The 144,179-nt window shown below is 38.5% G+C and overlaps 1 protein-coding gene, 1 non-coding gene and 1 pseudogene across 5 annotated transcripts; 2 read left to right on the top strand and 1 right to left on the bottom strand.

Moving 5' to 3' along the window:
• Nucleotides 1-34,866: 34,866 nt before the first annotated feature.
• LOC144373409 (transport and Golgi organization protein 1 homolog) lies at nucleotides 34,867-71,874 on the bottom strand. 3 transcript variants are annotated; one of them, XM_078036494.1, is made up of 23 exons: nucleotides 71,727-71,874; nucleotides 70,444-70,580; nucleotides 54,078-54,209; nucleotides 51,751-51,772; nucleotides 50,742-50,830; nucleotides 50,428-50,505; nucleotides 50,230-50,340; nucleotides 48,934-49,005; nucleotides 48,650-48,754; nucleotides 47,884-48,006; nucleotides 47,681-47,786; nucleotides 46,605-46,660; nucleotides 46,426-46,516; nucleotides 46,116-46,254; nucleotides 41,272-41,373; nucleotides 40,363-40,423; nucleotides 40,212-40,247; nucleotides 40,067-40,134; nucleotides 39,847-39,947; nucleotides 39,528-39,665; nucleotides 38,480-38,556; nucleotides 36,712-36,874; nucleotides 34,867-35,694 (listed from the first exon to the last, which is right to left on the bottom strand). In XM_078036494.1, the coding sequence occupies exons 1-23, from the start codon at nucleotides 71,857-71,859 to the stop codon at nucleotides 35,411-35,413; spliced, it is 2,424 nt and encodes an 807-aa protein (XP_077892620.1). In that variant the 5' UTR covers nucleotides 71,860-71,874; the 3' UTR covers nucleotides 34,867-35,410. The 3 variants fall into 3 exon arrangements, with proteins under 3 accessions (XP_077892620.1, XP_077892621.1, XP_077892622.1); XM_078036495.1 differs by lacking the exons at nucleotides 70,444-70,580; nucleotides 71,727-71,874 and adding an exon at nucleotides 55,305-55,564; XM_078036496.1 differs by lacking the exon at nucleotides 36,712-36,874 and having other exon boundaries at nucleotides 35,471-35,694.
• Nucleotides 67,312-67,418, top strand: LOC144373425 (U6 spliceosomal RNA). The gene has a single exon (XR_013433098.1). It is a non-coding gene; the product is annotated as a U6 spliceosomal RNA (small nuclear RNA).
• A 7,751-nt stretch (nucleotides 71,875-79,625) lies between the features above and the next one.
• LOC144373415 (coagulation factor XIII A chain-like) lies at nucleotides 79,626-128,720 on the top strand (annotated as a pseudogene). The gene is made up of 9 exons (XR_013433094.1): nucleotides 79,626-79,731; nucleotides 80,251-80,369; nucleotides 83,308-83,415; nucleotides 103,487-103,661; nucleotides 106,091-106,229; nucleotides 110,122-110,225; nucleotides 111,809-111,897; nucleotides 120,559-120,711; nucleotides 128,374-128,720. The product of XR_013433094.1 is annotated as a coagulation factor XIII A chain-like (transcript).
• Nucleotides 128,721-144,179: the final 15,459 nt, after the last annotated feature.

Genomic DNA, 144,179 nt, shown 5'->3' with positions numbered 1-144,179 from the left:
ACTCTGTAATTTGGAATTTATCCAAGCAGGGCACTTGTTGTGAGTAAATTATTGAGTTGGAATTAAATATTTTCTACAAATTGGTATTTAGTAATATTTCAGATTAAGTATACTTATTCAAGCTTTCTTTTTAAAACGTTAAGCCTCTTCTAAGGAAAATAGTGAATTCTAACTTTTAATATGTTGAACTTAACTGGTTTCCTTTCTTTTAAAAAAAGTTTTTTTTTTTTTAAATTTAATGCGTGTGTGTTGTGCTGGGGATCGAACCCAGGGCATTTCCCATATAAGGCAAATCCTCTACCACTGAGCTACATCACTAGCTCTTGGCTGGTTTATTAGGCTGATGTATTCTTTACTTGAACATTTTGAAATCTTTTAAATTCTGCTGAAAATACTAAAACTATGATTGTGAAAGTCTGAGCCATTTTTTCTTATGTTAATTGCAGTAATGTACTGCTGCTTACTCAAGCATATCTCCCCACCACCACCCTGCAAAATTCCCTTCTGTTAAGCCACCCTTCAAGGCTTCACAGAAATCCCACCTCTCCCTGAAAGCTTTCTCTGCTTTCTCTATAGAGGCATAATTAAACTCTGCCTCCTCTCCTGTATAGAATCATTTTAACTATCCATTGTCAGATTCTCACGTGTGTTATTTTCACTTGTATTTGTTTTAGTCCTCAAAGAGATTTGAATGAACTCTTCCCCCACCCCAGAGCCTATTGAATGCTTTAAGTGTAGTATGAACTTGGCAAGATTGTGTTGAGTTAAATAGATTTAAATGTTTTGAAGGAATCTTTTCCTATAATTTAAAAAATAACCTTTCAAAATTGAGGCAGCTGCCCATTTTCCTACCACAAAAATGAAACACGTCAGTCACCAAAAGCAAAATGCATTTTGATATTTGCCTGTGTGTCATCTTTTGAGGGTTAGCTTCAGGAGGTTGGTAGGTCTGTGCTCCAAGAGAAAGGCTGGGAGTGCTGAATTTTCCATGGTGGAGTAGCATCAGATGTCTGCCATGTAGTGATCCAAAGTGTGTAAGTCCTACCAAATCAGCCAATGAATCTCCGACCCATGACATGCTTCATACTTATGAAAATGTCTTTTGTAAAATTCAAGCTCCTCTTCAATTCCTCCTAAGACATCATTGCTAGTATTGGTAGAAAGAAAACTCTATGTAAAGTTTAAGCTATTTTAAAAGAACAATAGAATCTGTTATTCCATAGTTGTTGAAAATGTAAACCTATAATACAGTTATAGAAAGTAAAACAGAATTTGTTTTAAAGCTATTTAAATTTGTTCTAAAGCTATTCACATAAATTAAATGTTTCATAGTACTTTAACTTGTAAAAATAATATAACAAAGCTATTATTCTAAAGCAAATACTTCCTCTTCAGAGCTTTGATACCAAAGAAATGAAAATACTATTTAATTATTCTGTTACAATACAAATGCAAGATAACCACTGAGCCACATCCCCAGCCCTATTTTGTATTTTATTTAGAGACAGGGTCTCACTGAGTTGCTTATGCCTCACTTTTGCTGAGGCTGGCTTTGAACTCTTAATCCTCCTAAGCCTCTGGGATTACAGGTGTGCACTACCACACTCAGCCAAGATATTCTTAATAACCAAGATATTTTTCAACTTTTTTGTTTGTTTTTGATGTACTGGGGATTGAACCCAGGGGTGCTCTACCACTGAGCTATATTTCCAGTCCTTTTTATTTTTATTTTTTAAAACATTTTTAGTTGTAGATGGACACAATACCTTTATTTTATTTATTCATTTCATGTAGTGCTAAGGATTGAACCCATTGCCACATGTGCAAGGCAAGCACTCTACCACTGAACTACAACCCCAGCCCTTTTATTGTTTTATTTTTATTTTGAGACAGGGTCTCCCTACGTTGCTTAGGCAGATGAACTTCTAGTCCTCCTGACTCAGGCTTTTGGTACCTGGGATTACAGACACATGCCACCATAACAGGATCAGCTTTTAAAAATTATTGTTATATACATTTTTAATGGTTGATTTTTTTGCTCATTTCATTAAACTCTTATTACAATATGATCATTTCTGTGTGTTTGTTTCTGGTATGAGTGAGACATGATCTTTTTGTTACCTGCTCCCCATTCTTGGTATCTATTCCATTGTTGTGTAAGTGATCAATATTTATTAATATTACTTATTAATATTGAGTTGATTTGATAGTTTAGTAACAATGATCATGCAGAAGTATAGAAAAGATGTTCTTGTATTAAAAAATAAACAGTACTTCTTATTGAGATAAGAAATATTAGGATTCTAGTCAACTAGATCAAAAAGGTCATGGAGAGAGTGAATGTCCATTTTAGATTTTCCCTTGCCATTTTGTATAAATTTATTTAGGCTGTAATTCTCTCAATAGCCTGTAAAGGAAGTAGCATTCTCATTTTAGAACTGGGGAGATTAGAGTATTTATGTAAATGTTCAAGTTATTGTTGTAATTGTAGGGCTAGGTTTTGGTTTAAACCTTCTACTTTGATCTCCTGCTGCTTCCCCTTTGCTTGTCAGACTTAAGTTCCCACAGTCCTTTCTGTGCCTTGAATAAGGCAAACTGTTTCCTACTTGGAACCTTTGTTGTTGCTCCAGCCTGTTCTTTAATACCTGGGAAGCCTTATGCTAGAGCCACTTATGGATGATTCCTCTCATCTCAGGTCTTGGCTCAAATGTCTTCTTACAGTTTAGTTTTGAAAGGCACCCTGTCTACCTTAGCTACTCTACCAGGTTCTCTCTGCTTTTACACAGCATCCTGCTTGTATCCTTCATACCACTAATCACATCTTACATTATCTTGTTTATTTGTTGGCATATTTATTGTCTACTTTTCCTTAGTAAGGTCTAAGGTCCAAATATGAGTTCTTGATTACTGTGTATCTTTAGCACCTAAAACAGTGATTGGAACATTGTGAGTACTCGGTATGCATTTGTTGATAAGAAGAAAGAGATAAAGGATGAAGAAGAGCTAAAGGGAGAGAGAATAAGAGTGAGTAATGAGAATCTGGGTACAAGTTTCCAACTTCTTTCTCACTGTATGATTGACTCCTATTGGAATAAGTTATGTAATTACAACCTGTTCTTTTTGAATTTCCTTATTTAGGAACCCAATATGCCATACTCCTTTTAACTGAAATCTGTAAGACTCCAAAATTAAAGTCTGAGTAATTAGAGTAAAAACCATGGGTTGCCCAATTAATAATGCTAAATATTCACCTTGAAATAATTGCAGGTAGTCACTAGGAACCCATAAATTGGGAAATGAAACAATAAATTTCATAAAATACTTTTCCAGATACAGATAGAATTGTAGAACATCTGTCTGTAGGCTTACATGCCAGAAAGTAATCAACCAGGACACAATAGGTGATAGCATTATGTTGTTTGATGACTTCCCTGAGGAGAAAGTCTGCTGTGTGTGTGTGTGTGTATGTGTATGTGTGTGTACACACGTGTAAATATATATATATACACAAACACACATATATATATATGCATGTATATATGTGTGCACACATATACAATAAATTTCATCATAAAAGGAATATTGGAATTATAACCTTGCTGCTACAAACCTTACCAGTGTGATAAGTATTGAGGGAAATCTATTTAGGATAAAGAATAAGATGTGATTATCTATTTCTCTTTAATTAGTCATCTTCAGTATCAATCTTTTAATTAAAATACTTCAGGAGAAGAGGTATTCTCTTTCACTGGTACCCCATATCACCTAGGACCTTGTACATTGGAGAACTATTTTATGGTTCATTTTCTATGAGGGCTCTGAGACTTTCCTTGGAGATCTTACAGTACTCTGAAAATACTGGTACCTGCAGTCCACTATGGACATTTTTATTTTGCTAAGACACTCAGTAGTCAATTGCAGAGTCTTAAAATGATAGTGAAGCTCAGAATTTAAAATACATATATTAATGTGTGCTTAATACACTATAAAATATGATTAAAAGTATCAATTTAAGATATAACATATAAGACTAACTAATATATAAGACTTACATGACATGTAAGACTAAGATATAAGACTAATGTTTGTCTATGTCTTTATTCTAGTCCTAAAAAATATTCTCACATATAATAAAGAATTTCCATTTGATGTTCAGCCTAGCCCATTAAGGTAAATAAATAAGCATCCATATTTTGTCTTCTGATTTTATTATCTATTTTATGCCTGTTTTTCAAATATTTCTGTATTTTTTTCCCTATCAAATTTGGTATTGGTGATATGACTGGTAGCAATGAGATGATTGACATTGACATTTATATCAACATCAACCTAATAATCAGCATCTTATCTGGGAAGTTAGTGGCTATGAGGGTTAGCTGGTGTATTAAGTGGAGTAGCTCACTAATTTTTCTGTCCTTTTTTATGTAGGAGAATTTTAGCCCCTGGTGAGGAAGATCATTTGGAATTTGAAGAAGATGAAGAAGAAGGTGGTGCTGGAGCAGGGTCTCCTAATTCTTTTCCTGCTAGAGTGCCTGGTGGGTACAAAAAATGTACATTATATAATTCAAGGTCAGGTGTTTGGAACTTACTTTTGTACTTGTTAGTGGCGGGTAAAACATCTCCAGGTTTGCCAATCTTAAGCAAATTATCATGGCCATTCTGTTAGTGGTAGCTATCGGTTTATTGTGAAAGTATCTTACTATTTGTGTCAGGGATCCTCAAAACATCCCATGTTTAGTGATTGGCTAGGAATACCCACAGGACTCAGCATATAGCTGTACTCACAGTTGTATTCTTCCCTGAGGAGAAAGTCTGCTGTGTGTGTGTGTGTGTATGTGTATGTGTGTGTACACACGTGTAAATATATATATATACACAAACACACATATATATATATGAGTCATTACAACAAGAAAACACAAGAACAAAATCAGCAAAGGGTAAAGGCACACAGGCAAATTCCAGAGGAAACCAAACTTCTAAGAGTCCTCTCCCAGCAGAGTCAAATATGTATTTGATTCTCTCAACATTCTTTCACACCTGTGAAATGAAAAAATATTGTCTATTGGGGAAGCACTGTAGAGATTCAGTGCACAAGACACTTATTGGGGTTAGCGTGAACCAAAACTACAGACTCCAGGAAGAAAGAAAGTGTTCAGCACAAACCATATTGTTTGCATGGACGGTTTAGGCACAGTGATCTTCTTAACAGGGCATGATGGGAATCCTGCTGAAATCCAGGTTCCCAGATGCTAGCCATAGACCAACATTGTAAGTAGGCATTCTAGAGTAACTGTTTGCTATGTTAATTCTTTTCTTTATATATCTAGCTGTTCTTTAAATAATCATATATGATTGTGAAACCTGGACCTGGAGGAATAGATACTAAACAGTTGCCCTTAACAGGGAAATAAAGAATACATAGCAAGTCCTTTTTATTTTTGGAAGATCTTGACAAGGTTGTAAAATACCCTATTCAAGCACCCTGAGTAAATTATTTGCCTCTTCTACTTCTATACTTTCTTCTGTTCTTATACAGTGCACAGTTTTTACTTCTGATGAATTAGTTCATTTTTGGAAGTGTAGAAATAGCACTGTACTATTGTGATGCATTTTTTTAAAAGACTCTATGCTTTATGGTATAATTAAATATAATATACATATCATCCAGAAAACTTCATAATTAAAGTCATATTCCAGTAATTTAAATACTCTTTGGTAGAAGACGTTTGAAATATAAACAGTATAGGCTTAGACCAATAAGATACCTGCGCTTATGAGTCTAACATCTGCCAATCAGTAGTTAAGTGACTGTACTTAATTCTTTATAAAAGGAGATGTTGACAATGTCTAATTCATAGGGTTACTATGAAAATTAGGCACCACATACAAATCATTTGGCATTATACTTTTTATTTGCTGGGGTAGTGGTGGCTACTGTATTTTCATTATCACCTATAAATGATGCTAACAGTCCTACACCATAGGATTATTAGAAAAATTACAATCACTATAAAATGTTATTGTTAGTGTTTCTTTGGTACAAGGTAATTATTTCCAATCTGCTTGTCTTTATGAAGAAAGAGCTATATTTTACTTGTTATATTTGTAGGAAATTCAAGATTGCTGAGATGATGAGGTAAATAAATTTGCTAAAATTTTTCTGCATTTTTTATTTCCTTTTCAAACCACATGCTGTAATTGAAATAGATTCCAGTTCTATAAATTTCTGGGTTTGGTTATTTGTTCACTAGTTATACTTCTGTAGCAAACAAGATCCTTAAAGCAGATGATGTAAGTCATGAAATGGACAGGTCTTTATGGGGTTCAGGTTGCTGAGTTGAAAAGAAACTCTGTAAATTAAGTTTATTTGCTATGAAAGATTAAGCCCAAAGTAATTAGATTTTTTTATTCTGATATAGCATTTTGGTATTTTATTTCAGAGATACAGAAAGCTCACTAAACCTTTCTATTCCATGAATTATTTTCCTCAAAGTAAGAAAGAGTACATATAGTTCAATTGGCTATATTTGATTTTTGATCATATTTTCCAGGGCCTGTGTCATTATAAAATTGAAAATGTCATTGAAGGACAATTTGACCTTTAACTTAATTGTAGAATGGGAAAAAAATTGTTATACTGTGGACATCCAAGATTTCATTCGTGATAAGGCTGTTGTGTCTACATTATCATGGCAGGGTGCTTCTAAGAATTATAACATTTTTATTACCTTTATTTTATGTAATTTATATAATTGTAAGTTTGTTGTACTTTTTTTTTTGGTACTGAGGATTTAACACAGGGGTACTTTACCAGTGAGCCACATTCTCAGCCCTTTTTATTTTTTATTTTGAGACAGGATTTTACTTAGTTGCTTAGGGCCTCACTTAGTTGCTGAGATTAGTCTTAAACTTGGGATCCTCCTGCCTCAGCCTCCCAAGTCACCTGGATTCCAGGCTTGTGCTATAGCATCTAGCTTATTGTGATCTTTTTAAAAAAAGATTTATTAAGGTGTCCCTTACATATATAAAAGGCATCTTTTTTAATGTACAGCTTTATAAGTTTTGACAAACACACATGGTAAACACTACTACTGTTAAGCTAATGAGATAAAGTATAATATATGAATATGGTATGATCAAGAGTAGTTTATTCCCATTTAAAATCAAAAATGGATTTTTATCCAACCTTTCTTGAAAAGAATAAAAAATTGTTGAACCTTTCTTTGACATTATTATCATTTTCAAAGCCTTCAATTCTCATAAGACAGTAACTTTTTTGTACTGCTTTAAACACTAACTGGCTTAAGTCCAAATAGTAGTTTAATTTTCTTAAGGTAATCTCAGTAGATTTCATTTAAATAGAGGATAAAAATTTATAACCTATTATTTATTACCTGAAAATTTATTTATCATGTTGAATATTAAAGCTTCTAAATGATAAACCAAAGTAATACAAATTTAAAAAAAATAGCTGGCCAGGATTATATGCTTATAATTCTAGCTACTTGAGAAATTGAGGCAGGAGGATTGCAAGTTTGAGGCCAGTGGGGGCAACTTAGAGAGACTTTGTCTCAAAATAGAAAGAACTAGGGATGTAGCTCAGTGTTAGGGTGCTTGCCTCACCTGTGTGAAGCCCTACATTCATTTCCTAGTACCACATGCACAAATAGCCATGTCACAATTTTAGACAAAATTTAAAAAAACGTTTCTGAGTGACCTAAACATAAGCCTAGCAATCTCAACATTATTCTAGATTTGTATTGGTTATTCATCTTTTATATAGTCTTAGATATGTACAAAAAATGTTTTTTTGAAACTCAAAATGAAGAGTGAATCTTACTTCTTTAATATCAAACCTGTACTTGTTTCTTTCCTGCATAAATATTCAATTCTGAGTTGAACTTGAGAGTTAAGCAAATATGTATTTCATTTTCAGCTAAAGTGCAGTTTTTTTCTTACCCATGCATATAGGAAGTTGAAAACTGCAACAAAATATTCATTGCTGTTCCATGAATATTAGGGCATCCTTATTTCACAGAATTTCAGAATATATTTAGTGTTAAACAGTAAATACCACCAAAGTGTGCAGATAGACTCTGGCTCTCCGAGCACATCCTTTCTCTCAAAGTCTCAAATTCTCAGACTGAGCCAAACAGTCAGAGCCAGAGTCCCTCATCCAGTCATGTACTTATATTGAAAGGAAAGGAAAATACCATTCAATGTTATCTGGTAGTTCTCCTAGCTGTTTTTCAATAGTTTTAAGGCTTGTTAATATTCCATTACTCTCAAGCAGTTTTGAAAGATTTCTTTTTTATAATTTGTTTCTACATGTTTGTTTGTAGTACTGGGGATTGAAGTCAGGGATGCTCTACCACCTAGCTACATCCCCAGCTCTTTGATTTATTTTTTTATTTTGAAACAGGGTTTTGCTAAGTTGCCCACGCTGGCCTCTCTTGCCTTAACTTGCCAAGTTGTTGGGATTACAGGCATGCAGCACTATGTCTGGCTCAGTTTGTTTTGTTTTGTTTGTTTTGTTTTTTAATCCATGAATCTTGTCACTTGAAGTCAAAAGGTTTTCTCCAGAGCTTTGCAGAAATTGGTTCATAGGAAATGTCTATTGAGTAGGCTCTTCATCAAGGCTCTAAGCAACATCTGGCCTGCTTTTTGTTTCTTTTTTTTTAAAGAGAGAGTGAGAGAGGAGAGAGAGAGAATTTTAATATTTATTTTTCAGTTATTGGCGGACACAACATCTTTGTTTGTATGTGGTGCTGAGGATCGAACCCGGGCCGCAGGCATGCCAGGCAAGCACGCTACCGCTTGAGCCACATCCCCAGCCCCAGGCCTGCTTTTTCTTGAAAGTCCTCTGGCCACTCAAATTTTTAACCCAACACCTGTAGTAACTCTTCCTTGCATGCTAAATGGCATCTGTGTATGAAGCATATACCCACTGATTCATCTTAGGTTTTGTGAGAGTATTTATAATTTTTTTCCAGATATGATGGTGACACTTAAGAATTCAGCCATTATCCAAATCACATATTTCTGAACACAGAAAAATACATATTTCTAGTACCAGTCAATAAAGAAAATAAAAACAAGAATATACTCATATAACCTATATACAGACAACTTTAATAAAGTATAATTTTTGACAGACCTAGAAATATTATTGTTTGAATGCTAATGACCGCTAGAATTTTTATCAAACTTTTAATATAATTTCAAAGTGAATAAACTTCTTATGATTTTACTCTTTATCTTGAAAGGTTGGAGCAGTTCCTCAACTACTAATCAGTTACCAACTAAAAGAAATTGTGCATGTGTTTTCATATTTTCACACAATTTGTATGTGTGTACAAATTGCAGATGTGCAGTACAAATTGCAAAAATTTTCTCTTGCTAGATTTTTAAGACCCATTTCATGTTTTGTGCCATTTACAAAATGTTATGACCAAATAATGATTTGACAATACCATTATTTTAAATTATGTTAAAATTATCCCAAAATAATAGAAAATATTATTTTATATATATCCTTTTTATTGGATTTTAAAATTACAAAGAAATGTGCACTTAAAAAATGTGTGTGACAGACTTTGAATTGGTAGTATCAAACATCTGAATTTAATTGCAAGTATGATAAATCTAAAACAAAGAAGACATAAATATATAATCACACACATATGATAATGCTTAGTTTACATTTTAGATATCAGGTCCATCTCTGTCCTAAAAGTATGGACAACAAATTTTGTACTCCTTATTCATGACATTTAATTCACCAAGCACCAAGGCAAAATGAAGACTGACTCACCTCTTATTGAAGTAAATGCCTGTGACAAACATTTGTACAATATCATGTAAAAAGCAAATTCAAATCAGTGTTTTAAAAAAAATATAATCTTTGGTAATTTTCTTCTTTTAATATTCTTACCTAGACAATAATGTACTATTTTGGAACAAAGACTGTCATGCCATTTCCAATTTTGGACTAGAAATTGTCCTTATGGTATGATATGAGATATAAACAATAGAAATTTTTAAAAAGCAAAAATAAAAAGTTGAAAGAAAAGAATGACTTCCTCTTCTGCATGTGAGGACAGGGCCTTAAGGATCCCACTGACCTTCATATCCATGTCACTCCAGACTCATCCTCGGGTTGGTGGTCCTTTTATTGTCTGATTCTCCATGATCTCTATGGCTACACAGAGACTATTGAATGTGAGGCCATCCTACTTGATACTTAGACCTTCATTTTTCTCAGCACCCTCTTGGAACAAAGAAGTTATGGGTGGGGGGGGGTGAGGGGCTTCAGATGTTCTCCCATTGTTTTTCTGTACCTGTTGCAGGTACAGTGGTGTTTCATTGCTCGGTCTGTGTCAGTGCTGTTGGGTGCCCAGCAGAGGCAGAGGCCTTACTTGCACAATTCCCTTTCCTCTCCACAGTGGCAGTGGCTGTAACATTCTTGGCTAGGTCAGATGCTTTTACACAGTTTTTAAAACATTCTTAAGCAAACTTGTCTATGTTTAACAAACAGCCATTTGGGGGATCCATAGCTACCTTCATAAATTGTTTTCCACAGATGAAGCACAATGAAATAGAGCAACTTAAGTTTTTACCCAAGTACCACCTGTTAATAAACAGTTTCCATCAACAAGATGGACTTTTTGGTATCCCCTATTACAGTAGTGTGGTAAAATGGTTCCAAACCTTCCAATTCATTGTCATTATTTTATCAGAGTTGTCTTTAGGTTTAGGCTTAGAATCTTCCTCTCACAGAAAATCACACTGAATTCAGTAATTCCTTCCAACTCTTTTTGACACCAGTGAGAGCATGCTTGCTCTGGTTGGTGCATAAGAGGTGGTTGGGGGCAGATAAGTCAGAAAAAGACGTGCTTTCTGTGTTCAGTACAACTTGGGGCTCACCAGCTACCAATGGCTTCCTTTGTCTTGCAGTAAAAACTGAAAGTGGAATTAACCAAATGAACACAGTCCTGCTGCTCACTGCTATATGAGTGTTAAAGACCTATCATATTGCTATCTGGGCTACTCAGTCTCTGTCCATTCCTGTGAATGTGCACTGCTCAGTGTACAAAGTTCAAATGTTACTATTTTTTAATCAATCCCTTACTTGGGAGTTCTTAGTGACAGCTCAATAACATCCCTGGGATGTTATTGAAAACTTGGTTTGGACAGCTGTAGCCATTTAGAGTTTTCCATATTTAAAAGTATGAGGCACAAATAGTGGCCTCACAAAAATGTCTATATTCTAATCCTGGGAACCTGTGACTGTTATGTTTACATGGCAAAAGGAACTTTGCAGAAGCTTGAGATGGGGAGGTTCTCCTGCAGTTCCTTTTAAGGCTTTAGGGACAATTAAAATAAAAATGTTAAAATGAGACATGATGGTTAAAAGCATGGACTCTGTAGCCAAACTGCTGTGTGATTATGGATAATTTGTTTTTCTATGCCTCACTTTTCACCTCTGAAAAATAGAACTAAACTATTGTTGTGAGGATTAGATGAGAGGAGTAGGATAGTATGTGGCACAACACAAATACTCACAAGTATTAGCTATTTCTTATTTACATAGCAGTTCCATGTGGAAGAACATTTCTTCTGATCTTTGCTCTAGATCTGAGAGCAGATGATCTAGCTGGAATAGCACAGTTTACACTGGATTGTGTGTAGTGATTTCTTTCTTATCTTTGTTAGTCTTCGAATTTTATGAATGTAGTTGACTTGTTCTCATATTACACTATGTAATTGGATATGTTAATTCTTCACTTAGAAATCTTCCTTTTAATGCATTGGCTCAATTTACAACTATCATGGTTCTATCTTTGATGCAAAAACATGCACCCTTTTTCATCTACCTGGGAGCTATAGATGGTATGGTATTATTCTAGTATTTGATCTTCTTTTATGTTTATTATTTCTTCACTCATTGATATAGATTCTCTAGCCATTTGTTTACTAGAGCATGATAACCTCTAGAACTGGAAATTCAGTCATTCATTCAATAAAATATTTCTTCAACAAAGATCTGTTTATTCCTTGTGCATACCACAAAAGGAACAGTTCCCACACCTTTCAGGATGCTTATTGTGTAGTCAGCAAGACAGAGCCAAAAGCACATGATTATGATTAGAGATGTGCACCAATGTCGTAGGTTGGCAAAAAAGAAGGGCTGAGGGAGTTCAATAAATCTGGCCAGATTTAGGACTCACTGAGTATGTAGGAGTTGACCATGTAGAGAGAGCACATCATAGAGCATTCTGAAACACCTTAAATAGGCACCTTTCTATGTAATCTATGATCTTAATTACAGTCAGCTTCCTTCATTATGGAACACAATGTTTGACATTCTACCTTGAATTAAACAAGAAATTCAGACTTGAAATCACTGCCTCCATATTAAATTATCTGAAGCATAATGATTACATTAAACCTTACTGTGTAGTCTCAGGCAAAAAGATTGTTGGTAAGGAATGTAGCATCAGCCCTACCATTTCAACTGAAAGATCTAGATAATGACAGCTTATAAAATTGACTCACCCCAAAGTAACAACAAGTTTAATATCAACTTGGCAAAAAATAATCTTAACATCAAAAAGACTTTTTGAAAGTTGTAAAGCAATCATCTTTTGAATGTCAAAACAGGTAGTAAAGAGGTAATACATAAAAGAGGTAACATTCTTGGGGGTTTTTGGGGGTGGGGTGGGGGTGGGTTCTTTTTTGTCTTTTTTAGAACTGGGGTTCGATTCCAGGATTTTGCAAATGCAAGGCAGACACTTTGCCACTGAGCTACATCCCAACCCAACATTCTTAATGTATAAAGAAAAATTTTAATTGTAATAACCAAAGCAGAATACATGAGAGGAACAGACAATATGAGCAAGCGCATGAGCGTGCACACACACACACACACACACACACACATATTTTAAAAATACCCTTTAAACATATAAAAAGATACTCAACTTTATTTTTAATAAAAACATAAATTAAAGCTACTGTTGGAGAGTCTTAGGGGAAATAGATACTTATTAATCACTGGTGGGAATAGAAAAATGGTACAGTTCCTTTGGAGGGGAATTGAGCATTCTCTAACAACATATAAGTACATATTTTTTCCTTAGCAATCCCATTCCTGAGAATTTACTCTGAAGATGCACCCCCAAAATACAGGAAAAAGAGGGGAAAACATATGCATATACACAAGATTCTCTGTTTAGGTGTTTTTTATAATGATAAAAAGTTAGAAATAATGTAACTGCCAAATGAAGATTGACTGAATAAACATAGGATGCTGTGGAAAATAATTCAGAAAATCTCCCTGAACTAATGAGTGATTTTTTAAATTATTGTTAGCAGAATTTATCAAGGTAGTTCACATTAGCAGATTAAGGGGAAAGATTTCCTAAAGTTGTCAACAATGCAGAAAAAGTTTTCAGTTAAATTTGAAATACAGCCTTGATTTTAAACAATTCTTGGCAAAGAACAGAAAAACATCCTTAACTTGATAAAACATGGCTACATGACATTTACAGCCCAAAATCGTTTAATGATGAATTTGAACAAAACAAGATTATCTATTACTTCTTTTCATCAGCATTGTTTTGGAAGCCCTAGCTACTGCACTAGGACAAGAAAATGAAATATAAAAGGGGGGATGTTCTTTATTTGCATATTTATGAATATATAGAGAATATATGCAAAAACCTATTCATAACTCATTAATAAGATAATGAGGTTCCTGGATATAAAATCTGTACAGACAAATCAATTCTATCTCAAACAAGTAATAGTTGCTTAGAAAATGAACTATTATAATATTTATAGTAGTATTAAATAATATCAAGGACCTTATTATAAATTCAACAAAAGAAATATAAGAATTTTATGTAGAAAATAAACCTTTGTTGAAAAAATAAAACAATATCAAAAGAAAATAAAACTGGAGCCATCTTGAAATTAGAGAAAAAGATGGAAGAGTGACTTAATAATTGTTATGGTTTGTGAGATGTTGAATTATACATTCTCTTTTACTTTTTTCATTTCTCTCAATTGAATTGTTTATGAGAATGCATTTTATAAAAACAGTGAAGTCATTATTCTTTTTTTCATTTGTTCATAATAGTTATTCTTGACATTAGATTCATTTGGACTAATTATAAATGCATGGAATATAATTTGCTCCAATTCAGTCCCTTCACCCTCCTCATCCTCCCTCCCACTGTTCCCTTTCATCCACTTTACTGATCTATTTATTTACATTTTTTAAAATTAGTATCTTATAGATATTCAAAATGATGAGTTTCATTATAGTATATTCACATATGTGCATTGGAAAGTTAGTTTGGGTTCATTCCACAGTTTTTCCCTACCCACTCCCCATTCCCTTCTTTTTCTTTTATTGATTTTATTTTTTTTAATACACGACAATGGACAATTCTTATTACACATATAGAGCACAATTTTTTTATCTTTGTATAAAGTATGTTCACGCCAATTCACGTTATTCATGTACTTGGTTTTTTTTTTTGCATTACAATTCTTATTACACATATATACCACAATTTTTCGTATCTCTCTATATAAAGTAGGTTGACACCCAATTTGTGTCTTCAGAAATGTTCTTTGGATAATGATGTCCATCACATTCATTAGGAGGCTAATCCCCTGCCTCCTTCCTTTCCCTCACTCCCCTCTTCCCTATCTAGAATCCATCTATTCATCCCATGCTCCTCCTCCCTACCCTATTATGAGTCAGCCTCCTTATATCAGAGAAAACATTTGGCATTTGTTTTGGGGGGATTGACTAACTTCACTTAGCATTATCTTCTCCAATGCCATCCATTTACCTGCAAATGCCATGATTTTATTCTCTTTTAAAAACGTTCATAGTGTATATATGCCACATTTTTAAAAATCCATTCATCCACTGAAGGGCATGTAGGTTGGCTCCACAGTTTAGCTATTGTGAATTGTGCTGCTATAAACATTGATGTGGCTGTGTCCGTGTAGTATGTTGTTTTTAAGTCCTTTGGGTATAGTCCAAGGAGAGGAATAGCTTGGTCAAATGGTGGTTCCATTCCCAGATTTTCAAAGAATCTCCATACTGCTTTCCAGATTGGCTGCACCAATTTGCAGTCCCACCAGCAATGTATGAGTGTGCCTTTTTCCCCACATCCTCTCCAATACTTATTGTTGTTTGTCTTCATAATAGCTGCCAGTCTGACTGGAGTTGTATCTTAGTTTTGATTTGCATTTCTCTGATTGCTAGAGATGTTGAACATTTTTTCATATATTTGTGGATTGATTGTATATCCTCTTCTGAGAAGTGTTTGTTCAAGTCCTTGGCCCATTTTTTGATTGGGTTACTTGTTTTTTCAGTGCTTAGCTTTTGAGTTCTTTATATACCCTAGAGATTAGTGCTCTATCTGATGTGTGAGGGGTAAAAATTTTCTCCCAGGATGTAGGCTCTCTGTTCACCTCACGGATTGTTTTCTTTTGCTGACAAAAAAACTTTTTAGTTTGAATCCATCCCATTTATTGATTCCTGGTTTTAATTCTTGTGCCATAGGGGTCTTATTAAGGAAGTTGTGGTCTAACCCACATGACGAAGTTTAGGGCCTACTTTTTTCTTCTATTAGATGAAGAGTCTCTGGCTTAATTCCTAGGTCCTTGATCCATTTTGAGTTAAGTTTTGTGCATAGTGAGAGTTATGAGTTTAATTTCATTTTGTTGCATATGGATTTCCAGTTTTCCCAGCACCATTTGTTGAAAATGCTATCTTTTCTCCAGTGCATGTTTTTGGCACCTTTGTCTAAAATAAGATGATTGTAATTTTGTAGGTTAGTCTCTGTGTCCTCTATTCTGTACCATTGGCCTACCAGTCTGTTTTAGTGCTGAAACCATGCTGTTTTTGTTACTATTTCTGTGTAGTATAGTTTAAGGTCTCATATAGCAATACTCCCTGCTTCACTCTTCCTGCTAAGGATTTCTTTAGCTATTCTTGGTCTCTTATTTTTCCAGATAAATTTCATGATTGCTTTTTCTATTTATATGAGGAATGCCATTGAGATTTTGATTGGAATTGCATTAAATCTATATAGCACTTTTGGTAGTATGGTCATTTTGATAATATTAATTCTGCCTATCCAAGAGCAAGGTCGATCTTTCCAGAAATAGTAAATGAATTCAGCAAAGGAGCAGGATATAAATCAATACCCATAAATCAAAGGCATTTCTGTATATCAGTGACAAAGCCTCTGAGAAGGAAATGAGGAAAACTACTCCATTCACAATAACCTCAAAAAAAATGATACTTGAGAATCAATGAAAGAAGTCAAAGATCTATACAATGAAAACTACAGAACCCTAAAGAGAGAAATCAAAGAAGATCTTAGAAGATGGAAAGATCTACACATTCCCTTCTTAAAAGGAGAAAGGGAGGAGGAGGGAGAGAGAGAGAGGGAAGGTGGGCAGGGTCAGATCAGAATATGATAGCCCAAAGGGTGAGGTTTTGGCCTGCTGAGAACTTCTAACTGAAGGAGATTGGAATCCCAAAAGCAACCTCAGCAGCAAAGCCTCTGCTCTCCTCCTGCCCTCCTGTCCATTCACCCTTCTCTCCCAAAGCCAGTCATAAAACCTAGAAAGCGCTCTCTCTCTCTTTCTCTTTCTCTTTCCTTCCCTCCCTGCTATTCCCTTACTGTCCCCCTACCCTCCCTTACCCCTCCCTTACAAACCCTCATTCCAGACAGGACCTGCCTTAGGTCCAGAAGGAAAGAAAGCTATACAGAGAGGCCAAGAAGAATCTGACCAGACAGGGCTTGCTGGGACCCTGGCAGCCTTTTACCATTAGCTCACACCCCCTTTTCCAGTCATTTCTACATGGCCATACATTCTTCATGGAACATAAACAAAAAAACAGGAGTTTTCCCTGGATCTGTAGGTCTTTATTTCTGAAGGCTTTTAGGTCAAATAAAATTCTATTAAATAATTGTTATGATTTTTAAAATGTAAAGATATATACTAGTTCATAAATTAGAAGAAGCAGTTTATAAAGATAGACTCTTTCTGAAACTCATCTGAATTTTTATTGCAGTTCCTGGACCTTTTATACAGCTATAGAATTAAGATACTGTATTAGTGGTAAGAGGATAAACAGTCCGGTAAGACAGAATAGAAAACTCAGAAAGTGATTGCCACATGATTTATGATTGAGGTGGGACTGCAGATCAGTGGTGGAAAATGTCAGTATTTTTAATGAGTAGTGCTGAGACAATTGAGTATTTATGTGAAATTGAATGAAATTAAAGCTCCTACTATACACTGTAGTCAATAATTCTATGTGACATATAGAATTAAATGTGAATGGCAAAACTATGCTTTCAAGATAATACCTTTATGATTTTGGAGTGGGGTAAGTTTTCTTAAATATGACATAAAAAGCACTGATTGTAAAGGAAGATATTAAGAAATTTGAATATTACTAGCAGTAAGTATTTATCATAATCAGAAGACACCATGGCAGAGAAAAGTCATTCTTAACATTCAAAACTAACACTTGGTGCCGAAGTCTGGCTTGGCACAAATCAGGAGCCACTTGTCAAAAAGAAACTAACTTTATTTTTAGAACTACAAACGCCAAACAAAACAGCTCCAGGGAAAAACCCTCAGAGCCCAACTGCCACCACCGGCTTCCACAAGCCTCTCTCCCCCACACCAGCCTTTTCCTCCCACAATCCTCCTCCTCTTGAGGCCGATTGGCTGGGTTGCGTGGGCAGAGCCAAAGAAGTCACCCAATGAGCAGCTCCGTGGAGGAGCCAATCAGCTAGATGTTGCTGGGGCAGCTGTGAGCCAATCATCAGCTGGCAGTCTGAAGGGCAGGGAAACAGCCCAATGAACATCACCGCAGAGGAGCCAATCAGCTAGATGTTGCTGGGGCAGTCTGAAGCTTGCTGGCAGCTGGAAGTTTGCTGGGGCCCCTTTGGCTGTGGCTCTCAACATCTCCCCCTCTCTGTTTAAACAACAAGCATGTGGCTTATGGACCGTGTCTGCCTTAGGTTGTCCAATACATATGGTCCTTACCCGTCTTCGGATGAGCTGACCTCAGGGCGTCAGCCTCCTGTCTTAGGTTGGTACCATTGTAATTGGATCTTACCCGTCATTGACTACCGGTCCAGTACAGCCACACCTGTGGAGAGGTCTCAGCGGGGGGGGGGTGAGGTTCTTTGCCTCACCTCTGTTGACCCCCAAATTTTAGCTGAATGATCATGACAAGCAGAAGGGAGGAAGATATACCAAGTCAATTGACGGTTCTGTAAGCAGTTCAGTGTAAGTTCTGTAAGCAGTTCAGTGATGGCTATTGCAGAAACTGTAGATTAGTTTTATCTTTGTCTTCACCGGCACAGGGATGAAGATAGGAATTCTGGCAATAATGACTAAAGAAAAAATTAGGTAACATTCCAGAAGACACTAAAAGAAAACAATTTTCTTAACAATTTATATTATCTTCATCGGCACTGGGATGAAGATAGAAATTCTGGCAATAATGGCTAAAGAAAAAATTAGGTAACATTCCAGAAGGCACTAAAAGAAAACAATTTTCTTAAAAGAAAACAATTTTCTTAACAATTTATATTATAGTGAAGAGAATTATTAAATATAATGAAAACTAAAGGTGAGAGTAAACAAACAGATCTGTTAACCTCCTTTTTGTTTACATATTAAAACAATTCTTAACAGTTATTTACCCAATTTAAATTAAACCATTTAAATCACGTGAATAAAAAAAAAATATTTGGATCCATCTTTTCATGAGCGCTCATCATATATGATATATAGAAATATGTACATTGGACATACGTACATTCAAACATATAACACAAAACACAAGTGTGCACACATAATATAATACATACAACACATAACACAATAGTAAAGGCCTTATAACTTTTTACAGGTAAAATCTCTATTGCAATGTTTAAAAACTCTATAGTCAAAAAAAAAAAAAATAGAACTGATCAGCAAAACATTAACCTAGGTCTGTATGAGCTCAAAAAAATAAAATAGAACTTCATGATATGGGAAAGGGCAATAATAAAATAGATATTGAAAAAAGCATCCTGGTTCTGTCGCAGATGTAAGGATAGCCAAATTGGAGTTTTGGATATCAGCTATTATGGATTTGAGCTAAATCATCTTCTTTTTGGTCTGTAGAAATCGCTTTAGTTAATCTCTCTGGAATCCAAATCGGCTGCTGTTCTCTCTGTGGAAACACAAAAACAGACCCCCGACTCCAAACAATCACTGGGTCAGGATTTTAGTTAATCTCTCCGGAATCCAAATCAGCTGCTGTTCTCCCTGTGGAAACACACAAACAGGCCCCCGACTCCAGACAATCACTGGGTCAGAACCTTGGTTAATCTCTCTGAAATCCAAATCGGCTGCTGTTCTGGGTCAGAACCTTGGTTAATCTCTCTGGAATCCAAATCGGCTGCTGTTCTTCCTGTGGAAACACACAAACAGACCCCCGATTCCAGACAATTACTGGGTCAGGACCTTTCCATTGTCCTGTTAGAATATCTTTCCAAAGTACCTTGGGCTTATGTACATTTTTTGGACACATATGCCTTTCTGCAGCACTAAGTCCTGATGAATCCAAATTTAAAAAGTTTAGAGTAAAAAGCGTTATTTTAAGTTTATCTTTGGGGAATATATACCCCTTCCCAATTCCATCTTTTTGCTTTAATAAGTACATTTTAATAGTTTGATGAGCTCTTTCAACTATGCCTTGACCCTGTGGATTGTATGGGATTCCTGTTATATGAGTAATGCCAAATGATGAGCAAAATTGTTTAAAAGAAGTAGACGTATAACCAGGGGCATTATCTGTTTTTAACTGTTTTGGAATGCCCACAGTGGCAAAATTTTGTAAGCAATGAGCTATAACATCTTTAGTTTTTTCGCCGGCATGAAGGGAGCCCATCAAAAATCCAGAAGAAGTATCAATTGTAACATGCAAATATTTTAATTTTCCAAATTCTGGCAAGTGTGTGACGTCCATCTGCCAAATATGGTTAGGCATCAATCCTCTAGGATTGACTCCAAGATTAACTTGTGGTAAAAAGGTCACACAATTTTGACATTGTTTTATTATTTGTCTAGCTTGTTCCTTAGTTATTTTAAAACGCTTTTGTAAAGTATTAGCATTGACATGGAATCTTTCATGAAAATTTATAGCTTCTTCTAGTACAGAGAAAATATGTATGTCACGTGTAGTTTTATCTGCTAAATCATTGCCTAAACTAAGGGCTCCAGGCAATCCTGTATGTGCCCTGATATGTCCTATAAAGAATGGATCTTTTCTGTCCCAGATTAAACTTTGTATAGTGGAAAACAAAGAGAAAACAGTAGAAGAAGGGGAAATTCTACCAGCATCTTCAAGGGATACTATAGCATTAACTATATACTGGCTATCAGAAAATAAATTAAATACAGAATCTTTAAACATCACAAAAGTTTGTAATACTGCATTAAGCTCTACCTTTTGAGCTGATTGTTTGGGTACTAAAAATGTAAAAGTTTGATCAGGTGTAACTATTGCTGCTGTACCATTATTTGACCCATCAGTGAATATATTTGGAGCATTCATGATAGGTGTTTTTCTTGTCATTTTTGGAAAAATTACAGGATGCAATGACCAAAAAGACAATAAAGGATTAGATGGTAAGTGGTTATCAAATGAAACATTAGATTTGCACATTATTATTGCCCAAGTATTTAACTCATTAGCTAATTCATCAATTTGATTCATAGTATATGGAGTAATAATTTTATGGGGAGAAATTCCAAACACTGCCTTTGCTGTTTTTATTCCTTTGAGTATTAATTGTCCTACAGCCTCAGGATATCTAGTAAGAATAGTGTTAGGAGAATAAGATAAATGTATCCATAATAATGGACCTTCTTGCCAAAATACTCCTGTAGGAATATTTTTTGTTGGTAATACAATAAATAATAAAGGCAAACTTATATCAATTCTATCCAAATGCATATTTTCCATATATGTTTCAATGATTTTTAATGCCTTTCTTGCTTCAGGCGTTAACATTCGGGGTGAATTTGGATCTGATGGACCTTTTAGGATATCAAATAAAGGTCCCAATTCTCCTGTTGGAATACCTAGATAAGGCCTTATCCAATTTATGTCTCCTAATAACTTTTGAAAGTCATTAAGTGATTTGAGTTGATCTACTCGTATTTGAATTTTTGGTGGACGGACCATGGTTGAGGATAATAGAACTCCTAAATAATTAATTGGAAAATTTAATTGCACTTTATCTATTGCTATCTCTAGATTATAATTTTTTAATAAGTTTGTAAGTGTGGCATAACATTCTAGCAATGTGTTTTTAGCTTTGTGTGCCAATAACACATCATCCATATAGTGAAATATTTGTAGTTCAGGATTTTGATTTCTAAGTGGCTGGATTACTTTGTTAACATAAATTTGACACATAGTTGGGCTGTTAGCCATCCCTTGAGGGAGTACTTTCCATTCATATCTCTGATCAGGACCTTCATGATTTAGTGCAGGGATAGTAAATGCAAAACGTGGACTATCCTCAGGATGAATTGGAATTGAAAAAAAACAATCTTTAATATCTATAACTAAAACATACCAAGTTTTTGGCAAAGCAGACAATTGAGGAATCCCCGATTGAGCAGGTCCCATAATGACCATTTCATTGTTAATGGCTCTTAAATCTTGCAGTAATCTCCATTTACCAGATTTCTTTTTGATGACAAAAATGGGAGTATTATGGGGAGATACAGAAGGTTGTATATGTCCTTCCGCTAATTGTTGTTTGACCAGATCATGGGCTACTTGTGTCTTTTCTTTAGTCAAGGGCCACTGAGGAACCCATACTGGTCTTTCTGATTTCCATGTAATTTTTATTGTCTCAGTGGCCCTTTGTGAAAATCCAACCCATGTCTGTCTGTTCCTTGATCTATTTGTATTGGTGCTGCTATACATTGTTCTTGTCTTTCTAATCTTTTTCCTTTCCTAAAACCTTGTCTAGCCATAATAGTGGGTGCATTTTGATTGATATTATTTGTTAATGTCAAACCTAATTGATCTAAGACATCTCGTCCCCATAAATTTACGGGAAGATGATCCAATACATATGGCTGTATAGTTCCTTCACATCCTTCAGGATCCTTCCAATCTAATAGCATTGCACTTCTATCGGGATTAGTCGCCACTCCTAGGCCTCGAAGCGATTGAGTGGCTTGTTGTAATGGCCAATGTTTTGGCCATTCTTGACGAGAGATGATGCTAAGATCTGCACCTGTATCCAGTAGCCCATTAAATTCATGTCCTTGAATATTTAGTTTTAGCATGGGGCGAGAATCTAAATTTAAAGAAAGCATAGCCCAATCTACACCTGTGGAGCCTAATCCCTTGGAACCTCTTTCTACAACATGACTGGAAAATTTATCATGTAGGCTTGGTATTATTAGTAACTGTGCTATTCTATCTCCTGGTGAAATTACTGATATACCCTTTGGAGAACTGGCTATAATTTTTATTTCACCTTCATAATTGGAATCAATTACCCCAGGACTTATCAAAAGTCCTTTTAGAGTAGAAGAGCTGCGTCCCAATAATAAGCCTACTGTTCCTTTGGGAAGAGGTCCTTTTACCCCTGTGGGAATGATTTGAACTCCCATCTCTGGAGTTAGTACTGATTTGGTGGAGGCGCAGATGTCCAACCCTGCGCTCCCTCTGGTTTGTCTGATGAGGGATCTGATGTGCTGGGCACTACCCTGATGGGGTTGCTGGGGTTGCTGGGTTCCTCCAGTGCTCCGTATATTTGTGGTTTGGGGCCCCGGAGCATTGGGGCCCCCTGTCCATTTTTTGGCAACGGAGCCCGATGCCTTTGTCCAAGATATTGTGGATAAACACCTTGTCCTTGTTCGTTTTTTGATAATGGAGTAACCTCTATGGTGGTTTGAGGACGGTATTCATTAGCCCAATATAATGGAGTACCCTCTATGGTGGTTTGAGAACGGCATTCATTAGCCCAATGTCTCCCTCTACGGCATCGTGGGCAAATACCCGGTATTCTACTTGTTTGATACCTAGTTTTGTTAAACCCTCCTCCTATGGGGCAATTCCTTTTAAAATGTCCTGTTTGTTGACAATTGTAGCATGTTCTTGGCCTGGCATCTAAAGCCTGTTTTACTGCAGCTGCCACAATTTGCCCTTGTTCATTAATGTCTCTGGCATCTAAAACCTGTTTTACTGCAGCTGCCACAATTTGCCCTTGTTCATTAATGTCTCTGGCATCTAAAGCCTGTTTTACTGCAGCTGCCACAATTTGCCCTTGTTCATTAATGTCTCTGGCATCTAAAGCTTGTTTTACTGCAGCTGCCACAATTTGCCCTTGTTCATTAATGTCTCTACATAATTTAATATATGTGTTTAAATCTTCATGTTTCCATGGTCTAATGATATCTCTACACCAACGATTCGCTTGGTCATAAGCCAGTTGTTTTATAAATGGCATTGCTTGTTCTGTATTCCCAAAAACTCTGGTAGCTGTTTGAATAAGCCTATCTACAAATTCAGCGTAAGGTTCATTAGCTCCTTGTATTATCTTAGATAATTGACCTTGTAAACCTCCAGGTTCTTGTAAAGACTTCCATGCCCTAACTGCATCTACAGCAATTTGTAAATATACACCAGGATCATATGCAAGTTGTTGCTGCCGATCCTCATAAGGTCCCTTTCCTAACAACATATCTAGATTTCTCTGAGGATAACCAGCTGCTGCATTTCGACTAGCCGTCTCCTTGCAAAATTCCTCATTGGCAACCTTCCATAACAGGTATTGTCCTCCATTTAGCACAGCTTTACACAAACTAGCCCAATCTGCTGGCGTCATGCTTAAGTTGGTAATGGATTCGACCAAGCTTACAGTGAAGGGTGCTTGAGGACCATAGGTTGCTACAGCCTCTTTTAGCTCCTTCACTGATTTGAAATTTAAACCCTGGTAAGTTCGCTGCCCTCCTACCTCAAATACAGGGCATACTTGAGATCCTGTCTCAGGATCCAAACTATCAACTGCGGGGGTTGGGAGTCTCTTAGCATATGGAGGTGGTGCTGTTGATTGGACACTTATGCCCTCTGGTGATAGAGTGCTGTTAGTAGCAGTCTCCTGTAGAGGTGGCGCTGTTGGTTGAACACTTACGCCCTCTGGTGATAGAATGCTGTTAGTAGCAGTCTCCTGTAGAGGCGGTGCTGTTGGTTGGACACTTACGCTCTCTAACAAAAGGGTCTTATTAGCAGTCACCTGTTTTAACTTTTCCCCTGATAGATTTTTCTGCTCTAAACTTCCTTCCTCTGTCTCACTATCTCGAAAGACCTTCTCTTTTACTTGAATCTTTTCCTCTTTCTGACTAGCTCGAGCTTTTACTTGAATCTTTTCCTCTGTCTGACTAACTTGAGAGACTTCCTCTTCTACTTGAATCAATATGTCTTCTTCTTCCTCTACCTCTGTCTGAACTGAAGGCTTTGGACTAAGCAAACTAGATACCAACGTCCACAATGACAATGTGCCAACTGGCAGAGTCCCTGGGTTGTTCTTTTCTATTCTTTTTAAATCTTCACCATGATGGTTCCATTGTGATATATCTAACAACTCCTCCTTAAAAAGCCATGGGCTATATTCTTGTATTACATCAACGTATGCCCTGACTGCTCTTGGTTTTACTGGGAAGCTTCCTTCCTCTAACAATTTACTTAACACTCTTTCGGTTTGTTTTTTACTAATTGCTGATCCCGTATTTCTACTATAATACAACCCAGCAAGATGACGCCAAACAAAACCGAGACAGAATCCAATAAAAAGGGAACCACACAAAATCATTATAACAGCCTTTCTATCCTCCTGACATATGCATCCGTCCTTTCTCCCTATCTGTTCCTCAAACGCAAATAGTTTTTCCCCAGATGTGAGTGGTTTTTCTTCCCTCTCACTCATCTCCAGGGACAGGCAAGTTAAAACAAAAATGAAGCAAAACAAAAGAGGAATCTTAGAATGGCCACCCATCCTCTCGCCCTGCCCTCAGGGGCGAGCAGTTTACTTACCCTCAGTCGCTCCCCGTGCGAGCCACCAAATGCCGAAGTCTGGCTTGGCACAAATCAGGAGCCACTTGTCAAAAAGAAACTAACTTTATTTTTAGAACTACAAACGCCAAACAAAACAGCTCCAGGGAAAAACCCTCAGAGCCCAACTGCCACCACCGGCTTCCACAAGCCTCTCTCCCCCACACCAGCCTTTTCCTCCCACAATCCTCCTCCTCTTGAGGCCGATTGGCTGGGTTGCGTGGGCAGAGCCAAAGAAGTCACCCAATGAGCAGCTCCGTGGAGGAGCCAATCAGCTAGATGTTGCTGGGGCAGCTGTGAGCCAATCATCAGCTGGCAGTCTGAAGGGCAGGGAAACAGCCCAATGAACATCACCGCAGAGGAGCCAATCAGCTAGATGTTGCTGGGGCAGTCTGAAGCTTGCTGGCAGCTGGAAGTTTGCTGGGGCCCCTTTGGCTGTGGCTCTCAACAACTTGGTGTTAGAAGTTAGCAATGGTTGCTATCTTTTGGAAGAGTGAATTGGATAGGGTGGGGGGAAGGACACTCCCAGGAGGCTGATCATATCTTTCCTAGATCTGATACTAGTTATACAGGTGTATCCACTTTGTGGAAGTTCAGCAAACTGTACTAACAATTTGTGCATTTTAAAATGTATATGCTCTACTTCAACAAAAAGTCTTTATAAAGGAAAACTACTAAGAAGCTATTTGTAAAACATTTGTCCAGCAAAATAATAGAGACCTCCTACAGCTCAATAAGATAGACATCTCAATAGAAAATCGAGCAAAATAATTGAACACACTTCAGAAAAGAGGAAATCATACATTTGATTTATTCTAAAAGGTGCTCAACCTTATTAATCTTCAGAGGAATGCAAATTAAAATGATTGATCTCTTTATACCAAAATTGGCTAACATGAAGAATCTGAGAAAACAGTACCTAGTGAGGATGTGGAGCAATGGGAACACTACTGCACTTGGGCTAGGAATAAAAGTTGGCACAGCCACCTTGGGAAATGGATTGTCATTACATAGTAGGTATGGAGGTAACATGCCAGGTGACTTAGTGATTCCCCTGTTTCAGAAATGGGTGCTTATGGGCACTAGAAGATGTTAGAAGAGTATTTATAATAGCCTGTTAACTATATCCAAACACTTGAAGTAATTCAAATGTCTATCAACACAAGAATGTGTACATAAACTGTAGCATATTTATACAGCCATGTACTACATAATAGAATGAACTTTTCTGCAGAAAAATTCATATATGATATACATACATATGAATATATATGTATATATATAAATATAAATGTATACATATTCACATTTTTCATAAAATTTCAGAAGTGTTTCTTAACTTTCTGAAGTTCATCCCAGATGTCCAGGTACAAGCCCCTCTTCTAAAAGTACCCTCATTTGTCAATCAAAGAAGATGCATAAAAGGTATTATGCATATATTTAATGATATCAGCCTGAGCCCATTTAGGTTTGTTAATGCAACAGTGGAATGCAGCCTCCAGGCCTTCCCATTATTGCATTTGTCTGTATTGTCTTCATATTTGTTTAAATTAGAAAGTAATACATTTTTAACAGCACTGTTGAGGTATAATTTGCATTTCATAACATTTCCCTTCTGTAAGTATAAAATTCATCGATTTTTGACACCTCTATAGAGTTTTGCATCTGTCATCACTATACAAGTTCAGAACATTCCCATCACCTCCCAAAATTTTCTCAAGCCACATTTGCCATCAATCAAATGTGTATTTTCAAATGTAGTGTGTTTATTGCTTCATGTATTTCAAATAACTCATCATTAAAAGTAGCATAACACATTGTTGAATAGAAACTTGAAAAACATCAACCAAAATCTTTTGTTAAGTGTATTTTGAGGTTCTGTATACATACTTGATTAAAATCAGCTTATTTGCATCTGTTCTCTATTGCTAGTTTCAAAAAAGGGAACATACTGAACAGTTGATTTCTTCCTTCATATGTCCTTGGTGGGTGAATGTTGTCATGTTGTTCTGGGTAGGTTTTTAGTTTTAAAAATTTTAGTTGGTTTTGGGGAAAATGTTCAGTTATACAAATGGCCATTTTATATGGCAGTCTGTATAGTACTAATTTCTGAGAGAATAACTCATACAAAATAGAATGAAGAATAGAAGTTAGACTATATAGTTAAATTAAAACATAAATATCAAATTGTAAATTATTTTCTTTATTAGGAGTAACTAAAGAGAAGAATGTATTGATCAACTCTGATATTAAATGTCTCAGACTTTAGAACAGTATAACAAGTATTTTAAAAGCTTTTCTTGTCTTTGTTCTACCACTTCATATTAAGATGCTGAGTATAATATAGAAGTACATATGGAATATAAATATTATGTGAGCATATTATACAATTATGTATAATTGGGCTTCCTCAAGTAATCTTTTTAACATACTTTTATTATACATACTATATACTATTATTATAGAAATGATTATTTCTGCTTAAAGGTGATTTATGGTTGGGAAATGCAGATATATTATGTGTAAAATTAAATATTTTTCTAAAAAAGTATAACATCAGATGTTCATGAATTTCAGAAATAAAAATACATAATGCCTAGCTAGTTCCTAAGAGGTAGGCTATATCTTCTGTTTGTCAAAGTATTTACTCTGAATTGTTGGTGGAGCTAACTTTTACTGAGGTTTCTCTGTTGCCAGGTACTTTATTACCAAGGTTGCCATCAGAACCGGGAATGACATTACTCACTATCAGGATTGAGAAAATTGGTCTGAAAGACACTGGACAGTGCATCGATCCCTATATTACAGTTAGTATAAAGGGTAAATTACTGGCAAATTGCATTATGTTTTTTCTCATATGGGACAAAGTTTTTGACAGGGGATGGTCTTGTATATGTGACAACTTACTTTAATGCATTCTATAATGAGGCAAAATCCTAGAAGAGATCATAGCAGAACATAGTTCGAAAGACTTACAAAAAATATTTCCTACTTATACACTCACTTTTGCTTTTGAGTTTGTATAGATTTTTGCTCTTCAGATTCCATCTAATGTGCAGACTAAACATACACATTGTCCTTAACAGCAGCTACAGTCTTCAGGACATAGATTAACAATAGCACCCCTCACCTTCTCCTATCCAGTCTATATTCATTTCTCTCCACAAAGCCCCATGTCCTATTTTCCCATCTCTCCTGCTTCAGCCCCTTCTTCTTCCTGTGCTACTGAGGTATCTACTTAGGTGAATCCTACAGAGGCAGATGAAAATCAGGGGACAGGGAAGTAGGGTGCAACCATAACATCCATGCCCTGAAAGCAATCCCGTGGGATGATGATGTGATTAAGGAATAAATTATACCATTTTACAGAAATAACTATAGTTAGTACAAACGGCTTATTTTAATCTGTAGTTTTGCACCAAAGGAACAGATCGGTGCTGAAATTAAATGGAGGAACTTTTATCAATTGCAGAAATAAAGTCAGATCCATGGGTTCATTAGTGCTAATTAAAAGAAAAATATGACCACAAAGAAAAACATTTATTTAAAGAACATAATCCACAGCACTAATACTGGTACACTTTTAAATTCCGAGGTTACCAGTTATCAAATATATAGTGTACCGGAAAATATTTACATTGTTTGATAGGCCAATTATAAAACTGCATACTCATTGAGAAAGTATACTTAAAACACAAAAATATTTAATGATGTTATAAATGTTAAATTACCTTTGCATATGTTATACTGAAATATTTTTATGTAAATATTTTTTTAATTATTAAATGTACTAAATTGTTTTTTGAGCTTTTTGAGACACATAAATGAATAACACATAAACACTGAGGAGTTATTAAATGAGTCCATGTTGAATTTGACTAAACTGAGATTTTTAAACCCGGAAAATTAAAACTATATATAACGTGCCATCTGGTTGTTGTAAATTCAGGGTATGTTGTAAACAGTATAACCAGAATTTAGATAATATATATGAAAAATTATTAACCAAAGGGTTTTTGTTGGCTGTTCTCATCCATTTTTGGTTCTTAACAGGGAAATTATAAGGTTAGGTTTAAAGGCTTTTCTAAATAAGTCATATACTTGATCAAAGTTAGAAATTGGTGGCAGAGCTCCATTGTGGCAAATTTTATACTCCAGATTTTTTTTGGCATAGAAATATATAGTGGGATATTCCCTATGAAAAAAAAAACATGTTTGTTCTTTTTACCACTTCACTATGAAGATCAAGTTTTGTCCACTTGGCCATGTAAAGGCTTCCTACCACTTCACTATGAAGATCAAGTTTTGTCCACTTGGGCCATGTAAAGGCTTCCTTGTCCCCTTCATGAGGTCTCCTATCCAGTCTATATTCATTTATCTCCACATACCCCATGAACTTTAACAACTCTCACATACTTGCTCACACCAAATAGGAATCTCTTAGCCTGAGAATCTCCTCTCAGCTCTTTCCATGCCTCTTTAGGAACTGTAACCTTTGCAGTTTCTATATTTTCCGTCTGTATATGTGAATGCTCATAAGCAGAAACTTAATTGTTTCTCCAGATCTGAATGACATAGATTTAACTCCTGTGCAAGATACTCCTGTGGCTTCAAGAAAAGAAGATACATATGTTCATTTTAATGTGGACATTGAGCTCCAGAAGCATATTGAAAAATTAACCAAAGGTTTGTAATTATCAGTTACTGACTTCTTAAGGACACAATACTTATCTGGGTTTGTGTTCATAGTATACTTAACACAAGATCTTATGTCACATAGTTATGAATATTGACTTAAAGTCAAATCAAAATTTTTTTTAAAATATGAGAATTAGCAGTTGCATTATCTAGTTGTGTAATAAATGTGGTTAAATATTATTTGATAGGGAAGTTTTTCTCATAATACAGAGTTAAGGAAGCAGGTTCCCTAATAATTACCTTAAGTCCTTTTAGGAACCTAATGATTACTTTCTAACAGTTAAAGAATTATTTTTTTTTCTTTCAATAAGATGCATTGGGTAAAAAGATACTATAACTGGCAGTTAGTTTGTAAGAATATGGAAAGGACAATCTGGGCGTGGTTTCAGGAGGGAGAGAAATGATATAAGGTAGAATTTTTTTTAAAGGAACTCTTAAATTTCTATTCTATCTAATACAGGTGCTTATTGAAACCATTTCTATAGGTACTGCTGATACTTAAGTAACTTCTGTTTTTCTTGTGGTATTTAATATTTTATATTCTTTGGTAGTTTATGATTCTACCTGTGTACATAACTTACATTCTTGCTATACATTTTTGTTGTACTTTGTAGAATTAAATGATATGGAGAAATGTCACTCAGACATGCTAGTACCAGAGCTTGGAGTGACAGCCACAGTGAGTTATCAACAGTTGTGTCATCAGACGGTTTGACACATGTTACTTTGTAAAATCATAGGCTTCTGGTGACACATAAGAAATGTGTGGTCTCTGGCTTATGTTGTTTGTTTTAATTCCTTAGGTACAGCTATCTTCTTTGAATTCAAACACTACAAGCCTAAAAAAGGTTTACCAGCATCAAGTGTTTTGCTTTCATGGAGATGGATGAGATTAAACCTGGGCCAACTGTAATAGAACTGTAAGTGATATACATATAGGATTCATACTGTTCTAATGGTTACTAGTTCATGTTTCTTCTTAGTCCCTCTTATCGAGAATGTAACATTGGAGTAGATCAATCATCAAAGTATTTTAAACAATGATCTTTCTATTGTGGTTACAGATACAAGAAACCCACTGACTTTAAAAGAAAGAAATTGCAGTTATTGACCAAGAAACCACTTTATCTTCATCTACATCAAACTTTGCACAAGGAATGATTCTGACATGAGTAATGTGGAATTTCTGTGAATTTTACCACTCAGTAGAAACCATCATAGCTCTGTGTAGCATATTCATCCTTCAGGAGGCAGGAAGTGAACCGTATCTATAGGCCAGTGAGTCCATTGCAAAGCTGTACCACAGAACTAAAGTCCAGCACCTCATTGTTATGACTCCTTTAGATATTTATTGTAGATTTTGAAACTTGTTTTTACTTTTCTGTTAATTGTGCAATTAATAGTCTGTTTCCTAATTTACCACTGTTCCTACCCTGCTTCCTGGAACAATATTGCTGTGGTAGGTATGCTCATCTTCAAACTTAATACAGCAATAAGAATGTGCTAGAGTTTACACATTTGCTCACTTTTGCTCCAATATGGTCTTTTGATTTGAATTAACTTCAAACTTTTGAATTGAAGTGGGTAGGATAGTACTAGATTGCTTTGAAAGGAAATTGGATCAGTTATGGTCTGTCTTTTAGGCTGTTCCTTAGAGCTGGCCTAAATTCACCCTCATCTGATAGTTCTACTTAGAAATAGTGTGCCTTGATCAGATCAATATCTTATATGGGAGTGTTCCCCAGATTGTAGCTGTGATTTTTTTCTAGATGACCAGATTGTTTTTCTGAAAGTGAGCATATTTTTAGTCATGTTGATTAGTTGTTCTATATCACATTGCTATTGTTTCTACGGTTAACATTAAATGATTCTAGGGTTAACATTAAAACTATCTCTCTCAGAATAATTACAAATTTTTGAGTGGGTTTACGTCGTCTAAATCATGTCATCTAAAAATAATTGAGTCAGATGCTAATGAGATTCTGCAGGAACAACTGCTGTTTTTCTGACAACTGATTGTGAAACCTTAAAACCTGCATACCTTGTCTTTATAAAGTGATGAGTATGCAAAATTTGGAAAGATATTCTATTTTTTTAATATAGGTAGATACGACTGCCATTTATTTCCTATTTAGATATATTGACATTCATATGAAAATATGCAGGTTATTAGCCTATTATAATTTCACTATTTACATTACTTTTAACTTGATGAGACATAAATAAAACTGTCATAGTACACAAGGTGGATATTTGATACACAGAAAATAAAGATTTGTGAGGAGCTTTTTTGTGGGTTACATGTAGAACCCATGTATTTTAATATTCACTTTTTTAAATGAACAATGCATGAAGGGAATGCAATACTTGGCCTATTTTTAAACTAGTGTAAACCCTAATCATACCATCAATTTGCTTTTTAAAATGAATAACAGTTATTTTAGCCCTTGCACTTCAAGAGATCTAGTCTTTAATTTTTCAGTTGTCTGTTAGGTCAGTTTTGTTTACTAGATGAATGTTAATAAAACTATATGAGCCTGAAAGAATTCTCAACCAAATTTAGTCTTTTCTTTCATCTGGATTGGGTTAATTTCACAAGTGCAAAAATAGTTCAGTATACAGTAGTTCTAGGAAATGAAGAATTTGCCTTAATAAAATGTTCACTCAACCGAAACTCTGAGTAGTCAAAATTTCCAGACTGTAAACTTCTCAAGAGAAGGGCCTCATCTTCTCCATGTCATGTAAACTTTCCAAGGTGCTTGGCAGCACTCTACTCTGTACCCTGTGGAGTGCTCAGTACCTTTTTGTTTGATGTTACTGATGTTTGATGTTGCTCCCTTAAAATCTACTATTAAAATGTAGCAAAAAACTGATACATTGTTCTTTCTGTTTTCTCATACTATAAAATATGTATATCAAAGTGATAATTTAAAAAAAAACAAACTTTTTTTGGTTGTAGATGGACACAGTACCTTTATATTTATATGTGGTGCTGAGGATCAAACCCAGTGCCTCACATGCAACCCCAGCCCCTCAAAGTGATAATTTATATGAAGAAACATTTAGCATCCTTCACATAAGAATGCTTTTTTTTTTAACCTCGATTTATTTATGTGGTGCTGAGGATTAAACCCAAGGCCTTGCCTGTGCTAGGCAAGTACTCTACCACTGAGCCACAACCCCAGCTGCCACCAAAGAATGGGGTTATATGGGAAAAAAAGAGGATGCTTTATATGAATGTCTTTCATCAGCATTAAACAAACTTAAATTGAACATTGTCGTCAGCTTAGCTTTAATTCAGACCTGATTGACCAACCCCCCCCCCAAAAAAAAGGTGATTTTATCTTGAAGCAGTTAACACAAAGCAATCTGTATCTCACAAATTAGTTGTTTAAATTTACTTTCTAGTGTGGGAGGGGATGAGTCACTGGACAATAATTACAACTATAGCAGTAATACTTTCAGGTTGAAACACTACTGCTTCACAAATTAAATGATTTTAGTAACTAAACTGAAACACAATTTGCTGGAGAGGACTTCTAAAACTTTTGAGATACAAAAGTATAATTGAATCAGGGGACAGTATTCTCTACACAACCTGTATATTGGCAGATACCTTGGGCTTTGCTACAGAAGTGGTACAATCAGATGGATGTAAGGAGAGGCAACTATAGGTGGGTTCAGAACTGCTCAGATAAACTACGTAGAATGCATTATAACTTACTAATAGAATAAATACAAAAAAGGCTTTAGAGGGAAAACTACTGTTGCTTTGAATAAAATAATAAATCTGCCTTTCCTTGAAAATCTATCTTCCTAGCTGACATCACCTTTATTTAAATGCTATTTTAAAATTAGAAGTTTTAGTAACTTCAGCATTGCCTTGTGTCCTGTAGAGGTTGAAAGATACATTCAAAATTGGTGTTTGTGACTTAAATTTTATTTTACATGGTTAAAAATGGCATAAGCTATTATATGGTTTTCCTCTTACACACACAGCTGCTGCTTCTAATATTAAATGGAGGTTATGTAGATTGAATTCTTCCTAAAGGACTCAAATTCTTTTTATTCTGAGTTATCTTCAGTAGTTTAGAGATTTTGTTTCACACTGAAGCTTTTGCCCCTATTTTGAGAATACTTAGGGGACATAAAAAGAACAATGATATGTTATGTTCTAGGTTTTAACAATCCTATTACTTTCTAGAATTTAAAAGAATGGAAGAATATGGTCTAGCAGTAAAAAAAAGTACTAGGCTTTTATAATTTTATTTAAATCTTAAACCTCTTAAAATGTACTGTTAAAATTGACGTAATTAATATTACAGTTCTGGAGAGCTAGTTCTTAGAAACATTGTTTTAAAGACAGTAGTTACAGATTCAGGATTTGCTTTAATTGATTTTTAAATAAAATATATTTGAGTATCTATCAAAAAAAGAATTTAATTCAGCCCATATTTGCTGATTATAGACATTATAAGTTTATGAGTTTCATTCATTCTTAGAGGATTATACTTTTCTAATTTTTTTTATCATATTCCTTGAAAATCAGTGGCAAGGTATGGGAAAGAGAAGAGTGTGTTGTGTACATTTTTAAAAAGAAATTTCCTTATTTTATAGACACAACATACCACCTTATATTTTACTGTTATAATGCAATAATGGCAAAAGCAGTAGAACTTCAGGTCAAACAACTCTTGCTACTAATGTAAACTCATTCTCAGAAAACCATTCTCACATAGACAGTGGTTAGAAAAAAGTACAGGAATGTGCTACAAAAATAGAGCCACAAGACTTCTCACAAGTAAAAGAAATCCTCTATAGAAGTCCACAGTTGACCAAGGTCCAGCCTCCTTAACAGTGAGCAACAGGGAATATGCTGCCAAGTCACCATCTTCAGTTCTGAGAGTGAGTTTACATGCTTCCCCAATGGCACAAAGTCTCATGACGATCCAATGAATCAACAGACACTTGGGAAATATTAATAAACAATTTTTTATGAACTATTACAACAAAGAACTTCAGCAAGAAGGAAAATGAAGTTTATGATCTTTGAGTAAACATTTTTAGCGTAACAGTCTCTGCGACCAGATATTGAAAGAGAAAAAAATCAAGCTTATAAAACACCATTTCTCTGTTATCAACTGCAATACACTAAAAATAGGATAATGGAAATACATGTTCTTAAAGCATTTCCACAAGAAATGTCCATAATTATGACATTCTAAATCATTTAGCAATTGTATATGCTACATTAACTAAAACAAAGATATTCCTTATTGCACATTTTAAAATTGGAAGAATACTCTAGCTTAAGTGGGGATATTTAGGGGGAAAATATTTTGGCTCAAAATGTATACTGCGCCAAGGCAGCTTTATTCTAAAAACATAAATCTTTTAAAATAAACTTTTATATTTTGAAGCCAATAATCCTTTAACTCGATGAATAGTTCATAGTCCATTTTCTGACTAAGTGTCAGAGGTTAATTTTACAGGCCCTGTTTTAAGGCCTGTGAACATCCCTCACACCTGAGAATCAGGTGTAGGTGGAGCTTCATCTTTAAAGCCTGAAGGCATTAAGTCTTTTGCAGCAGGTGGTGGCCCATAGTCTTGGGGACCATGAGTTGGAGGTGGTAATGGGGCACCAGAAATGAAGTACTCTCTTGGGCCAAATGAGCCTAAAGGTCTAAATGGTGCTGGTGCAGGTTCTGGAAAAAAATCACGAGGGTCAAAAGGCAAATCCCGTTTTCCAGGTGAAACACCTGGTGCATATTCTCTGAAGCCTATTGGTGGATGAATACCAGGACCTGGAAAATAAAAAGGAAGTTATGTAAATACCCAGAAATTTCTGAACTAGGGTGATTTCAAGTATGTTGATATTATAGTCTTTAATTTCTCTCAAGCCTAGAACATCAACTGGTGAACATCCTGACTTGCCAGATGAGGCAAACTGAAATGGAACAAGTTTAGGTTATAGACTTTGGCCAACCAGCCATGAAGCAACATATTAAGGATTTAAATATGGCTCTACCTAGCTCCAGGCTTGTCGTTTTTCTTTTCCTACTATATAATTGCAGAATTATTTCTATCTCACAAGAGCTCCATTTATATTTGGAAGTACTATATTACCATGAAAAGATGATAGATTATGAAATAAGAACTTTACTACATCAAAGAAATTTTGATAAAAGGAAATCCCACTATTTATTACTCTATCCATTAAAAATTCATGAAGTATTTCAGCATGGACTTTACACATGCCATCAGAATCAAGGTGCAGGCCCTCCAGGAAAAGGCCTTCCACAGCCACCTAATTAAATCAGCAACATTTATTAGATCACTGTTAAATCCTCCTCTTTAACACTTCCCTCTGACTTTTCTCAAGGTAAGGAGGGTTTGACTTTTCCTTTTCTATATTCTATAACCTACTGCTTATGCTTCCATTATGGGTGATTACAAACTTTATGTTGTAGGATTTTCATATCTGTGACAAAATTTTAAGTTATGGCATGCATCTCATCCACCTTTCCATCTATTGCAGTGCATATCAACAGATTTTCAACAAACATCTGCAGAAGTAATATTTCTGGCTTTTCTGTATATAGCCCCTTATCCTTGTCTATGAGAGATAGCTATTGCCTATCTCAGTATAAGATTATGTAGTGTCCCATATGTGCCAGAAAACTGGAGGAAAAGTTAAAATGTACTCAGCTTTATCCTTTCATTGTTAAGACCTGAGATAGCAACCAACTGTTTTAGCAAGCAATAGAAGTGGAAGATGAATGTGATTTATAAGTCAATCACTACTATTCAGATCATCATACCAAAAGGTGGAGGAATTGGCTGAGGCCCAAAAGGCCCACCGAGCTGAAGTGGCAGTCCATACCGAATGGGAGGTGGTGGAGGCCATCCCATTGGGGGTCCCATGGGGGGGCCCATGAAGGGTACCCCTGAGAAAGGAGGGGGCCCTTTCATAGCCATATGAACCTGCAATTTAAGATTTGAAAGAAGTTAAAAGTTTTAAAATTCCTATGTATTAAGACAAAGTACCAACACCGATAAAAGCTAAAACCCCAAACAGGCACCTGTCCAGAGAACACCATCAGTGCAACAAAACTCTACCCACCCCTCCTGTGTATTCCCACTGACAGCTTACAGAAGTTGGAAGGATGCCACAAGAGGGACCAGTTTGTTACTGATTATATCTGCACAGGAAAGGGAAAGGCAAGAGGACTGGCAGAGGTTGTTAACAGAGGTGATTTCTGACCAGTATGTCATGTTGTATTCACTACAATCTATTTCAAAGGGACTCCCCCCCCTCCCCATCACTTCCCTTTCATCACAATAGCTCATTACTTCCATATTAAGAATGAACAAAATAAAATGAAAAATCCATTCTCTACCCATGTAATAATAGCTACTATTCAGAGTATCTTCGGTAAGTCTTTCATATATTATTCAACCTCTGAGATCTTTAAGTAACTGTCTTGTTTTAAATAAGAGGGAACAAAAGCAAATGGAATATCATAATTTGTTGAAGGCCACACTGCATATTAAAGAAACTCAATCCCAGGTTTGCCTCCAAGCCATGCTTTTCCCACCTCTACTCCTCTCTAACAATGGGTCTTTGCTCTCTTTTAAATCTTCTACTACAAAGGGGTTTGGGGTCTTATCTAAGCTGCCCTTAGATTTCTCCAGAGATGTATATTCCTAGAATATATATACACTGGAACTTGAGAAGTATTTTCCATCACAGTGCTATATACACAAATTAGGAAGAAAAGGCTTTAATATTTACTTTCATTTACTGTACACCATTTGAGATATTGATTTATCATTTCCTATGAGTAGTGGGTTTGAAACTAAACAATTAAAAATTTATTTTATTATAGAGCTGCAGAAGACCTACCAGATATAATAGCAACACAGTTACAAGAGAATACACTTATGTGAACAAATGAGACCATTGCTTGGGACTGGCTCAAGAGGTCATTTCAGATTATCATTGTTTCACTGAAACAGTATTTCACTTTCAGAAAATCTGATACCAATCTAATTCAAATCACTCAAAATAGGGTTTGCACAAATGGAGGAATTCTTAAATAACATTCTTCCAAACAAAAATAAAAATGATGAATTATATAATTTATAATGAATTTACTTTGCCTTAGAAGATTCAACACAAAACACCATATAAAGTTAGAGTGATAACTTTTTACATTCTGTAGTTCATTATAGTTGTACACACTTAAGCAACATTCCCAAGTTAAGGAGAAAAGTAAGCTCAATATTGCATGCAGTTTAAAGCAAACAAGATCAGTGTCATGCTCTGAATATCCTTCCCAGAAATGCACAGAATAAAACCCAATTCAGTTCTCAACCTCTAAGTACTTACTCCAACTGGATGCTCAGTCAAAGAAGTAATGGTGGAGACTGAGGGGGTCTCAGGTTCTTGGGGAACAGTTTGCTTTTTAAAAAACAAATGGGATAGTACAAATAGAACACAAAGAAGGATAAAGCAAAGAGAAAGTACTGTAGGAAAGCTACATGTTCCTGCATGACCACATGATTCACAGTAACTACAAAACTTACCTTGCCCTCATTCGTCACCTTAGCTGGAGAAGAACTTCTGGAGCTGCTGTTCATGTGAGCTGGACCACATCCTGGGTCTGTTAGAGATCAAAGAATGGATTCAGACTTAATCTAACATGAAAAGAATAAAAATCCTCCATCCACAATTACAGATTCTTTGAAATTACTTGGTCCTTTACCAGAGGCAACGGGTTTCCCAGATGCCTCAGAAGACCAGTACGAGGTAAAGGTCCATCCATTGACCCTTGGGAAAGAAACAGAGCCCTTGTATGTATTTTTCAGAAGAAATAAACCACTGGTGGACAGGTCAGGGTTCAACAATAACTGGAAAGCAACATTAAAAATGGGTTGCCCAGGGGTTGGGGTCATAGCTCAGTTGTAGAGTGTTTGCCTAGCATGTGTGAGGCACTGGGTTTGATTCTCAGCACACATTTAAAAAATAAATAAAGATATCATGTCCATCTACAATTAAAAATATTTTTTTTTAAAAAAATGGGTTGCCCAATACATAAATCACAATTTATGAAGAGACTTAAGTAAAATAAAGAACTGCCTTGGGTTGATAGAACAGCAGATTAATAAGTACTGGTCCTAAACTTTAAGCTATAGACTTGAAGTATGTGTAGGCTGTTTTTTCTTTAGTCTGTATAACCTGACTTCCAATCTTACCAAGACTACAGTCCTATTTAGAATTGGAAATAAGACTCAGTATTTCATGTTGGAAATATGTATGCTACATAAAGTTTAAGGCTACTTTTATAATATTTTGGAAAGGAACACCATAGAGATTTAATTTAAAGATAAAGGTTTACACTTCACAGTGTAAAATTTAAAAGAAAAAAAAAACAATATAGGGACCTCCAGGAAAAAAAAAAATGTTTTCTATTCTAGAACAGATTTTACAGAAAACATTCACAAAGATAACGTAAGAAATTATCTTCTATGTATTGTACAGGCCCAAATTCTATGTTTTTATTAGAATATTCAAAAGGGAAAAAAAAACAAAACCTTGAAGCAGTTTACTATAAAGCAACATGTGAATGCTCACCAAATCCGTTTCTGGGCATATCTTTTTGATTAAGAGTAGCAGAAGGAGGTCTTCCAGCTTGCTCTGCTGTCAGTGGAGGGGAACATTCTCCACCACTCACGGGGGCTGGACCAAAAGAGCCATTATGGTTCAGTGGACCTAAAGACAACAATGCCGTGTTACTACTTTAAGGTAGCCTTCTCCCTGACACCAACCCTCACCTCCTGCTTTAGCAAATCATTCAGATTATTTCATAACCATTACACACAGAAATAAAAAGTAATTTACATACATTCTGCACCAAGAAATAAAATAGCTCCTTTTACAAAGTGCCCCCTACCTCTCAGAGGAGGATTTTGTAAATTTGGTCTTCCCGGCATAGGTTTTACAATCATGGGTTCATCTTGCTGCATTGCCATCTTTTGGGTCATTTCCAATAGTCTTGAATATTGAGAAAGAATGGGCTGAATTATGAAACAGCAATCTATTCCTTCATAGATAATATCTAGCATAACCTTAAAACACTATAAAACATATAGTAAGATACCAAAATCACATACTTCTGTCTCAAATTAGCAGCTTCCCTTTTCTCTTCAGCTATAGCTCTTTCTGCAGAACGAGCTTTGAGCTATTAAAGAGAAAATATTCAAATTCAGTTGCTGTAGGCTATGCACAAAATGAAGAAAAGGGGGAAAAAAATCTTACCCAATTATCATGAGCTTTCTTCTCCTGCACAGCAATCTGAAAAAGACAACACATTAAAAAAATATGTTTTTAGGGACTCATTATAATAGCCTATAATTGTCTGTATTAGATACAAAGAATTCTGCAACTACAGGACAGTATTAATTACTACCTGGTTTTTAAATGAGCGCTCGGTTTTCTGTAGTTCTTCTTCCAGTTCTTCAATTCTCCACCTAAGAATTACAACAATTGAATAACATTTGAAACATTCTGACCATTTTCCCTTTATTCCATCAGCTATACTTTTAAAGACTTTATCATACATAAGAAAAACATTTCTATAGTTATATGAATCCAGTGTGATCAAAACTAATACTACAGACCAGGTGCAATGCCACATGCCAGTAATCCCAATGATTGGGAAGCTGAGGCAGGAGGATCACAAGTTCGAGGTCAGTCTCAGCAATTAAGTGGGAACCTATGCAACTGAGACCCTGTCTCAAGGGAAAAAAAAGGTCTAAGGATGTAGCTTAGTAGTAAAGCACCAAAAATAAATAAATAAATAAAATAAAAACCTAATACTAATAACTTCTTTATCATTTAATTGCTAAAGATTCTGAATGATAAATTATAATTTCTGTAACGGTTCATCAGTGTGTTCTCAAGTAATTCTGCTAGAAATATCTTCCTCCTTAAAACATTTTTTATTTTTTTCAAATTATATCCATAGAAGATTTCCAAGGTCTATCAAATGCCACACTTTTGTGGGTCTTGATACATCACACAGCAAACTGATTTCTTAAAGAATTACTACAACAATCAAAACCCCCAGAATTGTTTGCATTGACCAAGTTCCCTATGGTCTTTCCCATTGGGTGTAAGTAAATTTTTTGTTAACATTTTTCATTTGTAAAGTTGAAATTTATTTTTTCTCCTGTGTGAATTGAATGTATTCATATCCTCTCGTTATTTATACTTCCATGCTATTTTCTTCTATCTACATAATGTAAAAAAAGATTAAAAAAGAAAGCTAACACTAGATCATTAGACATTGACACCCTCCTTTAGAAACTGAACTCACTTGTAATTTTTAACTTCCTGTACAGCGGAAACCACCGTTTCATCTGCAGCTGACAGCCGCTGCTCTTTTTCTAGTCTCTCATATTCTTCGTGGCTTAGTTTCCTAAAATAAAGCCAGTTATCAAATCAAAAGTTTCTCTTTGTAAATATCACTTCCCACAATTCTATAAAATGCTTAGGCACATAAAATAGAAATTCAAACCTGCAATTTCGTAAATCAAACTCTGGCAAATCACTTACATTTTCTAACTTCTCCTCTTAATTCTCTACTTACCAGTAAATAAAATAAATGTGAAAACAACATGTGCCCCAAGGGCAAGTATCCTGTGTGTAAGATAATAAAAACTCACTTTACTTTACTTCAATGTGGAAGATCAGGACTGATCAACCTAACATAATTAAACATATTAGGATAAAGCAGGGGATAATTCTTTTCTTGTTTCTGCCATGGGTAGGACACTAAGTATATCTTTGTCATGGAGGAACTCTTTTCTCAATCCAAGACTGGTACCATAATAAAGATATAGTCAGTCAAAGAAAAAATCTTCTAGAATATGTCTTTTTAGCTATGCAATTAACGACAGAACATTTTTCACACTTTAGATATCTATTTCAAAAGAATTGCAATTAAGCAAAAAGACAAATCTGAGTTTTGATAATGTCTGAAAAAAAGCCAAACTGACCCACGATCAGAGTATTAATTACTGACAAGTTTTAACTCTGATCATGAAACTCAAGATGTTCATCTACTGAGACAAAGGTAGCCACATTTAATGATTCAAAAAATACTATTTTCTGCTATCCTTGTATTACTTTAGCCATAGTTCTAATTCAAAAGATAATTAAATTGAAACTTAATTTTCCATAAATCAGAAGAACTATAGTAAAAAAGGATTATTGATACCAAATAGAAAAAGGGGATTATATATTCTTATATAGCTTCTCATTTAATTCTTCAGCAAGTATTTTATGAGTGGCTATAATATACTAGTTACCTTGTAAGATGCTAAAGAATAAAAGAGCTCACTGTTTCAGGTATAAATGACACCTAAAGGAATATAATAATTTTCCCCACTGGCTTAAGAAGGAATATGGAGAAAACTGAATCTTGAAGGACAGAGAGAATTTTGTTTCCAATTATCAAAGAGTTAGTCTGAGAGTACTAAGAACAATCAAAACATCTTTATAAGAATATAAAATTGTGTTTGAAAGGATCCAAGCTAAAAAGGCAGTGAAGATATATGTATGTGGCCAAGATCCATTAGAAAAAGGAATCTCAGAATTACAAGTAAGGCTGGCACTTTAAGGTACTTTTCTCCTAGGTTTACCCACATATTGAAGATAACACAGAGATATAATGAGTCTGAACTAAGCCTTCATCAAATTCCTGGGCTTAGGGGAAAAAACAAGTGTTTGGGGCTACAAATAAAGGGACCCTTAATAAAAGCCCTAGCCTTTGAGTTTAGATTAGAAAGTACTGCACACTTAAGTGATGAACAGGCAAAAAATCCAAAAGGAATAATACTGAAACATTGAAAAGACAAGTCATTTTTGAATTATCTTAATTGCTGACTAAGTTTAAAGTGACAGACAATCTTACTCAAGTAACCTCAACACTTTTCTATAAGAAGATAACTTCATCTTAGTCCTCAAATTTCATCTATAATTATCACAACAATGTTAGCCAATCAAAACTGATCAGGCACTCCATAAGACAAAATTCTGTGAGAAAAAAATCCCACAGAAAAGGAAACCACCTAATGGGGTTTTCCGCACATGTTTTAAAATCACTGTGCTTTATATACTCAAAAAAGTAAAGTCAAGATTATGAATTTCAGGTTTGGGAATATAGTTTAGTTGTTAGAGTGCTGCCTTGCATGCACAAGGCTCTGAGTTCAAACCCCAGCACCACAAAAGAGGAAAAAAAAAGATTATGAATTTTGTCAAAGGATTAGAAACTATAAAACCAAGAAATAGTTGAGTGTGGTGACCTACCTACAATCGAAGATACTCAGGAGGCAGAGGCAGAATGATGAGATTAAAGATAGCTTGGAAAGCAGTAAGACACTAGTCCCTTATGAGAAAGAGCAAGGAGTCTGGGGAGGTAGCTCAATAGTAGAGCACATGGCTCAAGGTCCTGGGTTTGAGCTGTAGTACTGAAATAGGACTGGGGTTGTGGCTCAGTGGTGAAGCACGTGCCCCACATGTGTGGGGCACTGGGATCAGTCCTCAACACCACATAAAATAAATAAAATATTGTGTCGGGCTGGGGATGTGGCTCAAGCAATAGTGCGCTCGCCTGGCATGTATGCAGCCCGGGTTCAATCCTCAGGACCACATACAAACAAAGATGTTGTGTCCGCTAAAAACTAAAAAATAAATATTAAAATTCTCTCTTTCTCTCTCTCTTAAAAAAATTCTATAAAAAATAAAATAAAATATTATGTCCATCTACAACTAAAATAATATTTTAAACCCTGAACTTTTTAAAGTCCTAAACTCAATGAATGATTTTAGCAGCAGATTTGGGAAGTAAAATAAATCCTAGCGCTTTTAAGACAGGTCAGAAGAAAATATCCAGAAGAAGTAAATCCAGAATGTAGGAGGCAGGGGAAATCAAATTCTAATATGCATTATTATAATCGAGAGAATGAGGTAAAATCAAAATTTAAAAAAAGACTCAAGAAATATTTAATGGTCCCAAACAACATAACTGCAAGAGGAAAAAGTGGGTGGGGTGGGGAAAACTACACCTAGGCACTTCCCAATAAAACTGTTAAAAAACCAGAGAAATGACTACAGGAACTAGGGGAGGGATAAGACCAAACAACAATGATAATGGACTCCTTAAAGAAAAAATTTAGAACAGATGGTAATTAATTGGATATTTTTAAATTGCTAAAACTAAGTAACAGTCAAAATTCAGTAGCCAAAAGAGAGATCCTTTAAAAATGGAAACTGGTTTTAACTCTAATCATGAAGTTCATGTCAACCTAATACAGATTATAAAGGTAGCAATATTTAGTGGATAAAATACTATTCTGTTTATCCTTGTACTACTTTGATACACTAATCAAATCTATCATTAAAGGACAATGTTCAAATAGAATGAAAATAATTTCAAATATGAAACCAACAGTGTAGAATGCAGAACTACAGAAACTTTAAATATGTGTATAAATTGAATGAATGTCTTATGGAGTTCACGGTATATGAAGTACTAACATACAATGCCACAACAGTTATCTGATTCGGGAGCTACTTAAAGCCCATAAAAAAAAAATAGTAAACCTATTAATCTATGTCAGGTTTTTATTAAATCCAGAATATATACCATGGCCTTTAAATTATGAGAAGATGAATAAAATTATAATTATAATTATATAATTACAATTATATAATTATAATTCCATTATAATTTATGATTACATCAAGCTTATACAGGGGATGAGGAAAATAATTAAAAATATTTAAACTATTAAAAAGATACAAGGAAGAAAAAAAGAACAGGTCATCAAATAGAAAGCAAATTCTTCATAAACCACAGGCACATATTGACATGGACAGACATATTTTAGAAAGTCCACTCAAGCAGCTATAGAGAAAATTACTAAGAATTTGAAATAAATTATATAAAAATATAAATAATGGAGAATGAAGACAGATGACCTAGGTTAGAAACAGAAAAGATGACACAGGCATGAACTAACATAGTACCTGGGGATGAGTAAAAAGAGTACAAACCACAGATGATGACTGAATGAATTTTGGAGGAATTGAGAAAAATAGTGCTATAATTTAACTGCATTACAAAGAAAATTAATTGCCATTTAGGTCATTCATATTACTAGTAGGGACAGAGAAAACAAGTGTTCTCTTAAATAAAAAGTGATAAAATGAGAAATGTTTCTTTGAAACAGGCCAGGCATTTAGAACTGGCCTGAACAAAAATTTGAGATTCTAAAAAGGTCGCTTGGAGATCACAGAATTTTAGAAAAGTTAATGGAAAGGTTTCAATATTTAATGCATTAATTAGGCAACAGAAGTCAAAATACCTAAAAATAGTTAGGTCTATAAGAAGGTCTGTCTTTGCTTTAACAAGATATATATATATGCCGAAGAGTAAAATCAGGTGCAAACAAACAAAATCTGACACAAAAACCTATTTTTAGAGAATTCAAGTATTTTTGTGGATTAAAAACTTCAAATGAACTTTCAAAAAATAACTAGCTCCACACTGAGAAGATTAATATATAAATATATACTACAAACAAGTACTTCTGTAATCATAACTCCTAAGGTCCTTGCCACAGTTCAATTTTTAGTGTGAACATCTGAGATATTCAAGTCCAAAACTTGTACCATCAATAAGTAAATATTATTCCTTTTTGAAGTTTTTATTCTACTAAAACATGTCATTCCAAATCACTCAGTATTTTTAAAGGTCCAGAGTTAGAGATAAAAGTTCAAAACATTAGAATTACATAACTGATCACAATGAAAGGTAATTAAAATAAATAGTGGGATCATAGAAAGGGCCTAGATCTTTTGAGAGGTATTTCCACATCAGTGACTGTTAATACCAGTTTACCACTTCCTGCCTTCATATGAATTTGACAATTGATTACGATGTCCTCACAGCCTTAGTTTATGGTTCCAACTACCTCAGGACTCTTAAGACTGATGATGGAAAGAAAAATGCAACTTATAGGAAACAAAACACAAAGGAAAAAAGACAAATCTCTACTTATTACAACTAGAAAAAATTGTAAATAATCTTAAGAAAAGATAAAATTATCTGTTAGTTCACACAGTGATAACAATAACAAACAATGAAAATCTTACTTTTGGAGTGCCATCTCATTTTGCTGGTAGAGTTCATTTAAAATCTCCACTTTCTGCCTAAGAGTTTTGCATTCCTCTTCCAGTTCAGCTTTAGAAGACCGTAGTGAATTGCAGTCACTTTCTAATTTCTTTATTTGGTCTGTAAAGGATAAAACAGCTTATCTCTATATGTGTACAAGGACTTAAGAACTTGTTTGAGGGAGTAGTGCCAAGAAAAGTAAGAAGCATGAAAGCAAGAAGCCATTCTTTATCTTTCCAATAAAATTTTAAGTCTTTTCAACATGGCAATTTCTTCTCAAGAAGAACCCACCTTCTAGATTACATATTGTGGACATCAAGGCGCTTTGCTTAAGTTGTAAAAGTTTTAGATCCTCTTCAACTACTGATATTGTAGTTTGTGTCTAAAAATTGCAGAAAAGAGAGGTATTCTTAAAAGTGAGGCACAGGAAGAATTCACAGGCACTATGGGACTCTTACAAAGAACTATACCCGAGAGACATCCATCATCTGCTTAATTTGATCTTTGATCTTCTCGTTCCGATCACCTAAAAAACAAAAGACTTTTAGCTTTTCCTTTCTTTACTTTTAACTCTATATTCTCCTAACTTCCCCAAACTAAAAAATGATTGTGTTCAAACACCGGAAGAAAAAAAAATCAATTAAATAATTAAACTGATTAGACTAATGACTTTTAAGAGAATTGCAAGCTTAGATTTAAAAAAAAAAAAGAAAGAGGTGAATTTCAGACTGGGGTTGTGGCTCAGTGGTAGAGTGCTCACCTAGCATGTGTGAGGCACTGAGTTTGATCCTCAGCATAAAAATAAATAAAAGTACTGTGTCTGTTTTTTAAAAAAAAGGTGAATTTCTAGTTTGCACAACTAAAATGTTATCTATGTTATTCTTTTAAGATAAAAGCTTTTCTTCTCTCTCAGATCTATCTTCACCTGGGCAAGTAAGTGTCTTGTTTAGAAAGATTCAATCCTCTATTTTCTCCCTGAATCTACTACCAGGTGTGGTTTGAAATACTTGCTATGTAAGCAATATCCAAGTTGGGAGAAAACATCTGGAAATATTTTCCTCATCAGTAAACACTGTTACACTCCCTCTCTAGCTTTCTGATAGTCTCTAGCCTCTGTTCTCACAGCCTTAGTTTATGGTTCCAACTACCTCCGGACTCTTAAGACTGACTGTGGACTTAAAACCACAGAGCCATAGAGATGATGAGTATCAAAATCAAGTATCATCTGCATAAGTTAAGAAATAAATTTCTCTTACTGTACAATGTTCAATACTTAGAGGTATAGGATGTGACTATTGTAGCTGCAGTGTACTTACTAGTTTTCAATGGGATAGAAAAAGTCAAGTGTTCTTCACATGCCTATTGCTACATTATACCCCAGCAACCCACCTCTGACAATGCAACAGACATATCTATAGATCCAGTGATATGTGTCTACAACCCTGAAGCTTAAGAAGAAATTCAGCCAGCTGAAAAGTGGCATCTGTATACTTAATTAAAGACAGGAAAGCAAAAAAGGATTCAACCTCCCTGAGACTGATCTTACCTGCTAACTCTCCATTGGTTAATTCATCTGACTCATCTCGACTTTGATCCTCAGATTCAGATTCACATTGTAACCGATTCAACTGTGTGATGTAATTAGTTAGAGCCTAGAAAAGAAGCAAAAGGTTGGAAGACTCTCAATTTTAATTCAAAGATTTCAGGAGAATTCATGAGATGAAACATGTATTTGGAGTATAAACTTACATTAATAGTATCATCTTTAAGACTAAGCGTTACTTGTAAATCTTTCTGTGACTTCTCAAATGATTTCATTTGTTCACTGAGCTCAGCGTGTGATGTACTCCAGTCTTTCACTTCCTGCTGCAACTGAAAAGTCAAAACACATGAATTCCTATGGGTTAGGGAGGGGTTTCTGCACTGGATACATCAGGACTACAAGACTTAGACAAAGAAATACAGAGCCATACTCCTCGGTGGCCTCCCTCAATCGAGGAGGTTGAGACCTTGGTTAAGGAAGAGGGCAGAGTGGCCTCAACTCTCACAGCTGCAGTAAGAACATCAGAGCTATCAGGAAGTTGACCCTGTTTATTGCATTCCCCAGAAAATTGCTGCCAATTCAAATAATTTACCTCCAGCAGGAATGGCTGGGCACATATGACTGTCTCCTAAATTTAGATTCCTTATCATGTAATCTTCCCTTGGCCGGTGAATCAGTAACTACTCAAAAGAGGATCATAAAATACTTAATTTTCTGGTTTAAAAAGTTTCTTTGAGGCTATGCAAGTTAATAACTGATTGACATTTGATAAGAAAAGCAATAATCCAAAAATCCAAAACAGATGGAGACCATATATATGCACTCAATTTGGGGAGCATTATTTAAACTTTGCATATCTAGAAAAGGTCCTACATGAATATTCCTTACCTCAGAAACAGATCCAAAAAAGATACAAGATAATGATATTCACTTCTCTAGTTTACATTATGTATGACATCAAATTTTATTTACCTGCTCTTTCTTCTTCTTAAGCATGGTATTTTCTTTCTGAAGCTGACAGCATTCCAACTTCACCTTCTCTTCACGAAGCTTAGCTTCATTAAGGACAATGTGAAGCTAATGCAAAACACTACAGTTAGTGAATTAATTCCAAAGAAAAAACAAAGTTATACTTTCCCAAACCACACATCATACAGTTCTCATTTTTTGCACATTTTAGCAAACCTCAAATTTTTGGTCTGCAACAAAACTAAGATATAGTATTAATATCCGTTAGCAAGAGTTGGCAGCTTTACCTCTGAAAGTTCAGAAGTATTCACTGAAATGACATCTTTAAGCTTCTCTATAGTTTTCTTATTTTCCATTATCTGCCAGGTGAAAACAGAACACAAAATATGCATTAGGATTTCAGTAGAAATACTGATATATATATGTGTGTGTGTGTGTACACACACATATATATACTAAAAAGATAAACACAACAAAATTTTTGTCAAGCCATCCCATTACATTTCAGGTAAATGCAGGGGATCCAGCTTTGGACTAAGCAAAAAATCAAGAACTGAAAGAGATGAGGGAAAATGAAGTCATAAATATTTCATGGCATCCACAACCTTACTGTTTATGAGATAACCAGAAAAAAAAGGTCAAAGTATAGAAAATCATAATGCAATAAGTAAATAAAATGTTTTAAAGCACAGAAAATTAACTAATTAATTACTGTTTCAAGTAAACCAGTTCAAATTAGTAATTTTTTTCTAGTGATAGAGAAAAAAATGTCCCAAGATCATTTTTAAAATTTTCTTATCTGAAGTAAAAAATGATAAAATTTAAGGAAGAATAGACTAATCTCACATACAGAAGAAATCCAAAAAATTTATAAATATACCCGCTCCTTAAGGAAGTGGATACAACTCTGCAATCTTTGTTTGCAATGCCTGGGATTGAATCCTGGGCCTCATGTATGCTAGGCAAGTGCTCTCCCATGAGCTGCATCCTGAGCTTGTAACTCTTCATACTTTAACTGTGGGCTGTGCATGGTAACTTCCAAAGAATACAATATGAAAAGGATTGGAAAGAATTTTTACAGTGGAGAAATCTGATAAATACTACCTCAGCTAGGTGATCAAGCTTACTTGGGGGTAGGATATTTTAGAACACACTCTCTACTATCTTTTGCAACTTTTATGTAATTATAGAAACTTATAGAAATTGAAAATGAAACATGAATTGAAAATGAAATAAATTTTTTTTAAGTACAGAAAATTGATTAATTCATTACTCTTTCAAGTAAAAAGTAAAGAAATACTGTTCAACTGGACAATAGTTTTTTAGTTGTTCTGCATGTTTCCAAGGGCAGAGCAAAGCAATATGAAAATTATCCAAGGTTGAGAATAAAAATATTTCCTAGGCCCATAAAAATAATTTGTTGTATCAGTACTTAAAAGTTCCACAAAATGGGCAGAAGTGGGTTCAACTTCCTTGGCTCCTAATCTTACTTTAATTAACAGCTAGACTAAGTTTAACTTAACCAATTTTACAAAATATTCCAAAAGCCAAATTGCAGTAACACTTAGCAGCAAAACTCTTACCAAGTCCTGATTCTTAGCTTTCTGTTCTTTCTCAGATTCTAACATAACATGAAGACTTTTAGCTCTCTCATCCAGAAGTTCATTAGCTTTTTCAAGAAGCTTCATTTTATCCTGGAAAAAATAGGTGTCAAGATTACTCACTCATTACATTTACTTTTGAGTTTAGAATGTAATTCCCCCCAAAAAAGGGATTTTTACCTTGTATTTAGTTGTTTCATCAGAAAGAATCATTTTTTGTTTCATGGTTTCTTGAACCTGTTTCTTTGATTCCTTCACCTATGCAAATAAAGCATTCAGAATTAAGATACACAAATTATAGTGCTACTATACAAGTTACTTCCAGACAAGTGACCCTTTCCAGAAGAAAGCAGTACTTAATACATGACTGCTTAGAATTTGGATGATTTGTAGGAAATAATGAAAAAAAATTTAAAATACAATTTTTAAATTAAAACAGGTAGAAATGATTCAAGCTAGAACCAAGGGAGAAAGAAACAAAAAAATAATTATACCTTCTGTTCATAATTTGACAATTTCTGCATTAGTTCTTCATTTTCTTTTATGAAATTGTTCACCTTTTTGGAAATTTGCTGTTCATTGACTAAAAGGGGGAAATATACAAGATTATTACAATCACTAAATGAAATTCAATTATTCAATCTACTAAAAGCAAAGACATGTTATATGGTACTATGAGGAAATACTTCTTAGCATAGCTATTATGCTTTTAAAAAGCAATCTATGCTTATTAGCAATAAGAGTATAAAAATTATTAAAATTTAAGAAAAATATAAGAACAATGATATTTTGCTGGGCGCAATGGTACACACCTGTAATCCCAGTGGCTCAGGAGGCTGAGCTAGAAGGATCCCAAGTTCAAAGCCAGGCTCAGCAAGAGCGAGACACTAAGCAACTAAGTGAGACTTGGTCTCTAAATATAGGAGGTTGGGGATGTGGCTCAGTAGCGTGCCCCAAAGTTCAATCCCAGGTACCCCTCCCATCCAAAATGATATTTCAATTTAAGCTTATTTCACAGATGGGAAATACAGTAAATTGTTGTAGCTTGATATTCCTCCCTTCTCAAAACACTTTCTTTTCAGAAAATGGAATCATTTAATTCTTTGCAAAGAAAAACAGAAATGAAAACATACTGATTCACATTACCATTCTTTAAATTATCTACTCAATTACTTAATGCATGATTAAATCATTAGCATAGAAATACTCTTCAAATGTAATACATCTGCATTATATCAATATTCAAAGTTAATCTGCCCCAAATTAAAACTTATCATCTCCCTATCCACAATTTGTTCCTCCTCTTTATCTCCTATCTCAGAGTTGGAACCATCATCATCTACTCTATTATCCATGCTAGCAACCTAGGAACAGTAAAATTTTCAGGAGGTAAAAAAGATAATAGACATTAAAAGTCACTGTATCTACTTCTAACATACATAAAACACACATCAAACACCAATACAAAGGGTTATTACAAGTTTAAGAGACCTAAAAATTTACCTTGATATACTCTATCTTTTACCTAGAAGAGAGAAAAAAGATTAAATTTGATATCAAACATCTGCTCAATAGAAACAGCATTCCTAAAACAACAATCAGAATCATAACCAAGTGAGAATTTAATAACATTCTGGTTCAGGATAATAATTTATAGGATTAAAAATAAGTAAAGGTTAACAAGCCTTTTAAATTTAATTGGTAGTGATATTTCATAAATAGCCTCTGACATAAAAACACTAAGATATGCACCTTATTTCACAGTAAATATGTGTGTGTGTATGTGTGTGTGTGTGTGTGTGTGTGTGTGTGTGTGTACTCAAAATCATTTACTTGACAATTCTAAATAACCAGGATAAAGTCTAGAAACAATGACTATTCAAAAGGAATCTGAGGAAACAATATTAAAGGCATAATCTTTGTACTAAGATATGCCACTTTCACTCACCAGAAAACATCTTAGAACTCCAATTTAAATTTGGCTATTGGCTGAATTTAGAAACTAAGAGACTACATCATCTTATTTCTGCAAACCACTAAATGTATAGCAAGAATTCTGAAAGGGAAGACTGCTAGAAGAAAATGCACAAGCAACAAGAGAAATGACAATTAACATATTCTGGAAAGGACAAAAACAATCATTTCCAAAAGACAGCAATAAACTACCTGATAATAAAACGTAAGCAGAAATTTTTTTAAAACATCACTAAATTTCTTTATAACTTAGCATATTACTTGTCCTTTCAAATGTTATAAATGGTGATGGGATACTCAGATGTGTCCATGGATCATCCATGGGATCTTCGTAATAGGAAATTGCATTCAGAAAACTCCAACACAGAAAGAAATGAACATTTCTTTAATGTCATAGCCTTGCTAACCTTTTACTCAAAATGACAACAGAGGAAAATGGGAAGTAGCATAAAAGCAGTCATCTAAGGTAAGGACTAAAGTTCCAAAGTCAAATGCTGAAACTGAGGAGCAACAAGCTAGGAACCAGATCCCACATAACCTAGTGAAAAGAGAAACAGGTACCAGGGTTTTTGAAATGAAAGAAACAAGAGAGAGAAATATAAAATGTTGTCATGTTTTTCCCTTCTCTTTATCCTTCTATTTCCTTTTTCCTTTTAGCTGAGAAAAAGTTCAATGAGATTAGAAAATTCCTCACAGGAATCCAGGCAAACGATTCTTCTATTTAAGAAGGGAATACTTTCTAGGAGATTTTACACTCAATTGAACAAGGAGAGGAAACTTATCTTAACAATGATATGTCTGATATAATTAAGAAATCAGAAAAAGAACAATCAGATTTGAAAAGATTTGTATCCAATGCTTTTGACCTCTTTAACTGTTAGGCTTTTCATATGCAAAGTCCATTTACCTAAAATAATTTTCTTCCAATTATGTTAAATAACTATGAAACAGAATGACCTACAGTACAAACATAAGTATGTATAAGCACATATATATATATATATATATATATATATATATATATATATACACACACACACACACACACACACACACACACACACACTTATACATATATGTACACATATACACAGAGATAGACTAATTCTGCTAAGGAAAAAAAAAGACTTAATGAACAAAACATTTAATGGATTTTTGGACAACACATAATCTATACTTCCAAATAAAAAGGTATTTTCTGAACATATGATCAAATCATAAAATCTGGGAAAAATTTATATAAAAGACTGGAAAAATTATCTCATCTCCTTTTTCTCATTTTACTGTATTTCTTTGCAGCATTTCCCCCTGTTTATATGTGTTTATATTAACATACAGTTCATCAACATTTAAATCTTAGTTTCTGCTTTTTTTCCCCACTTCACATTTAATTGTGAGCATTTTCTGTACCTCAAAGCTTTGAAATAAATACATCTGCCTACTATTCCATTAATTGAACATATAATAACCCCTAAATGAATTATGTTGTGCTAAGTCTTCAATCTAATACACTGTTCCATTGAAAAACATTACCAAAATCTTCAAAGCATAGTTATTTCTTTAAGATAGATTACTAGACATATATGCTACATAAAAGGATATTTATCTAACCTATCCCATCTTTTATCCCACTTTTAAGACTTCTGATACATATGAAACTACTGGTCAGGATGGCTGTAAGAATTACCAGTTCTACCAACTGCACCCACACTAAATTATTTTATAAGGTTAGTTTGACTTAAACCACTAATCACTTTTAGCAACTGAAAAAGAAAATAAAAAGGGGGGGGGGCAGTGACTATATAAAATAATCCTTGTGCTTATGTGCTGAGGTATAAGTAAGTTAATTTACTCACGAAAAGAACAGTTCTCCAAAAGAAAATGACAAAGGATACAATCCCAAAGAAAACAGTGAAAACTACAGGCTTCCATGGTAGTCCATAAAAATCAGGCCCAGGTTGAGTATCATCAGGCAATGTAGTAAACAGCTGAAACAGACAAATTAGAAGAAATGGGAAACCTTAAATTTATAACAAAACAGTCACAAAGAATCATGGCAATTCTAAACCAACCTCCTCATCAGAAATCAACCTCCTCAATATTTTCCAATAGCTTCTTCAAGAGAGAGGATACTGGCAGTCTCACATTTTTTGTTGGCTTGCAGTGTTTTCAAGTATAATGAATCTAAATACTTTTTTAAAAAATATTTATTTATGTATCTTTAGTTTTAGGGTGGACACATTGTTTTGTTTTTATATGGTGCAGAGGATCCAACCCAGTGCCTCATGTATGCTAGGCAAGCGCTCTACCACTGAACCACAACCCCAGCCCGAATCTAAATACTTTAAATTGAGCATACATTTCCAGTTTGTAACAGGCCCTATATCATCACATTGTCTAACACCTGGCTAGAATCCCTCTGGATCATTCTTTTCTCTTAGATAACCTGGTTTTTATAATTTAAAAAATTCATTTAAGACAAAAACTTAAATATATGAAAGAACTAATTAATTTTATGGCAACAAATAAAAACAATGATGATATAAGATTTTAAATCTTACTTCCATTCCACTCTTATATAAACAGATAAGTGACATGTAATTTCAGACAACTCTTGAAAACTGGCTTAAACTTCTCTGAATTTAACATCCTTCTATAAAATTCAAAGCCTAATTTTAAATGGTTGCTCAAAGGCAGTGCAGTAAACACCTGCCTACTCTTCCCTGTTTTCACCGCCCTCTACAGGTAATAGGAGATAACTGTCATTTGGGCCCAATTCCCCAGCAGTCTCCGTAGGGAAAACACCTGTAGTAACCTTAGCTGTTTGGATTGTTGGCTGCATTTGGGAACATACCATGAGGTTGTCACCTCTATTCCGTCAAAAAAAAAAAAAAAAAGTGCAAGTGGGGAAAGCTCAAGTACACTCTCACCGGCCTCGCTTAACAATACACTCAAGTCCTGCCTGCCTTGCGCCCGACACACTCCATTTCTCCGTCGCCACTACAGTCAGTGCACCCACTCCACCAGAACTCAGCCACCCGCCTGCCAGAGCTGGGGTCCCTCCCTGGGAATGGGACCGTCACCTCCAGTAGCTTGGCAATGAGGGCTGCGTAGAGCACCGACAGGGGTCCCAGGAGCTCCGGGTCCCCCGGGAAAGCAGTGACAGAAGGCACAGTGGCAGGTACTGAGTCCATGGTGTAGGGACAGCTGAGCGGAAGCAACGCTTCCATGCAGAACAGCACAGGACCCTCTTTCACCGTTTCCTACTTCGGTAGGACCCAGCGCAGGGGGCGGGTACTGGGAGTGAACTTTGCCTTCCTCCACCACAGGCGCTTTCCGCCCAACGCAAGTAAAATGCGTCATCAGAGGAAGCCCCTGGGCCGACAGCAGTGAGAGGACAGAGGATGCAGAGGGGCGGGCAGGGAGCGGAAAGAACCAACTGCGGAGCCCAGCGGGGGACAGCGCAAGGAGAGCCCAGCAGAAGAGTCCAAATGAAAGGACTCCAGAAGGAAAGAGGCTCACCTGTCCCCGGAACTGGGAGAGGACCAGCGATTTAGAAGGTCCTGGAGGAAGCCAGGGAACTAGCAAAAGGGGATTATAGGCAGAGACTAGGAAAAAGGAGAAAGTCAGGCCTCCCAGCTCCTCCCAGAGCAAAACCCTTTTGTCAACGTGTTGAGACACCAGGTACCTACCTGCCCCAAAAGTGCAGACAGAAGAGGAGAAGCTTCTCCTGCTCCCTTCTAAAGGACTACTGCTTGGACTGGGCTTTCCTTCCCTGCTCAATCCAGTCCTGTTACTTTCTCCAATTGTGGATGACACTCTTTTTAAAAAGCCTTACCCTAAGGAATCATGTCATTATCACCCCACTCCGGTGGCTTCATTTCTGGATGCCACATTTTAAGGTTGCATGACTTGTGGAAAAGAACAGAATCATGAATAGCCCCCGAAAAGCACGTGCTAAAAATTGAAGAAACTGGGGACGTTTAACTTGGGGAGGGAATGAACATATGTGGATCTTTAAAAATCTGTCATCAAGTTGATTATAGTCAATTCAAAAGAACAAGAATAAGCAGGAAAGCACTGAAAAAGAAGAGCAATGAAGGGTACAGGGAGGGCAGACTATATAATTAATTCATGTACCCTCGTCCAAGCCCAAGAATACATAGAGATTGTGGGACAGAATAGAGAATCCAGAAACAGAACCAACTGGACATTTGGGGTACAATAAAAGTTAGTTTGGGGAAAATAGACTTTCTAATAAGTAGCGTTACCACATGGAAAATTATAAAATTGGATTTTTCTCTACTTATTCAAAAGATAAACTACAAATGGATAAGAAACATGAATGTAAAAATAGAAAATAAACAAGTACTAGAAAATATTGGGTGAAATTTTCTATGTATTATGAGTGGGCAAAACCTGCCTCATTGAAAAAATCTTTCCTGGCTGTATCTAAACCTGCTACACACACACACACACACACACACACACACACACACACACACACACACACAGTTTGACAATGACAACCTGAGAAAAAATATTTGCAACCTATTATTGTCCAAAGAATCATGTTCCTGAAATATAAAGAACATTATAAATAAAATGGCCAGCAAACCTATACAAAAATGGGCTGAAGAAATAAACAGATCTCAGGAAAAGAAATGCAAATAGCTATAACATATGGAAACATGCTCTGCTTAGCTCATAATGAACAAAATACAAATTAAACCACACCAAGATACCATTTCTCACTTGCATTGGCAAGATCCAAATGTTTGACCACATACTCAGTAGGTGAGAGAATGTGGGGGAATACAAATTCTCAGATAAGTATACAAAATGATACAACCCTTATGAATGAGATTTGGCAACATCTCCCAAAACTGCTTATATATTTACCTATTAACTCAACAATCGCACTTTTTTTTTTTAACTTTTTCAGTGCTGGGGAAGGGTATCTAGGGCAAGTGCTCTACTGCTGAGCTATAGTCCCCCAGCCCTAACTTCTAAAGATACTGGGAATACAACAACAAATGTTTAAAACTTGTATTTACAAAACTATGTTATTCAAGCATTAATTATAATAATACAAGATGGTCACAAAAGGCTGAAACAACCATCATCAATGAAAGTTGTTGAATAAACCAAAGAAGAAAGAAAATAATTTTAAATACTGCTAAGAGCTGGTTTCCAGAATATATATTTTTAAAATGAAGTAGAGAAAAATATTTGTAGAATACTAATTGTATCTTAGAAAGTGAAAAAAGATGAGTATATTATTTCTTATAGCTTTGAGGTAAAATTGACATGCAATAAATTACATGTATTTAAAGTGTGCAATTTGATAAATTTTAACATGAAATTATGAAATCACCATTATAATCAAGATAATATACACATCCTTTACTTCCAAAAATATTCTCATTCTCTAGGTAATTCTGCCCTTTGTCACCCTTCCTTCTTGCCCCCCACTTTCCCATTCCTCCAGCAAAATGTCTATCTTAATAGATTGCTTTGTATTCCTCAAGTTTTATGTGTATGGGATAATGTATTTTCTATGGCTTCTCTTATTCAGCATAATTTGAGATTCATCTACATCAGTTTATCTATCATCTATTTTTATTGCTGAGTAGCATTTCATTATATGTACATACCACAATTTGTCTATCATCTATTGATAGACATTTGGATTTTTTTCCAGTTTGGGGCTTTTACAAATATAAAATTCCTCCTATTGCTATATAACTTATCTTTTCTTTGGAAAAGAATGGTTGGATATGACTGGTATATGTTTACCTTTTTAAGAAGGTGATTCTACCACTTTATATCCCCACCAGCTGTGTACCCATCCAGTTCCTCCATCTCCAACCACTCAGCACAATTGTCTTTAATATTAGATATTTAATAAGTGTGTAGTGGTAACTCTTATGCTTCAAAATTGCATTTCCCTGATAATTATGTCAAGCATTTTTAATGTCTTTATTTACTATCTGTTTATCTTCTTTGATGAAGTGTTATTTTACAGGACTATATTTTTTCTAATGAGTTCTAAGAGTTCTTCATATATTCTTGATGCAAGTCTTGATAAATGCTTTACAGTAATTTCCTCCCAGCTTGTGTTTTGTCTATTTCATTCACTTCAAAGTGTATTTTGAATTACAGAGGTTTTAGTTTGATGAATCCCACATTGTCAAATCATTTTTAATGCTTTTGTTGTCAAATTTAAGAAATCTTTGCCAAACCTAAGTTCAACAAAAATTTTTCTCTTATTTTTTTCCTAGAGGTTTTGTAGTTTTGAGTTTAATATTTAAGTCTGTGAGTTAATTCAGGTGTCTAATGCAAGGCATGGATCAATATTTTGCATATAAATATGCAGTAATTTCAGTACCATTTGCTGAAAAACTTCCCATTCTCTACTTGTCTTTCCATCTTTGTCAATGACTGTTGCCATATATATTGTGTATCTATCTCTGAATTCTTGGCTCTGTTCCAATGTTTTGTCTGCAATCCTGATTACTGTAGCTTTAGAATATTTTTTTTCTTTTTTTCCTCTTCGTATGGTACTAGGGATTGAACACAGGACCTTGCATATGCTAGGCAAGTGCTCTACCACTGAGCTACATCCCCAGGCCTAGATTAAGTCTTGAAGCCACGTATTCTAGGTCTGTTGCAATCAGCTTGTCATTTTCTACAAAACTCTGCAGGAATTTTGATTGGAATAATGTTGACTCTGGTGATTAAACTGGGATGAATGGACACCTTAGTCTTCTGACTCATAAATTAGGTATATCTCTCCATTTAGGTTCTCTTTAATTTTTATCAGCAATATTTTATAGTTTTTAATATATACATTTTAGTTTTTGCCACGTTTATGTTTAAATACTTCATATTTTTATTCTATTGTACATGGAAATCTTTAAAATTTCAATTTCTAATTATTCATTGTTAATATATAGAAAATATAATTGCTTTTAGATGTAAATTTTATCTGTCAACCTTACAATAGCTTTTTTCTAGATCATACCAGATTGTATCTATATATATTCATGTTATCTGAAAATAAAGAGAATTTTATTTCTTTCTTTCCAATCTGAGTGCATTTTATTTCTTTTTCTTGCCTTAGTATACTAGCTATTTCCTTACTGCACCCCAGTACAATGCTAAATAGATGTAATGAGAGTGGACATCTCTGTTTGGTTTCTGATCTTGGGGAAAAGTATTCAATTATCAACCATTAAGTTTGAGGTTAGCTGCATTTTTTCAGAGGATATTTTAAGCTCCCTTCTATTCCTAGTTTGTTATTTGTTTTTCGACATCAATAATAAATTCTGAGGGGCTGGGGTTGATACTCAGTGGTAGAGCACTTGCCTAGCATGTGTGAGGCAATGGGTTCGATTCTCAGCACCGCATATAAATAAGTGAATATAATAAAAGTCAATCAAAATCTAAAAAAAATTTTTAAATAATAATCAGGGCTGATTTTTTTTTACATGTCGATGGGATTTATTGTCACCTACTTGTACATGCACACAAAATAACAATATAATTTGGCCAATATTACTCCCCAACATTTACCCCCTCTGCTATATTTTTTAAATGCTTGTTTTGTATCTCTTGAGCTAAACAAGAGTATGGGATATGTGTATGGAATAATGTATTTTCTATGGCTTCTCTTATTCAGCTTTTAGGTACATCAATGTGGTAAATTTCATTGATTTTCAAATGTTAAATAAATTTTGGATTCTTGACATAAATCCCCATCATCAGTCTAGTTTTTGTCTATGATGTATTTTCCTTTTACATATTGTTGTATTCAACTTAAATTTTTGTTTAGAATTTCTGTACAGATTCATTAGAGATCTCTTGAGAGGTATGTGATTTTCTTTTCTTGTTATATCTTTGTCTTGGTTTGGTGTAGTGATAACACTGGCTTCATAGGAGAAATATTTCCTTGCTTTAATATTCTACAAGGGTTTAGTATTACTAATACTATTAGGAATTAGTATCATTTCTTCCTTACAGGAATTGGATCACCAATAAAGCTATCTGGGTCTTATATTTTTTTTCTTTGTAGAAAGGTTTTTACCTATACCTTCAATTTCTTTAATAGTCAACAAGGTTTATGAAGTTGTCTGTTTTTCTTGAGTGAACTTTTGCAATTTGTGGCTTAAATAGAATTTCTTCATTTCATCTAAATTGTCAAGTTAATTAACATAAACTGTTCATAATATCCCCATTATCAGTCTAGTATCTGTGAAATCTGTAGTTATATCCCTTCTCTGATTGCGGATATTGGTAATCTGTGTCTCCTCTTTTATTTCCCTCACTAGATGTTGATCAATTTTATTCATCTTAAAGAACTAGCTTTGGGTTTCATTGATTTTCTCTTATTTTCCTTTTTTAAAATTTTACTGACTTATAGTCTTTATTATATCTTTTTTTCTTGCTTACTTGGAGATTAACTTATTTTTCCTTTTCTAGTTTCTCATAGTAGGAACTAAAGTCAATGACTGGAGACTTCTTTTTTAATAAAGCTATCTTGGGCCTGGTAGTGCTATAAATTTTCCAATAACGCTTTAGTGACATTGCACAAATGGATATGTTGTTTTCAGTTTTATTGAACTCAAAATATGAATTTCTTCTTTGATTTATTTGACTCAAAAATTATTTAGCAGTGGGGGCTAAGGTTGTAGCTCAGTGGTAAAGTGCTTGCCTCACATGTGTGAGGCACTGGGTTCGATCCCCAGCACCACATAAAAATAAATGTACTGTGTTGTTCATTTATACATATATATATATATATATATATATATATATATATATATATATATTTAGCAGTCTGGCACTAAAGTTTTCAAATATTTGAGAAATTTCCAGATTTTTCCATTATTGATTTCTCATTTTATTGTGTTCAGAGAACAAGCTTTGCCTGACTTTGAATACTTTTATATTTACTGATAATTTTTTTAAGATCCAGAATACAGTTTATCTTGGTAAATGTTCCATGTGCACTAAGCTCCTTGGGAGTTTTCTATAAACGTCAATTAATTTCAAATGGATGGATTGATTATGTCATTCACACTTTCTACAATCTTACTTTTATTTTTCATTTTCTGCCAATTGCTGAGGAGAGGATATTGAAATCTCTAAATGTAATCTATAGGATTCATCATTTTCCTCATAATTCTATCAATTTTTATACTTCATGTATTTTGAAGGTCTAATATTAAAAGTACAAGCATTTAAGTTTATTATATAATCTTGACTGATTCCTTTATCATTAGGAAATAACTTTCTTGAGTCCCGATGATATATTTTGCCCCACAACCTCTTTTGGTTTAATGTAGCTACTCCAGATTTCCTTTCACTAGTGTTTAACATGAGATACCTTTTTCAATCATTCTAATTTTGACTTCTTTGTGTCTATTTACAGTGTTACTCCCTTAGACATCTATTTGGGTCTTGCTTCTTTAGGCAATATGACAATCTCTGTTTTTAACTGATGTATTTAGATACTTTCCACTTAATAGGATTACTGCTGTGCATAGGTGTAAGCTTAATATAATCTTCTATTTGTTCCTTCTGTTCTTTGTTCTTTTTCTTTTCTTTCTGTCTTCTTTTGCAGAAATACCACTATCGGTATTTTTAGTGATTCCTCTATTGGCTTATTAAGCTATAACTCTGTTTTCTAATCTTAGTGCTTCAGGGTTTAGAATGTACATCTTTAATTTGTCACAATATACCTTCAGATGATACTGTATTACTTCACATATTCAATAAGAACGTTACAATAATTACTACCCTTCTGAGATTTATACTGTTGTCATGTATTTTACTTTACATGTTTTCTAAATCCCATACTACACTGATGTTTGTCTTTAAACAGACAATGACTTTTTAAAATGTTCAAATAAGAAAAATTATTTTAAATATTTATGCACACAGTCACCATTTTCAGTGTTCTTTACTCCTTTATTCCATTATTTCCATCTGCTGTCTTGGTGCAAGTGTAGGGTGAATTCTTTCAGCTTGTATGTCAGTACAAGTCTTCATTTTAGAAAGATATTTCACTGGGCATGATATTATCGGCCAACATTATTACTCTTCAAATATATTAAAGGTATCACTCCACTATATTCTCTTATGCCTAATTTCTGACAAGAAATCTGATGTCATCCTTAGTTCTTCTCTACATAAATGTTTTCTCTAACTGCTAAGATTGCTCTTTATCACTGGGTTTGAGCAATTTATTTATGATATAATATACCTTGATATAGCTTTATTCATGCTTTTTGTACTCTAGTTCCTTTTAATATCTTGGATCTGCTGATGTACAGTTTTCACAAATTTTTGAAAATTTTTGGCCATCATTTCTTAAAATATTTTTCTGAATACCTCTCAACGCTCAACTTGAAACTGTCCCACAGCTCACTGATGCTCTGGTTCACTTTTCTTTAACAGAAGAAATTTTCCCTGTGTTTCATTTGGGGTACTTCTCCTGTTATGTCCTCAAGTTCACTAACAATTTCATCACAAATGCTTATTCTGACATTAATCCCATCCACTGTGTTTATCATATATTTTCAACTCTAGAAGTCTGATTTTCTTAAAATGTATCTTCTATATCTCTTTTTACCTTTTTAACACACGAAATATAGTAGTAATAACTTTTTAAAAAATGCCATTACCTCATTCTAACATCTCCGGCAGTTCTCGGTTGGCTTTGATTGGATGATTCTTCTCCTCATCATTGTGGATTGTATTTTTCTTGCTTCTTTGCATGCCTGGTAAGCTTTGATTCGATGCCATACATTACGAATTACTATTCTTAATATTTTGTATACAATTAAATTACTGGAAACAATTTGATTCTCTTGGGTCTGAATATTTGCTAGGTATTACATAAATTGTAATAGTCAGTCCGAGGTAACGCCCTTCTGATTATTCTACCCAACTTCCTTAGATAGTTTTTTCCAGGTGCTATTCTGGTCCCTGTGTTAGGACCTGTTCCTTCTAATCACTTAAGATTGTTTCTCTGACTTGCTAAGCAGTTTCATCACACTTATGTGCAGATCAATACCCTGCTGAACACTCAGAGAGCCTTTCACAGATTTCCAGAATTGTCTCTCAATGTAGCAACCTTCTTTTGGTACTCCACCCTGTGAATTCTAGTCACTTCGGTTTTCCTGGAATCTCAGCACCATCTCTCAATTCATGGTATCCTCTGGTTCTGCCTGACTTCCCCTTCTTTGTCATGGCTTGGGAATCTCTTAACATAGTAAAAGCTGGGACAACTAAAGAGCTCACAGCATTTGTTCCTTATGTTTCCAGAATCATTCTTTGTTGCTTGATCTTCAATGTTGCTGGATCTTCAAATTTTATCTGTTTGTGGGTTTTTTTTTCATATTTATTTTAGTTGTTTCAGTTGGGAAGGTGAAGCCAGTACCTATATAAAGCTATCATAGCTAGATGTAAAAATCATTTGCTTTTCTTTTTCTTTTTATGGTGCTGGGGATTGAACACATGGCCTCATGTATGGTAGGCAAGTGCTCTACCACTGAGCTACATATCCCTTTTCTCATTTGCTTATTTTTTTAATAACAGAATACATAATGAAATAAATTTTAAAAGTTAACTATAAAAGAGAGTAACATCAGGGTAGACAGAACTGGGACAAAAGCTAGAATTCTTTCAAAATCAGGCAGGAGAATCACAAGTTCAAAGCTAGCCTCAGCAACTTAGCAAGTCCCTACGCAATTTAGTGAGAACTATCTCTAAATAAAAAATAAAGAGGCTAGGTATGTGGCTCAGTGGATAGGAGCCCTGGGTTCAATCACCAGTACTAGAAAACAGAAACAACTTATTTTTACAAATTAACTTTGGCTCTTCTAAATATTTAAATAATTGTAAAATAAACAAAAAAATCTTTATAAAGTAATACCTAAATATTGAAAGCAAAAATGAAACAACCTGTGACATCAAGTTGGTGACAAACCACAGAAATGAATTAGTTCAAACATACCTTAGTGGGATATAGCTTAAAGACAAGAGAATTTCATTTCAGGAATACATTCCTGAAAGTATTTTAAATAACATAAATATAGTCTTGTGTTGCTTAATGATAGGAATAAATTCTGAGAAACACATCTTAGGCAATTTCAGCATGTAAACATTATTGAGCATACTTATACAAACCTAGAAAATATAGCCATTTCCACACGTAGGTATTCATATATGGTATATCATCACTTTGGGGATAAAAACCTATAAGATATTATTATACTGAATTCTGTAGACAATTGTAACGTTGTAAATGTTTATATATCTAAACATATCAAAACACAAAAAATATATTAAAAATACTAGGTGACAAGAATTTTTTAGCTCCATTATTATGCACTAATGACCAAAATGTCATTAAGTGGCACAAGACTGTAAACAATTATACTGATGTCATTGAAAACTGGAACTCCAACATCAGAGAAAGAAAACACAAATCTAAGATAGATGAAGTGAAGTAAAATCTCTCCTGAATTTTCATGGGAATTATCTAAATGACATGATGAAAAATCCCCACATATTTCTGAGCTTTGTTCACTAAAAAGGCCTACAAATGACAGTCAATTTGAGCAATAAGCAATCCTAGTACTTGGAATGTAGCCTCTAAATATCATTTCCTATTGAAAGGAACCAAAGTTCTTTTAGAGAAATAGTGCCTTCAAGGTCTGGACAGGGAATGTTTAAGATGAACTTGGAATATCTCATAGTTCAAAAGCAAGGGAAATAGGTAACAATGACCACTAGGTGGTGGCAAAGGGTCCCAGGAGCCAAGATAAAGAGGCTTCTACAAGGCAAAAGGGGGAGAAATTGAGCATCAGGTAAGAACAATTACTATTCCTAACTGGATTAAACACACCAAATATTTTTAAATGCATGACATCATATTAACTCTTAAATAAAAGTTAAAAAGATTTCAAAAGCCCCTTTGGGTATCATTTGATAATGCTAGAATACCACCTTACTATTCTGAAAAGTAATGAAGAAAAGGAATCAAATGTTTATCTCCTGCCTTAACTATACAAACCAAATATCTGTGTAAAGAATAATCAATCATAGCCAGGCGCCGTGGCACACACTTGTAATCCCAGTAGTTCGGGAGGCTGAGGAGGGAAGATAGCAAGTTCAAAGTCAGCCTCAGCAAAAGCGAATTGCTAAGCAACTCAGTGAGACCCTGTATATAAATAAAATACAAAATAAGGCTGGGGATATGGCTCACTAGCCAAGTGCCCCTGAGTTTAATCCCCAGTACAAAAAAAAAAGAAAGAAAGAATAATCAATCATAAATTTTTATTTGTATAGGCATCCCAGCCTTTAAATGAAGAAAGAAAAATCCCAGCAACTCAGACCATTGCTATTTTGCAACCTGTAATATATTAGCAAATCTCACCAAGGTCACTGTTGACTAGTAGTCAACATCAAAGGAGAGGACATGCAGATGTCAATGCAATATTTTATTAAGTTTTCATAAGAAACAGAATTGAACCTAAACCTGACTACCAATTTCCAAGAAATATAAAGCAACAGAGAAAGGCTGAGGTTGTTAGCTCAGCACTTGCCTAGAATGCATGGAGCCCGAGGTTCAATCCCCAACACCACCAAACAAACAAACAAAAAAAAGGCAATAGAGAAACAGGTTAAATTGTTGTACCACGGGGATGTCATTTATTCACCAAAACTACAATATATCCTAGAAGTCCCACAAACATATTTTTTTCAATTATCGCAAAAAGTTACAAAAAAAGGATAAATCAATAGAGAGTAACTTATATGAGACTTGTTCTCCCACTGAAAGCAACCAGAAAGTTGGAATATATATATATATTTTGGTACCAGGGATTAAACTCAGAAGCACTTGATCACTGAGCCACATCCCCAGTCTCAGCCCCATTTTGTATTTTATTTAGAGACAGGGTCTCACTGAATTACTTAGCACCTCACTTTTGGCTTTGAACTCATGATCCTCCTGTCTCAGCCTCCTGAGCCACTAGGATTAAGGCATGTGCCACCATGCCCAGTCAAAATATATTTTTAAAGAGCTATTTTTCAGATAGAAAGCCACAAGGGACATGCAACTGTCACCCCTAAGATCAGGAGAACAAATAGATGAGCATTTCACCTGGAGGCACCCTCTAGACCTCAGTTTGGGAAGGGGAACCCAAATAGGGCATAACAGTCTCACTGAGGAGAGAGAGACCAGAGTTCCAGGAGTTTAAGCAGCCAAAAATATGTAGAGAAAACTACCAGAAAGATGGGAGCCACAAAGAAAGAGAGTTCCAGAAATCTGCATGGAGGTGGTCTTCAGTTTGGGGCTACATTCTAAGCAGTACCTGCGAGGGGCAAGAACAACTATAAGCTAACCAATCCCACAGTTGGCACTGAGCTAGGAGAAGTCTGGATTCCAGCTAGCCAGAGAGAGTTGACATACAAAAACAGTATGGTCAACAAGCTCATGAAGAAGTATTTGATCCAGGCATCATGGCACATGTCTGTAATTTCAGCAACTCAGAAGGTTGAGGCAGGAGGATCCCAAGTTTGAGGCTGGCAACTTATCAAGGGCCTAAGCAAGTTAGTGAGACCCTATCTCAAAAGAAAAAAAAAAGTTCACTCAATATCATTAATTATCAGGAAATAAACTCACAAAGACATACCCACTAGAATGGCCCAAGTGCTAGTGAAGATGAAGTCAAGTGGAAGTCTCCTAAATTGCTGGTGGAAGTATAAAATGATTGTGGTCATTTTTTAGCATGGCTTGACAGTATCACATAAGATAAAAACATACATTAAATGTAGGAGGCAATTGCACTCCTAGATATGAGTCCATTTATAGTGGCATATATATGAAATAGTACTGTAGGAAAAATGAATCTATAGTTTAAAAAAAAAGTTATCAGTGGTTGCCTGGAACAGGTGGTGAAGGAACTCACTGGGAAGGATCCCAAGGAAACCCCTTTTCTAGTGAAAAAACTGTTCTATATCTTGATTATGGTAGTTTTTACATGGGTATCTACATTTGTTAAAACTCAGAGTGTGCTTGCTTTGGCAGCACATATACTAAAATTGGAACAATACAGAAAAAATTAGCATGGTCCCTGAGCAAGGATGACACCCACATTTGTGAAGCATTCCATAGTTTTGTGGAACCAACCCTTCAACAGATGAATGGATAAAGAAACTGTAGTACATATATGAAATGGAATATTACTTATAGCCTTAAAAGAGAAAAAAATTATGGCATCTGCGGGTGAATGGGAATATCAGGTTAAGGGAAGTAAGCCAATCCCAAAAACCAAAAGCTGTATGTTCTCTCTGAAAGTGGATGCTGACCCATAATGGGGGTAAGGTGGGTGGTAAGAGGCATGGAAAGAATGGAGGAACTTTGACTGGGCAAAGGGGAGGTAGGACAGGTGAGGGGGCATAGGGATAGGAAAGATGGTGGAATGAGATGAACCTTATTACCCGAGGTACATGTAGGAATACAAATGTGTTGTGTACAACTAGGAAAAGTTTTGTTCCATTTATATACAATGAATCGAAATGCATTCTGCTATCATGCATAACCAATTAGAACAAATTAAAAAAAACTCACTGATATTGGCTATCAAGGAATTACTGTTAAGTTGGGTGATGGCCCGTGGGTTCATTATACTATTCTCTGTGCTTTTCTTTAAAGCTTTTCTAATTAAATTTATTTTTTAACTAGTACATAGAAACAAACATTATAATTATTGAAGTAGGTAACATGACATTTTGATGCATGATTACACTATGTAACGTTTAAATCAGTTAAATATATCTACCTCCTCAAACATCATTTCTCTATGGTAAAACTTTCACAACCTTTTCTTCTAGTATTCTAAAATGTACAGTATGTTATGGTTACCTATAGTCCCCTACTATTCTCTCTGCTCTTATTTGAAAGTTTCCATGATAAAAATACTAAAAATAATTTTTAAATTAAGATATAACTTCAAATATTTAAAGGATTTCTATGTAGAAAAGAATTCAGTTTTATAGAGGAAATCATGTGGAGGAAAATTTGGAGTCAATACAAGGATGAAGTAGACAACAGAAGAACATATAGCCTTGTAAGAGAGTGACTCATGCTAGGAAATACTGGTGTACAGGCCTCATAACTACTCGTCAGGGCCACAGTAAAGAAAATAACAGCAATGAGTGAGAAACTAGACTAACAGCCTTCCAAGGTTTCTTCTAACACTAAGATTCTACTAAGATTCCATTGATCAATGAACCTGATTGGTGCACATCTCCCAAACACATCAGAGCCTATTACTCTCCAGTCCTATCAGATATCATACTACTTGTTTAAGATTTTACATTGATTTGTTCATAATTTTTGCATATATTTGTTAAGTCCTTTTCTTAAGGCTTTCAAAAATCACAATCATGCCTTACACCTGTTAGACTCTTTTAGTCCTCACACAATGTCCTGTACATACTGGGCCATCAAAATGCCTTTTTGAAATCTCCTTTCAAATCAGTCTTTTAACATTGTGCCTCTTCTTTGCCACTCACGTCTATGTCTTACCTATCACCGTACAATCACTGACACACCTGCACCACATTCGTGTCCCCCGACCTAGACCTAGAGGAGGGCTCTGTGCATACCTAAAAATATGAATAAAGAAATCCTTTCCATATCGTGAGGCTGTTAACTTTCCAAGTGATGCTGATTCATTCTGATAATCAAATTATGACTGTGGAAGACTGCTTTAATCACTGGAAATATCATTATTCTAACTGCCTGGCTTGTACATACCCCTTACCCAGGTGGCTGCCACCATCATGAACAAACATGGAGCCAACTGAAAAATGATTTGTTTCTCCCCACCACATCTTTTCCACCCTGGTGGTCTTTCCTCCCCAGGTATTCATTGATTTATACCACCTTCTGACTGCCTACATGAGAATTAGGGGGTGCGTAGGGGTAAAACCCTTCAAAATGCCAGACACCTCACCAGACATTTTACCTTGTCAAATCATTTAATTCTTATGATTGGAGTAACCATTATCTACATTTTTCAGATGAGGAAAACTTTTTTCAAAAGTTCAGTTATTTGCCCAAACTTCTAAATGATAACCTTGGGATTTGAAACCACATCTACCTGGCTTCAAAATCTATACATTTTACAAGGAAAACAACAACATCATCTTTCTTACACAAGCCTTGAAATAACACAATCTACAGGAAACAACTTCAGTTGGGGAGGATTACTGTCACAAAGGCCCTAGGACCTCCAACCTCTAAAAGCTTTCTCATTCCTATAATTAAATTCTAAAAGTCCAATATCAACAAATACCAATGGGGGGGAGGTAAGTCCTAAAATGCTTAGATAAGCTTCTAGACAGATTAAATGTCTTGTTTGAATCATGATTTTCTTTAGAAAGATCAGCCTTAAGTGACTCTTTCTAAGAAACAGATCTAACCTAATTCCTTTTCATTCTTAAAACTTTCTAAGGATCCCCACTATTAATGGTCTAATGCTACTTTGGCTCATGACTTCAGTTAAGATTTGCTGGCCTCTCCAACAGGCCCATCCCCCTCCAACTTCACACTTTACAACACCAACTATTCACATTCTCCTGCCCTCCCCAAATATCCTTTCTTCATGTTTCCATTTCTCTGAACACATTTCTTCTGACTGCCAGCTTCCCCCACCACCCCAGCCTGTCTAATCAACAACAAACCACATGTCAGACTCCTGTTTGCCCTTTGCCTGTGCTTCAAACACATCTCAACCACTTTCTGACCTTATTGATCACCCTTCCAACCATAATAAATGCATTTATGGACAATAATGTTCTACCATCGAATAAATACCTCTCTTTCTGCCATTATCTTACTGTGTTTCAAGTGAATGCTGTTATCTCCCTGCCAGAATGAAAGGTTCTGAGGGGAAGAACCAAGTTTTTATAGGTGTGCAAATGTCCAGCCTTGGTAGACAGCAAATCTTCCTCATGTGCTAAACCAAGTAGCCATTAAAGCCACACCCCTATGGCTTTTGTTTCAGGAGCTATCTACTCAAAGGATCAGGAGTAATTTTCATAAAGACATTTTAAGTTCTTCACTTCATGACCAGAAACCACTTAAAAACTAATAAATAATCAACATTCTAATTGAAGAAACTATGTCAAACTTACCATCTTAGACAAATAAAGCAAGAATGAATGTAACAAGAAAAGTATGGTGGTGGCATCTTCTGGCTCTTCCACCTTTATCTCTAGTTGGTTTTCTGTATCAGCAGCATCAACAGGAGTACCTTCTGTTATAAGTAGCTCTAAAATTGAAAGGGGAAATGGCTATTTTATTTTATGCTATAGAATAAGAATTGTCTCTCTTCAGTTTCAATATTCATCGAGTGTTTCACTAAATATATGAGTCACAGTGCCTGGAATATTTGGCTCTCCTAAAGACAATTAACACAGAGAAGAAAACCTCAAAATCCTAATTAGAGCTATTAGACCCTTCAATTATAAAATGAACAATCTCCAGTCTACTCCCCACTACTTCTATTGCCATACAACTGCTACCAGAACAATATTTACTCAAGGGAAAATTTAAAACCAGAGATATATAGACCAGGGTCACATTCAACAAACATGGATTTAGTGCTGGTGAAACCTTGTGTTTAAAATTTTAGGAAAGCTGAAAGAGAGGGAGTCTTGGTTTGCAGATTTGCAGGTGGAATGAGCCAAGGCTTAACACAGTATCTGGCACCTGGCAGAGATACTCAACAATTATTTATTGAATGGACAGATGACAGCTATTTAAAAAGAACACAGTAATATCAAGAGAGACTAAAGGGAATTGGATACAGACCTGCATTGAGGCTCTGTGAATGAGGTAGAATTCCAGTAAGAACTGAGAGCTTGTAGGGGTGGAATTTCAGTATGAGTTACAGCCTGGGGTACGTTTGATTAAACAGCAGGAGTCCAACATGCAGTTATTAAGAAGTTGGACCAGTTGCTTCTAAGGTCTTTCTCAACCCTGAGATTCCCATTCACTACTATTTTTTTAAGCTTTTGCCTAATTTTTTTTATTTTAGTTTTTGATGGACCTTTATTTTATTTATTTGTATGCAGTGCTGAGAATCAAACCCAGTGCCTCACATGTTAGACAAGCGCTCTACCACTGAGCTACAACCCCAGGCCCTCCATTCACTATTGGTCTATGAATTTGACTGCTGGTGAAGTCTGCACCATTGGCTCAGCATCTCAGCAACCTGAGCGGGCTGGCTGAGGCGCCGGCAGAGCCGGAGGGGACACACGCAGGGTCCTGAGGCTCTGTCACTCCTGCGCCCCACCCATCATCCTACGACCCCCTAGCCCAGCTCACGGGGCAGGGGACCGAGGGATCAGAGCCCCATGCGGCCCCAAAGAGCCACCACGGAGACCCTGGGCTGCCCGCCCACCTGTGGACTCACTGCTGCATTCGTCGTCTGCACAGAGTTTGTGCTTCCACAAGGGCCAGCCGGTGCTCGGGTCCAGTTGGCCCGGCACTCGCCAGGTCAGCCACAGCACGAACAGCAAGAAGAGCAGCACTGGCGCTGCAGCCATGTTGTGGTCACCTTGGGGAGTCGGTGACAGGGTGGAGTAGGCTGTGGCGGGCGTCAGGGGGCGGAGGCGGGGCTCAGGGGGGCGGGTGGGGTGGGTAGCAAAGCACAGAGGGGTGGCGCCCGGGAAGGCTTAAGCCTTTCCCGGGTGACACCTCAGCAGGGATATCTGGGGGTCAATCCACAGACTCTACTGGAGAACACACGGAGCTGGAGCTCCGTCCTTCTCTAGTCAAGACCTTCTCATGGACTGAAGACCTTCTCCTCTAGTCGCTGCCTTGGCAACTAGAACTCTCCTTCTCGTCCAATCACCTGCCTTTGCTCCTGTGACCTCACAAGCGACCCTCCACATGATTCTAGTAGTCACCCACCCATCCCCCCCCCCCCCCCCCCCCGCCAACTGGTCCTTTCTGGCTTTCCTTAATGTCTCATTTCTGGTCCATCCTAAACTAGCCCACTCCACTTCACCATCACTCCCATTCCCCATTCCTGGTCTGGTACCTCCTTTTCTGAACTGCCAAATCCCACCCATGACTTGTCACAGCTAGTCTATGGTTCCAGGCTCCCTCCCCTTCAATCTCTTTGAGGTTCCTTGAAGCCCCACCCCAAGATCCCTCTGATTAGGAAAGGGGAAGGTGAATAGAACTGTGAGTGAGGGTGTAAACTGGAGACAGTGGCCTGCTTTTTTTTAAGGCGGGGACAGGTGGGGGCAGAGAGATGGACATTAGTCTTCAGGCTAAGATCTTGAGATTCTTATCTTTATCCGTAAGGGAAGAAATTATTTAATTCAAAAGCATATTTTTAATTCTCATTTTGTGCTACCAAAGCCCTAGCATGGTGTGGGAGTGGATGAAAATCAAAAGACAAGATATCTGGTCCTGGTCGGAAAAAGTCCACAACTTAGTGGGAACCAACTGACAAAACCGATTGTCAGAGAAGAAAGCTAGTAGCTAACATTTCTTGAAAGCTTTATGTCCAGTTGTTATTCTGAAGGAAATTTTATTTTATTTTTTCTGACCTCTAAGAGGGATCTTACATTTTTCTACTTCCCTTTCCAAGACTATTCCCTCTTTTGCACTGTGTAATCTTGAATTTAAATCTGAATTAGTTGCATTGATTTTCCCTTGTGTTAATAGTCAAATTATGATACAATTTGAATTATTGAAATGCATATGGAGGGGTTTCTTTTCTTATTTTTAATGAAAACTCACGTTTTTTAAAATTAGCACCTAGGGGACTATAGGTGGAGACTTAATATGTAGAGTCATCAGCATGATAATTGTGATTAAATAAACACAAATCAGTTCATGACAGATGATTTCACTTACTATTATAATCAGCTTTCTCCTCTATAAAACAGCACAATTAGTCCTAAATTGACATTCACTAATTGTATATTAGAGTTTCAAGGAAAACAATGAAGAGTTGGTGACTAGCATAATGATTGAGATGTGTTTTGACATCAGTAATTATTATTATTTTTAAGATGGGGGTCTTGCTATGTTGCCTAACCTGATCTCCAACACCTGGACTCAAGCAATCCTCCTGGCTTGGCCTTCTGAGTAGTTAGGACTACAAGTCACCAAACCAGCCCAGTAATTATTGTTTAGTAGATCTCTTTTTGGACACTAAAATCACTACTAATATGATTGTATATGTTTGAAATTGGTTTTAGGAGCAACATACAGATTTGATGCAATTCCCATCAAAATACCCATGAATTGGTGTGAATATACTTAATATACAATGAGAGATATGAAAAATTGTGCTTTATATATGTAATATGAATTGTAAAGCATTCTGTTGTCATATATAAATTTAAAATAATAATAATAATAATAAATGTCATTTTTCCAGAACTAGAACAAACAGTCCTGAAATCCATTTGGAAAAATAAAATATTCAGAATAGCCAAAACAATTCTAAGTCAATAAAGCAAGCTGGAGGCATCATCACAATACCTGACTTCAAATTGTACTACAAAGCTATGGAAATAACCACTGCATGGCTCTGTCATAAAACCAGATACATAGACCAATGGGAGAGAAGAGAAGACACAGAAAAAGATCCAACACAGTTAACACTCATCTGATTCTTGACAAAGATGCCAAAAACATATTGGGAGAAAAGACAGGCTTTAAACAAGTGGTGCCAGGAAAATTGGTTATCCATATGTAGACAAATAAGATTAGACCCTGTACAAACTTGAAAGAGATCAAAAGCCCAGGAATTAGACCAGAAACTATGCAAATCCTTGGAAGAAAATATACATTTGAGACTCCAGCATATAGGTACAGGCAATGACTTTCTTTTTAGAACTCCTAAAGCTCAGAAAATAATGACAAAAGTTAATAAACAGAATGGCATCAAATTAAAAAGCTTCTGCACAGCAAAGGAAACAATTAGTAACATGAAGAAAGAACCTAAGGAATTGGAGAAAATATATTTGCTAACTACTCTTTTTTTTTAAGAGAGTGAGAGAGAATTTTTTAATATTTATTTTTTAGTTTTTGGCGGACACAACATCTTTGTTTGTATGTGATGCTGAGGATCGAACCTGGACTGCATGCATGCCAGGCGAGCGTGCTACCGCTTGAGCCACATCCCCAGCCCTGCTAACTACTCTTTGACACAGGATTAATATCCAAACTATATAAGAAACTTTTAAAAACTTAACACCAAAACCTCAAATAACCTAGCTTAATTGGGCAAATGAATTAAAAAGATACTTCTCAAAAGAAGAAATAAAAATGGACAACAAATCTATAAAAATGTTCAACATCATTAGCAATTAGGGAAATGCAAATCAAAACTACAGTGAGCTTTCATCTCACTTTAGTCAGAATAGCAGCCATCAAGAATATGAATGATATGGGGCTGGGGTTGTGGCTCAACAGCACATTGCTTGTCTAGCACGTGCAAGGCCCTGGGTTCGATCCTCAGCACCACATTAAAAATAAATAAATAAAAATAAAGGTATTGTGTCCAACTACTTAAAAAAAAGAATATGCACAATAATAAATGCTAGAGAGAATGTGGAGAAGAAGGGACACTTTTTTCTCTGTTGATAGGATTATAAATGAATATAACCACTATTGAAATCAGTATGGAGGTTCCTCAAAAGACTAGGCAGGAAACCACCATATAACCAAGCTATACAACTACTCAATGTTTATCCTAATGAATTAAAGTCATAATACTAGAGTAGTACATGCATACCCATGTTTATAGCAGCACAATTCACAGTTGCCAAACTATGGAACCAAACTAGGTGCTTATCAAGAATGAATAAATAAAGAAAATGTGGCATATACACACAATGGAGCTTTATTCAGCCATAAAGGTGAATTATGTCATTTGCTGGAAAATGGATGAAACTTGAGAACATTCTGTTACACAAAATAAGCTAAACTCATAAGATCAAGGGAGCCTATGTTTTCTCTCAGATGTGGAAGCAAGAGAGGAAAAAGGAAAAAAAAAGTGAAAATCAAATGGAGATCAGTAGAGTGTAGGAAAGAGACCAGGAGAGGGAGGAGTGAAGGGAAAATACTGGGGAATGATATTGGCCAAACTGTAGTGTTATATTGTGCATGTGGAAATATGTAATGACAAATACTGCCATGATTTACGACTATAATGTATCAACAAAAAAATGGAAAAAATAAAAGAAAGCAAACAAAAGAACAAAATTGCTTTCATGTATATATGTATGTATGTATGTATGTATGTATGTATACAGCCTAGCCAAACATCTATTGTGAGCATAACATTAATACTCTGGAACAGTGTTGAGCAAATCATAGCTGTAAGCCTGACACTGTTTTTTTAAATTGTTCCCTTTATTCCTTTTTTCTCTTTCGTTCTTTCTTTCTTTCTTTCTTTCTTTCATTCATTCCTCTCTCTCTCTCCCTTTATTCCTTTTTTCTCTTTCGTTCTTTCTTTCTTTCTTTCTTTCTTTCATTCATTCCTCTCTCTCTCTCCCTTCCCTCCTTCCCTCCCTCCCTCCCTCCCCCCCCTCTCTCTCTCTTTCTTTCTTTCTTATTTCTCAGGCTGGCCTGAACTCCTAGGCTCAAGTAATCTTCCTGCCTCAGCTTTCTGAGTAGTTGTGACTGTTGGAGCACACCACGTTGTCCAACAATGACACTTGATTTTGTAAACAAAGTTTTATTAGAACACAGAAGCTTATATTATTTACCCATAGTCTAGGCTGTTTTTGTGCTACACTGGCATTTGAGTGGCAATTAAGACTTGCCTACAAAGTCTAATATGTTTATTATCAGTCTCTTTTCAGAAAAAGTTTGTTGATCCATGATTAGATTATAGACTAAAGTCAGCAGAATGAATACATAAACATTTCTTTTCTTACGACTAAAATTGGCTGTATGAAATGAGATAAATGATCTATTAATTGCCAAGATATATGTCTCTTCCCTATAGAAAGTGTGTATTCAGGACTAGAAATCTTGGCACTGTGTCATGTCAAATGTAGGAAAAAACCTGGCAGTTCATTTTGATGAGACTTAAGAAATTTCTTTTCCAGGGCATTTTGAGGTGTATCTAAAATTTGTAGATAATACAGGGAAGAACATTTTAATCTGCAAATAGATTATGTTCATTATTAGTTTGTAATCATTTCACAACTATCATATAATATTAAAGCATCATAAGAGACTGCCTATCATAATAGAAACTTTTATGACTCTAGCCATTAACTTGTATTTTTCTACTTATTGTAGACCCATACTTTTAAGCTAGTGCTATTGGTAAAATATATGATTATTTAACTCTGATTGCCTTACTAATTTTGACCAGTTTATTTTTCAGATATCCATTTTGGGGTTTACTCTTTCAATTAATTTTGGGTTCCATGGGCAATGAAATTGTTGTTGAGTATGTAAGATGTTGCAGTTTCTATGTAAGTTCACCTAAGTGCTTCTACCACTATTGATGGGCAAGGATATAACTAATTTAGTACTTTTACTTGAAACTGTTATAGTTCTACTGTACGGGATTTGTTTTCCTGACACAAAAAAGTATAAAACTAGAAAAACTAAACATTTTCAGGTATTAATTTCAGAGAGATGAAGCTCAAGTAAGATGGTGGTCATACTGAGTTAAGGAGAAAATTATCAAAGTGCAAGATTATCATAGTGGTTGGAATTTTGTGGACAAGAATGTCTGAGCTATTTATGGTGGGTGCAATGTGATTATGTGTGTGTGTTAGAGAGAGAGAATACTAAAAGCCTGGAGGAAATTTATTTTTGATATGAATGTACCAGATGAGACTCTTTAAGGCTTAGCAGAGGTTGACTGCTATAAAGGAGACTGAAGATGATGCTAAATGGCAATGTTGGAAGAAATTAGGTTTTCAGCAGAGTCAGGTTGCAGCAGCTTCACTAATATATCAGGTACTTAATTAAGAGTTCATAAATAAGCCTTAGCAAAAAGAACCACACAAAAAAGAGTAAAGGGAAAATGGTAGACCTAAATTTGAAACCAAAATTGATTCATGCTGAAAATGTATGAGGCAGCCAGAAAGGAAAAAGGAAAAGAAAGGTGTGTGTGTGTGAAAGGAATCTGAGGGCAATCAAAGGGAGATCAGTAGAATAGAGGAAAGGGATCAGGGGAGAGAGGAAAGCAGGTAAAAGAGAAATACTCAAGAATGATATTGGCTAAGTTTTATCACTATATTGTACATATGTATGAAAACATAACAACAAATCCCACCATTATGTACAAGTATAATGCACCATGAAATATGGAAATAAAGAAAAATACCAAACCTAGTGAGGCACGGAATATGCTTATAATCCCAGTGACTCAGGTGGATGAAGCAAGAGGATCACGAGCTCAAAGCCAGCCTTAGTAAATAGAGGTGCTAAAGCAGCTCAGCAAGACCCTGTCTCTCAATAAAATACAAAATAGGTCTGGGGATGTGGCTCAGTAATTGAGTACCCTGAGTTCAATCTCTGGAACCAAATAATAATAATAATAATAATAATAATAATAATAATAATAATACCAAATCTAATATGATCAAAACAATTCACCAGTAATTAGCCTGCATGACACATAAAACAGAATATCCTTTATAGGAAGAAAACATAATCCAGACTTCCTATGATGTATCATCTATAAATGACCAGAATATAATTAAAAAAAATTTTTTGGTACCAGGGATTGAACCCAGGGGTGCTTAACCATTGAGCCACAACCTCAGCCCTTTTTTGCATTTTATTTAGATACAGGGTCTCATTGAGTTGCTAAGTGCATCCCTTAGTTGCGGAGGCTAACTTTGAACTCTTGATCCTCCTGCCTTAGCCTCCTGAGTCGCTGGGATTATAGGCATGTAGAATATCATTAAATTTTGCCAGAATGCAAAGAAGATAGAAAAATGAGAACCACAAGAGAAAATATCACATATAAAAAAAGTTCCGTGAGCTGACCCAGATGTTAGGATTAGCAGAAAAAAATTTAAATAGTTTTTATAACTAATTTCAAGGAGTTAAAGAAAAGCTTAATCATAATGAATACGTAGATACGGGTGTCAACATATAAATGAAAAATTTCTTTTAAAAGAAATAAAAAGTACGGTATTGGAAACGAAAAATTCATGAAACAAATCTATCATCAGATTGTATAGTGCAAAAACAGCAAAAAGTTAACTTGGAGATAGACCAATAAAAATTATCTGGTCTAAAAATTAGAAAGAAAAAAATAGAGACTTGGTTACTATCAATACAAAGTGACCTAACATACATATAATTACATTTCTAGAAGAATAGAGGCATAAATTGTACAGAAAAAAAATATTTAAGACAATGATGACTAAAATTATCCCAAATTAACAAAAAAGATGTCAAGAGATTTAGGAAACTCAGTGAATACTAAGGTTAGCTACAAAGCAAATCACATCTAGATGCATCAGAGTCAACTGTAAATGATCAATTAGAAGGAAAAAGGTCTTGAAGGCAATTAGAAAAAAGTGGTGTGTTATGCATTGGTAAAAATGACTAAAATGATAGCTGACTTCTTATCAGAAATGAGAGGTTAAAGTTAATGGAAAGGTTTAAGGTGCTAGAAGACAAAAACTGCTAATCCAGGATAAATCTCTTCAAAACTGAAAGCAGAATAGACATTTTAAAATAAATAAAAAGTAAGAAAATTCAATACCAATAGATCTCTACTATTAACAATGCTAAAAGAACCTCTTCAGGATAAAAGGAGATGATCCATCAGGTAGAAACAGATGCACTGTGTGTTTTAGTTAACTGTGTAATAAACTTAATGGTTTAAAATAAAAATTCTTTGTTATTTTTTCCTTATTCTATGATTTGGCTTTACATAACCTGATGAGTCCTTTGCTCTAGGTATTTATTACTGCTTATGTGGTTTCCTTTCGCAGGGATTGTTTAACCAAAGGTAGAACTGACAAAATCCTCCTACCTCAGCCTCCTGAGCCACTGGAATTACAGGTGTGCACCACCACTCCCGTCGGAAAGCGAAGCAAAATCCAAAGGACCACCAGGTAAAGTGACATCTTACTCCCCTAGTCCAGCCGCTGTCCCCTCTCCACAATCTCTATTTGCAATGGAAATCTTACACCTTCTGGATGAAACAGAATGATGCAAATCTCTGGCCAAACAAATGGGAAGGCAGCAGCCTATAGTCAGTTCTTGGTTCACTTCCGTTAGCCGGTAGCGGCTCAAGGGGCGGGCAACTTCGTTCCAACCTTCAAAGGAGGAGTTGGGGCGGGGCTAGGTTTTGCGCATGCTCCCAAGGCAGGTTTTGGGGCATGCTCAGAGCAAGCGCACGCTCACAATTTCCGGTGAGAGCTTTCTTCTGGAGTGGAGGCGGTTTCCTGCGGAGCCCCGCGGTAGGTGGGTGAGTGCTGCGAGTATAATTGCGAGCTTACTTGTTTAGGAGAAGACAAAAAGGGTGTGCTTGGATTTACCCGTGTTTTCCTTCCGAGTTTTTTCCCCTTATGCTCTATAACCTTGGGTTCTGGGAAATGAGAGCCAGCTGGAGAAGCTTTGGTTACTGTGGCAACCATGTGTTACTGATTCTGGTTTTTGAGGATTTGAAAAGAGAATTTGTGTTATAACTCCTCAAAGTACATGCTGGGTCGCATTCAGAGTCACATATTATTTCAAACTCAGGTTTTTAACCACGGAAATTGACTTTAAAAGATTTAATTCTGGTAGTAATGTGGAAAAGCAGTATTTTAGGCAGGGTAACTAGTTAGAAAGCTAATGCAGTGATTAACACAAGTGAAACAATAGGCATTTTTTCTTCATTAGGTATATTACATTGAAGTTTGGTAACAAAATCAACTTGGAAGTATTTGAAAGCAGTCTGGTTTGGTAATGGTCCTTGTGTTCAATTTCTGATGCAGAGGATGCTGTCTATCTGGACAATGAGAATGAAAGAGAACAATATGTCCTGAATGACATCGGGGTCATTTTTTACGGAGACTTCAATGACATCAAGAGTAGAAGCTGGAGCTATGGTCAGGTGAGCTGCTTAAAATTTGTCATTGTCAAGGCGTTTTTAGTTAATATATTTTTTTTGTCACATACATTACTGCAGGGTCCCATACATTGATATTAGACAGGTACAATTTCCTACTTTTCAGGATCTAAGACTCAGAGACAGAAGGCATTAGAGTAGAGACTTATAAAGGCAACTGCATAATTTATCAGCTGAAACCACATATCTTCCTCTGATGACAAATGTTACAGAGATCAGAGATTCTGTGGATGTCATGGCTCCAATTGAGAAATACTTTGGCATCTTAATATAATGAAATCTCATTAAGTCAACCTAGAATGGATTGAAAACCTCATTTTCTTATTTTTTTTTAAAAAGGTGTTTTGATAGCAATGCAAAGAACACTGCAAGATGTGTGTCTGACTAAAAGAAAAACTTTAAAAAATTATTAGTCTGAGATGCCACTAATTAAAAAAAAGACTATTAGCATTTTTATCAAGGAAGGGCCACTGGACTTTTACATAGACACATGTTATCAGCTGCAACCTCAAGTTACTGTCTAGATATAAAATAGCAAGTGGTATTTCCTTAAGATATTCAAGAATTCAAACTTTCAATTTGGTGTCTTTAACAATGGTGCAGATGAATAATATTTTGCCACATTTCCATACATGAATGCCCGGTCTATGATTCAAAATGCTTTTTTTTTTTGTTAGCACTACAAGAAAAGGTGAATGTATAATTTCTCAGCGATTCCTGGCTGAGATGACTATAACTGTGCATTATTTTTCTGAGTATCCAGAAAACCTTGGAATCTCAGAGATTCCACAGAACCTGACTACAACAAGTCACATGATACATTCATAACTTCTGGTGTCTTGCTTTGACCTCCATATGGGATTTCCATATGTCTTTCACCCTCAGCCCCAGGCTGACCATTGGGACTCATGTCATGAACTCTTATTGCCACCAGCCAGCTTTGTGACAAGCTTCACCCTAACTTCTGAGAATGCTCTATCTAGTGTCCAGGCTTGCCCACCTATGTTTCTGATATCCTGCCAAGCTAAGATTTATGTTTGCTTGCCTTGTTTTTAGATTCTTTCCTGGCTCTCCAGATAAAAGCCCTCTCCTTCCTCAGAGACATCACCTTTGACTACTGTCTGTTGTCCAGTGCCTTTATGTTAGATCCCCATTTTCTAGCCGTAATGTGATGTCTTAGTCTGTTTTCTGTTGCTATAACAGAATTCCTGAGGGTGAGACTTTATAAAGGAAAAAAATCTATTTAGCTCATGGTTTTGGAAGCTCAGAGTCCCAGGTTGGAAAGCCCCGTCTGTTCAGCCTCTGGAAGGTCCCCCTAGGCTGTATCACAAGATGATGGAGAAACAAAAAGAACTAGCCATGTACATGGCGTGGGCTTGCTTTATAAGCTGTTCTCACAAAAACTAACTCACTTGTGAGACCCTTTATGGCCCTAACTTGACTCTCTTCAGATAGTTAATGGGGGGAAAGTTATCAAGGTAAGTAGAAAGGAAAATAAGGAGTCAGGGTCAGGGTGCTCCGAGCCAGCATGCCTTCAGGTAGGCACCCTTGATCTCAGGCCCTATGGCTACCATCATTCAAAAGAGACCATTAGTTTATGTCTTTCAGCCAAAATAATCAGCCATACCCGTTGCTTGCAGAGATACAGGGAATAGTGAACTTTGTAAATTTCTTTAACTCAAGAGCCGCTAGCATGTTCACAAACACAACGGAGATGTGTGGCTTATGGGAACCAGAATAATGAGTTCTTTATTTATCTTATAGCTGGAAAACTGGTGGAAATACAGATTACTGCACCCAGTGCATCAGTTTGAGGTACCCCCAAGAGTTGATACTCTAACCAGATTTAGTACAGAAGGAGTTGGTAATGAGCCAGAAAGATGGTGGTCTCTGTCACCAGTACTCAGGTCGGTGACATGCAAGGTTCCTGTATTTAAAGTTGTCTCCTCTCGCTGTGTCCTACAGTGTAGGCAGAGACTCCCCATCTGGCCAGCTTATTATTATTTGGCCTTTATTCCTCTCAAAGACAATGCTGGTGTCCCTGTGGCCAGCATTCCTTCTAAGGAAGCTGAATTGGCTCGTGGGCTCTGCCCACGATAATGCTGTCTACCTGCTCTGAGCCTAAGATATTATCTAAGTGAAACTCCCTTGGCCCTGAGGTCATCAAAGGGGTACCGTAGAGGACAGTTGCTATGTGCAGTCTCCTTCTATTGGGGGTGCAAGCTAAGTGGGCCTGAGGACCTTTCTGTGACACACCTTAGAGCCACTTATTTTCAAGACACATAAGAACTCGTGTTACTTCCAAGGTCAAAAGACTTCCGAGTGACTCTGTCAATCAGTCCTTCCTTCACCTGCAGTCATATCTTGGATAGCTCTTTTAAATTAACTTGTACAATTTTTCAAAGAATTTTGAGTCAGCTCACGACCCTTGGACACGTCTGCTCTCTAGTAGTTCTTTTGTATTTCTAGCATCCTTTGATGTTCCTCTGTACGTCACTGAAAAAATTTTTTATAAAGGTACGTCACTGAAAAAATTTTTTATAAAGAACTTCTTTCTTCCACTTTAGCAGTTCATACTAAACATTCTGGGAGATCACTGTGTAGAAAATACACATTTTTTTTTTAGGCACTAAGTTGTGATTTTATTTATTTTTATTTTCTGTAGAGACTTTTTTTTTTTATATCAGAGATTGAACCTGGCGGTGCTTAACCACTGAGTCACATTCATTTCTAGCCCTTTCTTATTTTTTTATTTTTAAGACAAGGTCTTACTAAGTTACTTAGAGCCTCACTACATACGTAGCTGAGGCTGGCCTCAAACTTGCAATCCTCCTGCCTTAGCCTCCGGAGTCTCCAGAATACAGAAACTATCTTGTTTTAAGAGTGGTTATTAAGTAGCTTCTCATTTTTCCCCCCAAAATAGTTTGAAGATGGCATCCTTGATGCTTGTTTGTACGTGATGGACAGAGCACAAATGGACTTCTCTGGTAGAGGGAATCCCATCAAAGTCAGCCAGGTTGGATCTGCAATGGTAAGCAACTTCTATTGATGGCTGAAAACTACCACGTGCACCACTTGCCTCAGCATAGTTGTTGGTTCATTAAAAACTGTTGAAATAGCAACTCACACTTAATAGACTTTTATTTGTGACACTCTGACTTATGACACCCTGCATAGCTCTTGACTTCTCTGAGCTTGTCATGTGCTGTAAAACAAAAATTTTATCTCAATACTGTATGTTTCTTGGGCTTCAGTCAAATGCTGATAGATATCATCCTACTGCACAGTTATCCTTAAGAACCTCTTGCCTGGCAACTAAGAACTGACTTTAAAAAAATACATCAATGACTAATCAAAGGGTCGATCAATCAAACATCAAGGAGCACAAAGATGTACAAGACCCAGATTTTCTCCACATTTACACTGGTGTTAAGAGTAAACAATAAATAGCTCTATAGAATTCTAGTCTCTATAGCTGTGATATCTCACCAGAGAGCTTTATTGCTTATGAAGTGGATATCAATTCTGCCCAGTCATCTAATAAGGTAGGTGCAATAGGTATTCCCATGCCATTTTAAGGAAGCAGGGTGATGTCAGTTTTTAACTCCAAAGCTAGACAGGTTCTAGATTTCATGCTACTCTTTGTAGGCTATCGTGAAATGTCTTTGAGGATACAGAGATCCTGCAGTGGGATGGCTGAAAAGGATAAAGAATACCCATGAGTGGGAAGCTTGGAGCCAGGGTTAGAAGCAGATTAAATGGGACCCTGGGTACTCATACACCAGCATACAGCTCTTGGTGGAAAAAACATATGTATCACATTTGGTTCAGGAGCATAATATTCCTGAAAAAAAAATCTTAAAACAGGCTCTATTTCATACAAAGACTGAAAATTTGATTTTAGCAATGTCCTTAAGTTTTATAAAACATTCTCCCTGAAGAATTTTATCTTTGAGTTGAGTTTATATATTCTTTTTTTGAGGGAGAGGGGGTTACTGGCGATTGAACTCAGGGGCACTCAACCACTGAGCCACGTCCCCAGTCTTATTTTATTTTATTTAGACACAGGGTCTCACTGAGTTGCTTAGAGCCTCGCTTTTGCTGAGGCTGGCTTTGAACTTGCAATCATTCTGCCTCAGCCTCCCCTGAGCTGCTGGGATTAGAAGTGTGTGCCCCCGTACCCAGCTATATATTCTTTTGACTTAAACAAAATCAGTATTGCTGACATACAAATATTAGTCCAAGGATGATATGGCATGTAATTTCTTATGGTGGTTTCTATTTTTTCAGAACTAAGTTACTTGTAAATTTAGGACATGTGAGGACGTAAAAAGTGGAGGTGGTTTTAGGATGAGGGTGCAGCTCAGTGGTAGAATGTGTGTTTTAACATGGGTCAGGCCCCAAGTTCAATTCCAGCACTGAAATAAATAAAAAGTGACTTTGTTTTCTGTTGTTAGTTATACTACATAATGAAAATACAATGATTTCTAAAGATTTTGGAAATATTATACTAACCATGGATAGCAATATATATTAGACCTGCAATATATATTAGATAACTATTTTTCCTACTTCAAAAAAAATTTTCACTTTTTTTCTCTTCTTAGAAGTTACCACAACAAGTTTGCAGTGGGAAGGGAAGAGCTAGGAGTTATTAAATACAAATTAATTCCTTCCTAAGCGATATTTAATGGCATGGCTCTCATCCTAAGCTTACTCACACATTGGGTGTATTTTTACAAATCCAGAAATCCCTGAAACACAAGTCAACACAGGAGGAAAGCAGAAAGGGAACATCTGACATAATGCTGTCTCTAGTGGCCTCTGGCCAAGCAGAAGTTGTTAGGTATGGAATTAAGTCCGAAGTGCTATTGCAAATTGCCTTGAAATATTTTTTTAATTACAAACAGCCTATGAAGTTCTAATTTGGAAAATGTATATCCCCAGTTACAAGGTTTGGAATTAGAGAGTCTGTCTGGGCAATGGTTTGGCTCTGGTTGGATTTGGCTTTTGGAAGGGGAGACCGAGACCATGTATGTTAAGGAGTAGAGCATCTCTACTCTTACCTGACCAATTTTAAGCCACATCTGTAGTTCCTTATCCTTGATCACAACACAGAGAAATTGTGATGGTTTACAAAACCCTTTCATATCTGTGATCTCCTTTAATCCTTGCAACAGCTCTGTGAGTCATTCCAACATCTATTCGGTTGTGGTGATCTTTAAAAACTAAAATATTGAGCCTCCAAAAAGAGAAAACAACCCTAAGAAAAAAGTCTCAACTGGTTTTTAATCCTTAGGGCCGTTGGGCTCCTGTTCGCAAATCCTTGAAATTCAAAATTTCGGAAGTGAAATTTCATGAAATTTGATATTTCTTAAAATCATTAAAATTCTGAGTGCAGTTAAACAAAGATCTTGGGGAGGGGAAAAATCCTTCAAATTTCTCAAAGGTTTACCTTAAAGTATGAAAAGTTGTATTTAGAAAACCCAGCAAGAGCTCTGAGTTAGAGTCTAGCAGGAATCCAGATTCACAGGAGGACAGGCCTCTGTATGCACTCCAGGAATGAGGCCCAGGCTTCAGGAGCAACAGAGCTTGATGTACCAGGTGTTTTGTTTTTATTCTGAGTCCCTCTCAAATGCCTCACAGCCTGTTGCAGAGTCTGGAATTCCTCTCATAGAAAAACCAACTCTCAGAAAGAGATGCATGTGACACACCAATCCTCCCGAAGGTGGGACACAGTAACTTCAGTGCATGCCAAGACCAGGGCAATGGCAGGCAGACTTTCCTAAGAGTAGCCAATGCCAGGAAGGAATGGGTACAAACAGCCCTGCCCTAGTTGGGTACCTGAAGAAAATGGAGCTGAGTAGGGGCAAGAAGCACATGCATGACCTGGGACCCTCAGACAAATTGACTTACTGTGGTTATGGCTGATTCTGGCATCCGTGAAGTTTATCATGAAGTTTTCTTTAAAAGCAAAGTAACAGTAACCCAAAATACAGAGGCAAGGAAACACTGTGCATGGTGCTAAAAAAGCACAGAGAATGACTGAAACTGAGCAGACTTTCTAATAACAATCATATGCACTTGGATTTTAGGTGCACAGTCCCCAGCTAAAAACCTTTATGGTCCAGTGTACATGACCTTGACTAATCGTTGTGAGGCCTCAGATGTCAGTAGCTCCTTCTCCCATCCACACCAGTTGTGACATCCCAAGATGTCTTTGGATATTGTAAAATGCTCCCTTGGGGTAAAAGGTCATTCCTAGTGAGAACCACAGCATTTAGCCCCTCTTCATCTCAGTTTTCCTGGCTGTGAAACAGAAATAACATTTTCTCCTGGCCTTCATAGAGGATTAATTTGTTCAAAGCCTGCTGGTTTTATTCTGCCAAGGAATAGACAGTGGAGACAGCATTGCATACAAAGGACCAGGTCCCATGTCAGGAGATAGGACCTTGGATCTGTTTCTGCTGCTAACATAATATGTGAGCTGGGGCCAATAACTCAACTACAGGGTTCACTTCTTCTTGAAATTCAAACTTTGTCTCTGTACTCAAATCACATTTGTAATTTCCATTGACAGCAAGAATTTTGTGTTTTTTCTTTTTAATTCTTCAAAACAAAGTTCTCCTTTCTTCCATTTTTCTCCCTTATACATTCAGTATACCCGTCTTATTGTGGGTTGCTGTTACTTTTCTTTCAAATAGAAGTAAGAAAACTTCATGATAATCTGGACACCCTTGGACTACTGGACTTTCCCAAGAGAAAAGAAAAATCCTGTAATCCCCTTGTCTGGGGATTGGGCCTGAGATTTTTATAGCCTCACCTAAGCCAATTTTATTTAGGCTTTTCTAAATACCGATTTGTGCATTTTATAAAATCTATACTAAAGATTTGTTTAAGAGAGAAAAGGGGAAAAAAAGAGGAAATTAGAAAAAAAAGACGACATTTGTCCAACATTGTGCTTCTTCTCTTAAATTGCACCCCTTGATTGCTGTTTCCTTTCCACCTCATTTCTAATGTGACAGTCTCCACCAAGAAAATTGCCAGGAAATGTGCCAGGAGAAGTTAAGGAGGATGCTTTGTGCCATCTGAAAATCCACTTCACTCACATGCCATTAGTAAAGCATGCCAGCCCTAAATTGCTATGAAGCCACCAGACGTGGATTCTGAGCTCCCCGTCATAGTATCAAAACGCTTATTCCCTGACAGGTGACAAGAACAGTCTGGTCCTGGGGAGAGGGGGTGGCAGTGATAATACCCCATCATTACTGCTGCTGGTTACCTGTCCGTGCCGGCTTTGCCCCGTGACTAATTGGATTTGGCAGGAACGGTAGGCAGAGCTCTTTCCCCAGAGAGACGAAGTTGCTGCTGCAGAGGCCTCTGCTACTGCAGAGAAGGGCTTGCTTAGTCACCGTGAACCCTCTGAGCCTCTCACCTTCATGCCCACTTGTTCCTCTGTATGGTGAGATTTTACCCATAAAAGAAGATCTGTGTTGAAAGTAGCACATGAGATCTGGAAGATTCTCCAGGGGACTTTTTGATGAGGAAAGGAGAGGCCTTGGGAAGGGATGTCATTCACTCAAGGTCACACCACTAAAAAAAATGGCTGAGCTAGAACTAGATATTGCCCTTGCTCTCAGGTCGTATCGCTTTAGAAGGCTCCTACCAACACATTATGACAAATAACACAGCTCTCTATCAAATTGAGCAGCTGTCTCATAGAGAAGAAACAGCCCCCAAGCAATTGAGCTCAGAACAGGTAGGTGAATTTCAATAAACAGGAATAAACGAGGAAAGGTGTAAATCAGAAGATTCCAGATAGAAGAAGTCAATGGGTGCCTTGGAAAGAGGTCCCAAAAGGATTAGGTACCACATGTGGTATAATGGTGCTGGTGATGAAGATAGCAGTGGTGGTGGTGGTGGTGGTGATGATGGTAGGTGATGGATGGTAGGTTTTTTTCTTTCCATCACCATGGTGGTGACGATATGGTTATGATGGTGGCAAGCGTGGTGGTAATGGTAAGGATTAATGGTGGTGGTGGTGGCAATGGTAATGGTGGTGGTAACAATAGTGGGGTGATGGTAATAATGATTATAGTGGTGGTGGTGATGTTGGTAGTGGTGGCAATGATTGTGATTGTAGGAAAACACTCACCCACTCAGTCATTCATTCAACAAGTATTTATTGAGCCTCAGCACTACCAATCTGGGCACAAGAGCCCAGTCATGAACAAAACATTGTTTCTACGTCAACAGAGCTTATAGTTTAATAGAATAGACAGACTAGTAAATAGAAAACTTCAACATGATATAGCAAATTCTCTTGTGGAATTAAACATACGATTGTTTAGGAAAACAAATCTCTCAAATTTAGCTAAAAGTTTCCCCAGGACTAAACCCTGAGTGTTGAGATATTGAATCAAAAGATAGAGGAATGGCTAACAAAGACCCATAGCAATAATAAGCCACACTGTTATTCAGAGAAGCCCTCTCTCCACAGTGGAAATTATATCCACATTGTCAGTCACTAAAGCATAGTAAGGGGATATATCGATTTGCTCCTCTTGGGACTTGTGCGTTTTGCAATTCAGGAAACACAAGGTTGCCACAACTCAAGTTTGTCCCATGGGGTCCCAACACCCACACTTGCTTGATTCCTTGAAACTCTATTTTGATTCAATTATAGTGATTTAAAAAAAAGGTGATATTAATGGGGGGAAATTTGAAGGTGGTAGGGAAGAAAATGTCAATATAATTACATATTTTAAAATTCCAGGGCTTTCCACTGTTGCCAGACAGGACTTTCCAGCTTCTCTTGAGGTGTGCACGTTTATTTTTAACCCTAGTCTTTTGCTAATATCGAACCATGGTGCCATCATTAATCCCCATTAATACCTTGTTCTGACTGTGCCTTTGGGGAATTAACTCAAGATTGAACTTTTTTAACCAATCGATGTTCTGCGTACTCTTTAGTGTACCTAAAAAGAACTTGGACTCCAGCTAGTAAATCTAACAACTGGAGGCAGATCCTGAGTTCTTCCAGAGCCCAGCACAAGATGCATAGCTATACACCTTTGAGACCAAATGGGTTTCATGGCTTCTGATTCTCAAGCACCAGTGATCCCACAGATAAACTGAAAGTAAGGCTAGTTTTTTTTTTTTTTTGTCCATCTTTTCTACCTTTTCCCCTGAACCAGTATTTAGAAAGGGTTTTTTTTTTCTTTCCACACATGAAAAAGACAGTCATGCCCACACTGCTTTGAGTTGTTGCCACGCAACTACACAGGGAATTTACTACAAAACCATGTTTTGAATAGTTTTTCCTCTAGTTGTTTACTTGCCCACCTTGAATGGAAAGCTGAACATTCAGAAGACTTCTTCATGCAACAAACCTTCATTTAAAATATTCAGATTGCATTTAAAATTTTGCTTGAGTTAGAAATTCCACATCCTGAGTCATTCTGAATGAACTTCCGAGTCAGAAATAAATACATAAACTCTCTGATCATACAATTCACCGCAGTATGATTCCCTAACAGTTTTCATTTTAAAAATACTTTTAAATGTATGAAGCAATGTCTAACTGCTCCTTTGGTTCAGAAGACAACCAACCCCTGCCTCCTTTCTTGGAATGAACTGTCAAAGAAATCTGAGGACTCGGGTGGTTGGTGGCCATTGTCTCCAACCTTTTACCACCAAGGAGCTTTTTCCCCATATCACGGAATGAATCTTGTGTCTATCAAGAAAAGCATGATTACGTAAGAGTAATTTGTTTTCCCATTTCATTCTGTGCCTGGTTTATATAATTGCCAACCAGAACTTCCAGTGGTAATGGCGGTGGTAATGATCAGTGCCACCTCATCAATGCAACCACACTGATGTAATTCAGTGCCACCTTCGGGAGAATAAACATACAACCTCTGCTTGGTGTTTTGTAAGAGTGATACGACTTACTAACTTGCTGGATCCTAGAAACCAAAATTCCCAAGTTGATGGCCATTGTCAGATGGAGGCTCCATGGTAGAGTCAAGGCTCCTGCCCAGAGTTTCTGTGTCTCAGATCTATTGACTTTTATTTGAGGTTATTATCGTCTGTCTCCATGATTCATGCCTGGGTATCAGGGAAGACATTCTTCAGTTTGGAATGGCAGAAAAAGGAGAGGCCTCTGGTGGTGTTTGTAACCATTCAAATGGCAACACAACTCAATCTGTAGGAGCTCCCATGGTGGCCACCTTTGGAGAATCTTCTGATTAGTAGAAAGGTATGGCAGTCCAATATAGTAAAATACTAAATTACCACTTATGAAATGATTTTGTTTTTTAAATCCTAACTTAGAGTCAAAGTACTCCTAAAAATCGAAGGTATTTCTGTAATTCCTGAATGACCATGGAAATCCAATGATGAAGGGGAAGTCAGAACAAGTCTCCTACATTTTTTATTAAATTGAACCCATAGGTGCTTTACCACTGAGCTACATCCCCAGCCCTTTTTAGTTTTTTTTTTTTTTGTTTGTTTGTTTGTTTGTTTTTTAATTTGGAGACAAGATCTTGCTAAGTTACTCAGGGCCTCCCCAAACTGCGGATGCTGGTCTCAAAATTGTGATCCTCTTGCCTCAGCCTCCTGAGTTGTTGGGATTACAGGCATGAGTCACACTACACCCTGCATCTAATACATTTCTAACAAAACATGATACCATAAGGTCACCGTATTCACCAGGGATTCTCATTTCTGTTTATTAAAGATTTTCAACAATTTCATTGGAAGCCAATGGAAAAAGAGAATTTCCCTAACAGAAATTATCTTTACAGACACTATTGAGAAATCACATCCGTCCATAAATAACCACTGTGCAGATGAAGAGACTGAGGTATCAGGAAGTTGAGTAACTTTATCCAAGATCACAGGTGGCACTGGAGATGATATCTGGCTGCCTGATCCCTCTGTTCTACCCTCAATGTTACATTTCCCCTGGATTTGCCCTATTCCTGTCCTTTCTCCATATCACATGAGCTCCTTGGCTACAAATATAATGCCTTTTATGTACTCTGTCTGGTTCAATCACGCTCCTTGAGGTGGGGGGAAATGAGGGACAATGAGCCGTTTAGACCTCATTTTTTTCCTCTCTGGTAAAAGCCAGAAATGCAATGAAGTTTCCATTTGTGGGCAAACAGCTTGGTTTCTCAATTATTAAGGTTACATTTCTTATGCCTGTTCTTCCCATATTTTTTGGAGAAAAACAGACATTTATTACAAGCCATCTCTCGAATGTGATAATCATAGTCAATCTAAATGTCTTGCTTTCCCTGAATTGCTTCCTGGAATGAGGTTTCAATGCAGCATCTATTTTGTAATCACACAGGCTATTTCTGAAACACGGGGGTGCTTGCTTTTCAGCACTCCCTCCAAGCTGTGCAGCCGAAGCTGCACTGGTCTCCTGGGACAAATGTCCCCAGGATAGATGGAGAGTCGGCAGTAAAGCCAGAGAGGTCCAGAGGATATGCCCTTCATGCACTTGGGGTTTCTGTCTCATGCTTCTCTTTCCTACCTTCACCTCCTTCCTCTCTTGCTCTATATTTTCCCCTCTCCCTTCCACCCACACCTGTCATTCAAATATCATTGGAGACCGGCCCTGGACCAACCAGCCTTAGACCATGCGGCAGTGATATGGCAACGAAAGAAACTAGACAGCACTTGGAGAGCTTGTCAACTCTCAGTTTCTCTCTTGGCCCACTTTTGGCTATTTCTGTCATGATTGTCAACTAGTAAAATATACTGAGGCCAAATGAGAATCCTCAGTTACTGAGAGAGACACAAGTTAATCGTCTCTTGTGGCAATGATTATCATGAAAAAAATGAATGACTCATGGACATGTACCAAAGGATAGTTGATAGGAGTGGTTATATGTATCACAATGCAGACTAAGGTTAGTTCACGTTGTTTTTCATTTGTTGGAAAAAAAATTATTTGCGCCACTGAATTGCTTTGGTGACTTTGTTGAAAATCAGATAACAAATATAAGTGTGACTGTTCTTCTGGACTCTCCTGTTCCCTTTGGTTTTTGTTGATTCTTATACCATTTCAACCTAGTGTATCGATTATTGGGTTGTTATAGTAAATCTCCAAATCAGGTAGTTTTTCAACTTTGTTCTTTTTCAGTATTGCTTTGGTTACTCTAGGTTCTTTTCATTTCTATACAATTTCAAGAACTTGCCAATTTCAGCATGTCAGTTGGCATCCAAACTAACCCACTGAGGTGACCTCGTAAAGAAATATTAAAAGATGACCTCTACCCATCCTCCCGTGATATCATGTTCATTCATTCAGTAGAATTTATTGAGTGCTATTACTGGGAATACAAAGACAAAAGAGCATGGGAACTTCCTTCCTTTTTTCTCTCCTTTCAGGAATATACGATCTGGTAATGGAAACAAAGAGGACCACACCAATGACATAAGATGACCCTCCTCCTTCCACACCCTAATTGCCTACAGTAATAGCCATTTAATTCATATCAGTGGATTGATCCACTGACTAGGATCTAATCCACCTCTCAGAATCTCATCATTTCGCCTCTGAAAATCCTTGCATTGTCTCACATGTGCGCTTTTGGGGAACATCTCATATCAAAACCATAACTAGTGCCATATGAGCACAGAGTCAGGACATCAAAGAAATAGAAATTTCCAGAGTGAAACCAGCCAAGTGTTAAACAGTCAATAGGCTCCTGACCAGGAGAAGAAGGGGTTTGTGGGTGGAAGGGCATTCATTCAGGAGAGAGCATGACATTTCTAATAATACCAAGGGGAGAGCAGCTTGCTGAACCCACCACTATGAAAAGTGCAGGAGCAGGTGGATGGCTTTCTTTTTCTTGGGATCATGTGTGTGACCCTGTCTATTGTTAAGTGTCATGAAAGCCCTGAAAGAATCAGGGTTGAGGAGCCAGGCAAGGGAGAAAATAGGATGACTGCCTCCCTATTTCTTTTCTCTTATGTGAATTTGCTGGGATGCCTGTCCATGGAGTTACCCAATAGAGCGCCTCATCTGCAGGCCTCTCCCCTCCTATCCCTGCTGCAGGACTTGGTCCATTGCAGGGCAGCACAAGAAACAGACAGCTGCATCCCAAGACTAATGGGTTTCCAAATTTTGTTTTCTAGAATTGTTTTCTAAAATATCAATTGAACCCAAGTGCACAAAAGAGAAAGGTTGGAGCAGCTTTTCTTGTAGCAAAGTGGTGACTACAGCTGCCCCCACCAAACTCAGTCCTCTCCTGCTTCACCCTCCAACATGGTAGCCACCGAGGTTCATTACAAAATCCCAGAGTGTCATGGAGCACAATTGAACATCCCCTCTCCCACTTCCACCTGCAATTAAGATTGATCCCCACCAGACTGTAGCTGGGGACTTGTGGTTCACAGAACCATGGAAGGATTTTTACAAGTAATAATTCTCATTTCCAAACCTAAGTTTATGCTTTAGAAGCTAATGCATGCTACCCCAAATTTATATCCAGTAGTCTTTGAGAAACTATTACAGATAAGATTAGGTATAAAATTGTTTTCTTATAGAATTTTTTCTTATAGAGAAATCCTAGTCTTTATGAGAAAATCACATTAAAATTTAACAAGATATAATAGATTTATAACAGAGAAAAGTCATTTCATCACAGCCATGTAAAATGGCACACAGAAGAAAAAAGTACATTTACATATTTAAAAATCACTGTACAAAATGTAAGTGTCTGTACTACAGGAAATTAGAAAAAATAAGAAATGCCACTTTTTTATTTGCCAGTATCAACTTAAAATCTACTTAAGCCCCCATGACCAAAACTGGAGAGAAGTCCACTGTGGGTCATGCTTTAGGGTTCTTCCTATTCCTTTAGATTTTACTGAAATCCATGTCTTATTCTTACTCTAGGGTGGAGGTCTACCCAGCATGAATGCAGAAACCAGCTCATAAGTTCAGGGCAGGCCAAGCATGACCAGTTCTCCTAACTTCATCCCATTCACCAAGGGCCTCGTACCCACAAGGCACTGTGTTTCTACATTTCCCACATTTCCCCAGTGCCTGATGGTCCACCTCCTCCATTACTGAGCCTCCCTTTTTAACCCTCAAGCCATTGTCTCTGCCTCTCCCCATATTTGAACAAGCCCAATTTCATCCCTCCAGGTAGACCTAAGCCTGGAAAGCAAACCAGCAGCCCACACCACTAGGCACTTTTTTCTGATGCAGAAAGGATATTTGGGGGGTCTGGCTTATTTCACTTAGCACAATGTTCTCCAGTTCCATCCATGTACCAGCAGATGTCATGATTTCATTCATTTAGTGTGCCAGAGTAAAACTCCCTGTGTCTAGGTACTACATTTCCGTTATCTAGATGGACACCTGGGCTGGTTCCATGACTTGGCTATGGTGAATTGCACTGCTACAAACATGCATGTAACACTATGGTGTACTGATTTCAGTCCTTTTGGAGTGGGACACCTGGGTCATATGGTGGCTCTAGTCCTAGTCTTTTGAGGAATCTTCATACTGATTTTGAGTGTGGTTGTACTAATTTGCAATTTTACCAACAATGAAAGTGCACTTTTTCCCCTACATCCTTGCCGGCATGTTATTATTATTTGCATTCTTGATGATTTCCATTGACTCGAAGAAGACAAAAATCTCAATGTGGTTTCAATTTGTATTCTTTAATTGCTAGAGATGTTGAATTTTGTTTCATCTATTTGTTGACCATTTGTATTTTTTCTTTTGCGAATGTCTATAAATGTATGTTTGTTTAGTTCTTTGAAATTTATTTATTGTGTTATTTGGTTGTTTATTTTTTCCTTGGTTTTTTATTTTGTGTGTTGTGTTTTGTGTGTGTGTGTGTGTGTGTGTTCAGTTTTTGCATTCTTTATATATTCTAGATATTAATGCCTGGTCAGAGGAATAGCTGGCAAATATTTCTCTCCCATTCTGTAGGCTTTCTCTTCATGCTCTTATTTCCTTTGCTGTGCAGAGGTTTTTAAATTGACATCACTCCACTATGGATTCTTGGTTTTATTCCTTGAGCTTTAGGGTTCTTGTTAAGGAAGTCAGTGCCTATACTGATATATTGAAGTGTTGATCCTATGTGTTTTTTTCTAGCAGTTTCTTATATGAAATGAAGTCTCAGGGTAAAATGGAGTTTGTCTGATCAAGGCACATATAGTTTGGCTCATAACACTATAATAATTATATTTTAAATATTTTGAGGAACCTTCATACTACTTTCCAAAATGGCTATACTAATTTACACCCCCAACAAAGGTGTGCAAGAGCTCTCTTTTCTCTACATCTTTGCCAACACTTTTTGTTCATCTTTTAGATTTCAGACATTCTAACTGGTATAAGATTACATCTTGTTGTGTTTATAATTTGCATTACCCTGATGATTAGAGCTAACAAGCATTGTTTAATATATCTGTTGGTCATTCTTCTTTTGAGAAATGTCTGATCACTTCATTACTCACTTATTAATAGGGTTTGTTTTCTCTATATAGATTTCCTTATTCATTTTGGATATTGGTCCATTTTCAGATGTATGGTTTGCAAATGTTCACCCAGTGCATGGGTGATAATTAAAAATAATATTAATTACCTCTTTACTCTGATGATTGTTTCCTTTGCTGTGCAGAAGCTTTTTAGGTGAACACATCCATTTGTCCATCTTTGTTCTTGTTGCCTGTGCTATGGGGGAGTCCTAAAATCCAAGAAAGATAACATTGCCCAAAGAGATGCTGTGAAGCCTTCTCCTTGTGTTTTCTTCTCCTAGTAGTTTTATACTTTTAGGTCTTATGTTTAAGTCTTTTACTCATTTTGAGTTGATTTTTATATGTTGTGTGACACAAAAAGGATATTATGATAAATAAGCCAGGCTCAGAAAGACAACTGCTGTATGATCTTATTTACATAACGAATCTAGAAAAGTCAGTCTTATAGAGACAGGGTAAGATAAAAAAAAGATCATTACAAAAGACTAGGGAGGGAGTTGGGGAATGGGGAAAGGGAAGATATTGATAAAATGATGCAATCTTTATAGAATGATCAATTACATTGCACAGTGACCACAGTTATTGGTCCCCATGTCTGGTATATTTCAAAATTACTAAGTGAATACATTTTTAACATTCTCACTATAAAAAAAGATCAGTTATTGAGGTGATGGATGTATTAATGAGATTGATGAAATCTTTGCATAATGCATACATAAATCAACACTTCATATTGTACTCATTAACATACATAATTATTTGTCAGCTAAAAATAAGTGAAAAGAAAAAAATTCCTCAAAAGAATCAGCCCAAATTTTGTCAGCAAGAAGAAGCCATTGCTAATATTTTATTGACTCATTCCAACTAAATATATAGATATGTAAACAGATAAATATAGCTTTTAAATCATATAAAAGTATAAAAGCTTAAAGAGTCCTAAGTGTTTCCACATCCTTCCCAGTACTTGATATAATCAATCTTTTTCATTTTAGACTTTCTAATTAGTGTGTATTGTTATTGCTGTGGGGGTTTAATTTGCATTTTCCTAATGACTAATGGTGTAAAAGACATTTTGTTATATTTAATTGTCACCTAAATATCTTCTTTAATGTACTTATTTATTCAAATATTTTTCTTTTGTGTTAAAATTGTATTTGCTTTCTTATTATTATTGAGTTTTAAAGGCTCTTTACAGATTCTCGTTGATGACCTTTATCAGATATATGATTTATAATTTTTTTCCATTCTTTTCACTTTCTTCGAGGTGCCTTCCAAAGAGCAAATTCCACCTGTCCCCCCCCCATCTGCCCCCAGTAACTTGAACACAGGGCACTTAACCACAGAGCCACATCCTCAGCCTTTTACAATTTTTTTTTTATTTTGAGACAGAATCTCTCTAAATTGCTTAGGATCTTGCTAATTGCTGAGGCTGGTTTTGAACGTGTGATCCTCCTGCCTCAGCTTCATGAGCTGCTGAGATTACGTGCATGCACCACCGCACCAAGCCAAAGGGCAAATGTTCAAATATTCTTAATTCTTTAAAATTATCTGTTTATTCTAATTGGTTATACATGATGGCAGAATGCAATTCATTTCACATTATAGTATAGAGCACAATTTTTCAAGTCACTGATTGTACACAAATATTCTTAATTTTGATTAAGTCTAGGATATGTGCTTTGTTTATTAATCATGTTTTTACTTTTATATCTAAGAAATCTTTGCCCATACCCCAGGACACATACATATTTCCTGTTTTCTTCTAGAAGCTTTATAGCTTTAGGTTTCATATTTAGATCTATGATCTATTTTTGAGATAATTTTTATATTTGGTACAAGGTATGAGTCAAAACTCATTTTTTTTATCATGCGACTCTCCAATTACTCCAGTCCCTTTTGTTTAAAAGAGTATCCTTTGTCTGTGAGATTCTCTTGCAACTTTGTCAAAACGTAGTTGATTGTACTTGTGTGGATTTATTTCTGGGTTCTCTATTGTGTTCCATTGATCTCTTTGTTTTTATTTATGTCAAATGGTGTCATGTTAATTAATTTAAAAGTATTACATTTAATTATACTCCAATTCTATTTAACCTTATTAAATTTTACTTTTAATAGAAGAAAAAAATTGAGTTGCAACAGAAGAAATTGTTAAACTTCAAATAAACATTTCTTTGCTACAGGAGATGTTATTTCCTAGCAGATCCTCCTAAAGTTATTTACAAATTAAGAAAACCATTAAAAGAATAGAGTAATCATGTATTTGAAAATTACATTTTAATTTTAGATGGTGCAAATTAACTATGAGCGACCAACACATTAAAACATTAGCATTTTAATTCTTCTTCTCTTCTTCCCTCCCTGGTGTCTAATTTTTCCTATGGTGATTAATGTTTTTACATTATCAAGATTTCAAATTCATTCTGCAACTGTAATTGCCAGAGATGTTTAACTTTACGTGGAGTTTTCTCACCACCCAATCTTCTGTCACAGTGTCTTTCTTTAATCCAATCCTTAATTGCGTCAATGTTACATTTCAAGCACTTTATGAGAGCTATCCTCTTCCCCATGATCCTGCGTGTTTGACAGTGTGTGCTGGTCATCTTCACCCACCCACGGCATCTGAGCTGTGCCAGGTGTCCTTGGGTTAACCGTTCTTTCTCTTAGGATGATGGAAGTACTAATTGGCAGGATTTTGTCACTGGATGGTACTGTGGAGGAGTCTGCAGGCAGGAGGATTGCTTCACTTGTTGCTCATTTCCTCTTTTGTCTAGGTAACTGAATGACTTATTTTGTCCTAAAGTCCAAATTGATTCACATTTCTAGGTAGTGAGCAAAAATAACTATGGAGCACAATATTGCACTAAAATGTATATATTCAGTTGTCCCCTCTATCAAGTGAAATGTTCTCCTATTATGAAAATCCTTTCTGTTTTATCTGTTGTATGTTTTAAGAACACAAATCCTTATGTCACATCATCTCTGTCTTCAATAACTATTAGCTTCTCTCTAGCATCATCTGCTTGCATTTTTCATTAGAATTTTTTTAATTATGTCAAATTTGTCTTTTCTGTCATTAGTTTTATTTTTAGTGGTGCTTTTATTCCTGTTTCTTGTAGTTAATTACGTATTATTAGCCTTCCAATGATACGATTTGATCCTTAATTTGTTCCTTTAGAGCTGTGACCTCTTAAGAGATTGTGAGAAAATTCTTTGTGTCTCTTAATTGCTTTCCCTTTCTGTGTATAATTTTTTTTCATTCTGTCTCTGTCTCTTCTCTACTTTACCCTTACCCCCTTACTGTATTTTTTCCTTTGGTTTGTGTTAATATTTGCCTAAATCTTCTCCAGGGATCCTATTTGCTCTGAGAGATGGAATCTTTTGTTGTTGTTGTTGTTTACTTGTTTGTTTTGATACTACTATGCATCTTTATTTTTTATTAATTTTTTATTTATATATGACAGCAGAATGCATTACAATTCTTATTCACACATAGAGCCCAATTTTTCATATCTCTGGTTGTATACGTAGTATATTCACACCAATTCATGTCTTTATACATGTATTTTGGATAATAATGTTCATCACACTCCACCATCATTTCTAACCCCATGTCCCCTCCCTTCCCCTCCCACCCTGCCCTACCTAGATGACATTTGCAGGTAAATGGATGGAGTTAGAGAAGATAATGCTAAGTGAAGTTAACCAATCTCCAAAAAACAAATGCCAAATGTTTTCTCTGATATAAGGAGGCTGATTCATAGTGGGGTAGGGAGGGGGAGCATGGGAGGAATAGAAGAACTCTAGATTAAAGAGATGAAATCTTGACTCTCTTTTCAATCTGAGGTTGGTTGGATTTCTCCTCTGAACTAGTTTGAGGCCAGTGTGCTACATTCTCCCTACTCTTTAATACCCACAGAGAGATTGGAGAGAGAGAAAGGGAGATTATCTGAGAGGAAGGCAATCTTCATTAGAATTCTTGGACTCTGCTCTTTCTTTTAAGATTCTGTTGAATCCTCTCTCCAGAACTCACCCCCCTCAGTGGAGGTGGAGCCATTGCCATAGGGGATTCTCTTGGGCTTCTTATCATTTTCCCATCATAGCCCCAGAGTTTCCACCTCTTTTGAGGTGCAAACCCGTTTCCTATTCTCAACAAGCATTATTTCCACGATTCTGGTTGGAACAAGAAAAGGATTGGAATTTTTTAATTCAGCTTGTTTCTTTCCAGATTTTGAAAGATAAATTTTAAGCCTCAAGATTCTGTTGACTCACCAGTAAGGAATTGATGGATCTGAGCTCTGCTGCCTGTCTGCTTCACTCCAAAATTATTATTTTCTCTTGGCTCCAGGTTTTAAAGTTGATTGCATTGTGTTTGTTATGCCACTGAGGTTCCTGGTAGTAATGGGGAGGAGGCTGTTTTTTCAAATTTCGAATTCTGTAGGCACGATGTGGGGGTCAATACCAGTGCAACCTTAATGAAATTAAATAATGCTTCTTCACATGGTCTGCTTGACCACTGGTAATCCAAGACCAAGACATTTCATTCTGCCATTGGTCAAAGGCTGATATGACAATATAATATCACAGCAGCCAACTGTGACATATCCTTGAAGTACCAGCATGCTCTTGAAGTGTCCCTCACATATATTCTGTTGTTTGGGGAAGGAGAGATTACTTTAACCCTTTCCATCTGTCACTTAAGATTTATCTCTTTCAGTATCTGAGCTCGTTAGAAATCAATGTTCTAATTAGAAAACAGTAGCTAATCTGGGCAAATGCTAATAAATGAGAGTTGTGATTTGTCTAGCAACAGGAGAAGCACTCAGCATTAACAATTAAAATATCTATAGAGAAGTGAGCTTTTTTTTTCTTACTCTTCCCCTTAGCTGATCGAGTTCAGCCTTATGCTATAAATAGCTCTTATAATTTATGGCTATCTATTTGAAAACCAGTCCACAGTTTAGGAACTTTTACCTCGGGGATGCATAGATCCTATTCTGTTTCTCAATGATAAGGGAAAAGTATTGTGAGTTCAAATCTGGAGCTGCCTGCCCACAAAGACCAGACCACATTATAGTCTACCAACACTCTCCTGGGCTTCACTATCATACATACAGATATTTTAGTAATTGGTTTATCTGCAAGAAGAATTACTGTTGGTGAATAAAGACAAAATGATGGCCTAAAAACCCTTCTAAACCTCAGTCATTTCAGGGATCCACAGGCTAATGTCAAAGTTCACATCAAAGGCATGAGTTTAGAACTGGCTGAACAGGTCTTTCAAAAACCATGAAAGTATATTTTTTCTACATTGAATACATTAACTGAGTAGTTACCAAAACACTTGTTCACCCAACTGACGTCTGACCTGTCTGGATGGAGGGGAAAATAGTATGTTTAGATGGAATTGAATAGGTTTTTTTCTAGATTGCACTCTGCAAAAGGACCCTTCTTGGGAAAAGTCACTTGGTGCTAGAGTAAACCTCACATTTTAATGGAGAGTGTGTTCCTCACAGAAGAAGATGCTTGAACATCTAAGTGTTTTCTGTTAGTGTTTTCTATGCCATCCTATATTGTTTACTTACAAGTACCCATAAGGGGTCCCTGAATCTGACATATGGTTTTAGGATTCCAAGTGCTATTTGAACTCTTTCCACTATGTTATGTGGATGGCCTTTTCTGATCAGCTAACAATATCATCTCCTCTACTAAACCCCTAACATCCTCACCCTTCCAACCAACTGATTACTCCTCGCTTTGGGTTCCACTCTACCTATATGTTTTCCAATCTAAATACCGTAATCTTTACTTCCCTTCTTTTGGGCGGAGTGAGGAGGTAGCCAGAGATTGAACTCAGAGGCACTTGACCACTGAGCCACATCCCCAGCCCTATTTTGTATATTACTTAGAGATAGGGTCTCACTGAGTTGCTTAGCACCTCTCTTTTGCTGAGGTTGGTTTTGAACTCATGATCCTCCTGTTTCAACCTTCCAAGCCACTGGGATTACAGGTGGGCACCATTGCACCCAGCAGTAATCTTTACTTTCATTTGATTGGTTTCTTTTGCATCTCTTCCAGGGACCTGGTTTTATTATTTTCAATGTACAATGCCTATATGCTTGTTGAATATACAAGAGATTACTGAACTATTTTGAAGTACCAATTCTTTGCTAATATTTGTTGGAATTCAGAAGGACGTAGATTTTGTCTTTGATCTCCGTAAACTCAGGAGCCAGTGAGGAAGACAGATTCCTCTCCCACTAATTGCATCAAGCCAAGGAGAAAGGTCTGGGTAGGTGCTCAGGCTGTGCTCTTAGTTGGTGAGGCAGCAAATACATAAAAACTCACCATATTTCAACATTTCATGTATGACTTTCATAATCCAAATGCACAATATTCAAGTCATATTTTGCATTGTTTGCTAAAATATTTTCAGCATAATCCAGACCTATGCTTCTCAAACTGCTGTACACACAAACCCCCAGTGGATCCTGTTAAAATACAGATTCTTTCTTGTTCAATAGGTTTGTTCAGGGAGAATTTACGGATTCTATTGACTCCAATAGAATGCCCAAACTGCTGGTCCGCATACCACACTTTGAGTAGCCAGACTTTAAACAACATCATGTCAATTATAAAAAATATTGTCAATTATAAAAATTGTTGAAGTAGCACTTATTTTTAGAAAAAAATTTCTCTGTTCCACCTAGACTCTTCTGACTATAATCAAATGTGATGAAAGTTACATCAAAAGAGGTAGATTCAGCAGAGCTCAGAGATACTGGCAGGTTGTCTCACAACTGATACTTCCTGGCTTTCTTTAGTTTTATTGGATAAACACAAAAGGTCTTTGTTCATGCACTTGAGGTCTGCTGTTCCTAAAGGATTACAGTCTGTGTGGCAGAATTTTCTGTAATTTTCCATCTTGCCACTCTCTGCCTAAATGTCCTCCATATCAAAAATATAGCATCCCAGAAATTCCTTTTAACAAAACTATAAAGCTTAAACCACTTTAAATAATCATTAGGAAAATGTTTTTTAATAAATAAAAAATCTCTATAAGTCACTCATGGGAATCTATTTTCCTATTAACCCACCATGGTTCTTATGGTAACATCTGTTAGCTTGTTCAATTCTTTACTGCCCATCATAGAAGTAGAAGCCCATTAGAACACTGATTTCTCCTTCATCAGTTTTGAGTTCTTCTTCCACCAACACAATATCCCTTTGAGTATTTTTCTTTTGCAGTTCTTCTTCTGGTCAATCTCAGCACTATTCTAGAACAAATCACGTTCCCTAGGTATAAATTCTCCAAATCATAGGTGGAGAACTCTTCCTACCTGCCCTTCAGCCTTACTCTGCTTTAATATTGTGCCATTTAAGAGAGACTCTTGGTTATTTGGCCTCCTCTTTGCATACTTAGTTTTCTCTGGCAACATAATGGTGAATTGAAGAAAAGTGGAACTGTTTGCATCACGCAGGACACACAGAAGGCGCCAGAAACTTTAGATTGCCCAGTGCCGTAGCGTGGAGGGGACTCATCAAAATGACCTTTCTTTCTTTTTGTCTCTCCTTGCCTCATTTAGATTAATGCCAAAGATGATGAAGGTGTCCTCGTTGGATCATGGGACAATATCTATGCCTATAGAGTCCCCCCATCAGCCTGAACTGGAAGCGTTGACATTCTATTGGAATACAGGAGCTCTGTGAACCCAGTCCGGTATGGCCAATGCTGGGTTTTTGCTGGTGTTTTTAACACATGTAAGTATCCAGCTGAGTAATATTTTTTAATGCAAAGGAAATTTTACTTCAAAACATTTTATCTATAACCTGGCAAAGGGACTGAGCAGTCCCCGTTGGCGCTATAGAATTAATGGGTGACTATTCTGGGATGTAGTCAATGCATAATTAAATCGTACTGGGCTAAATATGCTCATAGCTCTCTGACTGCAGAATCTTTATGGAAAGAATGATGGACTGTATCCTGCATAATCCATCATAACACCCAAGGCCGTGGAGTGTCACAGGGGCCAAGTGAGGCTGTAGGGGGAAGTAGGAGCCATTTTCTTCCCAGAAACCATACCTTTAAAAGGCTAAAAAATTTTTAAAAAACTAATTATGATATACATGCACATATGTATATTACTTATTTGTTATTGAGAAGTTGTGTAAATCTGTTTATTTGCTTGCTTGCATATCATTGAGAAGTTTGAAAGTCTATTCACTTAATTTTAATCCCAATTATGAAAAGGATTGTGGCAGGTGGTCTCATCTTCATCTTTACACGTAAGTCTCAGGGCCCCTGAGCAATTAGATATCAGAAAGTAATGAACAATCTTTACCTTCTCGGTTGCCTCTCCAGTGTTTAATCCACCCAACATCCAATCTGTAGAGCCAAATAGATAGAAGCAGAATTATCCTCTTTAGTCTTGTGAATCATTTTTCAAGATGGCATTTGCCTCCCTTGGCCCAGAAAATGTTATAGTTAATTCAGTGAATATTTTAAAAAATACATTTATTTCAGTATGTTTTCATCATTGGTAATGATTTTTATTCGCATGCCTCTTCTACAGCCTTGGAGAAACATTATGCTCTTTACGTACTTTTCATTTTTAAATGAAATAAAAGAGAAGCTGGCGGCCAAGGCAAGGCCATTTTTTAAAATGATTGTTAAAATCCGCCTATTTTAGTTCAAAGTTGTAACAGTCTGGCACTCACTTGGTCAATGATCTAAGACTGTTAAGTTTTGTTTTGTCTGTTCTGTTTCCAGGTGGCATCGACTGAATAAAAATATTTTCTTAACCTTTTGATGATAGCTAAGGGCTAAAGGAATATGTATTTCTTGGGAGCAATAATAGACAAAAGTCAGTCTCTTAGAAGTGTTGGTCTTTCAAATTTTAGATAGAAACTTGAACTTCATGATGGTCTGAAGATTGGAAGGAGACCCTCCCTCTCCTACAACTTGCAGGCCAAGATGATGAGAAGGTGCCCAACACAGGCAGCCACTCTTGTGAAATGATTCTTGAAAAAATAAAATGGACCCAAGTCCTCCCCATGCCTACTATCACTATACTAGTTCGATTTGGGGGAGCTTAGAGCCAGATAAAATAGTGAGCATTTCACCATATCCACTCATGCCTTCTGTATACAAAGGCTGTCCCATTGTGCAGAAAACAGGCCTTGGTCTTCTATGAAGAAGATGCAGAAACATACAATAGAAATAAAGTCATAGAAGGAGTAGAATTGAAGAGGGAAATTGCAGGGAAGGGGTAGCAGGTTTTCTAGAACAAGCCTCGGCCTGTGATAATACGAATTAGCGGCCAGCAACTCACATTAGAATCCACCAGAAATAGAATGAGAGGAAGGATCATTTCATTGGTAAGACCTTGGGTGCACAAGGACTGCCAATCAATCAAGGCAGGTGGGTGTCAAAAGCCAGGGGTGAGTGCCATTGACGTTGTTTGGGGTGTTAAGATGAAGTCTTTTAAGGAAGGGGACCCTTGAGTCTCTACCAGGCTCAGGTTTGGATTCCCAAGGTTGTTCTGTTGAAGGAGGCACATAGCCTTTGTTTAAAAATGCTAAACTATTCTGAAGGAAGAGAAAAAAACAAGTCATTAATCTTAAAATTGTCAGCTGAATTATTTTCAATGAGTCCTGATGTCTGGCGTCCTGGGAACCAGGGAGGGCATTTGGATTAAGTTTAATCAATAGGTACATATGGCAAGAGCTGCAACCAGGCAATTTATTATCCAACAATTAAAATGAATCTGTGGTGTCACCCTCCAATGAGTGTCACTAGAGTGAACTCCAGCCAGGAAGAGAAACCCCACTGAAGAATCGTTTTGTAAATTCCCAACTTCCTATTGGCTGTGGTTTTCTTAAATTATTATATTATTTCCAGAAATAAGGAACCATTAACTAAGTAAATATGAACTATTAGAACCTTGTTGTTGGAATTGCATGCTAGTGGGCTTCATTTAATAACCCACTAAAATTCTAAAGCATCACACAGTGAGATGTCTCTCTGGGGTCCCCAGGAGGGTTGGACACATCACTTTTCTTCAGTGTGGAACATTTGAGAACATGTCCAAAGAAGTTTTATTTTGAGAAAGTCTCATGTGCAGAAGGACCTTCTACTATGCATTCTTTAAATACTGGTGATATGTCTGACTACGGCTCTTTCCTTGTAGTTTTGCGATGTCTTGGAATTCCAGCAAGAGTCATCACCAACTATTTCTCAGCCCACCATAATGATGCCAATTTGCAGATGGACATCTTCCTGGAAGAAGACGGGAGCATCAGTAACAAACTCACCAAGGATTCAGTGTGGTGAGTTCGATTTACAAGGACCTTGTCTGTTATCAATTTAGAGTGACATTACACGCTTACCACAAGACAGACTCTAACGTTTCTTTCTCTTCTATTTTAAGAATTATTCAATACCCTAGGCAGAAATGTCTGATTGTCGAATTTATTTTTAAGCTTATAAATTAGAAAAGTGACTGAACAGGCAGTTAAGCATGTGTACACAGAGTTAGATCTGCCAAAAGTAAATCCTTGTGGCATTTCCCTGAGCCATCCCCGAGCACAAAATATTGCACAATGCAAGATGCACCCACAGCTGTGCAGGAAGCCCCCTCTGCCCTGCTCATGGCCAGCCTGGGAGCTGAGCCACTGGCTTGGCCCCGGTTGGTCAAGTCCAGCCCCACCAGGAGATGTCACTTCTCTTCCACCTCACCCCATGCCTGCAAGTTCCTGATCCTACTATAAAACTCTCCGATCCTCAACACAGATAACGTTCTCAGTCACAACTGAAACTGGAAAGGAAATATCGTGTCACCAATTCAATGTCATAATGAGCAAACAAAAAATTTTTCTCCAGCTCTGGTCATTTGAAAAGAAATATCTTCAATGAAAGTCTTTACTTGAGATCTGAAGATCTGAAGTACAAAGCATATTTATCTTATTTTGGGCTATCCTTGTCAAGGAGACTTGAATTTAAATAAGGACACCCTGGAGCCTATTATTCTGATGTGATGGGGTACAGAGAAAGCCTGGGTATCCAAACACCCAAGATTGTAGAGGAGGCAGGACGATGTCCACTCGGGATTGCAAATGGCTTACTGCTATTTTCCCCTGGATCCCTCTGTGTGCTGGGGCACTCTTTGCTGTCCTGGAAGGAGGCTAGCACACACATTATTTAACATGCACAACTTCCCTCCAGCTTCAGAGCAGAGATAGAGTAGCTCTCAGGCGGCAACCAGCCTCCTGCTCCTGCTAAGGGATCCACACTGACCCCAATCCCACCTGCGCCTCTCCCCTGGCCCAACAGACCCTGCCTTGCTTCCTACACCTGCCCAGCGGAACGCTCCTGGCTCATCCTCTTGCACTCTTGGAATCTGAGCCTCTTTATTCCCACAGCTTCTCTCCCAGTTCTCCCCTCCACAAGAGGTCTTTCCTCATCTAAATAATCAAAGCTGTCTTCTTGCATTGTGTCATGTGCCGGCCGCCACCCCTTCTTTCCACGTCCTTCACCATCCATAAGGACCCCAAGTGACTTCCTTTGTGTTCAATCTGGTGCCACAAGTATATGCACAAGTGCCTCTTGGGTCACATCTCCTGGATTTCCCACTGGCAGGCAATGTCCAGTGTGTCCACCATTGAGCTGGCCACCCACCCTCGCCCACCACCCCCAGCACAAACCTTCTGCTCTTCCTTCTTTGTTCAGAATCTTAGTCTGACAAAGCCTTCACACTCCCTGGAGCCCTGCCAGTATTCAGATGGCTCTCTCCCTCTCCATGGTGACAGCCATCCCTGTACTGAAAGTTTTGGTCCATGGCAGACCACTGCAGCACTTCAGAGTGGGAGGGCCTTGGGTGGAACGAGTCAGCTCTGTCTCCGCTCTGGCCTCTCCATCCACTTCCACAAGCACAGATTTGCAAAGTTCACTCTCCTTCTTGAATGATTCCAATGGCTTCTTATTACCTAAATCTAAAGCACAACTGTTAACTTGACGGAAGAGTATCTCACAATCATATCCTCACCTACTGGATTACTCAGAGATTGAGAGAATAGACCTGGCAGCTCTACTATTAACTTGCTGCGTGTCCTAAGACAAGGTTCTTAACCTCTCTGTGCTTCAGCTTCTTTTCCTGGTAAACTGGGGGTAATTATAATAGAACTCATATGGTGCAGGGACCATGGGATATGCTAATATACACAAAGGTTTTGGAGCTGCGCCTGGAACAAAGGATTGTTGGGTGTACTACTTGCGGGGACTGCCTGCCCACCCTAATTATGGTCACTTTTTTGGGGCCACCCCACAGCACACTCCAACCACCAGCACACAGTTCCCCACACACACCACAGTTGCAATTTCATGCTTCCACGACTTTGCTTTACTCCCTGTGCCCATCTACTCCATTCCCCTTTAGGTTCTGGGACTCAGACAATTCTCACTTTGGAAGGTCTTCCCTAAGGCCCCAAGACAGTCCCTGCCTGAAACCAGTGGCACCCCAAGTGAGTGTCCTTTTTGGCAAGCGTCACTTCAACAATTGTTTCTTTTTTTTTTAAATTTGAGTTACCCTCCCTAGGGCACGGGTCACCCCCATCTCTGCTCTAACTACATAGATACTCTCCTCTACACCTCTCGGCAGACCTACAACGCGCTGCCAAGTGGGGTGCACCTTTGTCATTCCTCCATTCTTTATGGGTAGGAATTTATGTCATGATCATCTCAGACTCTCCAGCACCTAGCAAGCTGCTCAGTGCATAGTGGGTGCAGAGTTAAATTAGTATCTCTTAATTGAGTCGATCAGAAATGAGCTACACTTGCCAAGTGCAGTGGCACACCCCTCTAATCCCAGCAGTTCAGGAGGCTGAGGCAGGAGGATTGCAGGTTCAAGTCAGCCTCAGCAATTTAGCGAGGCTTTAAGCAACTTAGTGAGACCGTGTCTCAAAATAAAAACTGAAAATGGAGGGGTATGTGGCTCAGTGGTTTAAGCACCCTTGTGTTCAGTTCCTGGTTCCAAAAAAAGAAAGAACTGAGCTACACTCTCAGGAGAGATGGGACCATGTGCAAGGACAGTTAGGGACAGAATGGTGGCTGTTGGATCTGAAATTCATCAGTGCCATAAACAAAGATGGCTGTAAGTCCCTCTCGCCATCATTAAATCGTTATTACTATATGAACATTTTCCATAGTGCTCAGAGGTTAATGTGCTCTCATTTGATTCTGAGCGATCATATAATTTCAAATCTTTTCAAAGACATAATAATACAATTCACAATGACATTTTATTCCATGTTCTTGCTTCAAGGGTCATATGCAAAGTTCTGTGGAATTTTGCCTGGCCCTTACCTCCTGGGTTGCCCACCTTTGATAAAGGGTAGAGACATTCACCCTGACAACCTGTTCTTCCCGTTGAGCACCAGATGGGAATGGCCACAAATGGTCGAGAATTAGCATCAGGAGCTGATGTTATAGTTTCTATGGCAATGACCTAAGACTGTAAATACAAGTATGTATTGCTTATTAATTGCTACAAAGGAATATGCTTTTTATAGTTGAAGCTATGTACAAGAAATTCAAATGATAAGTGTTTCTGTTTCAGTCAGTATCCCCTTTTCCTAGAGCATAGAGCAAGAACTGTTCCGTTAGGCAGAAGAAAATGGTTGAGATCAAAACTGTTAAACACACTGATTGAAATATCTCTGGGTGACCTTGAAGCTGGTCTTAGTGGAGGGAGAGCCATAGCCAGACCTGGAAGTCCCTGCATGGGGTGCCAACAGGAGCAGATCTGCCCAGCAAACTCAAGCCTGGGGTCCAGACTATTTCCAGGAATCCCCAGATTTAACGTAGTCCATTCCAATTATGTGAAGCTGGCAAATGTGTGGGGTCACGTTGGGATTATTGTTATTATTATTATTATTATTTGCAGGGAGAGGTGGGTGGGGGAGTAGATTTCGGGAATTGAACTCAGGGGCACTCCACCACTGAGCCACACCCCATCCCTATTTTTTATTTTATTTAGAGACAAAGTCTCACTGAGTTGCTTAGCACCTCGCTTTTGCTGAGGCTGGCTCTGAACTCGAGATCCTCCTGCCTCAGCCTCTTGAGCAGCTGGGATTATAGCATGTGCCACCACACCTAGGGCTTTTGGATTTCTTGAAGCACTAAACCTGGTGTGAAGTTTAACCTCTTCCGATTGTGTTTTCTAAGGAACTACCACTGCTGGAACGAAGCGTGGATGACCAGGCCTGATCTTCCTGTGGGATTTGGAGCCCGGCAAGCTGTGGACAGCACCCCTCAGGAAAACAGCGACGGTAAGGCTGCATCATCCTTGGGGAAACGTTCCCCTGATGACATTTATTTCCATTTTTACGTTGGCATGGCATTTGGGGTCTGGGCAGGCGTAGGGTAGGTACTACCTGTCAATCAGATTCAGTTTCATTTCAATAGTCAGCTTTACCCTGATGAGTTTACAACTTTCAGAAAAAGAATATAAAACTTCACATATATAATTCATCTACTCTTGCTTTGATAAGCAGTTTTGAAGACAAGAGGAAAAAAAATAACTATGTAAGCATTTTTAGTAGGCTATAAAATACAGTTCAGCCTTCCCTGGTCCACGGTGATCGGATATAAAGATAGAAAGAAAATAAAGAACTTGACAAATAATTATAGATCAGTCTTTAAATTGTTCTTCCAGAACCTGTTTTTTTTTTTCATGTCACTTGATTCCTTTCAAAACTTGGGTGTGTGGACGTTGGTCTTCTAATTTGCCAACGCTATGAAGCGGTGGCAGCCATGTCTGACCCTCTATTTTCATAAGTCCCTCAGCCCCCATTTCTCTTTAATAAGTTCATACAAAAAAAAAGTTAGTGAACTGGGGATGGTTGATAATCTATGTCTACTTCCTCAGGTGTTGATAGGAGATAGCAAAATGCATACATATGCATTTATGCAGAAATAGTACCTATTCATAGTGGCACTGTATTCTAAGACTTGGCTGAAAGGAAGAAAGTTTAAGACTTTCTGCCGTGCTGGGTTGTAAGTCATGAGACTTCCAAGAAGAATGGCAGCTAATCTCTTAGTAACTATGGTTAAAATTTAAAGAATGTTAGAAAAGTAAACATGAACCCCCCACCCCCCCCTACCCCGGGCTTTCCGAATGCAGCTTGGGCATTGGCCAGGGTGTGTAGTTAAAGTCCAAATTCTATAGTTAAACTTGACATAGGTCCAGGATGTCCAAAAACACAAAACAAACAAACATCACACCTGCCAAAGACAATTAACATTCCCAGCATACCAGGAAGTAGTTTAAAAAAAATCAAGGGAGAGAAATGAATTACAGTAGATGGGGTAGAGAGAGAAAATGGGAGGGAAGAGGAGGGGAGGGGGGATAGTAGAGGATAGGAAAGGCAGCAGAATACAACAGTCACTAGTATGGCAATATGTAAAAACGTGGATGTGTAACTGATGTGATTCTGCAATCCAATAAAAAAAAAAAGGGATAAGCCCTAGGAGGCCAACAGCTTCATACAAACGTACTTTCGTCTTTGTTTGTAGGTAGTAAAATAGATGCAGAAATAATGCTGCCAGGTTCTTTCCCTGACTTCCAATTTCGGGTTGAGTTTCTCTCTTTTTAAAAAAAATGTTTTTAATTGTCAGTGGACCTTTATTTCATTTATTTATATATAGTCCTGAGAATCGATCCCTATGAAGCTCTTTTGATGACACACAGTGGTCATCTACCCTCTCTTGCCAGGGAAAGTATGTGGGGAAAATCAGTGATAAAACCAAGGCCTGGTCTCTTTAGTGCCACGCTCAGTGCTATGGCCTGTCCAGTATGTGGGCAGGATTAGAGACAGAAAAAACTCATGCCATCTTCCCCTGTGTGACCCAGGCATATACCGGTGTGGCCCCGCCTCGGTTCAAGCCATCAAGCACAGCCACGTCTGCTTCCAGTTTGATGCACCCTTCGTGTTTGCAGAGGTGAGTGGAAAGCCGGAGGAAAGCACCGTTTCCCTTCCCGACCTCTGAACACTCGAAAGGATAAGACGCAAGGTTGTGACGTCCCCATTCCCAGGTACAGGGTGTATGCTTCCTGTTTACAAAGCTAATTAGACAGCTTTCCGACCTTCAGGATCTTAATGTTAAATGAAATTCTTATTTAATGGTTTTCTTTCCTTGATGTTTCTCAGTTGTTTTTCTACCAAAAGCAAATAATCTCCTAACCTTAGCTGAGTTCTCTGTGCCCACAAACTCACTGGTATCAACGGCTCCAGAGAAATCAAAGGACTAACTGGATCACTCAACTGAGATTGGTAGAGACAGTCCATGAATGGAAGTTTCAGGGTATTTGTCTCCCGTCTCAGGCCAGCCCAGCAATCTGTGTAACACAAAACACACACACACACACACACACACAAAGTGTGGTCTTTGGGCACTGCAATCCACATCCTACTACTCCAGGCTCGTTATAAGGAGGACAGAGAGGGAGGTAAAAAGGGGGCTGCTCCAGTGGAGAAATGCAACCCAATTAATGGGTTCATGGGACCCTTGGGTCAAGAGTCTGAAATTGCAGAACGGAGTAGGGGCCAGAGGAAGAGGGAGCCATTGAAGGGTGCTCCAAGGAGAGCACCCACAATCAAGTGAAATGTAAAGAGGTGTCAGGTAAAGAAGGCTCAGCTAGGAGGCTGCCCAGGGGGTGAGGGGATGTTTGAAAGGCTGAGAGACAGAACTTCCCCGGAATATATTTGCACCAAAAAACACACTGAACACTCTCTCCCGTGCATTGAGTTCTTACTAGGTAGTCACTTTGCCTACCCTTTGATGCTCTTAGCAATCCTTTAAAATGGGCATTAAGATTCTCCCCCTTCTCCAGAAAGGAAAATTGAAGGAAAGAGTCTTTAAATGACCTTTCCACCCTCATCTAGCTAATAAATATTAATCCTAAGATTTCAGCTCAAGCTGGTAAGTGCTACAGGCAGCGTACGCTAAAAGGAGTAAATGGTCATTAGTAGTGTGTGCCAGGCCCTGTGCTGTGGAACTCAGAGGCTCCTGCCCTTGGGAAGCATGATTCCGGTTGGGAACCATGAGTGGTATGAGGGCACCCTGAAACTAATCAGGTGAGCAGTACAGTCAGCATAGGACCTGCATTTATGCCTAGAGGTGCATTAGCTGGGAAACTGCACCCAGGAAATGAAGCAGAACATCAAAGAGCACAAGGCACTGTCTGAGGAAAGGGGGACCCAGGTACAGACAAGGATGATACCCCATGAAAGTGCACATGGTCCCCCACTTAAAATCGCTCCATCTGTGATTTTTTTCAACTTTGCGTTGGTGCAAAAGCCATGCACATTCAGTAAAACCCATGCTTCAGAGTTTGAATTTGGACCTTTTCCTGGCAGGATCCTCTTGGGTGATGCTGGGCAGCAGCCACCAGCTGCAGCTCCTGATTAGCCCCCATCAGGGAGAAATAAAACCAACCCCAAAAGGCCGTGATGCTCAGCTGAGGCGCTTGACAGGTCAGGTGTAGTAAATCCATTTTCAACTTTGGATCTCTCCAACTTACAATGCACTTATTGGGGCACAACCCTATCATAAGTCAAAGGACATCTGTGTAGCCCTAGTAATAGGAGCAGAGCAACATGGGGTTGCGTGGGAGAGATTATTAGTACTTATTTAGGCAAAGTGTTAGAAAGAGGAAGGAAGGAATTTTAGAAAGAGGGGGATGACTGGAGCATCCTAATGCCACGTAGGACAAATCAAACGCTCTGCAGACCAGGGTACCAGTGAGGCACCAGGCTGTCCCAGGCTGTCACACCATGAAGACTGAAGGAAGTCCACTTGGGAAGCCTGATGTCCTGAGAGATTTGTCCTTCATCTTGGAAGCCAGGGAGAGACCTCACTGAGGAGGAGTGGGAACCAGGGCACTGGTGGCCTTGTGGCACATGGATGGGATGGAACTGTCATTGGAGGTAGGGGACCAGCCAAGGGGCGGAGTTACCCCCTCCCTGCCAGAGATGACAAGACACAGGACAAGAGCAGGGGAAGGAGGAGGCGGCATGGAGCATGGAGAATGAAGCAGGTGGTAAAATAAGTGTCCAATATTCAGACAGCAAAATCGCGGATCTGAAATCCATGAAAGGAGCTGCTTTCCCGGCACTGTACCTGCCGCCATTGCAGCTTCTAGAAGTCTCCGGAGACCGGGCTGACTGTACTTGGAATATTATCTGTTTGATTTCACTTTGGGATTTGAAGATTTGTACAAACCTCCCCAGCTGCCATCCGATAGTTTACAATGCTCTGAGAAGCTCTTAATGGGAAATCTCTCTAAAATCCACAAAACCCTCTTTTGATATTTTTTTATTATGCTTTATGGCTGCGACGAAGGAGAGAGGGGAAGGCCCTTCCTGCACAGGCGAACAGACTAATGGCTGCTAATGCAAGCACTTTGGGCTGTTATTAAATATAAATCAGGGTGTTAGGAATGTCATAGGGATTTGCAGGTTATAATCACTTCCCTCTCACCCACCATGGAGTTGTGCTTTGGCAGTGGGAGGGGAAGCTCTGGGGCTGAAGTGGGGGCTGAACAGAGTTGGAGGACCGCACGCAGGGCAGGGCGCAGGGCAGGGTGCAGGGTGTGCCTCACATCGGTGGCGCTGGCTCCTGCCTCCCCCTCCTCCTTGCTACATCACCCTCCTCTTGCTGTCCCAGGATTTGCCTGTTCTTTCCTCTCATGGTGACCACGGTCTCCATCATCCCTCCCTCATTCCTGAACCAGGTCAAGCATCATGTTCACTGACTTATCTTAGAGAAATGCTCATGGAGAGAATCCTCCCTTCTTTTTTTCCATGGAGGAAAGTGATCCTTCTAGATTTCTAGATTTCTGCCAGCCCTTGAAGCCTGGTTTCTGACCCCTGCCCAACTCATGCCCTCTTCACCATGGTGAGTCCCTCCAGCTCTGAAGGTCCTCCTGCCTCTTCTCTCCCCAACCCAGGGTGGCCCAGGGCTTCTAAAGAGATGAGAGCAGAGGGCCTCTGTCACTGGGGTCATCCGAGTCCCCAGGCTCAGCAGACACTTGGGTTCTTAGCGAAGAATTCGCTACTCCTGTTAGCAAGACATTTTGCAGATTGTCTTTGAAGATGTTGCTCTTCCATCTTGACTTCTGATTGGCTCGCTGCCTGCTTTTCGCATCTCATTCCAGACCCACACACGCATGTGTACATGCATGTGGGAACACTCTGGCCCACACTCTGGGCTCTGAGACGACTTTTGCAGCAGCCCTGATGGCCCCTCAGGTCCTCGTTAACCACCCCCACAGCTCTGGAGGCTGTTCCTTCCCTACTTCTGGGCCAGTCTCCGTGGCAACTTGTGCAGCTGATTCTTAGTAGATACTTTGCTCTCAATTCAAACTTGTCAATGTTTGAAAACTTGCAGCTTATCTTCTAAACATCTTCCATTCAGATCTAAAATAATTCATCCATTCATTCAACTAAGAGATAAAACTTAAGAATCTTTTTTTTTAAGTTTTCTTCTTATCCTTCATGCATCTTGTTGGAAATACCTTTAAAAATAGCCCAGATCCAACCATTTCCCTGATCACCGTCCTTACCCTCTGAGCTCTACACACTGCACTGAGCTCTCTGAAGTTGCCTCCTAATTCACCTCCCTAACCCTGCTCTTATTCTTCTCCTATCTATTCTCAAAAAAAAAAAAACAGTCAGAATTATCCTTTAAAATGTAAATTCAAAGTTGCCCCTCTCCTGCCCTGAATCTTCCAGGGGAAGATTCCTAGCAGCCTTACAATTAAATTAACTACAAAGCTTCCAGAGTTTCTGAGTGACGCAGTCCTTTGCTTTCGGGACACCCCACCGCTTGCTGATTTCCCTCCAGCCCTCTTGATCTTCTTTCTCTTCTGGAAGCATCCAGACATGCTCTTGAGTTTTTACCCACACTGTCCTTTTGCCTATGAGAGGGACACTCTCCGTTTGTCCTCTCCTCCTATGAGGGTGGAGGACAAATTTGCATGTCCTGTTCCCTCACTGCATTCAGGTCTCTGCTTCAGTCACCTCTTCAAAGAGGTCTTCAGTCTCCCCAATCCTACTTGAAAGATTGCTACCTGCCCTGATTTTTTCCACCTGCCCTGCCTTGGTGTTTATTTTCACCTTTCTAAAATAGAAGCATCAGGAAGGTAGAATCTGTTGTATTCTCACTGCTGAGAGCATATTCGGTATCTACCAAATTGTTGTTCTTTCATTGTTGAATGATATGATCAAGCAAACGAGCTGCTAGAATCGCATTGAAGAGAAGTGCTAGCAGTTCTGCTGGGCGAAAAGGCATGTGTACAAAACACAAGAGAGCACACTCGGAGGCCTGGGACAGTACAGTCCCCAGCTGAGGACAGGGCCAGCACAGGGATGTTTAACTGGTGATTGTACCAGGAAGGTCTCCTGGCCCAGCTGGGCACCCACTGCCTCCATATGCTCCTGACAAAGCAGCATGCTCTCCTCAGATATTTCAGTGAGGTTATCTCCACTTGGGAAAAAAATGGACAAACCAAAGTCAACTCTGTCCTGGGTCCTGAAACTAAAAAAGCAAGTCCACCCTCAGCAGAGGTCTCAGCTTCTCCCAGCTGTGCAGATGCGTTTATATTCTGTGGGTGGAAGTTTGCAGAGAGAACCCTCGAGCCTCTGAGGCCTCAGCCCACCTTTGCTGAGCTCCTGGGCCTCTGAGAAATGACAGAAGCTACATGGGAAGTGCTTGTGTCTGACAGAGAGGCGAGGGTGTTGCATCAGGAAAGAATATCAGATTTCGTGTCAAGATGCTCAATTTGACATGAGCATTACCCCTTCCATCTGAAGAGGTAGAACTACATGATCACTAAGACCCTTCTCCATTTAAAACAGGGAGAATAAATAACCCTGAAACCTGAAGAGTTTCCATAAGTAACTCTACCAACCAGCCCTGTGAAGAAAGTATTATGTAAACTAGGTTCAGAGAGACTGAGTAACTCAACCAAAGTCACACAGCTCAAGTGCAATATTCCTTGCAGTACACCCTTGAGCTTAACAATGGTCCTACTATATAGAGTCATTTGGTCTTGGTGGACCCTATCATTGGTTTTTGTTTGTTTCTTTGTTGTTCTTTCTTAAAAGCCCCTCAGTGATTCTTCTATAAAGAACCATTAAACTAGTGGCCAAAACTGAAAAGAAAGCTTGCCAATGTCACTTGGAAAGAGGACTTTCCCTCCACCTCCCACCTCCAATATATACACACACACACACACACACACACACACACACACACACACACACACACAAAATCCATCCCATCTATGTGTTTCCCATTTTCTCTCTACAAGGGACAGGGTTGTTGGGCTGGACTGGGATTTTAGCCTCAATTAACTTCTTAACCCCTGCTCAAGGGGAGCCCAGGATTTGCCACCTTGATATTTAACCTTGTCTCTCTAGAAAGCCATGAGCTGCTGTGAGGAGGGCTGTTATTAAAAAGGCTATTTGTTTCGACAGCAGCAGGTGGAGGAGGAGTGCCCTGGGCATTCATGGCCCCCTCCAGAGGGAATGCCAAAGTTCTCAGGCAACTCACTTAAAGTTTCCTTAACTTATTTCTGAAAATGACAAATATTCCTTAGATAGGTTCTCTGTCCCTTCCTGTCCTGATGCTTGATTGCATATTTGAGACTTTTATTTCATGTGGCTAGCACCATTGAGTTCTGCTGAGGACTGGGGTCACCATCAATTACACTCAGAAATATGAGTCTCAAGTGTGGAAACACCAAAGCCCCAAGCCTAGTAGTATTCATGGCTCTATGGGGTCATATGGAGGAGGAAGTCGACTATGAAGCCCAGGTACATCGACCATGGGCCAGCCCCAGGTGAAGCCCAAGGGGATGGACCACGGGCCAGCCTGGGATAAAGGTCAAGAGGACAAACTAGGAGTTGGCTGAGGGCTTAATACTTCTCCACTCACTCTAAGCCACAATCACTTTTCCTGAGCCTTCTGAGTTTTGGCAATCTGACGTCTAAAGTACGGATAATGATGTAGACCTCACAGAATTGTTGTGTTTCAAGATATCCTTGAAACATTGTGGATATTCAGGAAATGTTAGCTACCTCCTTCCCTAATAGAGACCAGACTTCATGAAAATTCACAACATTTTGTGGGAACATGGAGAAAATTTGATCTCTGTAACCTCAATTTTAAAAGTTAGGAATACAACATCTTGTTTCCCCGGTACCTAATAATGGCCATTCCATTTTTACTCAATTTTGAGATTTTTCAAGTCATATTCACATAGATCTGATCTCAGTCTGGCCTCAGAGCTTCTATAAGGTTGGTAGAACAAGTGTAGTTAATTTTCATGTTATAGAAGCAGGAACTGAAGTTCATAGAGGTTAATATGACCTTCTCAAATGAATGCACTCAGGATCAGAGCGTCTGGTAGCTAACCCAGTGTCTCTCTCAAGACCTTCCTCCCAGGTGCTGCACCTGCCAATCCCTCTGACTATCTCAGTCTTCCTTCCCTCCATTCTTTACTTCTCAAACTCCTAAGCATCTTACATGTTTCAACTTGGTTGCTACTTTCTAGCCAATCCCCTTTCTCTGCCACCATCCCAGGTACTCCCAAGTATCTTATCTTCCTAAGGTACTTATTATACTGAAATGCAGGAGTTCATTAAAATTGACCAATACATCTTTTAAAAATATAATAGACTTAGAGTTCCACCCAAGACCTTAACAACACATTTCCTATTTTTTTTTAAAGTTATCCAGGGGATCTTCATGCATGAAATCTCCCTTACTACTGTGTAAGCCTTATTTGGAGGGACCAAATCTATTCTGTTCATTATGAGAATTCTGGCACTTTGAACAACATCTGAGAATACTATTAAATAATGCATACTTATCAATAACATGTGCTGAGTGTGAGCTCTATGTCAGGCACCGTGATAAATAGTTTGCATGCATTTATTTCAGTTAATACTGCTGGCCATCAAGAAGGAACTATTATTACCCTACTTAAAGAGAAGGGAAATGAGGCTGAGAAAGGGACTTGGAAAATATATAGAAAATACATCATGAATATGTATTTTCATTTTCCTACCTGCTACTATGCTAATCAAGGAAACACCCAAGAAAAGTATTATAAAAAATGCAATAACAGTCTCTGGGAGAATCAATTTTCAAGCACAGATTTAGAACCTTGGAGGAGTTTGGGGATCATGTATTATGGTCCCACGATACTATTTCCAAGTAGCACATTTTGCTTGCTGAACCACCAAAAAAATTCCTTGAACTTCTCTTGGATGATCTAGTCTTATCCTTCTACTAAAATACTTTTGGCTGCAAGTTACAAAATTAATATGGCCCACACAGTTGGAGATTTGCTTTTCTCATTTAAGAGACCCTGCATCAGGCAGTTCCAAGGGTGGTTTAGCCACTGAATGGCATCACCAATCCCGCAGACCCTCTCCTCGTTCTATTCTGCAAGCTTCTGATTGGCAGTGGTGTTTCTCTTTACTGTCCTGAGGTGGTTGTGGCAGCTTCAAACATCACTTTGCATGGAAATATCTGAAAGCAGGAAGAGAAAGACAGACTCTCCCACGTACCTCTCTCTCCTTTTGCAAAGCAGGACTTCTTTCTGGGAAGACACCTGGCAGACCTCTTGTCCTAGAAGGAGGTCACACCCTCTACCAGCTTAAAAGAGGTGCAAGAAGGTGAGAAATGGACATAAAATTCTTCTGGCTGTCTCAAAAGTGGCTGCATTTACCAGTATGAAAATGGGAAAAGGAGATGGTTGCTGCTGATAGCCCCAGCCCCAGATAGCCTTCATTTAAATTACTCATGAGTACTCAGATGCATATTCTTACTTCAAAATGATCTTACAATGAGCGTGGTCCTAGGAATCCAGTGCTGTTGAAGAAAGGGATGATGCAACTCTAGGGATCTCTAGATGTCCACCCCCATGGAAAGTTAAAGATTTTGGTGACAAGAACCTTTTGATTTTGCCTTTAAAAAAATACAGACATAATATTTGTACATCTTTATGTATACATGTGGTAATTTGATACATGTATACAACGTGTAATAAATCAGGGTCATAATTTCCATCTCTTCAACCATTAATTATTTTTGTGTTGAGAATGTTTTACTCTTCTAGTCATCTTAAAATATATTCTAAATTGTTTTAATCAATAGTTACCAGACTTTGATAGACAGATGGACAGAGAGAACAAATTCCTCATCTCTTTTATTTTGGTGTTCTGTATTGAAATACTTTCCATTCTTTCCCAATCTTTAGTAACCACTCTTTCACTCCTTTCTTCCACAAGATTGACTTTTTAGTTTCCACAAAGGATAACATGTAGGATTTGTCTTTCTGCATCTGGTTTATTTCAACTAAAATAATGACCTCCAGTCCCATCTGTGTTGCTGCAAATGATAGGTTTTTGATTGTTGCAATGTCTGAATACTATGTCATTGTCTATACACCACATTTTCTTTATCCATTCATCTACTCATGGGCACCTAGGTTGATTCCATATTTCAGCTATTGTGAATTGTGAGTAGCGCTTTGATTGGCAACAAGGTCCTGTGATGATGACGAATGTTCTCCTCTCCTGTTTCCAGGTCAACAGTGATCTTATTTACATCACAGCTAAAAAAGACGGCACTCACATGGTAGAAACCTTGGATACCACCCACATTGGAAAACTAATTGTAACCCAAAACTTGAAGGAGACGGCATACATGATATTACTGATACTTACAAATTCCAAGAAGGTAATTTACCTCAATTGAATTATTTTTTTAAAGTTTTGCTCCAGTTCATACAGCATACAGTCACTGTCACCCTGAAATGTGTTTTAGAAAACACACTGGCATTTGAAGCATTTGGTAGTCAAAATTCTCATGAGTGAAAGACACATCACAGCTTCAGTTCTCCAATGTAGTTTTATTTGGTTGCTTGCTTTGGGCAGAATTCTCCTTTCCTTGGCTTGTGAAATGAGTTGGTTCAAAGTTGTATGTATTTAAACAGAATATAGAATATGTTCTTGTTGACAAGGACTTTCATTTTAAATAATCCTTTTAGAACACATGGTATAACTAATATAATCTTATCTTTAGTCCAATAATAGAAATTTAAATAACTGCTTCACATTTGTTTAGTACTTTACAAATTATTTTTAATACATTGTTCCACTGAATTGTCATAGAAACCCCATGATGGAGGTAATGTAATATTAATAGGTTAGTAATGTCTCACTAATTCAGGTCAATTACGTTGAAGGCCAGTTTCAATTATAAAATAATGTTATAGTGGGGTTTTTTTGTTAACTTTTATTGTACAGAATACTCCAAATGACACTATTGAGTTCAATTTCATCTCAATAAATACTGAGTGTCTCCACAATTGGTTTGGTGTGAGGCCTTCTAGCAGAGAGCAGGACATAGTTTCTGTCCCCAGGCAAGAGATAGGATTATTATTCAGAGAACAAAGAAGATGGCTACTTGATCCAACCAAAGGATGCAGAAAGTGAAGCTCAGGAAGAGAGGTCACAGACCTCAGCTAAAGAAAGCTGGACAGAGCTTCCAGGCAATAGGAACATAGTCCACTATGTTTGGGGTACTGCAGGCTTTAACAATGCATCATGTTCAGACGCCCAGTGACCAAAGACAAAGCTTCCCAAGGTCAATCAGGGACAGGAGGTGAGGATGTTGGGTGTCTTAATGGGAAACGTGGAATATATTTTGCAAATGATTCACCTCCAGATATTCTAGAGTTTGGCATTTATTTTGGTGAATGGATAAAAATGATAAGTAATTAGCATATACCTAAATATTTATTGGTATTCCTGAAGTGCTAAGGAGTGCAGGAATTGTTTAAAATATTTTAGACAGTCTCCTTGCTCTTATTTACAAAAGCAATTTGCACTATAAAGAAAAAGCTTGCTGAATTAAAAATGAGGGTGCCTCATGTTGGAAATTCAGAAATTTTGTCATTTGAACTAGTGAATTTTTACTGCATTTCTGAAAAGGTTGCTTCTCTCCTTCATTTGGTTATTATCATCCATGGCATGACATAGATAAAAAGGGTTCTCTTTCCTTCTCCCTGAAAGAAACGTTTAAAAAAAGCACAATAAAAGAAAACAAACAAGCAATGCCCTCTTATTATAGAATTACAAACAAAAAGATTTAGAAAGGGAAAAAAAAAGAAATTCCGTAGAAAATGTGAAAGAAACTAGCTGCAATGTTCTCTCATTAGATGTTCCTGCATTCATCTGTTCAACAGCTTGCACTTAACCATCTGCTACATTGCAAGTACTGTCTGGGGTGGGGGCTTGCAGGGACCTGCCTTCCTCTCCAGCTGCAGAAAAAAACAGAATCAAGCACTGGCCAGGCTGGTTGAGAATTGCTCGGCACAGGGCAGACAGATGCTGTCCCCAACCCAGACTCGGTTCAGGGAGGGCCTTGTGGTCCTCAGCATACATATTACTTCTGCTGTACTTACAGGGGCTGTCATCGTTTTCCAAGTAGATTTGAAGGAGCAATTCACTTATTCCCATCTTGGGGCTTGACTGACCCCCAGAAGGGGTGCTGTGGTTTATCCACCTATTAATCACACTGAATCAGCACCTCCTGTGTGCCAGCGCACTGGGTACAGAGCAGTGATGCTGAAGAATAGATTGGAAATGGCAGGGAGCACTGGGGTGCAAGTTCTCCAGGAAAAGTCAGGAAGACAGAGAAAACAGTGTGGACTTTCTTATTCTGGAAGAATGAAAGGTGAGCTCCTGAGCTCAGAGCAGTCAGCAAGCCACACAACTAGATGTCTTCTCCAAAACAGGCAGCAGAACGCAACTGCCATTAACTGTCAAGCTCATTGGTGACAGGTGACAGTGAAGCCCAAATCAGGAAGGGGACAGCATCCGATGCCAGGAGAGGAAAGATCAAAAGTATTCCATGAAAGAGAATTTGGGGGATTGGTTAGACAAAGACTAAAATAAATAAAATGCACCAAATGTTTGTAGGGAAGACTTCTGAGGTCCTGGCTTCCAGAATTGAGCAAGAAAACCAGGATCAGGGCGAGGTCAGTGTGTGTTCTAATCCAACTGGAAGACCTCCTACATCCACATACATAGTTGTAAGAGACCACCTCCCCCCATGCTGCTTCTGAGCTGGAGTTTGATTCCAGGTGAATAATTAGTCTCTTAATCAAGGTTGGCATCTACATTTCAAACTCTAATTTTAGAAAGGATGGCGTGGAGTGCTATTTGGAGAAGGATGCTGAGAATCCCTCTGAACGGTGAGGAGGGTGATGGATTGTTGATGTCTACCACGGGCAGACAGTAAAGGGCTGGCTGTGTGCGCGCCACTCTGATCTTCATAGTGAATCCCTCATATAATTTCTCTGCATCCATAAGCACTGAGTGTGGATACTGAAGCATGGAGTCGAGTAAAAACATAGAAAAGAACTTCTGACCAGACTTGGGGATCAATCATTTTAATTAATTAAATTGCAAGAAGATCATTTTTTCCACTTTGACAAATGAAAGCTTAATATCAATTTTATGACTTTGTTTTTTTTTTCAAAATATAAGATTCAGCAACTATAAAGCATTGAAAAACCAGAATTCGGAAAGCTTACACTGTAGTGATCTGTCTTCTTTTATAATCGTGTCTCAACCCCAGTCCTTCTTTAATACATTAATTATGACCCCTCTGTCACATATTTTCATCTCCCCTGCTCTTTCAATTAGCATTGCAGTATTTCCTACATTAAACAAACAAAAAATTTAGCAGGGCATGATGGCGCACACCTGTAATCCCAGTGGCTTGGGAGGCTGAGGCAGGAGGATTGCAAATTCAAAGCCAGCCTCAGCAATTTAGTGACGCCCTAAGAAACTTAGTGAGACCCTGTCTCTAAATATTAAAAAATAGCTGGGGATGTGGCTCAATGGTTAAGTGGCCCTGGGTTCAATCCCTGGTACCAAAAAAAAAAAAAATCACAAAATCCTTTTCAAGTGTATTCCACACCAAACGTGCCTCGTTGTGTCTTTGCAATGTGTTTTCATCTTGAAAGAGCTGCCTGAATGTAAATCCTTTCTTTCTTTTCCTTTCCTTCTTTTCCCATTTCCTTCTTTTCCCATTTGCACCCTGATTTCTGCTCCCAGCATATCCTGGAAGCTCTTTTTCCCATGTTTGGGTGATTATAATTTCTTCCAAGAAAAATAACAACTCTAGCTTCCCCACCTCATCCTCCCCTTCCCTCAGTCTAACCCCTGCCTTGCTGCTCAAGGATATTACCTGACATTTAAGCCAGAGCCTGTTATAGCACTGCTCAAAAGCCCTCGTTGTCTTCCCGTTGCACTCAGAGCTTTGCAATCACAAGGTCTCTTTTTGGTTGATTCTTTGACACTCCCCCCTCACTACACCTCTTGGCAATGCCCCACAGACATCAGACACAGCACCAGGCACACTGCTGCCAGTTCCTCCAGCAACCCAAGCTCCTGCTCACCCCTATGCCTCTGCTTACTGTGTTGAAAGACCCCCCTCTCCCAAAATGCTCCCTGCCCCCAGGCAGGTCGAGGGTCTCCTTCATATCCCCAGACACTCCACCAACATCTGCCTCAGCATCTGGGATGTGCGTGTCTACACTGCAATTGTTCTCCACTTGTCCCTTTGGTGCCCATGAGGGCTGTGTTTCCATCATGCCTGGCACTTTGCCTGAGACATCACGGAGGTTATCACAGCACCAAATGACCACCTGAATGGTCACCAAAACAGCACTTTACAGATGGGATTAATTGCATGTAAAATGATTTAAACTGGACTATTTAAACTTATCATGAAGATGGAAGCCTTCATAATAATTTTAAATAGTCCAGTTTAAATCTCTGGCTGAAAGCAGCTTGTGTCTGCAAACCCAGATCCTTCAGCCAGGAGGCCCCAGGTCCCTAGGACTCAGAGGCACATAAGACAGACCCTGTCCCTGGAGCTAGGACTCAGCAGGGGAGGTGATGTCATGCAGAGGCAAGTGCTCTGATGAGGAAAAGGAAAAAAAATACATGTGTTTTAGAGAGAGATGAGAGGACTAGGGTTTGGGCACACATTGCACAGAGCAGGGAGGGGCTCAAGCAGCTGACATTGGAGCTAAGATCAGGACATGAGAAGAGGCTTCATCCAACATAAAAAGATGGGATTACTTCCTCGTTAACAGGGAGATATTTTGACCTTGCTCCTGAAGGCTACAGAGGAATCTCAGAAAATGCAATCTCTCTTTAAATCACCTCTCGTATCACTACAGGACTGCCCGTGGCCCTGAATTTTTTAAGATACCAGAGCACAAAGGATAACTGCCGAGAAACAGGAATTACTCTGTCAGGCTCTGGGAAACCTCAAAATTCTCTCCTGCTGGGCCCATCCTTCCTGTAATAGCCCAGTCGGCCTCTGCCTGGCAGTGCCCTGCTCTCATGGCAGATGCTTCCCCAGAAGGAGGCCCAAGGGTCCACCAGCCAGGACATCTCTCTGGTTGCTCCCAGCTCCACACAAGCTTTTTCTCCTCACCTTCTCCTTCCACAGCCAGCTCAGCTTCTGTACCCAAAGGCAGCACCTCTCTCCTCTCCTTCCCGCTGCTGGAATTTGCCTCCTGCCTTTTACCTAAATGCATATTTGGCCCCCATCCAAAGTGCTGATCATTACTGCCCTCTCTCTCACGGACCCATCTGCCAGATGATGTCCGCTAAAATATCTCACAGCACTTTCTGCTGCCCTGGATCCACTGCCTGTTTCCCTTCATTATCTTCCTCCTATTGATCCATCAACATGTGCTGCAGCCAGTGCTTGTCCTAGACCAACCGTTTCTGGCACATTCTTGCAGTCTTGACAATCGGGGAAATTGTTCACACCTACACACACACATCCACGTTTGCACACAACACCTGCTGGCATTTCCTCTGTCGTTCCAGAGGGTCTTCCATTCATTATGCATCTACTCCCTGTGATCCACCTAACCACTCCACGATGAAGCTGTCCTGATTTTGCAGATGTGGCAATGGATGACATCACAGTGCCTCGCTGGTGGAGTTGTTGGATGAGGTGGTGCACAGGCATCTATCCCAACACCCGACACATAATTAGCACTTATTAGGAGTCATGATTAATTGGCTTCTTCACCATCACTGCATTCAATTATTCACTAAAGTAGAAGATAATATCTTAACATAATTATAAAAACCAGCATTCTTTATTTAAAGTGTCTTTTTTCTTTCTACTAGCCATTGTGGTGACTGGTTTTTACAAGTCCAGGAATTTGCCTTCAACTCTTCATCTCTGTCCTCCATGATGCTCGAGGATATCAGAAGCACCAAGCTCATTTCTGAAGCCAAACATTTCATGTAAAACTCTGTAGGGACAGTTAGCCTGGAGTCAGGCTAACAGGAATTTTCCTCTTCCAAAGAAAACCCTTTCTGCATCTCCCCCTGCCCTCATCTCCAACCCAATCACTTCAATAACTCTGAAAGACAGTTCCTCAAAACAGCATCCGCATCTCAAACTGCACAAGAACTTTGGTCCATTCCCACAAAACAATGGACAGCCCTTTAAACACAGCTCAGGATCAAGAGTATCTGAGATATTTGTGTTCAGGAAAATTGAACAGGTCTCCTTTCTGGAGTGTTTTTCTTAATTTTTTTCATTTTTTAATTGGTGCATTATAGTTGTACACAGTGGTGGGGTTTGATGTTACATATTTGGACATGCACACAATATAGCATTATGATTTGGCCAATATCATTCCCGATTATTTCTTCTTTCCCTCCCCTCCTCCTCCCTCCTGGTCCCTTTTCTCTACCGATCTCCCTTTGTTGTTTATGTGATCTCCTCACCCTTTCTTTTCCTGTTTCCTCTCTAATTTGTCCTTCTGAATTTGGCTTATTTCACTTAACATAATGGTCTCTAGGTTCATCCATTTTTCTGCAAATGACACAATTTCATTTTTCTTTATGGCTGAGTAAAACTCCACTGTGTGTGTATCTACCACACTTTCTGTATCCATTCATCTGTTGGACACCTAGGCTGGTTCCAGTTTGGCTATTGTGCATGGTGCTGCTGTAAACATTGGGTGTGCATGGGGATTCGAGCAGTGGCATTACTGCTTCTCAGCAAGGGGGTGAGACAGGACTTCTCTAGGACTTTTTATCTCATGCTGAGGGCCATTACCAAGTAGGAATGACGCATCGAAATTTCCTTGCCAAGTGTACCCCATGCTGCTTAGAGGACATTTGATGGGACATTGCATGCATGCTTTAATAAGGTGACCTTGCTCAAGGATCAAGGCGGATCCGGGTTTAGAGCTGATCAGGTTTGAGGAAGTAACCGGCTCCTTGAGTTTAAGGTGTTGCCAGTTTAAGATAATGGGTTTTAGGGAAATTAGAGGTTGAAGATTATTGCTGGGATTAGGGTGTTCCTGCTGCTTGTTCCCGTTGAGTTCTCATGAGATTAAAATGGGATTTGGAGATAGCCTCGTGGAGTAGGTGAATTGTGCGGGTAGACAGCAGAACGTGATTTCCCCTGGACCTGTATGGAGGCGGTGTGAGAGCGGGAATAAAGATTTGCTGTTTGAACCTACGAAGCTGTGTGGTGGCTCATGATTCTGGTGCCAAGCCGAGACATTGGCTTTGGCAATCTCAGAGCCTCTGATAGGCCTCAGAAGGCTGTGAAACTTTAGCTATCTCTAGACGACTCAGGGATATTCCACAGGATCTAACCCAGAAACAGGGAAGACTAGTTAGCATCTTGCCAGATCCCTATGTCCTGGGGTGGCCATGATTTGGGAAAACTTTCTGCACTCTGCCAACAGCCAACTGACCACCTTGGAAGGTAGAGAAGGGTGGGGCAGCAGCCCTCCAGAGTCAACACAGAAAGGAACAATTGAAAAAGGCCAGATTGGGAAGAGAAGGAAGAGGGGCTTGTATTTGGGAGAAGAAACATCCAGGAGCCAGAGAAAGCTTATATTGCAGGAGGCGGGACAGAAAGAGACAGCTATTTCCAAAATCCTTGCTTAGTGGACTCCAGATTCCAGCTCTATGGTTACTACTCAGGGCAGGAAAGAAATTGACACCATAATTTGAGACAAGTTTGATTTTTTAAATTTTACCTGCTGCACCCTGCACTAGTGGCCCTGGAGAAACAACCTTAAGAGCAACACGTTTAGTAACCTTCTTTCCAGACAGACCTTGGCATGGCCACCTACTCAACCAGCAGCCTGGGCAGGTCATCGCCTCTCCAAGAACCTCATTTTGCAGTATTTATAACAAAAATAATCACCAGGGAAGTGGTGGATCTTCCCAGGCAGCCAACCAGGGCAGTGCGGTGTGTTTATGCAGATAACCTTCTTTTTGGTGGATTGTATTTTTCCCCCCATCATTATCTCTGGGTCTTTTCTAGGTCAAGAGGAAGGGCAGCTGGCCCTCAAGACAGCGCTCATGTATGGATCTAAGAAGGCCCTCAACACAGAGGGCGTGGTCAAATCGAGATCAGACGTGGACATGGACTTTGAGGTGGAAAATGCTGTGCTGGGAAAGGACTTCAAGATCACCATCACCTTCCCGAACAACAGCTCCAACGGTTACAGCATCTCTGCCTATCTCTCGGGCAACATCACCTTCTACACTGGGGTCTCCAAGACGGAATTCAAGAAGGAGACATTCGACGTGGCGCTGGAGCCCTTATCCTGTAAGCAAACCAGGGTGTGCTTCTCTCAGAACCTGGTATCTGGCTCTCTGTCCCAATGACTGACAACGCCCACTCAGAGCTGTCTGTCAAATTCAAGTTCTCCCCAGAGCTCAGGAACGTGAATCACACAGGCAGAATTCTCCTATCCTAAAAATCCTCAGTTTTCATCTTTTCTATTTCACACATAGAAGTGAACACTGAAATGTTCAAAGCCAAGAACCCCGTGAGTCATGAGAATTAAAAGTCACCTCACTTCTGGCTACCCAAAGTGTGGTCCCCACACCAGCAGACCAGCCGTGTCAGTATGCCCAGGAGCCCCTTAGCCATGCAGAATCTCAGGACCCACCCAGGACTCCTGAATCAGAATTTGCATTATACTAAGATCCCATTCCAAGGGGATTGCACTGTACAAGAAACTGGGAAATGTGTCCAAATGATCCATCTCTGAAAATAGGCCACTTATTGGTATCTCTCTCCTGAGATAGGAAAGACTTTTGGTGTGTTTTGCTTTACTTACCAAGAAGGTAGAAAGAGATAAACTCTGCGTAGAGGCTGTTTCTTAAAATTGATTAGCGAGACGTCTAGGGAGAGACCCCATCCAGAGAGGAAGCTGGAGGCAGAACGTGCCATCCAGGAGCCGTGCAGGGCTTCCGGCTCTCTGCTGTCTCTCATGGGGCTTCCTACTCAGCCTTTGCAGCCTCCCTTGCACACACATTTTTATCACTATAAATATTTAGAATATTTTAAGCAGAGTGAGATCAACATGCTTTAGCTTGCATCCGGGATTACAGTTATGGCTGCTCTTATTTTTCCTGGGGTTGCTGGTATCAGTGGCCACACAACTGGCAAAATGACTCAGCCCAAAAGGAACTGGTCTCTGGGCAGAGCACGTGAAGTTGGGGGAGACTGGGAAGGACTCCAGATTTAGGGCTCCAGATTTCTGTTGACCTGACGCGTGGCATTGAAGGAAAAATGAAAAAAGGGAATAAAAGGTATGCACACAAGTTTTATAAAGCAGAGGCGAGCAAGATTGATGTGCACCCCCCGGCTGAAACACATGTCTTAATTTTTCTCAAAGTTTCTAGATCTGATGACTCTCCCAGCCCACAGTATCTCTCAGAAAAATGCAGAAGTATCTCTAAAGATTCTAATTCCAAGAACATGAAGGAAGTGAATAGGCCTAGACTCGGTAATGTGGCTAACGGTTAAGAAGCACCAGGGTATTTTCTTTGAAAACTAGAAGATTTAAGACTTTTATTATGATGATGATGATAATAATAATAATAAAGTGGCCCACCCCTGTAATTCCAGTGACATTAGAGACCAAGGCAAAAGGATTGCAGTTTCGAGGCCAGCCTCAGCAACTGAGCAAGACCCTAAGCAAGTTAGTGACACTGAGTCTCAAAACTAAAGGAGGGGGGCAGTGCTGGGGATGTGACTCTGGGTTCAATCCCCAGTACCTATGTACCTCTGGGTTCAATCCCCAGTACCTATGTCTATATCTATATCTGTATTTAAATATCCATATATCTATATCTGGATATCTAGATAAATAGACTGAGGAGGAGACCAGTCCTTGTAATTGTTTAGAACGGGAGTCCACCCCACAAACTTGGCCTCTTCTGCACACAGCCAGTTCTCTTTTTGTTTATCCACCATGGTATGACATAGCTAGCATGCCAACACCACACCACTTGGATCCTCTAGTCATTGGAATTGTGAGCCAAATAAACTCTTTTCTTTATAAAGTACCCAAGCTCAAGTATTTTGTTAGAGCAATGGAAAATAGATTAAATCAGGAGTAAAAAAATGGTGGATACAGGACATATAAGAACTCTTTATAAGAACTCTGTTTCCAGTGAGCTGAGGAGCCAGTGGAGGGTTTCTGACAGGTTTTAAAAGCTCTAACAGGTTTTAAAAGCTCGTTGTGTTGAGAGACTACATGGGGAGCAGGGCCCAGGCCTAGAGACCAGTTAGGATGCTGTTGCAATTTTTCACCTGAGAGATGGGGCTACAGTAACAGAGTAGTGAGAACTAGTCAGATCTGGGCATGTCCTGAAGGTAGAGGGCACCTGATTGGCCCTTGCATTGGCCATGTGGTGTGAGACAAGGAGATTGTGGAGGAAACTGCATGTGGCAATACCTTGGTGGGATCTCAGTAAAGATGAACTTCCAACATTGTGGGAAACTGAGCTGGGAGGATGAGTTGATGTGTTCAAGACCCCAAAGAGCAGCCAGAGGCAAAGGAGGTGACAGAGTCCAGGTCCCATCAGGCAATGATGGGAGCCCAAGGCTGCAAACTTGGCCAGTTCCTTTGCTGATGTCCCTATTCCCTATAGTCCAGCACATATCCCTGGACAGGAAAACAAACAGCTGCCTTTTTCCCCTTCACAAGGGTTCTGTCTGTCAATGCCCTTCGTGGTTCTCCAATTAAAGAATGAGCTTACTTGAGTTATGGACTAGAAGGCACAATAATTATTTTTATAATAATAAAAATGATCCCTCTGAGTCACAGATGTAGAGACAGCTCACCAAACCTAACCCTGAGTCAATATTGACATAGCCACGCCCACTCAGCCCATCCCAGGGCTGATCTTCAATAAGCAAAAGGGAGTCGGCAACTCTTCTTTTACTTCACAGATAGGTGGCACGAAATTACCTGCAATAAACTGCATATTGCCATCTGAAATAAACTGCCGTCCACTGCAAAAAGCCACGTCCTTGTAGACCTCACTCAAGCACTCTGAGGTGCCTCTGTTGCAAAGAAAGTTTTCCAAGTGGGATGGGAGACATACTGTCCAGCCTGATGATTAAAGGGTGTGTGTGGGCCAGAATCAGCTTAGGAGATCTGAATAACTTAAACCTCCCAGTACCTTCAAAGGTGCTATCATTTCCACTTGGCTATATTTAGTTTTCTTTGCTTTTTGGAAAAGAGTGGAGGCTGCTCCAGTCTGTGTCTCCCTTGGTTTTCCCCAGACACCATAAATGATATTGGCCTCATCCCAGCTCTGCAGCTCACAGAGTGAAAATCTATTCCTCCTTCTCTTGCCACGTTTAACAAACTTTATCTAGAACAATTTCTTGTGCAGTGGCAAAACACAGCGCTTACATAACAGACTATTTCAGGAGCACTGTTCTCTTGGGCTCCGAAACACAGCATGATTTCTTTAGTGCTGTGTGATTCAGGGAATGTGCTCCCTCTGAGAAGAAAGGAGTCCTGAAGCCGAGATTATAAGGGTAGCAAGAGTGTGTCCCACTAGCCTAAGAAACCTTGTGGTCAAACACAGCCCCTGTAGAAATATGCAGGGGGGAGTTCATTTTTTTATCACACTTACTGAGGCAGCTGTAGGCAAAGCACAGTGTCCTCTTAGACCTGACGCTTTTCCACTCTGTGCATCCAGACCTGGGGATGATGAACAGGTCATAAGCTCATTCGGGGTCATACTTAATGGAGAGAGGGCTGGAGTCTCACTCACTGGAAGGCAGGAGGACGTGGGGTCCAGACTCAGGTGCAGTGATGACTGCATGAGTGGGTCATTCGAGAAGCAGGATTCAGGGATCAAAGTCAAGGTAAGAGCCTAACTTCAAAGAATAGGCTCTGAATAGAGTAGCACTCTCCTGAACCAAGCCAACCCAGCCAGTTGTTGAGTCCTCATCTCCAATGGACTAATATATTCCAGCCATCTCCAGAGCTGAGGGCAGGATTGCTCAGCCCTGCTTCTATTGACATCTGGATACCTCTCTCACGGGGCTGTCCTGTGCCTTGTAGGATGTTTAGCAGCATCTTAGACCTCTACCCACCAGGTGCCAACAGCAACCCACCCCCAGCCTTTTTGGGACAACCCAAAAAGTCTCTGGACATGGCTATATGTCTCCTGGAGGGGATAATACAGCCTTCCATTGACAACCCCCAGTCTAAGATGGCTCATCTTTTTGGTTTTCCAGGAATCCATGCTTGATGTTCTTTGGATGCAGAACTTTCCATTTTACAATCCAAACTGTCCTAAATTTGCCCTAATCCTGCCAAATCTCCACCCCTTCTCGTGTCTGAGCCTCCTGTCCTGAGAGCTTCTGGCTTACACAGGCATCGCCTGACGTCTGATTCAAATTCTGACTCAGACGCGTGACGGAGTCAGAAAACTGGCTCTCGGTGATGGGGCTGCTGCTGGTGGGCTGCCACATCTGGAGTGGCAAGAGCCTGGGTGAGAAGGCTGTTCCCTTCCTTGCAGCCAAGGCTTTCCACGGGGCTGGTCCTTCAGGGCTGCCCCTGGCGGTTGGAGCCATGCTGCCCAACGCAGGCTGCACATCAGAGTCAGCTGAAGAACTTGAAAAGAAATGACTGATGCCCAGCCCCCAATCTCCAACACTCTGACTCCATTGGTCGGTGTTGGGATCCGGAATGGCAGGTTTTTTGAAGACTCCAGGTAGTCGTGATAAGGAACCAAGACTAAGAACTCTTTTGATCAGGAGCTAGAGCAGTCACAGCTCCTACACATCTGTAAAGAGACTTCCAGGGTGGACACTGCCTATGGCAGAGGCCTTTCCTGGACTCTTGGTGATCTTCAGGCCAGGGCTGGCTGCCACAGGTCCCCAGGTGTGAGAGTCCCACCAGGCATGATGACCTTGGCTGATGTGTCCACCCCTGAGAGGGCAGCAGTGAGGCAGGCACCCTCCCTGGGCCCTGGTGCTTCCTCGGCCACAGGCAGCATTCAGCCTCCTTAGGGGACTTCTTCTGTGGAGTTGGGTGGGCTAAAACGAGCTGCTCTCAACACTTAAACCACTAGTCATGGGAACTGTTCCCTCAACAACTTCTTCAGAAAGAACACATTTTGGGCCAGACCTTGGGCAGGAAGGTAGAGGATATGTTCAGTCTGTGACTGTTTATGGAGTGTGTGGCCTGTAGGGGGGTGGGGATGGAGGCATGAGTCACCCATTCACCTGCTGGGTCTGCCAGCTGATGTGGGGCACAGACACCTGGCTATGGCCAGGTGGCAGCAGATGCCAATGTGCTCTGGGCCTCCAGAAGAACTGCCCTTTGCTGTCTAGCATCCTGGGCTGTGGGAAATGAGAGGGAGGGCCAGAGTCACAAGACAGAACTCACCATAGGAGGACGATCAGAGGGGAGCCAAGACCACCCCCATCTTCTTGGTGTCACCCTTTGTGGCTTGTCTCCAGTTTCTAAAAATTAACAGCAGTGACTTGAGGAAATAAGCATTTGGTCTTCTACATGACAAGTAGGGGAGGGAGGGAGAGAGAGTCCTAGGGTGGGAACCGGGTACACCAACTTCCGTCTCTTAAATAGAAAAATCATGAAATCAGATTGGTACAGAAAAAGCTGGAGAGAAAATATAAAGTGCTATAAGGACAAGGTTTTGGTAGTTGACAGTTTTGCCCAAGGGTGGTCGATGCCCTGCAGGAGATGTTGCTTATTCTACAAGGGGATGGTTCTTGGAACTAGGACTTTGGACTTCACTGTTCCCTATCCACTATCTTGGATTGACCCTACCCAAATCAAAACAGCCAATTAAAACACTCCTTGATCCTCCATTTTAGACATCTTTGTTATTGCTTTCCATTTTACAACAACAAAAAAAGCCATGTTTGGAGAGCTTGACACATTTTCTCTAGTAAGATTTCACTGAATATGAAATTTTCCAACATATTCTTTCTTCACCCAAGAGACAGGAGGGCTTGTCCTGGATTGACTCTTTGTTCCATTTACCCCCAACCTTGGCTACATTCCTGGTGACTTATGTGCTAATGTGGGAAGGATGAGAGACCAAGGGGAAAAGTAAAGCAGATCTTGTCTCAGGTCTTGCTGACAGCCTGTTTGTTTTTCTTCTCGTCAGTCAAATCAATGGAAGGGTAACTGATGTGATACAGCAATCTGTATACGGGGTAAATTTGGGAGTTCATAACCCGCTTGAATCAAACTGTGAAATATGATGTATTAAGAACTATGTAATGTTTTGAACGACCAACAATAAAAAAAAATTTAAAAAAAGAGGAGGTGCTGGTCAGAGCTAGGGAGTACATGAGCCAGCTACTGGAACAAGGATTCCTGCACTTCTTCGTCACGGCTCGCATCAATGAGACCAAAGACGTTCTGGCCAAGCAGAAGTCCACTGTGCAGACCATCCCCAAGGTCATCATCAAGGTCAGTTTTAGCATCTCAGGGAAGAGAAAAAGGCAAGGTTGTTCATTAGATGTGTGTGTGTGTGTGTCCTGCTTGAAAAAAAAATAATAGAGTTAGGATCCTCCTGTTCTTTGAAAGAACTAATCTGCCCTATATATAGTCACGCACATATAACACTCCTCGTCTCTCCAGATTTAAATATATAGATGTGACTGCAGATATAAATATAACCTGTGGATATAAACACACTTGTGGAGGAAGATCAAGATGCATAATGCATCACAGAGACTCAGAACTTTCCGTGTCTCTGGACTAAAGTGGGTCAGGCATGCCATATGATATGTGAGCCGCCTGTGTCACCTCCCTCTGCGTCCTGGACAGTGGGATTGTTCACAGAGGTATAATTTTATACAGTAGGATCATAAGCTGAAATGTACAGTTCTGTGACAATGACTTTCGCAATCAGTAGCAGATTGGAAGCAGGAAGTTCCTTTCTGCTTTTCCCTCTCAGTAACCCCCTCGCCAATACCAAGAGGGCCACTTCCCCAACTTCCATCACTGCGGGTTTGTTTTGTCCACTTAGGTGATGGTTGCAATGGTGCCTCACCAGGTACCACCAGACATTTCTGTGAAAAGCCCTCAGAGCCATGGCAGGGGAGAGCTGAGGGTGGGCGGGAAACAGGGAGCCTACTTCTCCTGCTTCCCAGGGGCACCACTGCAGCTTTCGACGGTGTCTGTCATCAGCCACCCCCTTGAGACCCCTTTGCACCCACAAATCAGGAATCTGAGCAGCTGGCAGGGAGCTAGGGGGAGTGACACTCCCTGCCACTTACCCATGGCTGAGAGCCCTTCCCTAGGATCTGGATAACATTCTTCTTGAAGTGGTTACATGATAAGCAGGGATCCCAAGCAGCTGCATTCCCCTAAAGTGGTGATGAATTAAAGCTCCATAATAAGCCTATGATATCTTAATGGCCCTCCAGGTGGGGGGCAGTGGGCCCAAGTGGGGAGTAGACCTTCTTTCCTGTGAATCATTAGTGAAGCTGGTAACCATTGTGTGGCATTCAAAGTGGTGGCCTTCCTTTGGGGACTTTTTTTTTTCCTTTCAGTGACTGGGTTCTGAATGCCATTATCAAAGATTCACATGTATCAATGGGAGGTAGGAAGTAGCACATTTCCACTCCACCCACGAGAAAACTGAAGGTCAGATAGGCTGTATAACTTGTCCAAGGTCACACAGCCAGCAAGTAGGGGAGCTGGGCCTCCAAACCTCGCAGTCTGGCTTATAGAGGCAGGGCTGGGAACTGGCTCCCTCCGCCTATTTTCTTGGTTTGTTCCTGTGTGGAAGGCATCTGAGCCACCCTAAGGTGAGATCCACCTGAACCTGAATACAATGGTACTGCCCACTGAGGAACGTGGACTACTCCAAGCCCCTTTTAGCTCTTTCACCCCAGTTACCACCTGTAGACCCACCATGGACCTAAAAGGCCTTAAGAGCCTGGATTAAAATGAGGATGTGAAGGTTGCAGGCAAAATCAGAAACACATGCAAAACAGAGGAGTGCATCCTGGGGCCGCCCCAGGGGTGCTTCATGCGGGGAGAACTGGAATTCAACAGCTTGAGGCACAGAGGGCCACATCAGGGAGGTCTGCCCTGCTCCCTGCCCAGGAAGGCTGCCGCTTCATGGCTGACTGTCCATGGAGAAGGGTGCCAGGCCCACCCCAGCTGCACAGTGGAGACATCTTTGGCTGTTTTCTTGGGGACGTTGAATAGGGCCTGTCTATGGATCCTTTCCCATCAGGGGCGAGGCCTGCATACTCACCTAATTACAAAGCAGTGGCTCATCCCCAAGAGTGTCTCAAGAGAAAGCTTTTCACGCTATGGAGGCGCACATCGCAGCACAACATAGAATCTAATTGCACCACTGATAATAATCTGGATGTATGAAGGAAACGGATACCTTTGATCTTTTAGGCATTATTAATTTGACGGAGTATTTGTTCTCTTCTGGGTTTACGGAAAGGGTAGTTTCATTCCCCAGGAGCAGAATCAGAAATACCTTACTCCACCAGTGAGCGGACCTAGGCCAGGAGGATATACTTTACTAAGAGTTGTTTCCGTTTGGTTTGGTTTCCACCAAGGAATCAGGAAGGCTGTGCTCAGTGGAAACTAATTTAGAGGCAGGACATTTGACTGAGACTGGAGTGTGAGGGAGATTTGAAATCTGGCTTTTGTCATGTTTGTTCAGGAAAGAGGTGAGGGTGTGGCAGCACACATGAGCTGTAACCACCAACCTCCTGAACCCCAAGGGTAAACCAAATCCAAATAGGGCAGGAGTGTTCCTAGGAAGTGTCTCACACCCTCAAAAACTGCAGAGGCATCTCCAACCTGTGAGAGGTCCTTCCTCATTCTGGAAACTCTGTCTACAAGCTGGGGCGCCTGGGACCCAGCTTAGTGGACTGGTGATAGGAAATCCAGGGCCATGGTCTGCTTATGACAGTACTTACACTGCAAGAGATGGGGGCAGGGAAAGAAGACTCGAGGAAGACCAGGGAGGAGAGGGAAAAGAACAGTAGGAAAACATGGAATTGAATTGTCGCACAGGAGACCTCAGTGAGATGAGTTAGATGCAGATGCGTGGTATAAAACAGGAGCTGGAGAGGGAGTTAAATGCAAGCCAGAGTGCAAAATCTACAATGGCTTGGAGTCCAGCATTATCTAGGACATATGTACTCAAATGCTAGGAAAATGCTAGAATCCTTCCTCTTTCTTTTTGAGCCTGAATTGGACTCCCCACTGACTGAATCTCCCAAGGTCACCATGGATCAAAGTGCCAGGCATGGGGTGGAAAAACAGGAGAGATGATAAGTTACGGGGACATGGCCCTCGGATCCATAGCTCATGGACAAGAGGAGGGATAAGGCCAGCACACGGTGCTAACAGTGATAGCACCTGTGATCTATTAAGCACAAAATTACTAGACACCTCTCTCTTGTATTATCTTTTGGAATCCTCCGTGTCACCCTACAAGGTAGGGAGGTATTAGTAGAATCTTCATTTTGCAGATGTCCAGAGAAGATAGTACCTTGCAGCATAGGGCTCTGGGGCCAATTATAAGAGTTCAAAACCTGTTTTCTCAACATAATACCTGTGTAACTCTGCACAGATCATTGCACCTCTCTTAGATTCTGTTTTCTCGGGTGTGTCATAAAGGTGATAACAATGCTGGCTTCCTGGGGTTCTTGTGAGTTTTAATGAGCCAGTGGATGTCTGCTGCCTGAGTCACAATAAACACCTGGTATATGTTGGTTGCTGCTATTATTGCAATTTCATCTGTTTGCAAGTGACTTGCCCATGATGGCGCACCTGGTGAGGGAAGGCGAGGAGCTTCTAATCTGGGTCCTTCTGATTCAGAAGGATATGCAGGTAACCACTGGGCTGCCTTGCTCTCACCCTGGGACTCTCCCAGGAAGCAGGGTTGAGGACTGCTTTGACTAAGAGGTCTAGGTGTTTTGAGAGAGGAGATATCACTCAAAGTTGAATGCTCATGACTTAAGACTCTAGAAGGGTAGCTGATCCTCAATAAATGGATGGCATTTAACCAGTACAGATGGATGGAGAGAGCATTCTAGATACTAGAAGAAAACATGAGCAAGGGCAGGCAGGAGGCAGATGGCAAGTGTGGAGAGCAGCAAAGAGCCAGCCTTGGTTGGGGTGGAGGTTGGAAGCCAGGCCTGAGTAGTGATGACCCAAGAAAGGCAGCTTAGGGCCTTTTGGAGGTGAGTGTCACATTTATGGATGAGAGCTTTGCAATTGACTCTGTGGACAAGAGGCTTCCATCCCCAGAGCATGGCTAGAACCTGGTCATCAACTCTGTCCTCCCCAGAGCCCTCCTTTCTTTCTCTTCGAGGTCTTGGACAAAGCATTTTCTGGTAACTTCAAGCTCAGCTGATACTGGAGTCACCTGGCAGCTAGACTCAAGCTGCTCTTACCCAGCTTCCTTTTTAGAAGTTCCTGGAAGGTATTGGGCCTCACCTACCTGCATCTAAGTCATTATCAACCAAATCCATTAGACCAATGGACACACATTCTTAAATCCCAATAGATTCCATCTTGGATTTGATTGGTCCTTGTGGCAATAAAGTTTGGGTTTAGGTTAAATTTGTTTCTAATTAATGATTCCCAGCACCCACCATGTGTGAGTCATGGTGTGTGATCCTCATATGGAAAATAGCAGGGAGAGACAGTCATTAAACTTCAATGAGCACACATATCTTTCCTCATGCTATCAAAATATTTTGATGAGAAAGTGTATTTTATTAAAAGCAGACATAGAATTTTTCTCTGCCTTCCCATGTGCTGATTGTTGTAAGCTGATTTAAGTTAGGAAAAAGCTCTTCAGTATTTTAATTCATGATAAACAGCTGGGTTTTTGAAGAGGCTGGGCCACAGCGGGGAATCCAGCTGGTGTCCAGGCTACAGAGTTGCTTGTCTGGGGCCTGTAGCCCATAACATGGGAACAGCAACCAGTGCCTTTCTCCCATTCTGAGGGCAGGTTTTACGGTTTTCAGTCCTCATGGAAATCAACTGCAACAAGACAACCAGGAGGGTCAGCAGCAACATCTGATGTAGAGAAAGAGAATCTCAGTGGCTAAGACATGGGCCGGGGGTCAGACTTCCTGGTTCATAATCCTATCTGGGCTGTTTGGGGCTAATATCCACTTCATATGTAAATCGGTGACGATAATAATAGGTCTTACAAGAAGTGTCTCTTTCAACACCCCCAAAGAGTGTTCAGGGACTTCTTCTGTGCAGGCTTCTCTTAAGGGCAACACCTGGACAGACTGTGTCCATATGGGATGAGAGGAAAACGGGGGACCAAGTCCAACCCACGCATCATTTTCTAAGCCCTACAGCCTCGTGGGGAGCTGCATTCACCATAAGAAAGGGTTTCCTACTCAGGCACCATGGTGTTCCTCTGCAATCCCAGCAATTCAAGAGGCTGAGGCAGGAGGATTGCAAGTTCAAGGCCAGCCATGGCAACTCAGCAAGACACTGTCTCAAATCACGATTATTTTTTAATATTTATTTTTTAGTTGGACATAATAGCTTTATTTTATTTATTTATTTTTAGGTGCTGAGGATCGAACCCAGGCTTTGCATGGGTTAGGCAAAGCACTCTACCGCTGAGCCACAGCCCCAGCCCTCAAAATTTTTAAAAAGGGAAAGGGGATGTTGCTCAGTGATAGAGAGCCTCTGGGTTAAATCTCCAGGACCAAGAAAAAAAAATTAAAAAGAAAGAAAAGAAGGGCTTCCCCCCCCACACCTGGCCCAGGGGCACTGCAGCTCAGCCTCGCATCCACATCTCTTCTGACTGCCGACACTAGTGGGGTTGGCCTCAGCCAGAGTCCTGACATTTTGTTCCAGCTGGAGCCTTTCATTAAATGTCCACAATTCTTATTGACATTAACCTTGGAATCCTCAGATTCCCTGCTGCCCATATCCTTGAGTGAGGCAGGCGGGCTGCTGAGATGAGTGCTGGGGTCCTGTTCCTTCAGCATCACAATTCATACACCTTCATCCCAAGGACAAATTAAACTTGGGGGAACCACCAAGAGTCCCAGTGTACTTGACAGCCACTAGGTGAGATGAGAGCTTCATATTTTTTCTCAGTCGGAACACAAATATCAATGTCATCACACCATAATAAGGAAACAGAGCCTGTGTTCTGATCATCCTGGGCCCTGATCATTTTCCTCTGTGTGTCAGTCACCTCGCTGTGATAAACACCTAAGGTAAAGCAACTTAAAGGAGAAAAGGTTTATTTTGACCCAGGGTTTCAGAGGTGTCAGTCCGTGGTGCCTGGACCCTATTGTTTTGGGCCTGCGGTGGCTCAGTGCTCATGGCAGGAGTGTGTGGCAGAGGAGGCTGCTCACCTCCTAGCAGCCAGGAAGTAAGAAGAGCAAGGAGAAGGGGCTGGAGGACAAGGATACCTTCAAGGACACGCCCCCTAATGACCTGACTTTCTCCCATGGGGCCCCACCTCTTAAAGGTCCCACCACCTCCCAGTGACACCACAGGCTGATGATCAAACCTTTAACACATGGGCCTTTGAGGCCTGTTCCAGATCCAGGCCATAATACTCTCCGTGCCTCTGACCAAGCCCATTCTCTCTCCAGCTTTCCTGTGCTCTCAGAGACTCCCTCCCCTTCTCTAGAACTCAGCCTACCCCACCCTTGAAGAGGGAAGTCAGGGGCCGGGAGCCAGGAGCCAGCAGGGAAGTGGATTAATCCATTTGTCTATGGTTCTCCTCTCTGTGCCTCATCCTTCCCCTAGGGGGATGTACCGGTGGAAACTGCCTCACCATCAATGAGGAAATTTTTTTTTCTCCCTTAAAAGCTCAGATTTCATACATGCTAGTATGTCTCAGATGCTGTGCCATCTGAATATTACATTGAATTGTTCCAGTAACTGCATTAAAAAAACTAAAGACCAGAGATTTCAAGTGACCTGCCCAAAGGACACACAGTGGCAACCCCTGAAGACCTTGAGTTCAACTAACTTTCTCCTTAGCCTCCCTTGGAAGATCATCATACACACACACACACACTCACACACACACACACACACACCTACGCTCTTCCCAGACACACTGCCCCAGGCCATCTGTGGAGGAAACAAAACACATTTCTCTGTGAGTTCCTGCCCTCGGGGACTCTGAGCAGATGAAGCCTATTTACCCCAGGGCACCCCAGATGAGACACCTCCAGCCACACCTTTAACAAGCTTAGGAAGCTGACTACCCATTCCTGGCTGTTGGTCATGGAGAATGATGGCCACAGAATCAGACAGATGTGAGCTGGGCACGTGCTGGCTCCATCCTGGGTGAGTCCTGCCACTCCCAAGTGTGATTGCCATCCCACCCCCCAGCACTGCTCTGCATTTGAGATAGAAAATGAGACATTACTGTCTGCCACAACACCTAAATCATATTGCAGTCTATGCATTTCTCCATACTCTATGTTTGTATAAATATGTCAAGATATTCTCTATTGTCATATATATCTAAAAAGAACAAATAAAAAAAGACACACACACAAAGAAAATATTCCAGAGTAAAATCAGTCCCACCTACCTGTCTTGTAATTCCACTATATTGGGGCTACTGGATAGTCTTTTAAAAATGATATCTCTACCTTTACCCTAAATAGAAAATCCTGTTATCATCAGGTAATGTATATCAAGATCTCAAGGCCACCTTGTCACATTTCACTCGGGCGTAGGAATCTAATTCTTTCCCCACGAAGTCAAAAAGAAAGGTAGGTGGTAGATGTGTTTTCAAATTTAGTTCAGGGTCAACTTATAATCATTGTCCTCAACAGAGGTTTTAGTGATAACATAAAAAGCTAACACTGCAAATGATTCTTCAGTGGATTTCAGAAAATAAAGAAGCTATTCTCACCAAAAAAGTTACTATTTTTATCTCTCATCTGTCAGAGATCACAGTGTAGGTAGTATTTAAAGATGAATGTTTTAGAATCAGAAAGACCTAGATTTATATCCGGGTTGGTTCTGCCAACTTACTGTCTCAGCAAGCATTTTTATTTATCTTCTAAGTTTTACTTTTCTACTAATAGAATAGAGGTACTAATAATAAGGTCTACCTCCAAATCAGACCTATAGGGATTAAATAATGCAAGTAAATAATCATGTAAGTAAAATGATGAAAATCATAACTGTATTATGAACACTAAATAAAGGTAAGTTATTGTCCTCATTGTTGTTGTTATGAAGCAGTCACTATAGGGTGTCATTAAAGGAGGATGAGGTGCTAGTCTATCACTATTCAAGTCTCATCACTTACTCTGTGAACTTAAAACAGTTGCTTAATGGTTCTGTGTCTCAATTTCTTCATTGTAAAATGAAGACTCACAGAATCTACTGCATGGGTAGGGGATTAAATAATCCTCATGTGAGGATTAAAAGAAGTTGATAAAGCTTTCAATGATGATAGGAATATTCTAAATCTATACTGTCCAATATGGTATTCATTAGCCACATGAGGGTCTTGAGCCCTTGAGGTATGGCTAATGCCCCTAAGGAGATGAATTTTTAAATTTCAGTTAGCTTTAATTAAGTGAATCAGCTGCATGTGACTAGTGGCTACCATATTGACTAGCATAGACTGACCTCACAACCTGACCATGCTAATCTTTAGTATTATTCACTAAATGCTAGCCCAGGTCTTAGCTGGGAGCAAGGCAGTTGCTGGAGCCAGTGAGCAGAGTTTTCAAACAAGCATTTGCTTCTTACCAGCAGTGACCATAAGATGAGGAAGAAGGAAAGAACTCAATTTCAATAATACATGGAAGTCGTGATTGAAAGCACTTGAAATAAGAACTGTTAGGTGAATCTCATAAATTGTGTGAATCAAATTGCCAACTTAATTCATTCTCACTCGTTTTCAAACTCTTTTTCTTCATTTCAGTTTCAATTTTGAAAACGGTTATACATTTTGTAGAGCCATGAAAGATTACTTGTGGTCTCCTAAAAAGTAATTCCTTCCTAAAAAGTTTACATAAAAATCACTCCATCGCCCCTCCTTTGGGGTGTGTGTGTGTGTGTGTGTGTGTGTGTGTGTGTGTGTGACTTTTCTGTTTAAAAGAATGGGAGTAGATGCTCATAATCATGAAGTAGTATAAAGAACAAGAACTCAGGCCGGATGTGATGGCGAATACCTGTTATCCCAGTGGTTTGCGAGGCTGAGGCAGGAAGATCAGAGTTCAAAGCCAGCCTCAGCAAAAGCGAGGTGCTAAGCAACTCAGTGAGCCCATGTCTCTAAATAAAATACAAAATAGGGCTGGGGATGTGGTTTAGTGGTCAAGTACCCCTGAGTTTAATTCCTGGTACCAAAAAAAAAAAACCCAGTATGTCAATATTGGTGAGTGGCATGTAACTTGGGAATGCATCATATTAACAGATTGGTTTTTAAAGAACAGAGATATTTTAAAATAGTATATTGAAAGATAAATCATAGCCATCAAATAGTTGGAAAAGCAATTGATATCACCAAGTAAGACTTACACATTTTTTTTCTCAAGTCCATGTATTAGATATGCTTCTGTAAAGTTGATACACATGAAAGTTCCTGCTTGATCTAACCTTCTCTGGGTTGCCTAAAGTGTCTCTTTACTTAAGGTTTTTTAAGAGCAAGAACATCAGAAATGCAGCTATACCGATAAGGAATTGTTTTTTATAGCATTAAAGAAAAGAGAGTTGTGAAAATTCATGGAAGAATTCAATAAGAACAGACCTTGTCTCCCAAAATAGTCATTGATCTCAGCATTTCATAGACACCGTAGCATGACACAGCACCTGATCA

Source organism: Ictidomys tridecemlineatus, unplaced genomic scaffold (genome assembly GCF_052094955.1).
Source record: "Ictidomys tridecemlineatus isolate mIctTri1 unplaced genomic scaffold, mIctTri1.hap1 Scaffold_39, whole genome shotgun sequence".
Taxonomy (NCBI): Eukaryota; Metazoa; Chordata; class Mammalia; order Rodentia; family Sciuridae; genus Ictidomys; species Ictidomys tridecemlineatus.
Note: the sequence above shows the minus strand (reverse complement) of the source record. Positions and strands in the feature narration are given on the sequence as shown.

Excerpts from the sequence above, each read along its gene's own strand:
- LOC144373409 (XM_078036494.1), bottom strand. The coding sequence starts at position 71,859 with ATGGCTGCAGCGCCAGTGCTGCTCTTCTTGCTGTTCGTGCTGTGGCTG. Across the intron at positions 50,506-50,741 it reads TGTCAAATTATGAACAGAAG|GTGAAGGAATCAAAGAAACA; the intron begins GTATAATTATTT and ends TTATTTGCATAG. Across the intron at positions 35,695-36,711 it reads GCCAATTCCTCCACCTTTTG|GTCCTGGTATTCATCCACCA; the intron begins GTATGATGATCT and ends TTTATTTTCCAG.